Source organism: Clinocottus analis, unplaced genomic scaffold, assembly GCF_023055335.1.
Source record: "Clinocottus analis isolate CAN_PGR_092001 unplaced genomic scaffold, fCliAna1.0.p SCAF_18, whole genome shotgun sequence".
Taxonomy (NCBI): Eukaryota; Metazoa; Chordata; class Actinopteri; order Perciformes; family Cottidae; genus Clinocottus; species Clinocottus analis.
Window position 1 is genome coordinate 14,258,745 of NW_027175909.1, and position 129,295 is coordinate 14,388,039.

Genomic DNA, 129,295 nt, shown 5'->3' on the forward strand with positions numbered 1-129,295 from the left:
TTCCCCTGCCTCGGGGCTTTGGGTGACACACACAGGTCTTTGACCGGCCTCTCGTGAAGCAGTTCCTGCAGGGCGGCGAGGAGACGGCGTCCAGCGATGCACGCCGTGCGATGTCATTCGAGACAGCTTTACTGCCTGCACTGGGTCGATTGTTATGGCTTGGCAGGGCGTGCGTCCATTGGGCTTGGCCCTACCGTACCCCTAGAGTCCAGTAGAAGAGTGTGTGAGTGAGGACAAAGGTTACGTTGTTGTAACCTTAGTTCTATGAGCACATCGGGCTCTACCGAGGAGGCCTCACCGCTTCTATGCTGCTTGCTTAGGAGAGTGTAGCATGTCAGACAGTGGCGTGTGCTGGCCATTTGCCGTGTACAAATGCAGGCTTGTGATTGGAGGAGAGTATCACACATAGAAGGATCAATCTGCGGTTAAAGAGCTAGGGTTACGATATCGTAACCGTCATCCCAAAAGAACAAGGCAAGATTATTGAATGAGTTCAATTGACCCAAAACTTAAATTAAATAGATTTTAAACTGGAACACCAAAATAATGTGCTTTCCTTTGTCCCGACTCATCGGTGAAAAAGGGTTCCCCTCTCCACACATCCTATCAGACCTTTTCATTTAATCAAAAAACACAATAAGCTTTTCTTCAGTGATTGTTTTCCTCCGTCTCATCATTTCCTCTTCTTCGCTGATTCTTTGGAAAGAAATGCTTTCCACTTATATGTAAGACATCCACTTGATCTGATTTCCTATTGTTCTTTCCGTAGGTCTGTACTATGAAACTACTATTATGGAATACCAAAGGCCTCGGGTCCAAAGTGAAAAGTCCCATTAATAAAGAAGAGATTACTTTCACTTGCTGTCAAGGCCCAGTGCAGCAAAAGGATTGATGCTCTCACATTAAATCAGCCCCTTGAAAGGTCCTTCCAAAACTGTATGAGTGCCAACTGTATAGGGGATTTTTCCTTCTTCTCTTCTCTATTTTGTTTCGCGTTCAGAGCTCTGTTCAGCGGTATTATCGCGCCATTGATATTAGGATTTTGCTTTGTTTTGTTTGTTGGTTTGGTCATTTTTTTTTGTCATCGAAGTTTTGCGCACTTTCTTTCTTTCTTCCCCTCTTTTTTCTTCTTCCTCCGCTGCTCTCCTCGGAGCCACGGGGTTTGTTGTTCACTTTTTGTTGTCTGAGCCATCATTCAAAATGCAGGGCTTTCTTCTGACAGGCAGCCAAGCAGGGAAATGAGAAATGACTTACACAGTTTAGCTCCTCTTCATTTTCACTTGCTTTATTATTATCAAACACATGCACACGTTCACACGACGTGCACGCGCACGGCCGGGGCGGGCGGGCGGGCTAGCGGGCAGGCTAGCGGGCGTGTGCGCGCTCACACTGCACACACACTTTGTCACAGATGATTAGTGAAGTCTCCTCAGCAAAAAGACACCCACATCTGTAAAACGGGGAGAGGTTTTTTGTCAATGTCCACACATGACGTACAGTACATGTGGTAGACTTTGACACTGCGGAGAGAGCGATGGCCTCCGCGCGCCGCTAATTAGCTGTCATTCATAATTGATTAAAGTCCGAATGGGAATAATAAATGGAAATGGGATTTTATTTGGGGTGTCTCGTCAACTACATTTACCTCGAGCGCCGTGGAGGCGGGGTGTCAACGTGGAGACATAATTGGAAAATAATTTGCCAGTGAAATTTAGCTAATCGTGTTAAAGGGCAACGCGTTTGTTTTTTTGTCGTCCTGTTTAGTTCTTTACTCGTTTGTTTTTCTGCTTTAATTAAAAATTTAGAACATGAGGAACGGTTGGACCTGGTGTTTTTGCTAAACGTCTGATACTTATTTTGGAGGATCTTTAACTTCTTCCTGAGAAAAATACAACAAAAACAGACTCATTATCGTTTCCTCTGTTCCTTCTCATGCATGAGTTAGAATGTCAATTGTAGTTTTTGTTGGTAAAATGATCCGTTCAGTCAGTCAATCAGTCACAGAGACGCTCTCCTCCCTTCTGTTTGTGATGGAAAAGACTCAATATCCTGATAAAGTTGGGAAAATAACTTTGGTGTTATGGGACAGAGAGGCTGAGTGAACCGGTTGTATTGGGAAAGAGAAACTGGACTGGTTATAGTGGGGACAGAAAGGCTCAAGGGACTGGTTATACTGGTACAGAGAGGCTGCGTGAACTGATTATATTGGGAAAAAGACATTTGACTGGTTATACTGGGGACAGAAGGGCCAAGTGGACTGGTTTAACTGGGACAGAGAGGCTGGGTTTGCTTATATACCTGCTTTTAGTTGAGTGAAATGTCGTTTGAAATGATGTACTTTTACTTGAGTATTAGTATTATTTCCATCCCTGCTGTGTACTCAAGAACAGTACCCCACATGTGAAGTGTTTGCACTTTTTTCGCCTCTAAATTATGCAACGTTGTACTCATACCTACTGTTTTCCTCTGTGTTTAAACAGCTGAACGCTCCACTAATGCAGCGTCACGGTGCTTTTATTTTGAAGACTTTAAAAGGCCCGTTAGTTACTTCCTGGTGGCTAGTGCTGCACAGCCCTCCTCAGGAGTCTTCGCCTCTCTTTTAAACCATCTCATGGTGAAACAATGTGTACAGCGTGAGCGCAGTTACGTTTTGTTCTCCATGCAGGCAATTTTTAGTAATCACCGGCAGCCAGCCGACAGTCTCTTCTTCACGTTGGATGTCTGGGTGTCTCTATTGTGTATGCACATATTGTGAGGTGCTCTACAAGTCAGGGCAAAAAAAAAAAAAAAAGCCATCGATGCAGTGCTCAGAAGTAGCACATCATTAATAACGGAGGGACCTTTGAAGATCCTGCATAAATGTCTAATTAGGTTTGGTAACCTTTAGGAAACTCAAGTGGGTGAATACTAAACAGGCCTGGAGATCTTGTACTGCATGGCAAACTAAGCCCTCAACATGTGGGAGAGAGCGCTGACATTGAGGAGGTTTGTTCCCCTCCCCAACCCCCCCTCCCCTCCGGCTAAAAGGGCATGCAATTTAAGCCACATTACAGGCGCGTCTGAACTCATTGGCCAATTTTGAGCCAATTTATCGTAGTTAACCAGCCCGTTGTGTCCACGTCATCGAGGAGGCGGAACGAAAATATGCACCGCTTTTTGTTTTTTGTCTCGAAAAACAGTGTTTTTATCCCGCCCTTCAAGCTGCGTGGATCATTGTTCTGCATAACTGTCAAACAAGCCCGTGTGGCATTTAGCAGACCCTAAAAAGTCTGAGCGCTCCAGCCGGCGGCCATGTTGGCGCTGAAAGTGTTGGAAGGATGTGACCTGGAAAATACTAGAGTGGGAATAAAAGCGCTCGGGGTCGGTTTACACGGCGTTGCCCTTGCCTCCGTCTTACAACACCTGCGGTAAACGTTGACAGCGCGCGGCAATAAAGCGCATTGCCGCGTTGTGTTTCAACACACCTCCTGCTGCTCGTTTAAGCTTCGGTCTTGACCTGCAGGTCGAGACGCTGCTGTCTACATGTGACTTTTGTAGTCTTAGTTAGCAGCAGATTTGCTCCAAAATTAACAAAGAAATGACTCAAAATATGCGTGGAAGCCTTTTAGAAAGAGAGACTCTACGTTTGCGAGCGTGCAAGTGGACTGAATAAGCATCTAGAAACATAAAAAATGGATTCATCACTCGAAGGTGTGACGCTTCGGCGGCTTCGAGATTCAATTTCGACTCGCCCGTCAATGATTTGAACGCACAGCGATCCAGAAATGTACTATTAATTTTCTGGTGTCTCTGTGTTCATTAAGTCCACTAATTGCAGTGTGATATCATTTAATTGAAAGGCAGTAGCTGGTTGGTTAGTTGGAAAACTCTCAACATATAAACATAACACAGTCTTCTGAATGAGAACTACGAGCATCCGATTACATACATGTTATTGACAAATACATACAAGTGTATTGAATGATAGTGAGAGAAATCATTTCATTACAAACCTGGAAATACAGATTCAAGAGACAACAGCGATGATAAACTGTATTAGTTTAATCATCTTTATTCAGTCTTTATGTTACTACCAGACATACATTCATCACTCTGCACTCTGGGTAATGACAATAAAAGTAAAATATAAGTATATTATGGCACATAAAAGCATAGCAACAGGACCTAAATATGGAATTAGTTTTGAAAAGTACTTTTTAATGGACTTTCCATCCTCTTGCGTTGTACCTACGAGTGTGCAGCAACATGAACACTCTACAGCAGCAACGTCAGCTAAAAAAAAAATACATATTTCTTTTATTTCACGTTCAGATCTTCTGAAAATAACCAGATTGTGACCCGGTCACGACACCCAGAAGCTGCTACAGCAGCATAACCCATGCATACGCGTCCCAAGACATACATCACACACCGCAACATATTTATTTTACCCACTAACCGACACACACACACACACAGAGACACACACACACACACACGCGCGCACACACACGCGCAGACACACGGTTGTCAGAGCACAGTTTAAAATCAGAGGGGCTGCTAATGGAGGCGGACAGCTTGGCTGCTGTTTCATCAAAGTAGAGGAAATGCAGATCTGTGTCCTGCAGGATGCGGGGGATTGGATCAGCTTCCTTCAGTCTGCTGGATTTGAAACACACACCAGCGGGGATTAGACAGCCTTTACCTCCGAACACTGACTTCCTAATGGCCGTCCACGGGAAATATTTACTCCGCGTGTCGACACGCCCATCAGGAGCCCAGACTCGGCCCGATGGCTTTATTGAGCTGCCAGCCGTGTCGCAACCTCCAGGATTTTTTTTTCTTTTTCTGTATTTGATTGAAACCAGAAACCCCGAGCGGCTGGAAAGTTTTCTTCCTGATTGCGTTTGGTATCTGGATTATGAAAATAGCCGTGCGAGGTAACGGCAGCACTGTTTGGGGGCCTGCAACTTGCTAACGGTATTGATTAATCTGGCCGGTATTTTTAGAACGGAGAGGCGACGCGAGGACACGGACACACACATTATTATACAGTGCATTGTGTTGTTGTGGCAGAACTACTGGAGGGATATTTCAAATAAATAATACACAATATTAGTGATCCTAAATGACAAACTCAAACTAGATGGACAGACGTTGGTATTTTGTGTTTCTTGTATTGTTAATAATTCACTAATCTCTCTCATTTTCACATTTATCGATACGTGTAGGAGTGTCTTTTCTTCTTCTTCTACTCCTCCAAATAGTAAATGTACAGGAGAGATGAGAGAAAAAAAAGACAAAATGGACATTTTGACTTTTATACCTCTTATTAGACTGTAATTATTAGTTATTTGTGGCGTTCTTTTCCATCTCTTAACCTCTAATTATCTTGGAGGAACACGGCTCCACTTTAAAGCACTTATTAAGAGCGTGAGACAACAACAAAAACAAGTTAGACTTCGCGCCATTATAGGTGTCAAAACAAGGTATTTACTAAGACTAAATGCGGGAGCTGTGCAATTGCATCCGAGCGTAGGAACCATCCGCCAGATGTTTTGTCATTAGGTATCAAGGCGGCGCCGTTCATCTCCGCCATTCAACAAGGACGACGGGCTTTTTACAAAAGCGCTTAAAACAAATGACTTTAAGGCTGATGTTGTTTTTAGGAGGATGCGCGTCAGCCCTCGGGAACCATGCGCGCCGCTTTGAATCGCGTCCCGCAATCTGTCGGCGCCAAGGTGAAGGTCAACGGGGGAGGGGGGAGGAGGGAGGAGGGGGAGGGGGGGAGGCGGAGTCAATCATCCTCGTTATTTCCCGTTAACTGCGAGCGCGAATGCAAAGGTTTACAAATGATAATCACCTTAAAATCCGCTCGCGCACGCCCACGCCACTCCCTCCATCCTGCTTCTTCCTCCAGAGACGACGAAGGGAAAGGCGTCACCTGGTTTTGCCGTATTGATGGAGCCGGAGGGAAGAAGGGGGCGGAGTCTACGGAGACCTCGAAGTCACTGCGTGAACGGTCCCCAGGAAGAGCTAATGACGTGTTAATGCTGAATGGCAGACGTTAGGGAGGCCAAATGACGGCAATCCCAATTACCTCTGAGGAACCGGGGGGGTGGAGGTGAGGGGGGCTGTGTGGCGTTGTCACGCAAACAAAACTCCGTAAATATAAATAACTTTGGGTTGAGCATTGGCGCAAAGGACTCCGGGGTGTGGCTGACAAAAAATGCCACGGATCGGAGCAAAAAGAAGCGAGGAGAACGGAGCCCGACGCGACGCCTCCGCACATTGTTCTCCGCAAACAAACAAACAAACAAACAAACAAACAAACGCAAAACACACAAATGAACCCCCAGATTTACATCCCCGGGTTCCCTTTAAGAACAATTACGCCGAAAAATGCCGCGCCACCTTCTTTGAGAAGCCTCCGGAAAAACTTCCCTTTGTCCCAGACTTTTTTTTCCGGCGCTGGAGTTCGCCAGGAATCCGGCAGCATCGTCGCCGTGTTTACCTCCAGCGGCAGTCGGCGGCGTGGGGCGGAAGCCGTGGGAGGAGGTTCCCCATTTGAATGGCACAAGATTGAAATATGCCACAGCGGATCCCTTTTTTTTTTTTTTTTGTTATGAATTCCCAAGCTTCCCCCGTCCTCGTACACATCTCATCCCCCTTGTGTGGGTTTTACCGGAGAACGTATCTGTTAGTATGTATGTGTTCCTGTTGGGCTCGGCTTAGCTGGAGATTGCTTCCCCCCCCCCCCCCTTTAGTCCCCACCTCTAGTGTGTGCAGCATATGGCCATTGTGATGGAGGGTAAAAGGAAATGACAGGCCATTTGAAGATGCTCTAGTCCCCGCCTCATGCATAATGCAGCGGGTGCAGCGAGCAGGTTCTCAGCGCCAGCTTCAAAGTTTATCGGCCTCCCCTGTCTCTCCCCGGGAGAGAGAGACTACAGTGCTGTGGGGGGAGATTAGACCGACACTGAGCGGGGGACCTGGTCAAACTCAATTAAATACAACCAGGATAATTCCATCCTCGCTCTCATTGTGCCAGTCGCTTTTATTAGGAAAAATAGAAGAAGAAAAAAAAAACCCGGCATCCTCCACCACCTTGAAACGACAATAAGAGAGAGAGAAACGCGGGGAAACAGCCGGTGAATTATGAAGCAGGGCGTCGACTGTGTGCTCAGTTGCCTCGTGTGAAAATATGCAAATGGAGGGGCGGCGGCAGAAGACGTTGATTGATGAATATTTTCATTAATTATGTCAGACAAACTATAAGATCCGCAGAGAGAGAGAGAGAGAGAGAGAGAGAGACGTCTTCTGCAGTGGATTCAGACTGGAAGACGTCCAACTGATGGATTTAAACACAATAGTGGTGCTATATATATATATATATATATATATATATATATATATATATATATATATATATATATATATATATATATATATGTATAAATATATTTTTTAAAAAGCACAGCGGTGGTGTTAAACCCTTGTTGTCGGGCCATAATACTCCCATTGACGGATGATTTATGAATCGTTCCCGACTTGGCTGCGTAATTCGTCTGAAGATGACGAACACAACAGAAAACTCTCGCGGTTTTCTCACTTTTCCAGAGTCTTTCGAGATCTAATTAGCCCTGCAGCCCCTCCTCATGGCAGATGCCCCCCTCCTCATCCGCCGAGGCCGTTGTAGCATGTAACTATTTTCCGTGTCGACATGATAAACAAACACTTATGCCACCCACATATTCCATGCTATATCAAGCTCAGGCTCGGCTAATGATGATAAACCCACGTAAAAGTACAAAGTGTTGCTAATTAGGCCGATGTCGATTATGGCTCATTAATGCTGATGTCGCCCTGACATGTTTTTGCCAATCATCGCTGGAGAGGGCTCCGGTGCATCATTTTCTAATTACTTTAATTCATCATTGTACTGAGGCTGTAAGCATGTTTGCGTCCGCGGTCGCGTGTTTAAATGAGAATTAGATTTATTTGAATAAACACGCCTCCCCCCCCCACAAAACTATGACTTGAAATTGAAATAATAAAAGTGGGATTGTTTTTTCCCGCACAGAGCGGACTGTCCGCTCGCTGCTATTGTATTTTGTATGAGACATTGCTTTCAAAAGATTTCCTTTCAACTATCCAAGGCAAAGAAATTGGATGATGTAATAAGATTTTTCTTCCAGGGTGAGTTTTCAAAGCGTAAAAAAAGTCAAAGTAAAAAAAAAGTTTGGAGAACTAGGATCAAATACAATCTGGATTTAATGGTCCAGTCCAGCAATTTAGGATTTACACACAAAAAAAACCCTAAAATGTTCCCAAATCGGGCCCTTTGTCGACTCACCTGCGCCCAACGAGCTCGACGTCATAGCTCCTCCCCTTTTCTGTGCTCGGGGTCGCCCGTGGTGCTTCGTCACGATGTCTCTGTTGTTCTCTCTGAACTTCATCTTCAGTTTTGAGCCCCAGATGTTTTCTGAGGCAACAGTGTGTGTTGCGCAACATCTAAACTAAAGCCTGCTGGCCTATCAGACGATGGCATGAGTAGTGGTTCGTGTCTATATCCTATTGTCCAACCACAAAGCACCTTCACGGCTTCTTTTGCACTCTGGACAGACGCAAACTACGTTTTCTACAATGACAATCACGTTGAATCTGAATCTCGTAAAGATTACGATGCATTTAAATGCACATGATTTGTTAAAACATGTCATTTTGTAGAGGTTTCCATGGACCAATGAATAGACTGGATATAGTATCACGCACGACATGAACAATCATGTTTTGGCTAAAATAGATGTGCAGATTACAGGTAAAAAATTCCATAAACCCACAACTCTTGGACACAGTTTTGAACGCGAGTTCTCAAAATGATCCTGTTGTTTGTGACTTTTCTAAGAAGAATTAAAATGCCCAAACAATTTGCGCATCCTCAATATATCATCATAATCTCAAAATGTATATCAAAAACGTCCTCCACCGGCTATTTTATCACTCTCGGTCAATTTCCTTGGACATTAAAGTATCATTGAAGGATCCATTTGGGCTTATTTTCCAGTTATTATACAACATTTCTCTTTTTTTCTCACCCTATTACCCTAATCTTGCCACTTTGACCTACTTTCCCTCGCTCCTCGCAGTCCCCAGACGCCTCCGGAGCAAGCTGTTGCGCTCGTATTCCCACACACATCTCAAGAGAATTATTGATATGGCCCAGGTCTGGGACCAGTCTAATTTGTGTGGAACCATCGAGCACACAAACCTCAGGTTCTGACATTTCTCTCGCTGAAGGCAGGCAAACTGTGAGCGCTGCCGAGAGAGGCGGAGAATAAAACATGGCGCTGCGAAGGCGTTTGATCTTCCTCGTTCCCCCTCCCATCTTTTTTATTTCTTCTTTTTTCAAAAGGACCAGCGCCGAGTCGTCCAGCTGATGCCGGTGCCGGGGCTCCGTTTCCTCTCGTTTCTGGACGTTCAGCGCGTTATTTAGTTTACTTTTTGTTCTGCGAGGAAGCGCGAGTTTTTTTTGGGTTCACGCGGAAATAAATATTCACCCGCACGCATTAATATGCGAGGACTTAGTCCCCTGTTGGCTGAGAGTTCGTGTTGTATTTCAACTCATTGCTAAGTCTCTCTGCCGGAGAGGAGGGCCGTCTAACACTCGCTTTCCAACCGCAGGAAGACGTAAGACGTGCCTCCACGGCGCAGACGTTTAACAAATCGCCTCGAAATACAAAGTTTTACGCACAAAACAAAAGAAGAAGTTCCAGAAATTGGAGACTTTCTGAAAATGGACACCTCTTTGTCGGGGTCAATGTGTTGATGATGCACGGCTACGATAAGAATCGAGCGCAGTGTGTGTGTGTGTGTGTGTGTGTGTGTGTGTGTGTGTGTGTGTATCGCCGCCGCCCCGGGGGCCTCCGGAGCCGAGGCCAACACGAGTAATCAGCAGAAGTCCAGATTGAGGTCCTGATAGCGGGGGGTCCCTGATTGCTGGTAAGTGGCCCCCGGGCAGCGGCTATTTAAGACACACCCGTTCCGCTGATTTTTGATTGACAGCCGGTCAATCCAAATCATCGCCTCGTCGCCGCCGCTATCGGCGTGTTCAAGTCCATCTGAGATAAAACAATCTGATGGACTCCGTGTGAGACAGCAGCTGGATCCCGCCGCAACATCACCGACATCGCTCGTAACTTTTTTTTTCCTTCACTCGTTAAGCCCCGGGGCCCCCGGGGCCCCCAGCGCCGGATTTTTGAGAAAACAATTTTCTTTTTTTAGTCATCCGTGTCCTTTTCAACTTCACATTTCTACCTGTAAAGTCACAAAACGGCCGCAGCTTCTTGGCTTGGTTTCTGCTGGCGGGTTATTTTGAAGGCAGAGGCCTCCCTGAAGGGAAGATGCTTCCAACAAGGTTTTCCCACAAGTAGCCTTTCGATTTTTGAACCAAACGACACAATTTTTTTTTTTTACTAAAACACCTTCCCAATATGTCAAAGCTGTGTTTTGCAGTGCTTGTTGTTGCAGATTTAGATTCCTTTGGTCCTAACCTTTCCAAAAAGATGTTATTCGTATGTTGGATGTTGTTGAAGCCCTAAACTGTGCAGTTGAAAAAAGACAGATTTTTGGCAAATCTTGCTCAGAATCATGCTGGATGTCTAATCATTCAAATTCAAATTTAAAAAAATGATATACATGATGAAATAACACAGGTATTACAACTCCTTTTGGGTTCATATGTCCACTTGAACTCGGGGAACAAGAGGTCATGACCACATACGGGTCCCACATGGAGGAGTCGTATCACAGTAGAGAATTAGTTTTTTTATTATTTGAGCTGTTGCTGAATGAACACAATGGCTGACTATTATGGGATGATGCCGAATGCTAAGCTAATGTTCAGATGCTAAAGTGTTAGCACTTTTAACTCGTTTTAGACTAACATACCTGGCGGTAAGCAAGGTATGTTAGTCAAGTATTACAACTCCTTTTGGAAAAATCCAATCGGCTTTTTCTTGAGGGAAAATATGATATATATATATATATATATATATATATATATATATATATATATATATATATATATATATATATATATGATACCAGGCAAAGTACGGCTGTAGCAGCAAAGTGCAATGATGCGTTTTATTGCTCATTAATTTAACTTTTTTAATCTTTAAAAGAAATAAAGTGTTGTTTCTGCACTCAAATGAAACAGTCTTGAATTAAATTATAAAAATGTAATCATTGTTTTACCATTTTCTAAATGTTTTTCTACACTTGACTCTCTTAGAAAGTGTTTACATGGAATGATTGCAACTTAAATTAATTTACAAATCAGACATAAGCACCCTCTATTTGCTACGTTGACTTTAATAACTGTATATTTTAAGCATTATGTGTGTCCGGTACCTGTGAATACGTAACAAAGAACCCTCCATCGCGTGGCATCTCTTCCTCCAGCGCCGTCTGAACGGCAGCAGAACGAGCACACGCACCGTGACCTTGCTCGCTCCTGACTCGCATTTTAAAAAAAAAAGAAAGAAAAATCTCTGATGTTTTTGTTTTTGCCAGGTTCAAAGCTTCTGCAAACTGTGTCAATACCTGTAAGGAGACGACATATTTACCGAGCAAAGATGCATAACAAGTTCATTGCAGGCGCTTGCATCACTGTGAATAATACTGTCAGTGTGTTTGTGAACCTGAGTGCTGTCGAGAAGTAGCGACTATTTAACTTCAGTCAGGATTGTTGTGGGTCATCAACGCGCTCTTTTTACTTCCATGACACGCTACGATGCTACGATGATCACTCTGTATACAAAGGAAACATCACTCCTTCATGCTGTACTCTGATATATCTTCTATGGCGTATTTATGACCTTCGTACTGTGACTTTTATGACAGACTCGACTTTGACTTATTCATACTTTTCATGAAACGCTCTGATCCGTGAGCTAGCGAACGCGCTGGCGTCGTGGCTGGCGCCGTGGCCCCGAGGGGCCTGGGGTTCAATCCCCGGTCAGGGCGGTCCTTCCCTCTGCACGTTCTCATCGCGGCAGCGTGGGTTCCCTCCGGGTTCTCCGGTTCCCTCGCAAAGACCTGCAGCTCATGTTGCTCCACATTGACCGTGAGCTTCAGAGGTCTCTGTGCATGAGAACTGAGATAACACTCGGACTGTGTACATGTGTGCGTTACCGGCGTTCTTAATGCTGATATCATGCAAAAATATCATTTTATACTTCATATTTGATGTTCTTTCCTTTTGGCACGCAGGAGTGATGCATTTCATGTTGCAGCTATCAAATCCATTTCCCTATAAAACGTTTGTAAAACTGATATTTTAACCCATTTCTCCTTATGGGGAACATATTGCAGACTAAATAAAACACATGGAGCATATTTCTGACACTGTTTTCGCAATAGTGTCAAATATTTAGAATAGTACATACATGTCACATGTCACATAAAAACATTTTTTATTAATAATTACAGAATTATAACATGATTTTTTTGGTTTACATTTGTTTGAATTAATTAAATTTGTATTAATATCAGCTAAATATCATCCTATCAGCTAAGTTAACTAGTCAGATCATTTTTTTTCATATTGTGCATATCTCACATTTTAAATTTTGTATTTTTAGGTTAAATTCCCAATGTGTCGCTTTTCATCTGATTTTTTTTTATTTTTTTTTTAGCACTTTCTTCAAGAAATGTGCTCAAATCCGGTTCAATACAATGAAGCGTTATAATTCTGAAACGGGTAATTCTCACTTTTTCACAAGCGTTTTAAATTCACCGTTCCCTTCAAATCCGTCCCAACCTGGATCGGCCATCTTGGAAAGGTTGTCATGTCATTTCAACACGAGTCACTGCGGGTTGAAAAGCGTTTGAACGCATCGCTCCGACCAACTGAAATGAATCCTTTAGTCTTTCAAGGAACTGAATGTCAATTTTATTTTCAGCAAAAAGGATAAAAACATCATTTGCACAACTCTGCCTCTCCAGAAATAAATAACACATATCGGTTGTACGCGACACCCGATTAATTAGTTCAAGCTGGAATCAAACACACGATCACACACGAGTCCTTTTAGCCATCATTTAACAAACAACCCACGGACATTATTGATTTCATTTCTGAATGACATTATATGCTTAAAATCTGCAAACTACGGAGGCAAAATTTCATTTTAATTACAAACGTCATCGAGTTAACGTCGCTGCAGAAACAAATAATCTCTTCGAGGATCTCGGAGGCGTGAATGTTGCCGTCAAGCACAACAAGGACCGAACTTTCTACGGAGCTTTTCTGGAGCAGCAGACCTCCGCCCGCCTCCACCCGACTCGTACAAAAGCAGAACGACCAAATCCTGACATTTCATAGCTCGGAAATCAAACATTGGACTCGTCAATAGAAAGGCGGGAGGAAAGAAAAACAAACAGACTCAGACAAACACTACATTGCAACATCTGCAAAATGTATTGTTAGGAGAATAAGATAAATTATACTTCCCTGTTTCACCCACTAGAGACATCAAAGATGTGTCATCCGGTTTTTTTTTTTCCGTTGTGTGCACGTCTTCGCATCACTTTCTCAGCACGTCGACGACTTGTTTCTCGCTGTGTGAGTGCAGCTGAACTTTTCATACAGAGGCCATGAATAATGTGGGAAATGTTAATAAAAAAACACTTCTTTTTTTTTTTTTTTTTTTACCTTGATCCGTAACCACAAACAAAAATAAAAACCCCCACCAACACACACAGAGATGTGTCGTCAAATTTCCACACGAACAGGCGAGTGACTGCTGATTAGCCGCCAGGGACGCAGCGTTTTCATGAGGAAGATTTTTTTGTTTTTTTTTTGTTGTTTTTTTTTTTTGCACAAAGATAGCAAAGGAATGCATCAAAGCCGAGAGAGAGAGAGAGAAAGAGAGTGAGAGAGAGAGAGAGAAAGAGCGAGAGCGAGCTGGGTCCGTCGCTGGAATGAAAGGTTCCTGCCCGTAACAAGGCTCCACCATGTTTGCATCCTGCAGTCACTGGTCGGACTGGAGCCCGACATCTGAAACCTTTTTAATGTCTTTAAGGTCTCCTCCTCGGTCGAGCCGCTGTTTTTGTGTCAAAAACCTTTTTGACAAAAAGAAATCCACGCGAGGCCGAGGAAGGGAAACGAACCCTTTGAAGTCAAAGTGTTTCCCTTTCAATCTCTCCTCTGTTTGTCTTTGAATCTTTTCCTGCGGTGCACTAAGGCAGACAAAATCCTTTTCTCTGACAATAAATTACTCGTTTTCATTTTTTTTTTCCGTTTTTTTTTGTTTGTTTTAAATCCGAGAAATGTTAAAGAGAGAGAGAGAGAGAGAGAGAGAGGGAGCGAGAGAGAAGACATTTAGGGGCTATGAGAAGACGCCGGCGCCGTCGCCGGTGCCGGTGCCGTACAGGTCGGCCAGCTTTTTGAAGCGCGGCCCCCAGTTGCTGAGGTAGTCGTAGTTCTGATCCGAGTCCGTGCTCAGCGACTCCAGCGAGCTCAGCGACTCGGCGACGGAGCCGCTGCCCTCGAACGCGTATGTCTGCAGCGAGTCGTACGGCGGCGCCGACGGGTCCACGTCGGCGTCCTTGAGGCGCTCCCAAATGAACTCCCGGAACACCACGTTGTCCGGCAGCGACTTGTAGGCCGGGCGGGCGGCGGCGGTGGTGGCCGAGTAGTGGAAGAAGGTGGGCGTGTCCGGCGTGACGTCCCGCCGGACGCCGGGGTCCCGGATGACGTTCAGGTTGCGCAGGGTCACCATGTCGAAGGCCTCCGTGTCCTCCTCGCCGCCGCCCTCGTCGTCGTAGCGGACGATGTTCTCCCGGATGTCCCGCTCCTCCTCCAGGATCAGAGGCTCCTTCTTCCGCCGACGCATCGTCACGATGAGCAGAACCATCACTGGAGAGAGAGAGAGAGAGAGAGAGAGAGAGAGAGAGAGAGAGAGAGAGAGAGAGAAATGGAGGAGTCAATATTAACTGACAACATGCATGTTTCTTTTTGTGCCAGTCAGCTGAAAGGATGCTGGGAAATGTGTCATTTACGGAGCTGAATACAGTCTGACAGATTCCTAACAAGGATGCGCTGGCGAAGGGATTGTACATATATATGTATACATATATTAATATATATATATATGTAAGTAAAAGTGATGGTGAAATGGGTGAAATAGAGGGCAAAGTAATGAATAAACTGTTGGAATTGGAAACGTAAATGGTTAAAAATTAGACATAAATGGTTGAAACGTCCCGTTTCCGTCTCCAACCACTACAAAAAATGACAGTTAAATTGTAGAGAAATATGATTGCAGGCTAACATTTTTATGAAATTGTCAGGGTTAAATAACACCCTGTTTAAAAATCAATTCCAATAACTGACACATGACAGTGGTGTCAATGAAGGGGGCGTTTGAGGGCTGTGGAGGAACATCTGACTCAAAATGGTCGGGTGAAAAAACCCCGCCGCACTCTGAATCCAATTATAGTTTACAAAACTCAAACCCGCAATGCAATTCATGGCGCCCCTCCGTGGTTTCCAACACCTACATTTTGCTCCACGACTCCTCCACCAAACTGGAATATGGTCGTCCTCTCGAGCTCTCGCCCCCCCCCCCCCCCCCCCCCGGTCCCTCTGCCATACATTATTGCTGAAAATAACTCCACGCCCAAGCAAAAACTGGCAAACGTCTAATGATCCTCTATCCATCAATGTCGAGCCGGTGCCGGTGAAATATCGCTCCGCGGGCCCCCGGATTTCTTCTTCCTTCCCCTTTCTCCTTTTTCGACGCCGAGGCGGGCAGCCGAGGACGAGGACCCGGGAAAAAAGAGCATTCAAACGCCACTTCACACCCTCTAATAAGGGAGCGAAGGGAGAAGATGGAAGGGAGGAAAGTGTCTTAAAGGGAAAGGCTGCAGGAGATGGGTAAAGCCCCTCGGTGAAGGCTTTTTTTTTGTTCTTTTGGGGGGGAAAGGTTCCTCAAGTCCACCACGACTAATGTCCATGACCCTTTAAGACCGGACGCCAGACTTTTTCCTGATGAAGATTGTTTCCCTTAATTTCGCTGGGAACTGGAGTCATTCGAAATTCTCTTCGATTCTTCCCCAAAGTGAATTACAAAGTGGCACATTGAAGTGGAATATTTCTCGCTGCTTTCCAGCGAAGCTCTTTAGGGTTTAATGCCTGGAAAGGCGGCCTTGATGCTTTTGCTTCCCAGACTGGAAACGGGCCAACGTCCAATCACATCCGACCAGGTGGACGTGGCCGGGCATACAAATAGTGAGACTGTGTCAGGTACCGAGGGGCCCCTGTGAGAAAAAATGACTTCCAGCCCAGTGGAGCAAACGCACACATAAGATACGAGCCGTCATAACACATTTACCGACGGCGTACACAAAATTACCACAAAAAAAAAGGAGATCAATTTAGAGTTACAAAGGCTTTTTGTTGGAATTGAATTGTTTAAACGATCGACTCGGCACAATCGATACTGAACAAGGTGAGTTTTCTGCGCCGTCCTTCTCTTCCCAGCATGCATCATTGAATGCACTTTCTCATCAGAGTGTCTTCTCTCTTGCATGCGCTCTGTGATTCGGGTGAAGGCGAGGACGGGTTATTCATTCATTTGGCGTCTCTGCGCTGCAGAGCTCTTCTCTGAGAGAGGTATCAATCAGCAGACTGCCGGCAAAGAAGATCATGTTTGTAGTTTAATGTTTTGTTTTTCACACCAAAAAAAATCCAAAGAGCCCCCGAAAAAAGCTATTTTCACGCTTAACGTTTTACGAAAGAAATACGACGTGAATGCAAGATTTAATTCAAAAACGTTGGACAGTTTCGTTCAGGAGATGCTTCTGTTTGTGCTTTTCTCTGAGCTCTTTTTACGAGTTTGAAAAAGGGCGGGACTTAAGTTGGTACACGATGTCATGACATTTGACATTGTCAATCAAATGGGCTCAAACCACATGCACATCGTCATGAAGACACACAAACACACACACACACGCACACACACACAAGCTTTCACTTTTCGTTCGTTGCTAACTTAGTTAGCGCTCTAGCGGCTACTTCAACCCGGCGGTGAACACGTGTTCCCTCAAAAACCAGATGAATGAAACTCTGTCGGCTCAAAGTATTCCAATACATATACATACAATACATATAATATACATATAATGTGTCAGCTGCTTGTTATTGAAAAATAGTCTATTTTCTTCTCTTTGTGTATTCATAAGTCTTAACGTGACTGCACAGACCTTCAATCTGATTACCAGCTTCATTTGATGGGAGATTAATAAACCAGCTGTATATTCTATACATGTACAACCAGCATGGAGTGTTTCAAAGTTATTAACAAAGCCAGACAATATGTACAGATCATAGTATATGTAATACATAGAATTAATCTGCAATCTTGGCGCCTATTTATGAAGATCCAAAGCATCTTTTCTCATCTTCTGTCCTACTTTTACTACAATATTAAAGATACATATATAAGTTACATCACAAGCAACTCAATGATTTCTATTCAAACTAAGGGGTGATTATGTTCATTATTAATTCATCTTATTTTCTCAATGAATCAATGGATTGTTTGTCCTATAAAATGTCTGAACAGAGTGAAGCTCCTGTGTACGTCATTATTGATGAGTATAAATTGATATGCAGATAGTTTCTCTCCATTAATTGATTCGTTGATTATAAGACAGAGAAATAAAACAGTTCAAACTCAAAGACATTCACTTCACAGTGACAGAGAAAGGCAGCAGATCCTCACACGAGCAGCTGGAACCACTAAATGTCAGTTTTTTCCAACGTAAAAGTCTGAAATAAAGAAGATCGTTGCAGCAGGCATTACTTTACATCTAGTTTCTGACTACGGGAGCCACAAGCAGCCCGGAGGAGAGCCGGCTCCAACACCGAGGTCTCACGCGTCCTCATCAACGTGACGGATATCGCTCTCCCGCAACGTGACGACGGGCAGAGAAACAATCACAACCCGCAGACACAAATCCTCCGTGTTATTGGCTTCTTTATCAGCGCCGCTGTACGTTCGCCGCACGATTCAAAACAGCTTTTTTACGGCTTCTTTGTTGCCGCCGATGTTATCCGTCACACTCGCGTATCCGTCCGGATGACGTGCTCGTGCTCTTCACTGTGTTTTTATTTTTGTCCCGTGCATCTTTCTGCAAGCTGTTAGCATTTATTTTATTTATACAAGAGGTGGTTTTTAGCTTCTGCCGGGATGTCGTGACGAAGACAAATCTGCTCTTAATTGACCTGCTTTATAAAAGAAGGACCCATTTCACATTCTTCCCTTTTTTTTATTTTTAGCGCGTCAGCCAACGTGACAGCGAATAATTGCACACAAAACACACAAATCTGAAGGTTACAACGTGCACGCAGTGGAGCTCAAAGTTCAGATGTGAGGGGAAATAAACAAGTCTGAATACAGACTCATAAATAGAAACCCGGATGGAGGGGCAAACACAGGACACGGGCAGGAGAATGAGAGGCAGTTGTATGGACGTGAAGATTCATGGAGTCCTACTGATAAGCAATACTCAGACAGAAATAACTGTCTGGAGATTTAAAGTGCCATGTAATGTCCTAATTGGGCCTCTGGAGGATGGAGCCATACCCGACATGTATTGGGGGAAGAAGAAAAAAAAAGAAGGATAACGATTGTCTCAGTCGTTTGGGTGCATCGTCCCAAAAATGACTGTGTCATTAAAAAAGATTTTAAATGACATTCCCACACAAAAAAAGAAGAAAAAAAATCGGAGTTGGACCCAGACATTTTCAGGCATATTACTGCAAAGAGTAGAGGACAAGCTCTGTAATTAAATCTAAAAATATCAACCGATGATTAATGACCACTTAGCCCGCGAGCGCGGCGAGCCGCAGCCAGCGTGCAGGCGGCGGCGGCGTGCGGTTTGGAGGCGGGCGGGAACCGCACACTCCCAACCAACCGCTGCGATCGAATCTCTCGCAACCGGCTGATGGATCCTGAGACGAGCAGAGCAGTGAAGGGCCCTCCACTCGCAGCGTTGCATTGTGGTTTTCAGGCTGATGACAGGTGGGAGCGTGCGGCGGAGGAGAGGAAGAGAGGCGAGTGAAGAGCGGTGACTCGAGTACTTGGAGGTACTTGTACTTTTGTTGGAGAATTTCTTTCATGTGCGACTTCACACTTTGTACTTTTAAATTCACTGCATGTATTCGACAGCTTGAATTACTTTATTAATACAAATAGAACATTTATCATATTGTATTATATGTTAAGCTACCCAACAGTATATTATATATATGCCTTTACCAACTTTTAAGAGGTATTATAAATGAATTACTCTTTCAATTTCAGTAATATACATATTTTTCTACAGTGAAGAATTTTGAGTAACGACCAATTTCTTTTCGCTACGTTAACGTTGATGCTGATACGTTACACTTTGACTTGATGGAGTAAGCTTTCAAATGCATAACTATGACTTGCAGGTTTAAACCGTATGTTTACTCTGAGGTATTCCTACTTTTCCCTGATGTGATAACCGGCGTTATTCGAGAGCGTCTGAGGACGACAGCAGTTTGGGTTTTTTTTTTATTCCGTCTCAAAACGATACAATCACACGCAATCACGGTCGCAATTGCTACCCACAGATTGAAAGAGGTCTTGATGGAAGAGCATCAAGGAGGATCATAATAAGAAGGATGACACGTGGGCTGGTAATAATCTGGAGGATGTGGGGGGGGGGGGGGGGGGCTGCACGCATAGCAAACAGAGAAAAGAAGGAAAGACGCTGATCCAATTGAGCGAAACAGACGGACGGGGGCAGCTGAGGACACGCACACAAACAAAGAGGCCACGGGGCGACTTGGAGGTGTGTTAAACTGGAGGACATTAGTTCTTAAGCTCCGCGGCCCCCGGGGGCCACGCCGTGCAGAGAAGAGCCGGCTTTCATTAGCGACGCCGGGTTCAGGGGTCGCACCGCCACATATTTCCCCCTGTTGCTCTTTTGAAGATTTCGCTCATCAAGGAGGAGTGTCCTCCCGTGGCAATGAAAGGAAGACGAACTTCAAGGCGACCGGAATGAAAAAGCAAAGTCGATCATCAAAGAAGTCCTTTCAGTTATTGTGAGCGCTGTTTAGATGCTGCTCCCCAGCTTTCAACGAAAGATCACCTCAGCGGTAAACCAGGACTCTGACGCGGCAACACTTCGCCGGAGGATTTCACGAGCAATAATGGAGACGACGGCTCGGTTGTGATAATGAATCATCATTCACAAGTGTTTTTTACGAATGTCTTGGTGTTGCACCGGGAAACAGATACACGGGGTGTCGTGTCTGTCCCTGAAAACGCAGTATTCCATACAATATGACCTCCGTGAAATACGATAATTAAGTTTATGAAAGACACTGAAACGTATCTAGAGGGAAGAACCTCGAGAGCTCCTTTTTTTTTCGGAGGGGAAATGATCTGAAATCTCATCACTGACTCAGGCTGCTGCCTTCAGGCTCTGCTTTCTCACAATGAAATTACACTTTTTTTTCCTGTTCAGCGTAGTGCGCTCGAGCGCAGGAGGAGCGCTGTCACATAAATGACACGTCTTCATCACTGGCAATAGAAAGGGTTTTAATAAAAAAGCAGCTGGAGACGGAAACATAAAGTATACATACTTACAGGACCCTTATTTTTAAGTGTCCAATCAAGTGAATGTGTTCCGATAAAATGAAAATGTAGAGCAATGCCAACGCGGCTAATGCGTCTTTTGGAGAGAAAAAATATCTCTTACATTCCTCGAGGGTTAGACAAACATAATTAAATATCTTAAATATGATCACGGTTTAAATCCTTGGCAGAGTCCTTTAGATCCACAGAATATATTTGATCGTCTTCCGGGTCCAACGACGCACTAAAAATACCAAACGGCTAGTTAATAACGCTACTTAATTGATCCTGTTGGCAACGTTTCCGCGGTGTTTTACTTGTCGACACCAAGGCCGCTGCCGCTCAGAGCCGGCTGACCCGGGTCACATGTATTTACCGAAGAGGAAATGTGAGGGGATGGAAAAATCTCCCTTCAGGTGTATGACAAGTGCAAGACCTCGAAACGCAGCTGTGTTTTTTAGCGAAAGCGTCTCACACGCATTCACCCGCCTGCAGAATGCATACTGGCAAAGAGAGAGAGAGGTCTGGGAGGGTTGATGGGTTGTAAAGACGGAGGTAAGTAGTGTTTTGTGGTGCAGCGCGTATCTAACATTGCCGCCACTTACAGAATCTGAACTCGGATCTGAACCGCAAAGATTGTCGATTTTAATACATTCTCGCCGCCTGCGAGCGATTTCGGGCGGTGAACTCAAAAGAGTTGTGAGTCGATATGAGATAATGGTGACCTGCCCACTCTTTTGATTTGATAACAGTGAGTACAAACATTACAGTGCTGAGGGGTCAGCATTTTGTCTGTATGAACGGCTGAAATGATTAAACATCCGCCATTTTGTTATGTCATGAATACATCCTTCTATCCTACGATTTTACGGATGGAGGGTATTGCCTGTTGGCTTTTAATTTGTTTTCTTGTTTTAAATTTTAAATAGAGAGGAAGGTCGAAATACATATTAGTAAGACCAGGGGGCTACTTACCTAAATAAATGAATCTAATCAAAGATTCAGCCGCTTCTCCTCAATCATTTTTTTACACAGTCCCTGATGTGAAGCTGCCTCTGTAAAGTCTGTTTGTTTACTATCTTAAACTCTGATGCAAACACTTTCTGCCTTCTGCGCTGCTGCTGGTCATATTTCATATGCAGAACAATGTGCATGTGCTGCTTTCTGCTGCGGCTTTCTGGCAGTCGGTGATTTGCTTCTGCGTTGTCGTATTAGCTGTTAGGCTAATCGACTTGGCAACAAACACGCTTCAAGCAGAACGTATTGTTTTCCTATCACTTGATAACTGAGGTCTGAGAAAAGTACATCAATGTATCGAAGAACAATTACTACAGCATTGTACTGACGCACAATGTTGAGGTACTTTGAGTATTACATCATATACTACTCCATACTTCGACTGGAATGCTGTACTTTGTCATAGAAAAACCAAAACAAACTGCATAGAACGACCTTTTAACTCAACCAAACACAACAGCTAAATGCTAAACCAATAATAATACCAATAATAGAATATTATTATGATTACATTGTGGTATAATATAATACATTACCGTGAAAGTCGGGTTACAAGCCGCTCCTACCTTCGGTGGGTGTCCCCGCTGTAGCAAGCGAGCGCGACTGCTAGCTCCTCTGCTGCTGCTACTGCCTGTGTCCCTGTTGTAGCAAGCTAGCTCCCTGCTGCTACCTCCCCGCTGCTGCTACTGCCCGTGTCCCCGCTGCCCGAGTCGGGCGTCGAGCCGGGGCTGGTCCCGTTACCTTCGAGCTAGCAGGCAGCTATTGGAGAGCTAGCAGCAGGCAGCTATTGGAGAGCTAGCAGCAGTGCTAACGGAGAGCTAACAGCAGCGCAGGAAGCAGGGAGCTTGCGTGGACAACCACCGAAGGTAGCGGCTTGTAACCCAACTATATATATATATATATATATATATATATATATATATATATATATATATATATATAATACTTTGTCTACTGACTGGTGATATGAGTAACACCATGATGAGATAAATCTTGAGCAATTTTGGTGTGCGCAAGTACAATAAAATAGTTTTCAAATGTCTTCATATCTGATAGCAGCAGTGCCCAAAGCTGCAAAAAGATCACCTCTCCAATAAAGATCACTCTTCAGCTCGATAACAACCTCTCCAGCTCCACGAAAACAACACATGTTGTCGTTACCTCTGACCACGAGGTCGTGTGGCTCTTACCCAGCAGCGTGATGATGCAGCCTAAAATAGCCACGAGGGCGCCGGTGCTCAGGCCGGTGGCGGTGTAGGCCACGGCGCCGCAGGACAGGGCCACGCCGTCGGAGTCGCAGTCGCACACTCGCACCGAGAGCGTGTTGGTGCTGCTCAGGGCGGGACTTCCGCTGTCCACGATCAGCACCGGCAGCCGGTACATGGGCTGCTCCCGCCTCCTGAACCCGCCGCGCTTCGTCAGGATGGAAGCTGTGTTGTCTGCAAAGTGGAGGAAGATCACACGTTGGTCCAAAAAAAAAAAACACCTGAAAGCTGCGTTTAATGTGTGATTTGCAAAGTTTATTGGCATCCAATTAAAAAATGGACTGCATGTAAAGCTTTAACGTGTATTCTGTAATGATTGCGGTGCTCCGGTGCAGCCTGAGATGATTTTACAGAATAAAAACAGGAACGCCAACAGATGGTGTCATTAACACAATTCATTATAGGACACGCTGTGGCGTCTCTCCCTGGTTCTGCCCACCTGTTGGCTAATGACAGCTTTGGTTTGATGGTAACAACATTTTATATGAAATCTTAGCTTACGAGCGAGAAAGAGGCCGCCAGAGGAGAACAATATGCCATTACAGCGGCAAGCCATGACGACTATACTTCAATAGATTGAAATGCCATTTCAAATTGAGCAGTCGCACTTGAAATGTAGAGCTAGCCTTGAAGGACAACTGTTTTGTTTGTCGATGTTCAGCGATATTCAGATTGCTCTTTTGAGTCGAAGAACAAGGTCGAAATTAATCTAGAGATGGGTTCTCTTGTAAATGTTGTCCTTTTTTGCCTCGGTTTTGGTGTCTATTATCGAATATCAGATGTTAAAGTATTATGCTAGAGGGTAAAAGTACCTTATGTGAGCGGTGAACAGTGGTGTAAGTACACAGATATAAAAGTAGCAGTACCACAGTGTAGAAACACAAGTTAAAGTCCTGCATTCAAAAGTACAGAGGCATAGGCGAAAAAGAAATACTTCAAGTGTCCAAAGTGAAAGTACTCAATTTGCAAAACAAATGTCAGAAAAAAATACATTATGTAAGTGGATTACAAGTTTTTAGGGTATTTAACAAATCCTTTGCAGTACTTTGGTGTATTTGCATCCTTGTATTTGCTTCTTTGGCAAAAGTGAGATGTAAAGTACACTAATATTTATCATTAATTATGAAGCTACAGCCAGTAGCAGGTTAGCTTAGCACAGCTTGGTTTTTAGAAGATAATCACACATGCACATGAGCAACATATTGGTTGAACAACCTGGCTGCCGCTGCCCTTCTCTCAGAAATGTAAAAGCTTGAAACGAAACGCAGAGCTTTTACCTCAAAGGGAGCATTAGCATAAAGCATACAGCAGTGGGGTTTCTTACGTGTTTTTAGAGCTGTATGCAAAGTTTCTCGATACGCCGAGCTCATTTTCTTTCACCCACTGCCGTGTGTGTAGGTGGTGAGCGAATCATCATTATGCTACAAAGACTTCCAGCCTGTGAGTTAAAGGTTGGGGCTATTCTGTGATCTAGTACACGGAGATCCTGCCGCCGTGCATTATAGCACAAGTCTCAGATGTGCTCCAGTTACTGCCGAAAAGTTTTGTTTTTGCATTCAGTTTTGATAAACAATTACAGAAAAAAAAGGGGGCAGCGAGGGCATTGTCACGGCAGAATTATGGTTTCATTTGGCACGGCTAGGCACGCCGGCGGGGGGGCAACCGGTTGCTCTGTACTTCTTCTCCCGAGTCAGATTGCAGAGTAGATTCTGTCCAGATTCGGGGGGCAGATATAGTGAGCAATGGCCAAAGTGTCAATTGCATTGCTGCCAGGCTCAATTTGAAAGGAAGTAAGCAGCAAATAGACCGTACCTAACTTGACCAACACCCTTTACAGACTCCAGAAGGCCACAGGCAATTTTTTTTTTCCTCTCAAGGGAGCCTTTGATTGAGCAGCTGGATGCAACAGGGCCGAGCTGAGACGTGGCGCTTCCACAAGGTTGTGGACGTGTGGTATAATTTTTTTAATTGGCGACTGACTCCAAGGTTCCTGCAGCTTTTTTTTTAAGACCACAAAAGAAGATTGGACACAGCTCTTCATCAGGGCTCCATGTGGCGGTTGTTGTTTTTTTGTTTTTTTTGCCTTTCCGTGCACAGCCGACATTTTGTTCGGCGGCGAGGAATCAAGAAGTTTGAGGAGCCAAACGGTTTGCACGTCGATACCCTTGCATAAAGTAAACCAAAGGCATATTTTCTATAATCATATCTCATTTTTTTCAGTACTTCTCAGTAGTTTGCACCAATGCTTTTCTTCTCCTTTCTATCTGCTGTACATACTGACCTTTTGCATGCTAACAAGCCTTCCATGTACATAGACTCCACAGACAAAACTAATTAAAAAGTCCACTCAAAAGACTTTTATTTTGAAAATGTTCAAACTAAGACTACTAAAGCTTCATACTGTCGCTTCCACTAACATTACCTGGCAAAAGCAGGCCAGATAAAATATAATTTCTTTCACTTCTTTACATCTTCTGTTGTCTTTCTGTGGTAATATTGGACTCAGATTTCCTGAACTTAAAAGGAAAACGTCTCCATTCTAATGTCAGATAATCACAGAGAAACAGCACCACCAGGTACACATTCAGTTGTAATAGCAGACAGTTGTCGCACCTTTGTTGTCACGCAGGGTGAAGTTGAGGTTGCCGGCGACGGGAGCGGCGAGGGCGAAGTAAAAGCGGTGGCCGCTCAGAGGTTCGTCCTTATCGACCGCGCTGATGGTCTGGATCACCTGAGGACGACAGGGGGGAAAACAACCAGACATGCCAGATCAGTCATCTTGTTGATCTTTATCTGATCTCACTGGCCGGTCGACTGAAGCCGGGCATCGTCTAACGCGAGAACGGTGCCGTCGGTTTTAAGGAAAGCGTCGCATACGCGTCACTTTTTCCCTCCGTCATGAATTTCTTTGTATCGAAAGTATAAATCTTTCCTTTAAAAAAAAAAAAAAGCCGAGCGACGGTGTGAGCGAACTGGAGGAAATCAACTTGATTGTGATTGATTGAAAGGATTTGTTTTATAATGTTTGGCTGTGATTTGGTGTCATTTATCTCTTCGAGTGCAGTGAGTGCTTATTTGGCAACGGCGTGGAAACCTCTTAGGGATGAAGTGTTTTCTTTTGGGAAATGATTTCTTCCAAAAGCAAATTATCGTCCGGCGTCTCTTCTCTTTTGTCCCCACACCTCGGACCATGACGTCCATTTAGAGAAACAACGGTCCAACCCAGAAAAAACACAATGGATGTATTATATTCGTGTTGCGTTACATTGTTCCTTTGGGCAATGACAAGAAAAATCGGATAATATTTCTTTGTTCACTAAATAGGTGAGATGCTCTTTCATGGCAAACAAGCATCTCCACCAAACCACAAGTGACGTCAGGTTACCGTGAAACCAACAATCTGCATTCATTTATCTTGATTTTAGTGACGAAAAAGACATTTTCATTGTGAAGAGCAATAACCAGAGCAAGGAATAACGCTTCTGACATGTGACATTAAGACAAAACATCTTTTAAAGACAAACAAATCTTATTTGGGACAATGTATGCATTTTCTTTTGTCAGTTTCTATGAAGTTTGTATACTTAAAAGTTGTTCTTATCCACTTTATTTTAGACAACCTATGCACAAGAGTTGCTTTGCCTTCTGTGATAAAAGTGACATTCATCAATTTCCATGATATTATTTGAAAATTGGCTTTTTAAATCCTGTATTTCATCAGATTTTTCTCTGCCGTGACATTATTATACACGTTTAGACCTTTTAGGTGAAACATTCCCTTTAAAAGTCTAAAAATATAGAAAGAAAGACACAATGAAATATCTAATTTATAATACTGACAACAGTTCATCATCACATTAAATGTATTAATGGCAATTTTCAGGATTTGTAAAGAAGTTTCAATGGACATTTCTACCCACCAGTTTTAGAAAAATGATTACAGTTATAGTCCTCTTATTAATAACCGGTGCTCCTCCCCTTGATTAGACGAGTAAAGCTGATGAATATGACACACACACTTCTCACTCTAGTCACACACACCTGCCTGGATCGACCACCATGCAGTAAATACATAACGCATGCATCTTGAGCAGAACAGTTAGACGTTCCCACTTTATTATTACAAGTATGAAAATGACTCTTGATAAGAACTGTTACAGCTCGAGGCGATGACGCGAGACAAGCGTTCATATCTCTGCCTTAAACAAGCCAACGCTATTTGTTGCGGCCCTCTCCAGGACTACAGAGTCTTCCTCCTTTTTTTTTATTATTATTATTGTGTAGCGGTGTTGACATGTATAAATAATGCAGGAAATCAAATGACCAAATAATCCAATTTATTTACACCCACCAGCATTCGCTGTAATCATGTTCTTATTCATACAAATGTGCAATCTGGAAAATCAAGTGCGCTCTTTTGAGCAAACAAAAAAAACATTAATTTCTTCTGTGCAACAGCACTTAGCTGCAGGAAGAAGGAGAAGGAAAAAAGAAGACAAATTTTACTGGTACATGCTGTACAGGAGGGGCATATCACACACAAACACGCCGTAAGGACGACAAATGATAGCCGGCGTGTCGGCCATCAAAGTGGGATTCACTGCAGCGGTGTCCTGATAAATTTAGATCAAGCCTCCTGAATCCTTTGTAGGAGATCGAGGAACTCAAACCCTGCGACAACTCACGCCTCGTGGACGCCATCCAAGAGACGCTCAGAAGCAATTCACACTAAATTATCACATCTCTTCCCCCCCCCCCCCCCCCTGAAACACCAAAAAAAAAAACACAGCTCTGCAGTCAAAAACATCAAGACAAAAACTCAAATTATAGAGAAAAAAATTTCACAAATAACGCGGGGCGAGGAGAGAAGAAGAAAATAAATAAAAAGCAAATGATCCATCAGGGCTGAGACGTGGATTATCAGTTGTCAGCTGTGATTAAATGCTGCTGGTTACAAGCTGTCAGGTATTTGGGGTTTGGTGTAGGTGGCGAACGACATCCTGCCAATTATTAAAACTGGCAAGCGGGGTGAAAATTCATGAATATTTAACTCTTGTTTCTTAACAAAATTTAAATAGTTGCTCTTTCATCATCCAAAGTCATCACAAAGTAGCTTTTTTTGTACATTTTTGCGCTTGTTTTCTGTTTGGCAAGGGGAATATATACATCTGTGAAGCAGCAATGCAAAAGAAGAGGGGTTATCTACTGCCGCTCTACAACAGCTCTGGATATCTGTACACAGGCAGAATGGATGTTGGTGTCAGCAGCACATCAGTGCCGCGACCACTGAGCACCTAAACATGCAGTGTGTGCACGCCCGGCTGCATATCATGAAAGCTGCCATTGATTCAGAGATCCTTAATAACTCACAAGCCTCTCACTCTGTTATGGAAATTTCCACATCTGATAGAAAAACCCTTCGCTTTGTGGCTCGTACACCGCCGATGAATCCCAGACACAATTTCGACTCTTTGATGTCCCCCTTTTTGAATATTGCAGATGGATTCGGAGCTTATCGCCAGTAAGGTTTCTATTTCCCCGTCTCTGCAGAGGGAAAAGACTGTAAATCATCCTTTAAATCAAACACTTTGTAATGTATAATGCCTTTCATTAGCGGGGCTCTGATGCAAGGCGTTCCTGAGAACCTTTGGTGGGGAATTCTCTAATGGGTTGAGTAGCAGACAGGAGGGGAGAGGCATGGATGTAGACATAAATTCTGGCTGGGAGACATTAACGGCAGCGGCAGACTGGTGCCTGTCGCAGAGGCTCGACGGAGGAGGCCCATGAATCACCGAATTACATTTTTTTTTCCTTATTGGAGCGTACACATCGGCTGCACATCGGATCAAAAAGGATATAAAACAAAAGGACAAAGGTGTCTCTGTTTGTCGCTTTGGAGGAAGAGGAAGAGGAGGAGGATGTGCAAACAATAGGGGCACACACACACATGCACACACACATTTTCATACACATGCATTGGGAGTGCAACGATTGCCATCTTGCACTCGCTGGCATTAGATTTTCTACTTTTATCTCAAATATGGGGACATCTGCTGCGCGTTGAAAACATGTGGACACTCAGACACACGGGGGGAAACAGACAAACAATGAACAATTAAAATAAAAAACAGACTCACAAAAATGTTTAACTTGCGACCTCTGGAAAGCCGATACTCGAGCGTTGAGGAGCATGTGGGTGTTTAACAAAATAAATATTATAATATATGCTGTATAAATTGATAGTTAACAGATTTTACTTTTGTATTATTTCATTTTTTACCAAGATACATACTGAGCAGGGGTTTTTTTGGCTGAAAAATTAACTTATGCGAATTCTTTGGTGGACTAAAACTATGTAATCGCCAACATACATACTGATGCTAACGCATATATATATATATATATATATATATATATATATATATATAAATATATATATATATATATATATATATATATATATATATATATATATATATATATATATATATGTATATATATGCAAGATAACCAACCACCAGGCCATTATTGATCCAGCTCAAATGTCAACCCTCATGACAGGTTGCATACAATCCCCCAAAGAGTCACACATGCCAGTGATTTTGTGTCTAAAGAGTAGCTTGCCAACAACAACACAACAAACAGGCTCTCTAACTGGAATGTGTTCATAGTATTGAGTTTTTAAAAGTGTCAAGTGTCACATTTGGTCGTTTATTTCTTCCTGATCAGACATTTTCTAGCCTGAAACAGTCAAATTAGTTCATTATTCCAGCATGAGATATTAAAATCAGGCTAAAAGATGATGCAATGAGTGAAGAAGAGCTGTGTCTGTGTATATATGACGGTTCAGGATTCATCCTGATCTCCACACCATTCCAACGACAGCGAGTCCCACAAATGAGCTTCAACCACCACGATCCAAAAACCCCCCTCACTTCTGCCTGTAATCCACCGCCAACCACCGAGTCCGTGTTTAGAGATTGAAGACTCGGGTCCAGTGATTTGGCCGCGCGCTCCTCCAGACGACGCGCCACCACCACCTGGACGATCGAGCTGAACCTTCGCAGACCGAACACCCGACAGCTTGCTCACAAACGTCCGACGAATCAAATCCCGCCAATTATAGCGCGCGTGTTAGCCGCGCCGCGGAGTTCAAGCGTTCGTGATTTAATCATCTCAAACAACCTGAAGTGTCTCTGCGAACTACTGCGACCGTAACTCATTGCACCTTTTGACACCGAGCGTCTGCCCGCGCGCGCGCGTGTGTGTGTGTGTGTGCGTGTGTGTGTGTGTCTACTCGAAACTTGGCCTCCGTAATGAGCAAAGAAAAGCCGGCTAATGTAGCTCGACGGAGAGGCTTTGGTGTGTGAAGAATCTGAGAGATAACGAGCTCAAATAATACTTTCCACTCTTTCTGACACCGGCAGAGTAAACACCGCCAGTGCATCTCTGAAAAATTCAACTTCTTTACTACTCTCAAAATATGCGGCGTGGTAATATTGTCTTAAGACAGTAATTATCAGGAAGTCAAACCGGATGAGTCATGCGTCAGAAATACAAGCCAGCCACTTAAAAAGTTGAACTAAGAGTATAAATAAGCATTGCATCAAATAGGTGGCAGTTGTTGCCATGGCGGCAGGCGGGGGGGGGGGGGGGGGGGGGGGGTTGACGAAGGAAGTGAGGAAGGGAAGGAAGGAAGGAAGGGAGGCAGGGAGGTGATCCTGCGTTTTTCACACTTTTCCTATGACATCGTCGACCCAAACATCACCCATGTGACACCCGTAACTTTGTGAAGCAACGGATCAACAGCACCCGCTCACACGTCCCACCCCGCTGTCGTCTCACACACACACACACACACACACACGCGCGCGCGCGCTCACACACATTCGTCGTGGCAGTCAATATTCAACAAATGTCATCTTTCAGCCTTTCTTCCTTCTTTAAAGCCGGCGCTCTCGCTTCACATTGATTGGCCGAATCATTTGCCTGATATTAGTCTGACTACATACATGTAATATCATTTATTTATGTATATAATTGTATGTTTGGTCGGCCTGATCCTGACAAGCTGAAGGCGTCGAGGCTAAAGTGATCTCCTGGTGAGATCTGAGATTGCGTTTCCTCCACGTTTCTGTCTTTTTATAGCACAGACAGCGCGCCGCCGCGCACTAATCTCTTCCACGTCCCTCTGCGCCTCGACATATCTGTTTTCATCTCCCACCTCGACGCAACACTCATAATACACCGATAATTTAAATGAAGACTGGAGGTGTGAAGATATTTATTGTGTTTGCGTGACTGATGTTGACAGCCGAGGCCGTAGTTTAGAGGTGTTGTAAGGAAAGTTTTTGATCGCGGGGAAGTGAGGGAGAGCACACTGTGAGTATGTTTGACTGAGTTTTCAAAGTACATCTCCATGTTGTTAACACAGGGCGACGACATGTATCCATAAAGTCATAAAGTCAGAGGAACGTAAGATTGATGTTGAAGGGGCTTAAGCAATATTTAAATACAAAGGGTCTTTGTGATTCTTCTTCGTCTTAGTTTAATTTGTGGAACTTTAGTTCCTTTAGGACACTTTGGCAACGCAAACAGAAGATATAATGTTTAATAGGAAACTTTTTATCTGTTGCGACGCTAAATTACCGATCAGAAGTATCCGTTTGCGGTGCAAGGATGTACAAGGATAACTATTCAATTCATTTTGTTTCGCCCCAAAAGCACAAAAAGACAAATGTATCCCAGTGGGCTTCACAATCTGAAGACATAGGACCTCACATCGGAAGAGGAAAACCCCCAAAAAACCTTTAACAGAGAGAAAAACTGCTTCATTTGTTAGAACACGTTTGGAAAAACAGTCACAAAGTATCTCTTCCTCACGTCTCTCTCTCTCTTTTTCTCTCTCTCAACCTGTTCTTCACTACCCAGCGTTCATGAACCTCAGGAGGATGCTGGGCCTCCTCGGGGGATGCTGCGGTAGTTCAGGGAGGGGCAGCGGAGCAGATTGGGGGGGTCGCAGCAGAATGCTAAGTCCACTCATGTATGTAATGGTTACACTGAAGTGATTGTACAGCGTGACCCCTCCCCTCCCTCCTTCTCTCCCTCTCTCCCTCCCTCCCTCCCTGCCCTGTCCACCCCATCATAATATCAATTAGTATTATGGCAGAAGACAGACGCACCGATGATCCGTAACAAGTGGCGTCTCCGGAGAGCGCCGGTGCCACGAGACGGCCTTAATTAGGCCCGAGCGGTGGCGGGTTATTCAATCCATGCGCTCGCTGTTAATCTGCGCTACGAGAGCCACGGAGTCCGACCCACCGGCCCCCAATCGGCAAATGTTATTATTTCATCTTTGTCGCAGCTGTGAGAAAAAGCCAAGGAGCCGTGACGAGCCAACCAACACTTTTCTCACAGGGGAAGCAACCGCGGTCGGCCGGACGTACAGTGCACAACAGGAGCTTTTTTTTTTTTTTAATGAATTAGGAATCAGGGAGATGGCAGAGCGCACATCTGACGGGCCACGAGCCCGACCAGTCAGTCTGCGAGCCGACAGCCGACAGCCGACAGCCGACGCCTCGTTGTAATTCACGCCGGGTTCCCGCATTGAAATGCCAACTGCTCTCCTTGCTTTTTTTTTTTTTTGTGTGCTCCGAATGTTTTTTTGGGGTGTAAATTTCATCATGAAATTTCCATTTCGCCTGCCTTTTATTATTCAGAAAGGAAAGGTGCAATCCCGCCGGTGCACTTCAGTGTTGCCTAAACACAAAGGAGCTGTATTTGAGTGGGGTCTAATGGAAATTGGATCAGGGAAAAATAAAAGTGAGTGTCTCAGTCGAGCGATGAGGGTGAAGGAGACGAGGCAGCGCGCTTCACAAGTGAAACCTTGATTTTCACTTTGTCTTCGCGCACGATTTTCAGATATTTCACGGGTGACACGTACAAAATATATTACACCTAAAACACATGGCTCATGTTAAGCCGGATATGTTTTTTTGGGCTTTATTGTGATTGCAGGAATAAATAAACACAATAAAGACACATGGTTTTGGGAAAATCACACATCAATGTCTAACATTTACACAAAATCTTCGAAACATTAAAAACATGAATGTCCCTTGTGTTTTTGTGCTTTTCGCATTGATCCTTCTTAAATGTAGTTCCCAATCTGTTTTACAATATGTTACAGATTTGCATGGTGTCACCACACCTGTTTTCAAACAGTCACATCAACAGCTTCACATGTTTATAATGTGTAAAAACACATTTTCAATGTAAATTATTCACATAAAGAAAAAGGTGATCTCATTAAAATTTCACTAGTGAAACTTGTGTGTCCCTCCACCTCGAGGTGAAATCAACGTGAGAGACAGACGGTGAGAAATTACGTTTTTGGTGTACTTGTTAGTACTTCCTCGGACTTATTTCTGATTAAATTTGTAGTTACTCACCAGACTGACCTCACTACCTAGCTTAACGCCTGCTGCAGCTAGCGCTGGCTGCAGCTAACGCCGGCTGCTGCTACGGCCCGCTGCAGCTAACGCCGGCTGCAGCTAACGCCGGCTGCTGCTAACGCCGGCTGCTGCTAACACCTGCTGCAGCTAATTCACTAAATCCGGTCAGATATTTCCTCTCTCTCTTCAGTCGAATGTGACGGAGATTAAAAACAAACAGACACACAACTAGCTGGTAGCTCCAGCAGCTCTGGTTCTGGCTGCTCAGACTCTGCGGCGAGCATTTGAATGCAGCACGTCTTCTCGGCCTCCCGCCACCAGCAGCAGTGCGGCTCCGAGCTCCGCCGAGGGGTTAGCTCGCGGCTCCGCCATCGCCGGCGTTGAGTGAGCAACATGTCGGCTTTCGGCTGAGTAATTACAGACGCGCTGTACCTTTTCCTAGCCGATGATGCACTCACGGGCCGCGGCTGTTGCCGTGTCCTCGGGGGCCTCTGGTTTGATTGTCGGGGAATTACTTTGTTTCGGCGTTGTCATCGGCTCTGCGCCATAATTTATCAGATGCTATGTGTGCAGAAATGTACAAATGATGTGTTGTGCTTGAAAGTCAGGGTGTGTTGATGAGTGATGGATGGTTCCTAGGGGAGCTCTAAATGTGATATTACTGAGCAACGACACTCATCTCAAGATAAGTGGCAGCATCATTAACCAAAAATAGACATTCGGCGGCGGTAGAAGCGCATTCTTCAATAACGATGGCGACTAATGTGGAGGCAATGTTTATTTCAGCAAATACTCTGTAGCCTCGGGATAGAATCTGATTAATTAAATATAGATTCAGCGATACCTCGAAAACACCTCAAGGTAGGTTGAATGGTGAGTCCTGAACTTCGTTTCAGTTTTCTTTTTTGGGGATTTTAAGTTGGAACAAAACAAATAAGAGACAAACGGAAAAGAAAAAAAAGCTGCGAGGCTCCACATGTTGTGGTCAAAAGCTGACGTGAAATATAGTCTCATTTTTTTTGCAAATTAAATTTGTTCACCCTGCCGTGAGCACGGTGACAAACAACTCTGAAATATATAAATGCAAATAGCATATTTAAAAGGGCCTAATAGCCATTTTGCAACACAATGCATCATTCTGATCAATTGTACTTATTCAGGTCCACACGCCTCCTTCACACTTCGCCTCTGATTGTATTTTCCAAATGCCAAGAGCAGACGGATCGCCGCCGCCGCCGTCGCAGACACACAAGTCATTCAGCAACAATGAAGCCAAATGCTAAACAAGGAGAGGGGGGAATGCGACGCATGGCCGCAGCTTCTTTTCCCTCCTTCTTTTCCTGGATGGCATCTTCGTCTTAAAGCCCTCAAATCTCTCTGGCTTCCCTTCTTTTGTGTGTGTGATTTTCGCGCCGCCTCCTCTGCCTTCGCTGCCCTCTGCGGCGATCGTTTAATTACACAAAAGCCTCCGAACAGGAAAGTCAAACCTCGGCAGCGCACCGATCCTTCCCCATCGCGGGGTATCACATTACGCCGGGATATTATTGTGGATTAGGACCACGGGCAGAGTCAAGCACCGTCATTAATTCGGTCGGCTCTGACAGTATGGAAAGGGAGTTACATCTCCAATGAATGATAACGCTTACAATACCTGCTATTAAATCTTAAGGATGTGTCTCATACTAATGATGCCATCTCCCTGGGATGACCTCGGGCTGTGAAGTGGACGTGAGCACAGTGGACTTGATTTTGAGGAACAAGAAAGAGTTTTTAATGGCTTTGAGCGTCAGCCGGCTGCCTGTGTGAGACAAACTTCAAGCGAGCATGGGCAGAGAACAAGGGGAAAGGGAAGCTGGACAGACTGCAGAGACATTTCAGGGGTCTTACCTGTCCCGGCATGGCGTTCTCACAGAGGATGGTTTCATAGTCTATGGCAAAGACCGGAGCATTATCGTTTATGTCCAGCACCGTGATGAGAGCGATGCCTTTTCCAATTTGGGCCGGGTCCTCTGAAGGAGAAGAAAAAAAAGAGAGAGAGAGAAGAGAAGACCGTCTCTGTTTGTGTTGGAGAAACTTTCTTTTAAACACTTTAATTCTGCCTTAACTTTGCCACTTTGGCCATTATATGGAATATTGATCTTTCTCATGTGTTTTAATTAATCACAAAAGGAGGAGGAGGAGGGAGGGGGAGGGAGAAAAGTGCTGCTGTAATGAAATATGCAGTGTACCACCAACAGCTGGCGTCTTTACCCACTCTGCTGCTGTGGATCAGCCAAAGTGATTACACTCGGTGCCGGCTTGTTGTCGGGGGGGGGCAGAGAGGACGAGCCATCTCGCTCTGTGGGCTTCACGCCTCTGTCTCCCTGACACACACTGATGGCTAAATGGCTGCGTCTGGGCGCAAGATGATGATTAAGCCTGGCGTCGCCCGCCACGCCGGGCCAGAGATGACGCGCTGACATTCGGGGGGGTGGTGGTGGTGGTGGAGGGTGGGGAGAGGGGTGGGGCGGCTGATTTGACGGTGATAAAAAGGACGCGCGGAGCCTCGGGGGCCGCGGGCTTCTTGTCACTGGCCGGAGCGGATGAAATGTGAGTGACTGCGGCTCAGAAATGCACAACATCCCCGAACCGAGGACTCCCCGCACTCTCGTCAGTACCAGAGAGAGACGCTATTTACTCTAAACACTGTGATCAGACATACGGGCCGGTGGATTATGCGGCCAGTCCGTAAAACTCAAAGATGTTTTTCAGCTGGAAGCGGCTCGCGGTGTCACTGTGAGTCAGAAAGCCGGTGCCTCATGCATGAGGGACTGTTGTGACATTACATATGGCTATTATTACATGCTGCCTCCTCTTTGTTGCTATACCAGGCAAGCGCTCACACTCGGGAATCAACTGTGTGTCTGTGTGCTGTTAGATGTAAATGAAAACAAAATCTTTGAAGCAAAGAGCGATGAATGAACATGTCCTTTTTCGTGCAGTGATGACGTGAACGCAGAGGATCTGTCAGGCTGGCGTTGGTTTTTAACTTATACTAATGTGACGCAGCTGTCGTGAGGGCTTCTGCGGATCGTGCGCTGTTGATTGTTGTCCATTGTGTTTGCGTGATGGAAGTGGAATGGTACGAAGGCTGAAGAGGGGGAGGAAAGAAGAAAAAAAAAGAGGCACTTGCGTCCTTCGAGCCATTGAGAGATAATCAAAAAGGCAGGCGGCACTTCTTCACATCACATTAACATAGTTCACCCGGCGGGTGAGATCGCCCACTCTTAGTCAGCATCTCGTCCCCACGGCTCATGGACACATGGAGGTCGACTGTCCTGTGTGTGAATTAACATTCCCCGACAGCCACACAACAACCCCGACAACTGCATTGCCCTCTGCACAGAAGGCCATAGGACATTATGAGGAGGATAACCGGACAGAGACGACAGTGTCACGATGACAAAGTATGTGAAACCTTAGATCCTAACAACGATCTGACCATTCGCTCGGCCCCGGTGGCCGAAATGGCACTCAAGTGTCTTTTGTCAAGTAGACTCAGACAAAACAGGCTTCTCGTTTCTAGCTAGCAATCATCCATTTTGCGGGTCGAACTGACAACTGTTGCTAGCAAATTAGCTGCTATAGCGAGCTAATTTAGCTAACGCGAGATCCATTAGCTGGTTGAGAACATTGTGGACATTTTGCTCTCCTGTTGAGTCTTGTAAAAAACTTTAAAACATGTCTGTACTTCATGGCTGCGTGCATTATATACAGAATTGAGCTAAAGTTGTAGGGGACATGTAAATAAACACACAGTGTTGAGCTTGTTAGTGCTAGTATTTGTACTTGTATCATCAGTTAGCTCATGCTATCCCTGATTTGCTGCCTAGCTTACTTACGTGTTTGTTTGTTTTTCAAATTAAAGGTTTGTAGGGCTTTTAAGATGAGGACAAATGAATGACCAATGCATTAGCGGAGGTTGTTGGAGCTTCTGACATTGCCCTGAACTTAATCAAGGCCTATTAAAATGCATTTAACACATACATTAATGTAGCAAAAGAAGCTAATACAATGCTTCAGCCTCTTGAAAGTAACACATGGTTACTACTGTTGGTAGTAAAGCCGTTTTCCAGATTTGATTAAAAAAAAGACAACACCCCCTCTAAACTCTTAAAATGGCGAGTTTCACTCTAACTACACACCCACAGGGGCTTTAGCGGTGAACGGTCAACTCTGGCTTGATACGCCGAACTTGAGAGTGTGTTGTTGTAAGTAAACTCACGGCTCTCGATGGCGAAGATGGTGAGGTTATGGATCAAGTTGGCCTCTCGGTCCAGAGGCTTGGCTGTGCTGATGACCCCACTTAGAGCGTCCACGTTAAAGAAGCGCTCCAAGTCTGTGTTCCTGTCGATGGAGTACCTGCACAAAAATACACAACCAGACACACAGCAGACATACCTTTAAAAAAAAAAAAAAGCTTTTGGATAGAGGTATTTATCTGACATTTAAGTCGTACAATTATGTATTTCTTCCTTCAAACTGTACAGAAATGAAGAAAAGAAAGCTTTAGTACCATCAATGCATCGTGTTCACATTTCATGTAACATGTACAATGTTTTGTACATACAGTACTCATGATTAGCACAGTTCAAGTTCAGAAGTGGAGCAGAAACTTGGACAGTTGTAGCACAAAGGAAACAAAACCCTGTTATGTGTTGATCACATTGAGGTCTCTCTGCTTGGCCCTCAGCACACAACAGCCTTTCAACGCACCGCAACTCGTATTTCTAGAGAAAATTACAACTTCAATTAGCCTACAACCAAAGGGTATTATTGCAATGTAATTTGACTCTCGTGGCCGCATTAGTTCCACAATAATTTTAATTTCAACAGATGTAGTGAAATACATTACAGACGCTGATAACAGTCATAGGAGCAAAAAAGAGGCAATTTACAGCTACAATGGTGCAGTAATTTGATTTTCTGATTAAGATTACTAACAATCCTAACAGACCGAGCATGAATACCACACAATATTCATTCAATTAATGCAAAATAGAAAGGGGAACTCGAGAGTGACAACGCACAGATTGGCAATACGAGTGCTTGTTTTGAGTCACAAATGCCACGACACAAGTGCTGAGCCTTGACCCTCCTGAAGGAATGCCCTTCTCTTGTTAAAGATGGCATTTCGCTTTTGCAAATGCTGCACTCCTCGGCCTCGCCACCATCTGGCATTGTCTTTGTGACGGCCACATGGGGAGGGGACTTCGGAGGGTCTATGAATTCTGCGTTTGCAGATTGTGTGGAGTAGTTGAATAAGAATACCAGCATTAATTTTCCTCACTTGATTGGGGCGCTCATTTGGGATTCTCAGAGCACATTTGTTCTTTAACAAACAGCTGTGGGAAATTAGTTTGCACACTTTTTTTTTTCCTTTCTGAAAAGTGGCTTACGACTGACGACGTGACATGTTTTCAACATGGAGTTGTTACCTGATGGCGTTGTTGGAGGTGTCCGGGTCGTGAGCGGACACTCTCCCGATTGACGTGCCCACTCTGGCGTCCTCCGAGACGACCATCTTGCCGAGCGGCGTGGAAAAGACCGGCGGCTCGTTCACGTCCTCCACCGTCACCCTCACCGACGTGGTGTCGCTGAACGGGCCCACGCTCAAGAAGTTGGAGTCGATATTCCTGTTGGTGGCCTCGATCCTCAGAGAGAAGCTGCTCTTTGTCTCAAAGTCTAGAGGCTGGAGGACACAGATTACACAACATTTTGTATAAAAGAGGTGGCAAAACATGTTCAGTTGCTCTTTCTTTGAAATGTACTTGAAGACTACACGGCTATGGCGACTCCACATGTATTGCCAAGGGTAAAAGAACAGTTTATATATGTATATGTCTGTGAATCATTCATACAATGCTGAGATATTGATCCCAATTAGGATGTGGATGGAAAGTCAAACTTAAAGTCATTTGCTGATGGATTGTAGTCGCTTTATGCTGTGAAGCAATACCATTGATTTTCAGAAAGGCACACAACATAGTGGTAAAAAGCACAGAGAAATAAATGCTTTTGAGATATTTTTGTCATTTTTGTCTGGCTTATCGAACTACCCCCCCCCCCCCCTCCTTTGCAACGGATAATGCGCCGCAGAGGACCGTTCATTTGACACTTTCATTATCGCCGCCTCTCTCTGCAATGTCGTAATGGCTGCGAGTTTTGTTGCAAAACAAACAAAGAACCGAAATCGGCCCATCTGACACCAATTGCGGGCGTCCAACAATGGTCTCTCTCTCTCTTTCTCTCTTTCTCCTTCTCTCTCTCTCTCCCTCTCTCTCTCTCTCTCCCCCAACAAAAGCGCTGCAGCGATGAACTGTCACATCCACGTGGCCCGAGGAGCCCCGATCCAAGTCCTCTGAAAAACCCATGAAATGTAAAGCGTGAGCCATGAGCACCGCGGCGTCAGAAAGTGAGGCAAGAGCGCGCAACACATTCCCCCCCCCCCCCCTCGCGTAAATGAATAAGCGCCGCTTGTTACACATTTAACTTGAGATGTTATATTTTATTTATATATAGGCGGATATCAATTATATTATTCATAGCATGTTGGTTGAAATGGTGCGAGGAGTGTTTTTAAGGTGTTTTTTTTTTTTAGTCTCCGTACAGTCTGGAGCTGCTGTAGTACACATTCGAGCGACCCGTGGGATGTAAACTTCGATCCGCGGTGCTGAAGATAGTCGATGCTGATTTATCATTAAGGATTATCACTTAATCTAAAGGTGCAGGAGACATCTTGAAACAAGGTGAGGCGAGGAGGATTGGAAACCAGAGAGAGGCAGTTGTCCTTTTCCTCCTTTTTCCTCTAGTAAATAAGCATTTTAGAAGCTTTCATTATCGTTTTATTCTGTGTATTATAACCAAGGAAAACATGAATTACAGTGCGGGGAACTACAATCCTCCTACAATGCTGGTGCTGGTGCACTATCCAACACACCACAGACCCAAATAGGAAAACGTACAAAGCCGGGGTTACTCGTATATATATTTATTTCTCATGGTGCCAAATCCCATGAAAAGACCAAACTCAACAAAGCTGCAGTCTCTTAATACTTTCTGACTCCCCCACCCTGTCTGTGCACTCAGCCCCGTCCCCATTCATTCCTCCTAAATACTTCAAACATTTAGTCACAAATATGTCGTTTTTTCTTTTTGGAAAATGTAAAAAAGGGGCCGAGTAAGTTCCCGAAACAGACGACGCTGCACTCTAGTTCATATGAATGTGACTCAAACCGGAGTAAATAGTATGTGTGTGTGTGTGTGTGTGTGTGTGTTGGGGGCTATTATCAGCTGTAGATTAATACACATTTGGTGCTCCAGTAAATATTTACAGCTGCAGGATGTTGTGTGTGTGGGATTGACTGAAAAAATAAGTTACAGTCTCCAGGTTGATGGTAATGAAGGGAGCGCATCGCCCAGCGCGACACTGCGGCTCGTTGATGTGTTTTTGATCTACGGCACGGAGGATTCAGGCGGCACAGGAAATATACCTGCTGATAGGATCAATTTATTGTTGGTTTAGAAGTTCTCACGCGCTTTCATGTTTCACATTCAGCTTTTTAGGACTCATTCACGTCTTGTGAGCGAGCGAAAACATTACAATGCAGTGACTAACATGGGGAAAACACACAGTTGGAGGGAAACATGTCACATTATGTCTACTTATCCTGCGAGTAGGAAGAGACTACTGTGTGTGGAATAGTCCATCAATGGTCTCGGCAATATTCAATTTCCACGTGAGTGTTTCGAGCGGGAAAACGTCGGCGTCTGACTTTCAGGAGGGGGAAAGCGTCGGGCCGTTAATGTGCAGAGTCACGGTGCGCGGCTTGAAAAGCAGAGGCTGTCTTTTGCGTTTTTCATCCCTCCGCGTGCAGCGTACCTTCAGGAGGACGACGACCCCGTCTTGCGTGTCCTCGTCCGTCGTTATGTTGAACATGCCGGGCCCGTCGCCGTCCATGATCCTGTAGTCCATCTCTGCGTTGGAGCCGATATCCGCGTCGGCCGCTTTGATTTTGGCCACCACGGATTGCACCGGCAGGGACTCCTCCACCGTGTACTGATAGTTTTCTGGAAGAGGAAGGACAGGAGCGGTCGCCGGTAATGGATGTGCTTATTTCACCACCAACTCACCTTCAAGCAGCCCGGCTTTATTCTTCTTTTTTCAAACATTTTTCACACCCACTTCAGCTTTGATTCGGCCGTGTGGCTCCTCAATAAATTCACGTTGCATAACACAATTGTGACACATGGAATAAAGCGCTTTGCTGCAACTTCATAGGCAGTGGACGATGCAATGTGTACGCTGGATATACAATTATAAGAAAGCAAAAAAACTATTTCAGTCGTCACATTTCTGCAGGTTTTAGAGAGAATATTTAGCCGCCTGGATGTAATGAGTTATCCTTTGGACCAAAAAAGACAAAGTAAGAGAAGAAAAAAACAACCAAGACTAATGCTGAGATCCTTTTGCTATCTTTCATAGGATGAAATGTCCACTTGAAGATTCTATTACTCCAAAACTCTCCGTTGTGTCCCCTTGGCTTTTGTCTGACCCCTCGGATTTAAAGTACTCTTATGAGAATAAAGAAGGGAATCATATTCATAATCATAATCTCCTCCAATCACCATGGCAGAGCTCATTACCAGACCTTTCTGTGTTCCTCACAGTGTCTCCCCTCAGCCGCCGTCTAAATGCTAATCTGCCTGACATTGTTTGCCGCCATGTAATCTTTATAATGGCTTTTTAATTTGCCGTGGAATAGCGGCTCTTTAAAAGACCGAAGAATTGCTTTCCTCTCTCTGATTTGCCCCCGTGCACCTACCTCTTCCCCTCCTCCACCCTCCTCCACCCTCCTCCACCCTCCCTGTCGGCTCATGAAAAGCTAACCTTGGCTTTCTCTTCTCTCGTTTTCTTCTAAGGACCAGCTAAAGGTTCGCGCTCTCCATCAGCTCTGATGCTCCTTGATGCTCTATTGATTCTGACCCGTGACCCTGCGAGGGCAACAACAGGTGCAACAAAAAAAAACCAAAACTCATCCAATGTCCCTTTCTTCCTATCATGGCAGCACTGGGTTAAAAAGCCGTTGATGACTTGTTGTGGAGGACTTGGACCACTCCCCCCCGCCCCTCCCCCCTCTGCCTGCACCCCAGGGGGCCTGCAAATTGACTCACAGCTTCACAGCAGTCCAGTGGGGGGACTGCACCAGCCAGCCAGTGGTTGGGGGGGGGGGGGGGGGGCTATCAGCGGTAAACCGATTGCCGGCGCTTTCGGATTATCATGAGAAGCGCTGCGTGCCTTTGAATCTTAAAGCACGGGGCCTGGAAACCATTTGCAGCTCGTGAAATAGGCTGACAACAACAACAACAACAACAAAAAAGAGAAAAAAGGAAAACGGAGCCCGATTGATCCCCGGTATCGAACGCCGAGGCCCCCCCCCCCCATCCTCTGGCTCTGATGAAGAGCAAAGCAATGGAGGTGCACACCTTGCAGGAAGGCTGCTTTTTTTATTTAGTTGTAAAAGACCAACTGTTTGTTGGGAATATACATTCAGGGAGGTTGCAGCAATAAAGAGGAAACTGTGTCTGGACTTTAGACGGCGCATGAGATGAGGTTTAATGAGTGTATTTGGCTTTTGAGACGTCTGAGTAATTTCTGTCCAACGTTATTCGACGACACAGGAAAAGTGTTGTTGCAGAGTAATAGAGCCCACTTAATTTTTTCCCCAATGATTTCCTTTCAAGGGTGGAATAACCGCCCAGGCGTTTTCCTCCCAACATCCATTCCATACAGTACAAAGTATCTGCACCCATTTGGTTTATTCAAGTGGTTTTTTTTTTCCGGCGATAATACATCTTTAAAAGCTGGAACTAAGAAAACATGCAAATGAACCCGACGTGGCTTTACTGCTGATTGTTGAGTAGCTGTTGACAACGCGGCGGTGTGCCACGCATGTCAAGCTTAATTGACCCCGTCGGGACAATCAGGAGCCGGGAGTCTTACTGTGAGTGAACCGAGGCGGGTTGTCGTTGACGTCGGTGAGCGTGACGGTGACGGAGGTGGTGCCGGAGAGGCCGCCCATCTGGCCCACCATGTCTTTGGCCTGGATGACGAGCACATACTGGTCCCTCGTCTCCCGGTCCATGTTGGGCAGAGCTGTTCTGATGACACCTGATGGGAGAGGCAGGGCGTCAGACATACTGTCCCTTCAGATGAGCGCAGCCGTTCTCAAACTTCTTCTGTCACGCTCCACTTTGGAGGAAGCGAAATGTTCGGGCCCCACCGTCCCAACGACGTGGGAACAAAATGGTCCAACTTTTTAAGACTCCTCCAGCCGTGCTTTATTTATTAATAGATTAAATAAACACCCATTATCAGACAAGAAATGATAAAAGAAAAGAAATGATTAAAAAAAAAAAAAAGGTCAAGTGATGTTTCCGACAAGATCTCTGGAACCACAATGTTGATTAACTTCATTTAAATTACTAAACTACAGTAAAGACTTGTGGGAAGAGATGTATCCGAACAGAAAAAAAAAAATACCGTTAAGTTTACATGAATTAATGTTAATTACAGCTAATTACATAAACCCCTTAACCTCAAAAACCTTGTCGTCACTTTTTCGCGCAAACGTACCCTTTCACCTTTCTGTTCATAAATACACTTCACAAAGTTGGATTTCAATAATAAACCTCTATATAACTCTCCGAGCCCGTACGGATCTAATAAGGTATGGTAGAAGCTTAGTGGATGTATATTAGTACATGAAAAATCCAAGTGAAGCCGGCTCAAACAGAAAGAATGACAATTTTCTCCAGATACCACGTGAATAGCAGGATATTTCCACACATTTTAAATAGACTCAGTGAGTAATAAGCATCATTAAAAGCTACCATGTCTGGAGGTTGGCAAGTATGCTGATCAAGCGTGTGTATTCATCATTGATCATGATTATTGACCTGGCTTTTCATCTGTAAGTGCTTTATAATTGTGCTAAAACCTTGAGCGGTGATGACCCCGACACCCGCTGGGGGTCATTTCATAGAAGACCTTCTCATAAAGGGAGCCGTGAAACACACGTATGTTCTCTCAGGAGTTTTAATGGTATTAGCAATAGCTCATTATCTTTAAATTACACTCATTATTTAAGTGATTTCAGTCAGTGGTGAAATCTAAAGAATCAATTGTGTTTTCTAATTAGTTGAGCTCTACAATCATCCCACAATGAGAATCACTAATAATAATAATAATGATAATAGTTACGTTTCTTTTCCATTCATCCGTATGTTGCGAGTTCTTTTTCTTTTAAGAGGATTGAAAGCTTTAAATGCCTCCATTCACCAAAAGTATTGGTTTTAATTACGACAAGCATACAAAGCGACATCTCCCAGCGAGCTGACGGACCACTCCAGCACTCAAAGTACAAAAGTACACATGTTCACATCAGCCAGCAGGTAGTGATTACATGACGTGAGGTTAATGGCTGGATGTCCAGCCTGTTTACACAACAGCAGTGCGCTCTGACTCTCCCCGTGCCGTCGCATTTGCCGTCACTCCGAACGGTTTAGCGGCGTTGACGCGTGATGAGTTTAATGTTAAGACGCTGCCAGAAAAGTGAGCACATCCGAGAGGACATCTCTCCCCGCCGCCAGGGGAGGCATTATCTGTCTTTCCTCCTGTCACGATTGATCCGCCGTCAGAAAAGGGAAAGTCAGAGACGTGACAGCGGTGGCGTCGGCGAGCGAGCGAGTGAGTGAGTGGCGTTTACCGGTTTGCACCTGAGCCTCAAAAACAGCTCGTCCAGAAAATCTTTCCATTAACGCCATTTTCTCCCAATGGCGACTTCATCTCCGGCCGGAACAGGATGATAATTCCTGAAAAATTACCACACAATGCAAAGAAGAAATGTCCTAATCCCTCAAACGCAATCACTGTTGCCTTTAAAGTTAACGACTTCGCACGCAGTGTGTTTCATTCATTAAATGGCACTTATAAAAGATGCATGCAGAACATGGAAGATTGCTCATTAGGAAACACACAAAGCCAAAGCACACAAGTTCCCGGATAAATTAATCATTTTTGAGTGTCTTCCTCGTGCTCACAGCCCGATGAAGCAGATCAAAGTCGCTCTCGCTCGGAGTTCGCACCTGAAGATTTCCCCCGTAATCCTTTAAATTACCAAGAAATTCGACGTATAATTGAGGTCCAATCTCTCGGGGAAGAATTAAAACAGTTTTTTTTATTTAGATGAGGAACCCCCAAGAGACAGATTTCTGATAAACTCGCATGATTACGGTGTGCCAACTCCAGCGCTGCATGTACACTGTGTGTGCTGTGAAGAAGAAAGATGCTGCTTGTACAAGACACAGTATGGGCGTTAAATATTAACGTGCCATACATAAAGCTTTCATCCACGGCCCCACCTGCACGCCTCACCTTGTTTCAACTGGAGTGTCTCTAAACATTTAAAATCAGGTTCTCACAGGAGTACAAGCCCACACTCACACTCACACACACACACACACTCACACACACAGTTTCTGCAATTAAGCTCAATCCAGCAACAGAGGAAGGACAAACAAATCAAGTAAAGTGGGTCAAAAGACTTGGAGGGAACAATGAAGACGCCTTTTGACCGTCAACCGCGCGTGTACTTGGAAAATAAACAATTCCATTAAGTGTTTAATTTCCCTTCCCCGCGCCGTCCTTTATTAACGTCATTACGGTCCCTTCAGCTGAAAACTGTTATTGGCTGCTGTAACTAAATGGCTCAGTTAGCTGAATTATAGTGAGCTGTCCACTTTCTCTCCTCCCAGGTCCCTGCCAGTGGGCTCACATCGGGATGACGCCGGTCAATAAAGCAATAATCTGTTGCTGGTTGCTCTGCGAAACACGCCATTTCAGCCCCGCGTCGAATAATGAAAAGGAGCGGGACGTCGGCGGGGAGAAACGACGCTGCCTTTCTGTCCCTTTGGCGAAGCCCCGACGACAAACTCAACAACATGTCGCGTGTTTTCTTTCCTCTTTAGTGCCGCTAACGCTGAGAATTTAGGCATTCATCTCTGTGCTGTGGAGATTCACCCATCTGCTCCGTTTATTCCCTCACATCCGTCCTCCATCCCTTTGACCACTTCTCCGAGGCGTCGTCCACAGCGTAACCTCGCAAGCCAATTAGAGAGCGCCGCCACCGGTCCGGTGTCTGCTGCGGCGACACCTGTGAACCCTGTTTACTCGAGTTGCATCAGGAAAGGGGTCACATGGCGCCTTCCAACCGGCGAAAGCTCCCATAATACTAGTTAGGACACAAACAAGCATCAAAACGCCTCTCTTCTCTATTCCATACCACACAGGCATCGGGACAAAGCGTGCACGTCTGGACATGAAAGAGGAATCTTTCCACATTGGAGAGAAGCAAAAAGCTGAAGGAGGAAGTGCGATAATGGTTGGATTATAATAACAGCTGCAATGGATGCCTCCGAAAAAGGTGAAATAAAGCCGGAAAAAAAAAGATGTTGAGCTACGGCCAGCAGCGAGACAAATGAATGCTCTCACTAAACCATAGATAGGCTGCACACACACAATTGATATACTTATTTAATATCAGCTTGGTGTGTTGGGGCCTCAGAGATATTGGCCGTGGTTAATGATGCCATGAATCCCGATTCAGAAAAGAAGAAAAAACACACCAGACATGTTTCTCCCTCCGCCTGGCCAGAAGCACACATACTTCTCACCGAGCGACGCCACTAATCCACGCGCCGATGTTGCGAGCCCGTTGTTTGTCTGCTGGGTGCCGCCCCTCCCCTCCCCCCACCACCACCCTCACTCTCTATCTCTGTTACCCCGTGCGGCGCTGGTGTCATTCCCGGGGAGAGGCGATGATTAAAAATCCTTCTGTCGCTATCTCGGCGGGGGGAGGGTGGGGGCCCCCATCGCGTTTTTGCGCCGCGACTCCTCGCCTCCGGTTTTTGCGAGCCAGACGCATTGTAACCGCGCATTCATCTAGCTGTCTCCACACCGCTGGCGGCAGACGGGTGGGCCACGCTCCCCGCTAAAGCCCCCCCCGATGCGTGACATTTGTCTTGGGAAGAGGAAATAAAAAATAAAAAAAAAAAGCGCAGACTGCGAGAGGGACCCTCTGGCTCCTGCGTGCAGCTATGAGAGGTGCTGATGAAGGTGATGAACACTTAAACATGAAGGGTGCAGGATGTGATTTGCTGGAGGCCCTCGGGCGGTCCACTTACAAAGACTAGATCCCATAACACGAAAACAGGCCGTACAAACTGGGAATAAAACATCCAGCCCAGGTAGTTTATTACTGCGTGACATTCAGGCATCAAGCTCTAATCACGGGTCAGTGTGAAAGGGCCACAACACAAAGGACCCATGCGTTATATCACACGTGAGTATGAGTATATATATATATATATATATATATATATATATATATATATATATATATATATATATATACACACACACACACTGCAGAACGCAGGATCTATTTGTGTGTAATTTTACCCTGAAAGGCAGCGTGTTCATGCGTCCACACGTCCACGTGTCGTGCTCTTTCTTTGTGATTAGAATTGAAAAAAAATTGCATCTCCCTCTGCACATTACAGGAGACAGCCAGATTTATATCCAGCCTCAAGCCGCGACGTTTTCTCGATTTAGTCCAGTCGCCATCCATCGACAGATTTCTCGTACGGCGCCCGCGACGAAGCTGCGCTTTTAAAAGAAGAGGGTAAAAAAAAAAAAAAGAGAAAAGACGCACACGGCGGGTTTTTAAAAAGGCCACGCTAATAACTTAATCACAAGCTGATCGCAGCCGCGGCGTCTCCCGCTGACCCCTCCGTCAGGCGTTGCCACGTGATGATTACCCAAGGATTGGAACCTGGCCTTTTCCTTTATTTGAGCGTATTCGGTTTAATTAGATTCCCAAGGCGGAGAAGAGACAAAGCTCGGTCCGTCCAGGCTCCTCTCAGCTGAGTGCCTGTCACATTCAGATGTCATACTCGCGTCGCTCCGAGAGGCAGGCCGTGTCACATCTTAAATACCCCCTTTAGATTGTAATTAATCCTCTCATTCAGGCACCTGGCGTTTTTCTACCAACAAAAAAATCTCTTGTTATTCCAGCCATCACGAGGCTCGCGAGCAGACATGCATGCTTAGCGGCGCTAATGTGCGCGGATAATTGTCTCTAAAGGACTTGCCATAACGCCACGGTGCACGGGGCTGGAGGCAGCTGTTCAAAGCTCCTTCAGCCCGCCATCAATTACGACGCGTCACCTTCAAACTAAACCACGAGGTATCAATCAATACAGATTACAAAACGCTGTCTTAACTTAGCGCCTTCGGGCGCGGCAACTTATGCATTTAGCCGACATTATATACCGCTTGCAAGTTATTGGAGCTATTTGGGATTAAGTACTTTTCCCCAAGGGCACCTTGTAGATTCAATTTGGGATTAAGAACCTGGAGTAAAGAGACTTGTTCGACGAGAGTATGACAGGATGCTACCAACCTAACACCGGGGTCACGCGCATCATCCTTTACCCGCACTCCCCCCCTCCCTCCTGACCATTAGCCCTCTGCCACTTAATCGCTATAGCGCAGTATTGCAGTGTGGAGCTCAGAGTGTATTTCAGCTCAGGCACTTTGTCAAAGTCACCCTCTTGCTATGGCCCAGGCGTGTGCTGCAAATGGGACTAATTAGTCGCTCGCAAAGACAGAAGAACGCTCATCCCACAACACTCAATCCTGGTCCGCTGTCTAAAAAGCTGGCGTCTCTCCCCCCGAGAGCGTCTTCTGTGAGATACATGGTATTGACAATATGTTCAAAACTAACCGTTAACACAAACAATGTGGCCCCTTTTGCAGCCGAGGCAGAAGGCGGACACACTGTGTAACACCTGCGGGGATTGTAATGCCGTTTAAAAACAGGACGAGGGCACTTTTTTTTAGAAGGAAGAAATACCTTGTTTCAATGCACTTAGCGGTTTTCATTAGCTTCTTGGTCCGGGACCAGCTCGAGGTAGTTAATGTTAGCTGACTTCATATATTGTGGCATTACTTAGTCAGTGAGTTGGCTTCGTGCCGCTTCTCTGCGTGTCTGTTTCACTCGTCCTCTCCTGTAATGTAGAAACACTTCAACGCTATTTACTGACTGACTCAATAAATAAGAGCAGTTCTGCGCGTCATTATCCGGTAACTTCCAGCGGACGATGGAAACGTTTGTCTTGTTATGCGACAAGTTACTTTTATGACGCCTATTCAAAAAATGGCATTGGCCTGTCTTTTGCTCACGTTACTACAAAGTGTGGAAATACTCCACAATAACAGTACTACATGCAAAATAAAGTAAAAACCCAAATATGTTAAAAGTAGCCAAAATAAAATAATTTTTTATGACGAATGATCATTTTTAGAAGGATCAAGACCTAAAGAATCAAAATCTGCAACGCAAATCAGAATAAAACAAAGCTTGTGGGTGTTTCGGAGGATTTATAGTCAAAAAACGGTGTTGTTTAATTCAAAAATGGTAAAATGACTTTTTTTTATGACGACACATTGAGATGTGTTTGTTAGGGATTATTACAGATTTGGTGAAACTTTACAGCAAGCTGACGGAGCCGCCGTAGAGTCAACGGAGTTCACGTACGTACTTTAATCATGTTTCACCCCAGGTGTATCTTCCCTCAAGGGGTTGCGGTATTGTAGCACTTTAAATGAAGTTAAACAACGATGTGATTCAGGCATAATTAAGGAAAAAACTAAACAATAAAAAATGTTTTGTCCGATAATAGGACGGTTACCATAGTGTTAATTTGTATTTTATATGGATGATCTAAGTCTTCCTGATGAGGAAACAATCAATTTGAACTCGGCTGGTTTCTGCTCTCAGTGATCGTACATTGGAGACGGCAAATAATACCGCATCGAAATTAACGTTAGCTAGCCAATTTGTTTTTATTATCGCATTTATACATTTTTTTTACATTGGAAATTTAGGTTTTGATAATCAGGCTTGAGTCGGACATGCCGGTTAAATTGAGCCGGATGATCGTATTACTGTAGGATAATACAGTCCACTTACAGTAGGCAATCATAACCCATCAAATCGTTTGAAATATCAACCTTGGGATTTAAAGAACCCACTTAGCGTAATGAAAAACACTTCAGCAACGGAGGCTGTGAAAGTATGAGCTCTGGTCATTGAGCTGAATGGCTCTAAGAAAAACATGATATGAGAGTATAATGGAGAGTTTATGGGGCAGACTTGCTGTTTGAGCATCACTTAAATAAATGCCTGCTCTCGCTCTAATTGGTATTGGTGTCATGAAGTCTAATTCGAGACTCGACGAAGGGTTCAAGTGTTCTCGCAAACTTTGTTAAAGATCATTGGAGAGCCAGAGGCGAGTGGTCAAGTTTCTGGCAGTCCCCGGTTTAGAAAATTAGCGCTCGGACACAAGGTGATGAATGAGGCCCCGTTTTAGTTCTCCGTGGTGATCATTCTAATTTAATTTTAAAATAAGAAATAGGATGAGTTGCTTTTGGATAATTTAATCCGATTTGAGAGCATGTTAAGTGCTGTTCTTTTCCCCGAACAGGTCAAATTAAATAAAGACAAATCGACCAAGAAAAAAACCCCACAAAAGTTGGAAAGGTTTGTAAAAGTTGATGACACAACAGGATCTTCTCAACAGGAAAACAGCAAAGCATTTTTTTTAATAGCATAAATGTTTCCCCAAGGAAGTTCTTCCTGAAAGGTAACTAAATTAAGACGAGGACGAAGCGAACCGTGTGAACACTTTCTAATATTTCTCTAATGATTACAGTTGTGTCTCGTACTTTTTCAGGGAGCAATATGGAGGGGTGGGGGGGGGGGGATTTTTTTGTATCTACAATGAAATCTATCAAAATAACAGTTTTAACCAACAGAGACCTTGAGACAGTAACAACGCCTGCAGGATTTCCCCCTTGATGCACAAGTTACTGTTCCATAAGCCGTGTTTTTACACTCGGCTGGTGTTCAGGTTGCTCTTGTCAAACAACACGTCTTCATGCATTTTGGCATCGACTCCCACGTGGAGTCACACCTCTCTGTCAGCCACCCATGCTCTCCATGTCTGACACCCATATCGCGTCTCACCACCGCGAGATCCAATCGTCTTCTAAGAGGACGGAAAGAGAGAGCCAAGTATAATCAGTCGTGGTCAGGAAGAGATGGGCGGCAGGAAGCCCAGGTGCTGGCGGGGACCCAAAGGCTGTGTCTGGATGCACATTCAGGTCTGTGTGTGTGTCTGTGTGTGTGTGTTTGCCTCTGGTTTGACAGGTTAATAAACTAGCCGTGGTCCTACAGAAAGAGTACCAAGCTGGGATTTATCTGTGAGCTTCAAGTTTAACGCTTAAAGCAACTTTGCAGTCCTAAACTAAAAAAAACAAAACTTTAGAAGACAGCATTTTCTTTGTTTTCTGCAAAGTGTGTTCTATAAATGCAATAATATGCCAAAGACATGGACGTGAAAGAAAAAGAAGGATCACCAGTCTGCATTTCCCCTTGGCCTTCTTGAGTAATTTAGCTCCTTTAAGCTCATTGTTTGTATAACCCTTATCTTCACCGGTTTGCTCTACTTCTCAGCACCGTTTCCAGATATAAATAAAATATAAAACCGAGTGCACACGACCGGTCCAGCATCCAACAGCACACAGATATGGCACCATAGCTCGTGAACACAGTGGATCATTCAGCCGCTAAATAGCAAACCACCTAAATGCTACCTGCTCAGTTCCAAACACTCCAGAGTTAGCAGCTAGCTGGTAAACATAGCAGCTGGTGAACATAGCAGCTGGTGAACATAGCTAGCTAACCAGCTAGCTGGTAAACATAGCGAGCTAACCAGCCAGCTGGTGAACATAGCGAACTAACCACCTAGCGGGTAAACATAGAGAGCTAACCAGCTAGCTGGTGAACATAGCGAACTAACCAGCTAGCTGGTGAACATAGCGAGCTAACCAGCTAGCTGGTGAACATAGCGAGCTAACCAGCTAGCTAGTAAACAAAGTGAAGCACTTAAAGCTCAAAGATCAAGATAATCCAAATCTAAGTCTGTTCATTAAGACCAACACGATGACTCTGGGGTCGGGCTGCTTTAGCAACATGCTCCCAGCAAATTATCAATAAAGATGAATGAAGATGGAAGTCTCGGGAATGTTCAGAAAATAAATGACTTATTAATTATTTAAGATCGTAAACCTCTCTACAAAATAAGATAGCCATCTGGCGTTATATATGGCCTGTCTAATAAGCAGCTAAACTCTGGATTATTAAAAAAGGTCTAGATTAACCAACATCCATGGATGTCAGGTGCTTGAATTATTTGCAGAAAAATATTAAATCCCAAATAAGTCGCGAGTTCCAACCCAAACTCATCTTAATGAAGGTGATCACAGCATTTTTTTTAATTACATTAATTGGCCTACAGAAGTTTTAGCTTCAAGCAGCCATGAAGAATCACTTAAAATCAAATATTTACATCCTTACAGAAGTCCCAGTGGAACCGTCGGAGCTTAAAGAGCATCCACGAGGAACTTTTTTTTTCATTAAGAGCGCGTAAAACATGTGAATGTTCGCCCCCAAAACACGTAGACACAGAAATGTGTCCTAATGAAAGCTTCAGCGGGAGGCTTCATTAGTCGAACGTCTCTCTAGAAAGTGAAAAACAACACAGAAATGCTGTACACCGCGCAGACTTCACAGATAAGTGTGCTGAAATTTGATGCTCACAACATCTTCTTCTCCTCAGACACCACATCCATTATACCAACGCAGTTTGAAGTCATTTCCTTTCTTGTGATATAAATAATAATTCCTCTCGAATGCTTTTACTTTCTTCCGGTGGTTAGGCTCATTGGATGTTTACAGTGAACCTCGCAGGTCACCGTGGAGTATTTGCTGTCGTGCATTCGCCTCATATCTCAGTGTGAGAAATACCCGACATGAATCCCTGCATTGCAGTGGCTCTCACCAGTTCATGAACTACATGCATAAAAATCCCGCCGCGTGTATATGCGTTGCTCCTGAAGCAGAGGATGAAACCTACGGGACGGCTCATATTTTTCAGTTTTCTCGCAAGATTGCTTTGCATGAAGTAGCCAAGCCTCGGCAGGGCAGCGGCTAATGAGCCAGCTATGAAGATGTAGCGAGGACTTCTCAGGATGAAACGCCCCACAAGTCAACAAACTACCTCACATCTTATCTCGCAGTTTATTTCAGCCCTTTTTTTTCTCCGGCTTCAGCTTTTCACCGTCTTTAACCGATGGCTGATTTGGTCGTCGGCTGCATTCTTTGAAACCCAGAGCTTGTTGATCGCAAAACAACTGAACAACAATTGATTGTGTTTTCATTGTCAGCATTAATGCAGTTAGTAAATGTACTCAAGTTGTATACGTAAGTACAACCCAGGTACTTCTGTGGAGTATTTCAATCATGCATTATATATACAGGTCCTCTAAAGAATTATTTTTGTTAGAAATATATATATAAAACTATATATTCACATTATTGATGCATAATACAATCCACAAATTGTATTTATGTCATTATATATATATATATATATATATATGTATATATATATATATATATATATATATGTATATATATATATATATATATATACATATATATACATATATATATATATATATATACATATATATACATATATATATATACATATATATACATATATATATATATATATATATATATATATATATATATATATATATATATATATATATAATGTTGCTAAAGATTAATCTGCACATCAGCATGTAAAAAATACTGCAACATTAAATATATGTACATTAATCATTAATCATGATAAAGAAGAACAAGAAAATAATACTTTTTTTTGAAACGTGCCATTCTTTTCAATGAGTATTTTTTTCAATAATGGTAATCCATTATCTATAACGGGTTTACAGCGCATAAAATCAGACCCAACTGTCCTCTCCGTCACCCAACTGTCGTTTGATTCAAATGAACAAACACAAATACAGTTCAAATGAGCCACATCTGTGCTTTAAATCACCACCATTTTGTCCCTACCTGTCTTGGGCTCCACTGAGAAGTAGGGCTGTCCGTGGACGATGCTGTAAATCACCCTGGCGCTGTTCCCGTACGTCGGGTCATCTGCATCTGTGGCGGCCACTTGCACCACCATAGTTCCTGTGGGAAGACAACCCTTCATTAGTTTCCAACACAGCATCCGGAAGCCAAAGTCAAACAGAGCTAAATGTGGAAACAGTCGTCGCATCATCAGAGCGCGTGACCAATTCTACTTGAAAGAGGGGAGAAAGCAATGAAATCGCAAACTTCTGAGGCGGTAAATAATCCCATTTGTCATTAGTCTTAACACATAATCTTGTCTTGTTTACTTTAGTTGTGTTTGGAGTTTCATTCTTGTGCAAATGCCTGAGTTTAAAGCACTTCGTCACCAGCGAAAGATCTGACATGTGCTGTGTTCTGGCTCTCGGCCTCAAACGAGCTGCTAAACAAATAACACTCTTGCAATCATTTTGCAGGGGATGCTGCAGCAGGATTAAAGTGTAACTCCGAGCCTTTGGAGATCATTTTCACTGCCATTGTTTCCACTTCCCTGCCGCTGATCAGTCAGCGGCAGCTTTTCCCGGTAACTTCAATCTGTTGATTCACATTCTGCAGCCAAATGGCTTCTGCAACCAATCTGTGCTCTTTTAAACTGGCACTTTTACCCTTACCCCCCCAAAAAAAAGAAATTATTATGTATCTCATATCCCACTGATCCCAGAACTTTTTTTTAAAGAGTCAAAAGAGTTTGAACTTGTCCTCCAGCGATGTCATAGGACGATAGTGTATCTTTGTGTTTTACTAATTAGGGCTCAATAAAATATCTGCAGATAAAAGACTGTTATGACACAAAGTTTTAGAAATAGGCACAGTTGGGAAAACATTTTTCCTTTCTTTTTTTCCCCCCTCCCTTTTTTCTTCACACTCATTATATAATTTTCCAGTAAAAATGGTTGGTAGCAGGCACAGATGGTAACCCATTCGGCGACTGATTTCAGGATCCGCAAACTGCTTCTGGAGAACATGTTGATCTGCAGAGAGGCGAATGTAACTAGGTAAACAAAATTTAAAAAAAAAACCTGAAAGCCAGAGCCAAGATAGCAGTTTTTGCTGCAAACACATCTTAAGCGCTCTTTGTTTAGGACGCTCTGTAGAAGGCGGGCGCTATTGTACACATTGCATTCAGAGCCCCTGGATTAGATGGAGGGATGTGGCTCTTTGTAAGAAGGGGGGACATTAATTCAACCAAAATAATGCACGTTATATGCATTTACTGAGCATGGAATCCATACAGCATAACATATGTAAGACAATCTCTTACATCATCAGCAATTGATGAAAACATACAACTCTTTTAACCTTTGGATACAAGTTTATAGTGAGCAGAGATCTTGTCATTTCTGCATTAATCTAAAAAGAAAAAGGTGAAAGCCAAACCCATTAAATACCTCCTGATTTAAAAAGCCCTAAATTACCAAACTAAGTATAGTTTAAGGGGTGTATGATTTGTATATAATTCAAACAGCCACTTAAAATATATCCTTTGTTAATGAATTAAACGGCTCTCAATGGGTGACCTTGGCTGTTAAATAAAGAAACCAATTAATGAAGTACCAATTCATGTGTTAATCAGTAGTATATAATGCACGTGCCCGTTAGCTTAAATGCTAACACGTCACCCTCCGCTGCCTTTAAGAGGTACTGAGCCGCGGTTACCGGCAGCAAGTTTGATTGACATGTGATGAGACAGGCGAACAGGAAATATGACATGTGCTGCACTCATTGCTGTGCAGTTATATCTCATACTTCTCAGGGAAAAAAAACCCCTGACATTAAACAGCGGAGTACAGCTGATAAAGTTATAAAACCCAAGATATAAAGTCTGATTTTGTTTTAGTGCCCTTTAGAGCCCCGAATCCCCCAAACCTCCTCCCGGCTTACAAGAAGGAAATTTGTTTTCAAACCCGACTGTGAACTCTGCTGACAACTGACAACTGTTTCTACAGTATTGTCCTCTCCCACTCTTCCTCCGAGGCAGAGGAGACATCAGACATGACTCCTTATGTGTTTTCTTTTAAACATACCGACTGAACGCGGTTGACGTGACTCGAGCTGACAGCCGCGGCTCGGCGAAGGTAGAGGCGGAGAAGCGTTTGAAGATTCCACGCAGGAGAAGAAAAAAAAACAACATATAATCAGAGAGGCAATCAAATTTCAATAGGTCGGTCATATTGCTGCGAATTAGCCTCGGTGCTCCATTTAATGGTTGCAGATTTTTAATGTCAAAGAATTGATGGCCGTCTTGATAGTGTATTGCTGTGGCGCGGGCCATTGTTTGGTGTGAGACTGTACGTCAGTGCTGGCCTTAAAGCTGACGCCTACCGAACACTTTGCAGCGGTGAAATCATCAACAAAAGCCATTGTTGAAATAACCTTGGAAATGAAAGAAGATGGAGAAGAAAAAAAAAACAGGCCTTTCCCAGTTTGACACATGAATGAATCGCTGCGGGAATATTTCACTTTAATGGCTATATAGCTGCACATATACCGAGCTATAATATCGTAGCATCTGACAGAAAGTGCTGTCCTGCAAGTTGGTGATATTTTTACTCTGAAGAAAACATCCTAATAAAAAGATCTCACTTTCTAACATGAGGTGGGTTTGTTTTTTTTTGAAGTGATCATGGAAATTGAAGATTAAAGTCCTTCTTTCTGACCGTAAAGCCAAATTAACAGGCTCTGGCTTGAACAATATAATAGGATGAAAAGAAAAAAAAGAAGCTCGGAGAAGCTGGAGAAGTTATCACCAGGCCGGTTGTGGGAGGCTGCCTAGATTATATCATCACCGCTTAGTCATGACAGCTTATATTACAGGTAGTTTAAAACACCAAGGTCAAAGGATGGCTGTGTGAAATAGAAGCAGCGCGACGGGGAAAAATCTCTATTACAGGTTGATAGTTAAAATCACTTGGCAGAGTGCTCTGCGGACGAGGCTGTAAATTAACATTCAACACGGACTGGTACGGAGCGCAGCTTTCAGAGGCTCTTTTCCCCTTTTTTCCCCTATACGGGTTGTCCAACAAACATCACGTTGAAACGGTATTGTCAGAATCAAAGGTAATCCCAATCCGAGTGAGCCGGTTGTAACAACAAAACAACAACAAAAAGGAAATTTGAATAGATTCTTTCTGCTCCACGAGGCTGTCATCCGCTACTCAATTTGCCCCGGCCGCGTCCCTTCAATATGTGTCCGTCTTCATTGACGTGATGGAGCTGATCTTCACGTTTTCTGCGTCTTTCCCCCCGCAGCTGCGCGCAAAACAGGTTTCCTAATCAATTCCGCATCTCGGGGTGAGCAACTGTCATCTGCCAGTAATGAAAATAAATGTGGCGTGCTCAAAAATGTGAACGGGAAGACAGGTATTCTTCAGCCTCGTACACACACACACACACACACGCACACACACACACAGAGGCTGCATCCGACTGTCAATATGCATTTTCTGAAGAACGCTCCATGTAAATTGCACGCGTCCTCAAATGAGAGGCCGTCTCCGGCATGCAGACGTACGTCAATAAAGGAGAGTCCACGTGAAGCCAAAGCTGTGGCTCTTAAATGGAATTGCAACATGCGTACATTATTTTAAAAAAATCTATTTTAAGATGATTAAAAGAGTCCATTTATGAGGACTAACTGCAACGCCTTCGTGAGGATTCAAAGACGCCATCGTTGATTCAGTTGATTGCTTTCGTGCACATTCACACCTGCTCCCTGTTGCTTCAGCGCTGCATTCACATTCATTTATTAGAGAAAACTAATGACAAAAGTTGCTAACTACCTGCTGTTTCGTATGTGTTTGTCAACATCCAAGGTACAGCCACTTTATTAGGTACAATCTCATACAACCGTTCTGCTATAAAGTCCACTTTTATGATGCCTTATAATGTTCGGTTCAATGACAAAAGGAAAATAAAAACACCCTACAATATAATGTGATCCAGTGTACCTGAGGCGGAAGAAGTACTCTTATCCTTTACCGTGGTAAAAATATAATGAAAACACTCCATTACAAGTAAAAGTGGGTCAGCATACAAAGTATTATCAGGAAAATACACAAAACATACGACAAGTAAAAGTAGTAATTGTGCAATGAAATGTTGCCTGGCGGCATTAACGTGTACGTAGCCATATATATATATATATATATATATATATATATATATATATATATATATATATATATATATATGATGCTCAAGGTTGTGCTAATTGTAACTCTTTTACATCCTGGTGTGTTCAATCTACAGCAATGCATCATATTTTATAAGATCATACGTAGCTCTAAAACTAGCGTTTTCCAGCTGATCCAATCGGCTTTTTTGAAATATTATTTGCGTATACATAGTTTTCACAGACAGGGAATGAATATGTGTAATCTGAAAAGTAACTGAAGCTGTGAGACAAATGTAGTGGAGAAAAAAAAGTCAGATATTTACCTCTGAGGTGGATATGAAGTAGCATGTAAAGTGCCGGACGTTCACTTTTGTAATTACGTCCAGTACAAAAGAGGAACTGAGCTACGAAGAGTAACTACATTCTGAGGAATAAACACTATACCACTGACAACTTTCCCAAAACGAAACCCTTTTTCATCGCCATTATTAACCGTCTGTCCCATCTTTGATCTCTGCGCTCGTGAATTAGACAGAAACCCTGACAGCTGCATACAGGACTGGCGAGTAGTAAATTCAAGCGCCGTGGCCTTGGGTTGACATTACATTCTCTCCGCTTGTAATGAGCCCTCAAACTGCTCCTATTGCCCCGCCGCTTTGCAGCAGGGGAGACAGAGAGAGAGAGAGAGAGAGAGAGAGAGAGAAAGAGAGAGAGAGAGAGGGAGAGAGAGAGACGAACCACCGTCACACCTCCAACTGTCCTCAAGCTCTCCTGCCTTTTATTTGACACCCCTCCCCCCCACCTCCCTCCCGCCGTGATTAAGACGAAAGCCTTCAGAGATCCCCGGGCCAAAAGGTCTCCGTGTGTGTGGACGAGCGTTGCCTCTAATTACTTTAATTAATTCAATTCATGATTTCCCCTCGAAATTGAACTCGTTCGTCAGCGGTGCAGAGAGCTGTGACCGGTAATGATTTAAAGACATCTATGAAGGCATCCTGGAGGACGGGGGGGTGCCCGCTCTTCGCCGCGCCGATGATTGCTCTGAGCAGGTATTTTACGCCAAAGGAAGGCGGCGGATTGTTCTCTCGACTCGCGATGAAGACCTTCTTACGAGCAAATAAAGTGGCGAGGGTGACCCCGGCGTCTCGGGCGCTCGTGGCGTGAACGCGTTCCCCCTCTCTGTGGTTGACGTACCGAGTTGCTGTCTTATCTCGGGTTGGACACGAGACTCCAAGCCCTTGTACTCTAATCCTCTGGTTCCTTAAGCCGGAGCTCTGTACCCCCCCGTTGACAGTCGGCTGTGTAATCCTTTAGAGATCTCCCTGCCTGTGCAGTAAGCAAAGCACTGCCTCCCTTGGAAAGACTCCCACTGCCACTGTGTGCCTGCCAGAAAATGTTCATTCGCACTTTGAAGGTTGTAAGAAAGCCAACAACACCTTTGTTTTCACTCATTTCCACCCGTGTGTGTGAGGTGACGCCGATATGCACAATGACCTTTTTAGTTCTTTGTGTTTATTGGTGTGCAAAAAAAAAAGAAAAGAAAGTGCAGCGCGCTTTCATCTGCAATGCTGGTAAAACCACAAAATTTAAAGTGGCTGTAATGAATAATTTTATATTGACACGCATGTGAAAGGGGTCGCGCTGAAATGATTAAGCCGCAGGGAACGATCCTCTGCAGTTTCCACCTCGGTGCAACGGAGCTTTATAGCATCTTTCATTGTTTAGTTTTTACTGGTCCTCAACTTTACTGTTCTGCTTCACTCTCACTGATTTTAAAAGGTTGCTCCCAGCTGCTGTTTTCAGCAAAAATAACATCTAAAAGCGTCTGTACACTAAACCTGCTCAGCAGCAAGCCGCAGACAGGCAGCGTTAACGACTCGCTGGTAAATATTAGTGGAGCGTTTAGCGGCTAAAGATATATTTCCCGGAGAAGTTGCTGGTGATCAAAAGAAGAGAGTGAATATCGGAAAGAACATCTACAGATGTCACATGTACAGAAATACAGCTGAAAGTGAAAGCTAACGGTAAAGTTTGTGCTAACACTTGTGCTTAAAGTTGACAGTATGCCAGTGTTGTTTTCACAGCTTGTTCGTGTTACCTCAGGTGTGGCAAAAATAGATCTAATCAATCATTATTACAAGTTTAAAAAGTAATTGAACACCTACTTTAGCTTTATATTCTCGAAAAAATGCATTCAGATTGAAACATCCCTCCCCATGTTCCTTCTAGTTATCACAGACCCACTAACACACTTTCATTCTCTCCTTTTAAATTACAGCGAGCGTTATGAACATAGACACTTTTTTTTTTTTTTTACTTCTGTGTGGCAACAACACAGATTTTTGATAAATTTATGTGGAAAAAAGGCAAAAAAATACCTGCTATTCAGTTCACCCCATCGACTGGTACCAGTATATGTTCATAGTCAAACAAATTGTAATTCAATAACTCAAAAAAGGTGCACAGTCTTAGACATACTGGCTGAATGATGCCTGTTGTGCCTTATCGCACATATTTGAACAACGTTACGTTGATTGTGTAAACTGACTAAACTACATCCACTTCTACTCGAGGGCTGATTGCTCGCTCCCATCCTGATCATAAATTATTATTCAGGCTGCAGATTGAAGCGCCTGACAATTCCTTTTTGTTCATGACCAAGGTACAGTATCAAATATAGACTTATTTATTTTCCTCTCTGGGAATGTATTGTCATTGCAAATTGATGCATTTAAAACATGTCAAGAATTAATAATTGACGGAGAAGAATAATAAATACAATGTATGAGTCACCCAAAGGATCAAAAGTGTGTTTTTTTTTTTACAAATCAAGTGAACTGCAATATACCACATATCACCCTCTTTCTGTCAATTGACTCCCAAGTTCAAACCTGCCTCCGTCCCATCACTCATAGCTCACTTGTGATTAGACCACAGCTCCCAGCATGCCTGGGAGCGCCTTGAGAACCCTTGGGAGGAGCTGGAGGAAGTTAAGGATGCCTGTGCGGCTGTGTCTAATGGATAGATAGAAATGTATTTGTCTGGATCAGACATCTTTCAGAGACATTTTTCAGCAGAATGGTCCCTGTACGTCACGGGCAAGTATGAACTCCGAGCCCAATTTGCAGAAAACATGCCCATGGCCTGCAAGCATGATTCAGACCTGAAGTTTGCTCGAGTCACTTTTTAAACATGCGTCACTCACCAACATTTCTAAGCCTAGAGCGGGCGTATGTTCGGCCATAAATATGTAAATGTAGGTACACCAGACTTACTTAAAGAAACCACAAAATAGCATTTTTTGCAGCATTTGATGCTCAGCAGCATCCATTGCTTCTTGAGCAGAATGTAGCGTAAATAGCATGTATTAATAACCTGGAAAAGATTAAAAACAACAATGACAAACCTTTAAAAACAACCTTCATGAAACTATCATGGTGTATCAATATAGACGTCACACTCTCTCTCTCTCTCTCTCTCTCTCTCTCTCTCTCTCTCTCTCTCTCTCTCTCTCTCTCTGTGTTTCTTACACACCTGCTAAGCTGAAAAGCCTCAGGATGTTGTTGTGGCTCATTTGCATTTACCAGCATTTGGAGCTGGAGCGTGACCCGTTCGAAACCTTGGAGGAAATCTTGACCATGCAGCAGGAAGGCAGCATGTTAAAAGGCAGGGTCTGATATGATGGCTTCCTCCAGGACTGCATTTAAAACAGACAGATAAAAGAAATATCTGCTGTGATAAATGCTAATGCGATGAACGGAATTGGAGCCGCTGAGTCCTTTCGACAGCTACAGCTGTATAATGTTTCAAACCATGGAGGCGCTCTGTGAGTGGCAATTTCGGTCGTGTTGCTAACAAATATTGAATAGATTGCTATGAAATGTTGCACCGACATTCAAGGTACCAAAACATTATAATCATTTTAGTTTGACATTTGAGGTTTGTTTGTTGTGCCTTTGCCGATCATCTGACTTTATCTTGGATACGCAATTTGAATTTGAATACTTCTAATATAATAGCGCTGCCATTAGCCGCAGCTGTAGTTTGTGTTTACTACCAATTAGCTAGAATAAGATAGTGAATATGGCAACCATTAAATATTAGCATGACGTCAGCACTTAATTGAACACACTTCTGTACCTGTACAGCTTCACATAGCTGCTAGCATGGCTGTAAACTTTTGTTATCTATTAACTATGATCATCTGACCCTTTGCTAAGTCATCATAGCAAATAGCATCGGCTAGCTAACTGCTTCTAAATATACCCTTTCTGAATTGTTATGTTTCTATGTACAAACCTGTGGAGCTAACATTAGCAGAGTACGTTAGCAGATCCTGAAACAGCGTTAGCACGTCATTGCTCTGCAAGCTGCTGAAGGTACACTGGATGTAAACACATGCTGCTTTTGCTTTGTATGATTGTACCAGTGGATGAAGACCTACACAACTTCACAGGAACAGTTGTGGGGTTTAATTGTATTGTCTTCTGTCAGGATTGACAGGTTTTACGCGGTGATATGTCGGCTTTAGCTTCTACCTTCATCTTTTTAACCTGTTTTCACTGCTCGATCAGTTTGACATCCTGAGGAAAATTATATCCTTGAGACGCATATTGAAGACGTCTCTGTCTGCTTCTCTCTGAAAGTGCTTTTTAATTTTTTTAAAAATGTATTCGTTGAAAGAGTAAGAACAATTTGTGACAGCATGGGCTCCTTGGTAGGTGCAAGGCTTAGCAAAGGGTGAATTTTAAGATAGAATAGAAGGTAGATAAGAAATGTCTGTTAGCTAAATGTAAGCAAAGTGTTTCATACAACACATTTTGTTGATGTCAATTCAATAGTCCCAATAAAACTGATACATTTATAGTTTAATATTTAAAGACCTAGCCCATAAACTGAAAAGAAAGACCTTGCTGGTCATCTAGAGGTGCTTTCAGCCACTGTGCTCTATATTTGTTCGTCATTGCTTGTGATTAGATTTTTGCTAGCTTCAAACACAGATTTTTTCCTTTTAATATTTTACTCTCAATATATTTTGTGAAGCCCTTTTGAATCTCTAAATGTGCTACATGAATGAAATGCCTTGTCGAACGTTCCAAGAGAGAGCTTGAGACAAACAGTTCAATGTTTGTACACCATCAAACTGAAATGAAGGTTTTTTAAAAGCTCAAAGACCTCAAGAGGTAAAGAGTACTACTAAGTGCTTATTTATGAACAAACAGTATTCCTGAAAAGAAGAAAGAAGACGATAAACCTGCATGTTCTGGCTAAAGGATGTCAAAAATCAAAGTTTAACTGGAACCTCAGTTGACATGGAGCTCAACTCCTGCACGAGAACACGCTCATGCAGTTAAATTTGGCCCAATGTGATTAGTGCATATTGAGAGTTACAAAGCGAACACGCTGGATTCAAATTAATATTGCAAACTTCCTCGATTCCCCCCCATGACCTAAAGACTGAGAGAGATGAAGACAAATTCAGCGAGGTGGAAAATTATCTAATGCAAATGTCGGAGCGAGGGCAAGTCAAAGAGAAAGTGAAAGTATGAGAGTCGGTAAAAAGAAAAGTAAATGACTGGAAAAGGGGGAAGATATACAAGGGGGAACTATATGGGATTATACATAAGGCTATAAGGGAGGCTTACCTAAGGGGGACATCTCTGGTACTCCAGCCAAGTACGGCCCATCTAGAAACTTGGGCTCATTATCGTTGATGTCCTGGACCTTGACCACGAATTCGGACCGGGGCTCCACGGGTATGTTGGTGACTCGGTCCACGGCTTGAGCTTGGAGCGTGTAGTAGGCCTGCGCCTCTCGATCGAGGCGCTTCGTGGCGTGGATGTCCCCCGTGTTCTCATCAATGGTGAAGATGGAGGAAGAGCCCTCGCCGGTTAACACATACTTCACCTTGCCGTCCCCTTTGTCCACATCTGAGTGTAGCTGGAGGGGAAAGAACATTGGATTAAGGCGGATATATAAGGAATCTACTGGAGAAAGAAATCCCTTGAATATTTTAAGTGTTCTTTGAGTCATGATGGATTGATTTAGTCAGGACATGTTACGTTATCAATTCAGTGATAACAAGCTAAATTGATGAAACTGGAATGTGAACTTTAACATATTTTCGAACATTTCATGTCACTTGCAAAGTATAAATATATCATATTATATAACTATTTGTAAAATATGCAAATCCTGTTTGAAATATGTATCTACACCATGTGAATTTCCCTGCTCATATGTCCAGCAAGCACGCGCACACAATACAAGCAAATAGACATCATGTTTATTGGACAAACATACGAATCAGATCAAAACATGCCGCAATTATGCATGAAATAATTTGTTCTACAAAACAATAGAATGAAATGAGATGGTGGCACTCGCTGCAATGTCACAGTAACTTGCTTACTAATGAAATAGCCATTACAGAAGATGAAAAGTGGCCTTTTTTCATTAAAACCGTCCAGAAATAACAAATGACCATTCACCAAATGCAACTCAATAACATATTTTTGTCTAGGAAGCTGTAATTTGGAACATCAATATGCAATGTTTCCTCATATGCCAAAAAACATGTTGCCAAAGATTCGTTACAACGCTTTTAAAAAGGCGCTCTTGGAAATGTTTCATGCAAAAATATACTTCTGCCGCGGGGACACACAATGTTAACCTAGTCTTTGGCATCTTTTTAAATGAATCTGATGTCAGGTGTCAATGCTTCTTTTCGCCCACAGATAGTCAAATATTCAAAAAGCCTTTTAAATAGCCGTGAAAGAAGTTCCTGTGCTGCATGTTGTGCTTCTTTTCAACCATGTTTTGCCCCCTTGGAATAGAAGGAGGTCGTGGTTTGGTAGACGTGCAATTTCTCATAGGACAAATCTCTTTGATATGACATCTAATTATCAAAATTGACGACTTTTTTTCCCCAACAGTTCACTCTTGTTTCCATCAATCCATCCTGTTGATAGCAAAAAACGATTCCACAGGTTTTTGCCCCCTGAGAATCAAAAGCAAGACCTAAGGCCACGCTGTCAGATCCTTTTTCACCCCCCCCCCCCCCCCCCACCCCGTCTGGAACGATCGGCACACCAAATGACATTTGAAATGCATCTTTTTTAGCTGAAAGCATGCAGGCTTCCACTATGAAGTCTGAGTTGGGCTCCTTGAAGTATCTCAAATATTAATAGGAGTTGTGTTAATGTTCGACAAACAGACACACAGGTCTACAAAGAAGTCAGACGAGCTACATTTCTAGCATTGAACCCGCGCGCCGACTACAACACCGTGAGTGTCGAGATGACTTCAAGACCCCTCCTCAAAGTACAACTCCAACGAAAATAATCCTTGAGCAACTCTAAAGAAAGAACACTCGGAGCCTTTTGGAGCGTTAAAAAAATCACCATGACAAGTAAGCAACCCTGAATAATCTCGTTTGAAGTCGAACGCCGCGCGACTGCCACCGACCCCTTCGACGTCTCGCTATCAAAGCCGTCACAGGAACCGGCTTGTATCTTAGAGGAAGGCCATTGTTGGGGTTTTAAAGATGGACAGACAGACCTTTTTTTTAACTGTCAGCGTTTAGTAGAGTGTGTATTTATGTCTTCACTCTATCACCTCCAACATGACAATTAACGGCACGCAGAGCAAGCTTTTAGTGGGTTTTCTTTCAATTATAAGTGTGCAGATAAAAAAAAAGCTTCAATTGAACCTGTAATTTCAACACCTCAACAGTGTCCTCGATCTTCCAAGGTGTTTTGCAACTGACGGCGTAGAAATCCATAAAAAATCAGGAAGAGGCCGGTGTGAGTATATCAATCTGTGGGTTTGTTAAAAAGGCTATTTTCAGATAATTGTGTTTCCTTCTCATTACAAGCCACGCTTTTTCTGGCCAAGACGGGTTCTGTGTCAAGTACACCAACAGTGTAGTCCACATTTCCCATGATGCAAACCACAGCGCGACTGTTTTTATAGTCTCAAGTCCAACAGGAGATCATCCTTTAATGACAGCAGAGACATTTTAGTCAGATTTTTGGAAAGCCTGGCTTGGACGAAGCACTTCTGTGGCTTTCTGAAACTGACATTTGGACATTTGAACATAGCCGTTTGGAACAACTATAAACACGTTTGATTCCTGACGTGGTCAGACAACATGTCCTACACACTAGCTTTGAACGAGCATGACCCGACCCTGATGTAAATAAACTGGAGATTCTCTGCAGGCCCGCTCTTTGAAACTCTGCGGATCAAATTAACAGACGTGATTGGTTCGGATTGGAAACACAGCTCTCACATATTTCAGGACAGAAACTTTCCAACATGAAGTTCCTGTGAAGATCAAACATGCAATTTTCCAATAAAACATCTGGTAATAATGAGCTCAACCTCAGCCAACGTTAAAAGCACAAAATGTCTTTTCATCAATGATTATTTAGTGAATTCCATTTATTTTCCTACAAATTTTAACATTACTGAGGAAAAAATGTATCTTAAAATGTAAGGCGAAGCTTTTTAAAACATGCAAACAAAGGTTTTGTGTCTTATTGCAGACAGGCTTTTAGATTACCAAAGCTGCACTTTGAGTAAAAAGACTTCTGTCGCGGTTGAGGCCCGGTAGCTAAAGTCCGGCTTATCAAAGAGGACGTCCTGAGACTTCTCCCTGGCTGTGCTTCAAGACCACGTCCTTGAAAATAACAAACGGCAAGCAGGGAGACGGGAAAGGCCGAGACCGAGCTCGCCGAAACATCATCATTTGGATGATCTTCGGCGTATTCCTCTAACGCTGCTCGAGCCCCCCGCTTGAGGTCAGTAGCCAACTATCGCTGATGAAAAGCTGTCGGGGTAAAGGCCCGACTTCCACCGTCGTCTGAAGGTTTGTCAAAAACCTCTTTGATTTTACCCTCCTTACCACACCTGAGCCCCTGCTCAAGACCACAAGAAGCAGTTTTACTGTGTGCCGTGGAGAGTTTGAAAAAGGGAGAAATTTGAAGTTTATAAAAAAAAAAATCTTTTTCCGTCAAAATGGAAGAAAATATGTCCTGCAACGTTTCCAGTGAAGTAGTAGTAGCCTCGCCTGTAAACAACAGCCAATAATGAGGCTTTTTTTTCATATCACAGTGCACACTCCCGCAGTAATATTGTTGAAACTCTTTCTTCAATTTGTCTGTAAATGTCAACAGCTCATTATCAGATAAATAACAGTGGTATTTCAGGTCTGTGCTGCGGGGGGGAGGGGAATGATTAGGTCAATATTATATCGCTGGCGCTGAAGGCGTACATGCTGAACAGTGGATACAACACCAAAGGTCTTAAATTAATGGCATCCATCAGCGCGGGCTGATGGATGCCGCGTTCGGGCGCCGGGGTGATTGCATTGGTCGTGTCCTCGAGGCCTGAGCGCGTCTCCGCCGCCTCTCGTATGGCGGTGTTTGTCCTCTTGTCTCCGGGCTGTCAGGAGCAAACTTTGAGGTGAACTATCAGCCGTGGAGAAAAGTCAACATTTAATCTGGAGGAAGCCAACCGTGGCGAATGCCGCGGACGAGGACGACCGAGCCGACAGGTCACAAAGCGAGCCAGCGAGCTCGGAAAGGGGTCAAAGGTCAAGCACCCTGTGTGGTCATTTCCGTGAACTGTTTGCTCCGTTTCCCCGTTCAACAAGCCGCCACACATCGCATCTCTGAAGGGCTGTGTAAGGTATGTGTAGCTGTGTGTATATGTGTAGCGTGGCTATTATTAAAAGTGTACACCTCCCTCTCTCATTAATCTAAACCCAGAGGTTCTCAAACTTTTTCTGTCACGGTTTACTTTGGAGGAAGCAAAATGTTCGGGCCCCACCGTCCCAACAACATGGGAACAAAATGGTCCAACTTTTTGAGACTCCGCCATCCGTGCTTTTTTAATTAATAGTTTAAAGATTAACAAGTTAATGAATTAAAATCCCTTTCAGGTAAACCAGATTGCTCCATCTGACAAAAACTGATAACATGTGCAATTACTTTGTTAAAAATATGCAAATAAAGTTATATATGTGCAAAAAATAACTCGTATTTGACAAAAAAGATGACCAAGGAAGCCGGTTGGATCCCTGTTTTCTCCCCATAGTTTCATATTGAAGTGTCCTTGAGCAAGACACTGAAGCCCCAGAGCTTCGCAGCAGCACAAAGCTCCTGAATTACTAAGGATGGTACAATGCAGAGAATAATTCCCCCACTGTGGGATTAATAAAGAAAGCTTTAAAAAAAAGAAGACAAAATCTGCATTTCCCCACCTGTAATACCTCCGCGCCCCACTAGAGGGTCACGCCCCACAGTTTGAGAACCATTTGAAGACCGTCGCTGCTCATTTTCAGGCGCTATTTGAACTTTTACTCACCGCCATAGTTGCTTCACTTGCAGAATAAAGAAAAAAATGTAAAGCCTCTTCTGTAATTCTTGTCTCCGCTTCCCTTGAGGTGGGTGTAACGCAGCGTGCGGCACGGCGGTGTAGCTCAAAGGCACTCGCGAGGGAGAGAGGGGGGGGGGTTGGAATCTGAACACGAACCCTTCTGAAATCAGTGCTGACACTTATCGTCACTTTGTATGCAGACGGGTCTCCGGGGACCAGCCTGTTAGCTCTGTGTTTGCTTGTTTACCTTGTAGCGAGGGGGAAAGAAAAAAGCATAAGAAGAACCCATAACAACTCAGAGAAACATGCTCGTCCTATCACCGGCTCTGCACAATGTGCCCAAATTGTTCTTCGTGCAATTCTACGCTACATGAGAAATCCTGTTGGAAAGTGTGCAGTTCTATTTAGTTCCTCTTTACGCCCATTTTTTGTTGGCTTGGCACATGGTGCAACACAGCGAGTGGGAAAAGTATAAATAAATATGAAAATACGCTCAAACCTCCAAGATGTACGTTGCAGGCTTTTGTATTTGCACCTCCCTTGAGGAGAGTACAAATTCCCCTATTCAACGGACTGTGCTCGATCCAAAATGGATACAGGAGTTCATACCTGCAGGCAACCTGTGAGCAACGCTGGATCCGGTGCGCGCCGAAGCTGTTCAAGGGCCCTCAATCAACAAATCGCCCTCGAGATATTTTGCGGTGCAGTTCTCAATGTCGGGGGCTTATAAACGGGGGTCTCTACGAGCAAGGCAGTTTCACAAACCACCTAAAAATACAATGTGACGCACGGGCGACTGCACCCTGACATTGTTTCCTGGCAAAGAAAAAAAAAAAACCCTTGCACATAACAAGCCTTCCCTCTGTGTAAATCACACGCTGTATAATGTTATCCAGTACAACAGATATCATAAATTTGCCAGCGAATAAACGTTATGATACAGGACCGACGCAATAAAACATAAAGGAGGACGAGAGGACGGGGTTAAGAAGGGTCAGCGCCGCATAAAAGAGCTGAGGATGTCGACGGGGGCTTCGGTGGGGGGGGGAGGAGGCAGCTGTTACCGACATGCTCGGCTTTTCATCTATTCACTCGGCCATGTTCTGGGGGGAGTGCAGCCGTGGCGCTGTGCTCTCTGACAAGAGGCTCAGCCGCTTCCCCTCTTTCACTTCGAGTCGGGGCGCCGGGGGAATTAGCGATCGCCATGGAGAGGCCGTTAGCTAGCGCGCGGCGGGGGGGCAGATGCATGGGACCCGAGCGGCTCGTAGCCATACTCCTTAAATGCAGCAAATTATGTCTTTGTGTGGTCAACTGCAGGTCCCTCCGCCATTATCCTTCATGTTCTTTGTGTTATGTTGCATAATACGTATAGGGGTCGCTTTTGAATATTTATTCTGATGCTTTTCTATGTAATTATTTTGTTTTTTTACATGTGCATACTTGCTTTGTCGCCTGATCTCTTTCATTGATTTCCTCTGTTATACATATGTACAGCACTTTGCAACGCCTTCTAAAGCGCATGTATAGTAGTTATTATCGTAAGTGTATGTTTTTGTAAGGTGTTGAATTTAAATTGTAAAGCTTTCGACAATGCGTGTTCGTGTGTTGTGTCTGATTGTATCGCAGGCATGAAAACGGGTCAGGGGTAAAAAAAAGAAGAAAAAAAAGGGAGCGCTGGACTTCAGCCAAGTCAGAAAATTGTCATGGCCTCCTTACTAAGTATTATGCAAGCCATTTCATGCCAGCATGTCACTGGGTCTAACACCGACGAGGGGGGATGGGAATTGACGACAACTAATAGAGGACAAGTCAGTAAATACTTGTCATGCGTTATATTGCATTGCATATAATGTGTGCTGGTCAACTTGTCTAAAATCCATTTTAGACTAGATTTTTACCAGCGTACTTTGAAGTCAAAATGCGTATCCGCTACGCAAATTGCGTACAGGTTGGCAGGTCTGCTTATTGCTAGAACGGACCACTTTACCTTCTGCCTTGTCAGTCCCCTCACCTCAAAATCTACCTTCCTCAAAAACGGTAGCGTTAGTTAATAATGTTCCACCGGAGCGTTAGCTAGCAGGCTAACGTTGCGTTCTCGCCTGCTGTGTTCAATGACTCAATTCATCAAGCTGTAGCTAACGTTAGCTAATAATGTTCCACTGGAGCGTTAGCTAGCAGGCTAACGTTGCGTTCTCGCCTGCTGTGTTCAATGACTCAATCCATCAAGCTGTAGCTAACGTTAGCTAATAATGTTCCACTGGAGCGTTAGCTAGCAGGCTAACGTTGCGTCCTCTTCTGCTGTGTTTAATGACTCAATTCATCAAGCTGTAGCTAACGTTAGCTAATAATGTTCCACTGGAGCTTTAGCTAGCTGGCTAACGTTGCGTTCTCGCCTGCTGTGTTTAAAGACTCAATCCATCAAGCTGTAGCTAACGTTAGCTAAGTCTATGTCAACAGAGCTCCTGCGAAGCAGGTCGAGACTTTGTTTTCGAAAATGTGCATTATTGTCATATTCAATGCACCAAAACCCTAAAGGAAATGCCGTGACTGCGTGTACTGGTTTAGATTATATGAAATGGAGTCGTTGAGATAAGGTAGATTCAAGCATAAATACATAGAGTTTATAAAAAAACATAAACCTCTCTGCAATTTGTGGAGCAATTTAAGATATTTACTGACACTGAGGATTCTCTCCAACAAAGCTCCATTTATTCTTCTGAGCAGTATTGTTTTTGGACTCATTTGCAGTTAATCAGTCTATTTTCCCAAAATAACTGTAAGTTATTTACTCCGCCAGATGAAAACCTTCTCAAGCACAAAGATATTGAACGCTGGTGGAGGGCGTGTTTTCTGTTGTTTTTTTTTTGCTGAACTCCCTTAAGTATCTGAGGTTCATATGTCACCTGAAGCGAGGCAGCTTGCCATGCTAAGAGTTACGCGACCCTAAAGAGCAAATTAGCAGATATTTTACAACAACGGACGGTTATTTCTGCAGTTAGACGTCCGGAGACGTAAAAGAAATTCAGTTTGCACAAAGTACAACAGTAGAAACCTTAAAGTAGAGAACGTGTCAGCACTATTTTTTGTATTTATTGCATGATTTAAAATAGATAATTAAAAAGGAATAAGGGTGTATTGACCTGTTTTTGTTGCTTTATTCCCAAAAAGTAATTTTCAACACATTTTGGAAATATAATCGGTGAAATATTTCTGCTATTGTTATTGGAATATTACACTGAAAAAGCACTTAAAAGCTCTAAATAGTTAAAAGTAGGTTGTTGAGGTGAATTTGATTTAAGATAAGATAATGATTACAGCAGCACTGCTCACAGGAATTTTTTTAAAGAATCAAGTAATATCAATAAACAGTAAAACGGTAATAAAAGCAAATTAAAAATCATTTTAAAAAATTAAAAATAATGTAAAATAAATAGCAGTAAAAAAGAAAATTTAATTTACAGATGGATTAAAATATACAGATGGAATAAAATAAAAAAATGTACAGATGGAATAAAGAATTTAAAAACTTAAACACGTCTCAAAATGTGAATTCTTCGCCCGTGAAATACCTTACGCCACTTGCAGTTGAAGTAGAAGAACCTGACACCTCTGAAGCGTCAGCTGTTGTTCAAGAAGCGAAAGCAGTGGAGGCGTCCAGATAAAAAGCAGTCGGTTTAATCACTGAGAGCATTTTTTTTTTAGTTTTAAGTTCAGCGGTTGAGTCGCCTCTTGAAGCGTGAGCAGTGTGAGCAGTTGAAGGGAACGCAGTCCAAACAGGTAAAGCGTGTGCATTGACAACCCGAGCGCAGTGGAAGCGTCACATTAAAGAGCACAAATATGTTGAATCCTCAAGAGATTTCATAGTTTATTTAACAGAATCCAAAAAAAAGGAGATATTCTTGTTGTCTGTCCCAAATAAGCTGCTTCAAAAAGGAGAGAAGAAAGCAGTTTAAATCTACACAAACAGATGTGTGTGATGGTTTGACAGCAGGGACAAAGAAAAGCTTCTTTTTTTTTGAGAGAGAGAATACATATGAAAATGCAGAAAGGCAGTTTTCAGCGGGGATAAGGGAGATGGGTTCACGGCTCTCTCTCTCTCTCTCTCCCTCTCTGTCTCTCTCTCTCTCTCTTTCCGACTGTTCACGTTGGAGAATCGGCTTTCAATCAAAAGTCAGGAATGATTTTCTGAATTGTGACTGCCATTCATACACTTTGTCTCCTCCCCCGACAGCCGCCGCTCATATCTGCACCTGCTGGCTGAGTCATAATGGCTGTTTCCATGTCGGGGAGAATGAATTTGGGGCTTTTCTTTTTTTTCAAGGAAATTGAAAGTCAAAGATCTCAAAGGCAAAACAATAAGTCCAAGTTCTGAGTATTTATTAAATTAGAATGTTTTCACGTTGGATCCTAATGAATGTGAATGTTAGTTACATGTATTCATGCGATGCAATGTGCTTTTTTTATCCCTTAAACACGTGAACTCGTGTCCCGCGATGCATTCAAGAGCTTCTGTTTTGACAAAGTGAAACAATCACATCTGACAGGAAACACTGGAGCGGCCCCAAAAATAATCAACAATACGCTCCGGAGACATAACTAACAGGGTATTGAAACAACGTGAAACATATCTGCAAAGTCAAAAATAGTATGACGAGTAGTAGGGAACGTGTTATGTGGTGTTTTTCGAACAAAAAAAGATATTATATCTAGTTTTGTCTCGTCTGGAGTTCAATTGAAGATGTTCTCTCTCACACCTCTCGTGAGATTCTCCACACAACTCAAATCATTAATTCTTACTCGTCTAAATGCAATTAAAAAAAGATCTCAGATTTAATTAGCGTTATCTGACCACTTGGCTGTGTGGATATCAGGAATGTGAATCCCATCTGTGTAATAAATAATACATTATAGAGCGCGGGGCTTTCCGTGGAGTCATTATAGATGTCTTGAAAAGATTTCTGACCGGTTGGAAATCCAGCTGCTGTTCTTACCGAGCGGAGAGCAATATCGCAGATACCTTGAATTATAGATCTGCAAAATGGTCAGATTGTGGTAATTACTTCTGAAAAATGTATTTGTAGATAGTTATAGGTACAGAGTGGTGGTCAAGTGAAGGTACAGAAGTATTGAGCAGCTGTATCAGTGCTTATGAATGCTAATAATAATGAAGTATCTCCGAACTTCTGGGAGATTTTATAGATATCAGAATGTTTTGAGAGAGTTTTTCTTGCCTGACAAAACCCTGAAATAACCTTTTCTCAAACAATAGATTAGCTAATTAGTATATACTCCAAATGTTCCAGTTCATTGTTCGTGTTTTATCAATAACTGAGTGAAAGATGCTTCGGCAGTTTCTCTATTTTCCTCCAATCCTCTGCTGTAATCTGGCTTTTCAAAAATATATTGTGAGAAACATTGTATTGTCTGCATGCCACAGTGATAAACACGCCCTTCATTTATGCATAAACACATTATAAATACTACACATGCTGCACATGCAGGCACACACACACACACACACACACACACACACACACACAAACTAGAGCAAGAGATGCAGCATCCATCACATTAAAGCTGCTCATCCGCTGCCCGACTGCTTATCAAATGTGACTAAATATTAACTTTGATTTACTTCTGCGCAAGACGTCAGAGTTCGGAGTCGCCTGTAAACACACACACACACACACACACGCACACACACACACACGTTAATTAAAGCCTTGCTGGAGAGCTTCCCAGGTCTGTCAATCTGGTGCCCCGGCGCCTTTTGTGGCGTGCCAGCCTCCACCACGCAGATTTATCACCCACATCAATGGAAGTAATCACGCTAGCAATCAGGGCAAGCTTTCACTTATTTTTTTATTTGTCTGTCTGTCTGTCTGCGCATGTGTGCGTGTGTGCGTGTGTGTGTGTGTGTGTGTGTGTAGCATTCAGCTGCCCTCATCACAGAGATGCACATAAATGGGAGACAGGAATAGGCATCCCTTTCAAAGTATCACAGGTGAGGGAATCAAAGCTCCTTTGTGTTAAAAAAAAAAGGCTCCTTAGATGCTATCGGTGTGACGACTGCTTGTGTTTTTTCATGTGCAAAGTGAATACGGGCCACAGCTGACAGTCTATTGAAGGATGAAGCACAACCAACACGTGAAGAGTACGGAGGGAAGCGTCTTCACATAGCAGGGGGGCGTCGATACCAGAACTCGTCTTTGCATTCTGCAGCTACAATAGTCACCTGCTGGTTGAAATGTAGACAAATAACAACACGGGACAAACAAGCAGTTAACGCGATACTGGAATGAACGTATTTACTCAACACGAGGTGGACGTGCGCATCAGTTTAAATGAAGCGTATACAAGAAGATGAAACAGCAAACTAGCTCCAAATGTGGATGTATTACTGCACATTTTCTTTATCAGAATGATCTGAACTATTAGAAAACAATGATTTATTTCAAATGTAGGACAAAGGTTAGTTAAAAAAAAATCATATAATTGCAAAACTTTTCTCAGAATCCAGTCTGAGACGAGGGGGAAACAGAGCGATTGTTATATAAAACTGTAAATCAAAGGTTGTTTTGTGAATTTAAGAACAATAAATGCCCCAACCTGCTGTATTTGGATGTATTGAACACAATAAGTGATATACAAGTGAAGCATATGGTTTGGTACATGAGAAAATCCAAGTAGCATCCATATCGTCCCCAACGGGCCCCAATGAGTCCTCGCCTGAGTCTTCTGCACTAAAACCCTCTCTAACTTTGTTCTGCTTCACTTCATCAAAGTCAACCTTTGCAGGGAGGATGTCCACATAGTGTGCAATGATTTGGGAGAAGTTCGGACCTTACAGCTGCATCACCCCACAGAAATAAATCATCCTGAAAGTGCTTTCTTTCTGGGCGGAAACTGAAACCGTTTCATGTTTTTGCTGTGTGCCATCTTCATTTACTGGAAACACGCAGACTGATATTTACACATCGGAACACAATCTCACATGCGCAGCCTTTTATTATCACCCAAATTATGCAAATAGCCCCAGTGGTTGCAGAGATACACCCTTTTCTTAGTTTGGGTGTGCAATTTTCGAGCAGAGGCCTAAAAAATTGTCGGGTTTTCAAACGCTTGAGTAGGATGGGTCGCAACCAAACCGAGACGCTCGCGCGTCAATTATTTTCGCTGTGAAATCACACACAAGGAAGCGCTATAAGCGGGCGCCATATCTCATCACAGCTAATGAGGACCGGGGGTTATTGATATGTTGATATGTTGATGTGTTGATGTGTTGATTGGCCGTGAGACGGACTAATGAGGGGAATCGCGTGGACGGGACAGCCGGCGTTCCGGCTGAGAAAGGATCGCTCGATCTCAGCGGTTTAATATGTGTCTGCAGGAGAAGTTTGTTTGGGTGACATTGCCACTGGCTTATGAATGACATAACTGCAAAAAGTACATGCAAAAGTGAGAAAAAGAGTGTAAGAGGCCACGGAGGGGAGGGGAGGGCTATGATATATAAATACCACACAACTAGCGATCCAGTAGCATGTGTATATACCGTGAAATAAAGCCCATAAAGGCAAAATTGGATGATTTATTTGTGACAGTTATGTGAAAAATGCAGGGCGGCATGTGTGTGATGAAGATTACCAATGAAATTAAGAGTAAAATTAAGAATTATAGAAATACAGAAGATAAAATATATATAAATACATACTGATGAGTATCAAGTATTAAAGGTGTATAACGCAGTTAAATGTGTACTAAAGTGTATATTGATACTCATCATCAGTATATTTATATACTGATGAGTATCAAGTATATATATATCGTTTTAAAGGAGTATAATGTAGTTGAATGTGTATTAAAGTGTATAGTAATGCAGTGTAATTACATGTATACAATAAAAGTACTTTTGAATGTGAAAATGGTTAACTTTTAACATTTTAATGTAAGAAGCAGACGATTTATTTAGCGTATTTTCATTCTATAGATGATATAAACATGTAATTTTTATAAAAAAGGACTTAAAGACAGATAGGCAGATTAGTAAAAGTACAAGTTAAACTAAATCTATATCAACATGTGCATCTGAATATGCAGATTTCAGTTGCTCTCAGATTAAGACGAATGTTCCTGCTCGTACACAAGTTTTCCTCATAAAAAATAGTCCACATAATCCTATTAAGAGATGTTACAAAAATGCAAAAACAATGACATGAACGGCAATGCACGGAAAGGAAAGCTCCTTTTGTTAAAAAACTCTTTGGGTCTGGACGATGAACGCGAATGACCTGGTGGTAACTTTGAAAAAAAATAAATAAAAGTGGCGCGCTGCTGTAAGGCGATGAGTTTGCAGGCTCGCGGTAATTGTTTTCATGATTTTAGTTTGAGTGCTGCTCTTTTAAACGTGACAACGTGAGATTATCCTCATTTTCTGCACAACAGAGAAACATGTTCTGTTGTGCAGAAAAAAAGGTGAAATCACCAAAAGATGTTCGGCAGACAAAGAATCACGGCAGACTACTCCATCATTATATTGTTGCCGTCGTGTGTCGGCAGCGCGAGGTGAACTCAGTCTGCTCACACACACACACACACACACACACACACAACACACACAGTCCACTTTGTGTGATGACGTCTATAAAGTTAAAATGTTGTACAACTTTAGAAAGAGTTCCACTCTGCCAACAACAGTGACAGGCCTTTCCAAAGTGGCTGCTTTCCATCTGTCTTGCAGCCACTCACCATTGGCTGTCATATTAAAAAAAAGGCCCTGGCAGTTTGTTAAAACGCCTTAAAACTGGCCAAAACTAAGCGGGTATTTCCACTGTACCATGTAGTAGTATCGAGTGTACTTTTTGTGTAACAATGACATTAAAGTTTTGCAGTTATGGAAGTCTTGTTGGGTATTTTTTAGGGGGGGGGATCTGGATTTGCTCCTTTAAACCCGGCCAGGTGTGTTTGAGTTCAAACGGCGCTCGCGAGTCGTCAAAGTCGCGTTCATTAAGCTGTGAAGTGGTGTGAAGCCGCCTGGGAAGGGATTTCGGGCCGGCACTTCAAGCAGATAATCTCAGATCTGTCTGTCACACACACACACACTGAGGTATCAGCAAAGCATCGGCTGAGACGCCAAGAAAAGTTTCCCAGACTCTTAGTCCTTTTCGCAAATTACCGTAAATCCACTTACAGATCGTCAGATAGAAGAATCCTTATTACTGCAGAACATGCCGGAGAACCAACAGGTCTGCAAGTGTTCTACATGCACGGGACGCGTTGATAGATGGGTCTGCATGACTTTTAATGGTTGCCAATTGGCAGAATATATTATATTTATATGATATAAAGAATGTATGGGAGCCTATTTCTGCGGTAAAAAAAAAAAAAAGATAGAAAGTCATAATTTTGAGATAGAAAGTCATAATTAGGAGATAAAAAGTCATCATTATGAGATAGAAAGTGATAATTATGAGATAGAAAGTCAAAATTAGGAGATAAAAAGTCATCATTATGAGATAGAAAGTGATAATTATGAGATAGAAAGTCAAAAATATGAGATAAAAGTCATAAAGCATGCGCTTCAGTGGCTGGCTTCTATTTCATTATTGCAACTTTCTATCTCATAATTCTAACTTTTAATCTCATAAATATTTTCCTTTTACTCGCGGAAATGTGCTTCCACTGAACGATGCTCAAGTTGTAACTAAAAACATCCACTAACCCGCATACGAACAAAAAAAAATCATAACCAAACAGTGAAATATCTGCAGGCGTTAGCATAGCCACAGTGAGCACATTAGCATGCTGACACTAGTGTTTAGCTTAAAGCGTGCCGTGCACACAGCAGAGCAGCTAGCACGGCTATACATAGACATCCTTGTCTTCTATTCATGTATTCATCAACTCTCATTATTATCTGCACCCTGCGTGGTCCATTGTGCCAATAATGTCAATCAGACCACATTGTGGAGCCGCGTTTTGTCTACGACGACGTATGCGCATGATTTATGCAGCAGTCAACACATATCCAGCTGGCAACCAGCTGTGGAAAATGAAATATAAAAACAACGTGAGACAAGAGGTTATGCATAAGAAATACAGATACAACAATCAAATAATCACATGTGGCTCTCTCCCCAGTCTTTAACTCTACTGATGATACTGGTGATTCAGACAAACGCTGTTCCCGCCGCCATTCTTTTTGGGTTTGTTTTTGTTTTTAATGCTTGAGGAAGCATAATTGCCTTTGTTTGTTTACTCCAGTTATTCACACGCACTCGAGCTCTACCCGGCAAACAGGTTTCGATGATGTTTGACACACATTATTTTGATTAAAAACCTGTTCGGCGGGAGAGCGCTCGTCGCGCCGAGCGCTCGGAGGTGACCGCCCGCTGACAGCGACATCAATAATCTCTTCTCGGAGCGACGTCCGCCTCCAAATACGCGGACGGAGACGACCGACAAGGACAATGGACAATCCAAACATTGGAGAAGCCGATCAGGAGAATGATAACCACCTCGTTATTACCCATAAATCACGGATCTTTTTTTTTTTAGAGAAGCGGAGACCGACGTTACTTCACCGTTTATGCCTCTAAACCAGCGGCTCTTAAACTTTTTTCTGTCACGCCTCACTTTAAAGGAAGCGAACCGCCCCGACAACATGGGAACAAAATGGTCCAACTCTTTAAGACTCCTCCATCCGAGCTTTTTAAATTAATAGATTAAGGAAAGTTGCCTTTCAAGTAAACCAGATTGCTCCATCTGAAAAAAACTGATAACATGTGCAATCACTGTGTTAAAACATTGCAAATAAAATTATATATGTGCAAAAAAATAACTAATATTTGGCATAAAAGATGACCAAAGAAGCCGGTTTTCTCCCCATAGTTTCATGTTGAAGTGTCCTTGAGCAAGGCACTGAAGCCCCAGAGCTTCACAGCAGCACAAAGATCCTTAATTACTAAGGATGATGGGTAAAATGCAGAGAATCATTTCCCCACTGTGGGATTAATAAAGGATTCTCACAAAAAAAAAAGTAAGAAGCTGCATCTGCCCCCGCGCCCCACCTGTAATACCTCTGCGCCCCACTAGAGGGTCGCGCCCCACAGTTTGAGAACCACTGCTCCAGCGCACACAAAAAACGCTGTCCGGGGGTTTAGCACATCGGTTTCCACCAGACGTTCAGCGCGTGTCTCTCTACTAACTCACTTCCTGACTCTCTAACAAAGCGGCACTCGCCCGGTGATGCCGTGGGAAAAAAGGGGGAGGGGCTTACCGTTTGGACGTGAAGCGAGAGGGCAGGCCTCCTCAGCGATGGGAATAAACACTGTCGTCACCAGTGGGAAACGCTCCATTTGTTTAATGTGCCGTTTCCCAAAGTGGAGCCCTTGTAATCGCCGAGTCACGGCCGCCTCGCCGCGCAGACCAACGCCTCTGGGATTTGATCAGAGCTCAAACTGTTTACCAATGTTTGCAGCCTGACATTTATTGAAAGTGGCCTTTCGTAAAAGTCATAGCGAACGCGTGAAGAGGTTTTCTGATGAGCCCCCCCCCCCCCCCGTTGAAGCTTCTCCACTCTCTGGGCCAGTAAGGCGGAAAAACTGGTGTGTTTAGAAAAAAGAGCAAAATATAGCTTTCAGCAGAGGAACAGGTGCAAACTATTACACCTGTTTTCACGTGGACGCGAGCACGTGACAGAAGAGGCCGGCGATCCAGAAGCTTGAGATCACGAATGTTTGTGGAATATGAAGCGTGCACATTGTAGTGTTTGTGTGCATCTGTGTGTGAGGCAGTGACATGTCTTTGTGTTTAGTGTGTCCGTTAGTTGGTCCACCACCTGAAATATCAATTATTATTGGATGTGTTGCCACTAAATATGCCTGAAACATGTTCTCTCCCTTCACGTGGTGGCCATACAGAGGTTGACACACATTATTTTTAGTGGTCTTGTCTTGAATAGATGTCTTTGAACTATTTTTAAAAACAGACACACTCATTTCCTGCAGTATTAGTGTGTGCTTTACCCAGGTGTTTCATTTTTTTTAGCCAAAGTATGAAGGGAGTAAGGTATAAAAAACAAATAAATAGCTTTGAGAGATGAATTAGTGTTAGCTTTCCCTTATTTTAAAATGTTTTCTGAATGTTGTCTCGTATGAAAAGACCCCGAATGAACACTCTAAACACACGACTCGATCACAATAGAGAAAATACAATATTTCAACATCATTTTTACAGGAATCATTCTGCACCAATCGTTAAAATGGTCGCCGTGAGCGGTTTCCACCCAATGAATCGGCGCCGCAGCAAAGTTAAAGTAATACAAGCGTTTGACTTGTAGCGCTTCACATCTAGTACAATTTAAAATAAATACATGTCTTTTTTTTCATTATTGCACACCATGCACACCCTGATGTCACTTTGGCTTTTTGCACTTCTGCCAGTCTGCTAACTGCACGATGTATAAAAATAGACTCATTTTCCAGTCGCATCTCGCTTCTCTTTTAACCCGCGACTGACCTCTGAGTTCACGCTCTGAGCGTCTGTTTCCGAGCAGCAGACGGCGTCTCACTTCCTTCAGTGACAGTCCGTCTCCGAGCAGATTACATATCAGCGGACGACGCGTACGTCCTTCCAAGCAAAGAAACAACTCGGTTACCGAAAACAATGTCGGGAAAAAAAGAGACAAATATGTAATAAATGTACTTCTAGTGGGCGGCGAGAAGACTCTCAGAGACTCTGAATACATGGACGAACATTTACAACATGGAGAAGATAACGGGAACAACTTTGGCTTATTGGGAAAAATGGGTTTTATACAATACACCCCATCGATCTGATTTTATCTTCATGAATCGATGAATGCACACTAGAGAATTGATCGCGCTGTAGTTATTGTTTTTCTTTTTCTTCTTTGTTTCATTCTCTTTTTGTTGTTTATTCTGTTTTTCACCCCTTGTTTTATAACATAATTGTGTAATCTTCAGAAAGTTTTAGGGCCCTCACCTTACATAATATTCAAAATCAAATACAATATTTTTTTTTCATTAAACATATCTTTTTAGAGAGTAGTGGAAAAATGTTTATAGAAAAATTACTTCAAATTATTAAAAACGTGTCATATCAGTATTAGCTTAAAAATGTATTGCTCGTGCTTTAATTAGCATGAATATAATAAATGAATATTTCAACTGATTGGTAGAGCATTTATTTATTTATTAAAATATCATTACAATGTTTTTGGGCAGTTGTTGACATAATCTCTTTTTGACTTAAACCAAAGCATTTTTTTCTGTTGCTAAAATCCTCAATCTCCTAGTCTGAGTCTGAAAGCCGCATTGCATGCTGGACCTTTTGTCCGGGCCTAACACCCTGAAGCACCGCGCCAGCCTTCGCAAAGTGCAGCAACTACAATAATCCTAAGAGATATCAGCGACATCTTTCCTCGGCGTGGAATAGCGTGCGGGGCGATTATTCCTGAGTGACTCAGATAAAAACCCGACAAATTGAATAATTATGTTTGACAAATAACAGATGAATCTGGTAATAAAGTGCAGCATGTTTGCATCCCAACGCCGCGTAGGTTCAGATCAGATCTGTTGGCCTCTAATAATAATTCAGCCGACACAGAAGTCAAATCAGAAGACTCGCTCTGCGTCTACAGGCCGGTATTAATGATCAGTGCGAGTGCTGTAGAACTATATTTTTCCCCCCTCTATTTAATCTCCGCTCGCCTTCCTCTACTTCACTAAATGAGTGCCTACATTTCCCAAGATGCACAGACAACATACCAGAGGCAGCTTGGATGGATTTTATGTGTAGGTGGAGAGATATTGTAAATACATCTCTGCAGTAAGAGCAGGAGTTGAAGTGTTTGGAGACTCAACGCGTCTTGTGGGTGCACTCCGGTCTATCGATTCTACGTGCGTTTGGATCAGAGTCTCTCGACAATGTTTTACACACAACAACGAGAACCTGCTAATTAAATCGACGTCAGAGCTTTCTCACGCTGGTATTCTTCTGTATTAATATCCATCGAGGTTGTACAGACACCGTCGCGCTCGAGACATGTGATTACATTCAGGAAACGGAAAGTGTAACATGGTGAGGAAAACATACCATGCAACACGTCAAATCACTTGTGATAACATCAGCGTGCCAGAAAGGATAGTGAAAAACACAATTTATTTGATCCATGTATCGTACATATCTGCATATCAGTACTTCATTTTTTGCTCCAGGGAGTAAGCAGACAGTTTTATACGAGGTACTTTAATTGATGGAATGCTATGTAAAGGAGAGTTGATCACATATAGGAGAATGAAAGCGACGTGAATGACCCCACGCAGCATTTACCCATCTGCATTACAGCCCACAGCTAATTAGAGTGAAAGCCCGCTGGAGCACGTCCACACTGAACTACACCAGTGTGTGCGTCGGTGTCGCTCTCTTTAATACCGGCCGCACTACATCACACAACCGCGCCAAATGTAGCGGCGTTAGGTGTGAGGAACGCCGCAGTCAATCTTTTCCATAGTTTACAAATAACGTGGATGAGTTAACCCCCGTTAGCGTTCACGTCACCATATATGGTCACTTCCGCACCCCTGTACATATGACGTCTTTCCCGCGGCTCAGTAAATCCAAGAAACACGTGGTCTTCACTAGGGGTGTGGGAAAAAAATCAATACAGCATAGTATCGCGATATTTTGCGTGGCGATATTGTATCGATACATGCAAGCCGAGTATCGATCTTTTACTTCATCAATTCTAAACGTTTTGGTCCTAGAATAGTAAAATCAATGTATTTTTTGTTGACAAAGTTTTCCTTTGGGGACAATTTGGGGTTGAAAAAAAATGTAATAAATGGCATTATATCGCGATACTCAATGTATCGCGATGATATCGTATCGGGAGTTAAGTACCGTGACGATATTTTATCGTGATTCCCACCCCGAGTCTTCACCCAGCCAATCAGCAGAGATCACTCTATGTCACACCACCACGCCTTTCTGGAATTCGACCAATAGGAAGAGATCTGGAGCGCAGTAAACTTTCCCTTTTTTTCTGGACCCCGGACGAGACGGTTGTCTACAATCACAGCTCAAACAACTAAACTAACGATGGTAAGTTGCTGAAACTCACACACGTTAAGCTTGAACAGTTGCACGAAGTGAGTACGTGCAGGTTTTTTGTGGATGACTTCGTGAAATTACCCCATGAAAAACAAAGGCATCGTATATGATCATCGCCCCTTTTTCGTTGAACCTAGAATTGTTCTGTAGTCACGTCACTTTTGTTCTTGCCTTTTAAATACCTTTGATTTGCCTGCTAATGGCCTTTGTGTGCATGTAATTGGATTTTTTTTCCCCCTGACAAAAACAAATTGTCTCAAGGACAATGTCTCCGAAGCAACAACAGACGCGCATTCATTCATTCATTCTCTGTAAAGATGTATTTTCACTGCAGACGTTTTTGTATTTATGTTTTCGAACAAACATGTGAAAAGCCGCTGCTAACACTTATTTTTAAATTACAGATTAATCTGTCAATTCTTAATTGAATTAAGCGCCAACGTCTTATGGAGAAAAGAAAAGTCAAATAATGATGAAAAATGAGCAAAACAAGATGTGACATCTCTCCTTGGACAACCAACAGTCTAAAGCACAAAGATATACCAGTTTATGATATATGAAAAGCAGCAGGGTTTTCCCTACTTGAGGGGCTGGAAAAAAGCATTTATGCATGCATAATTACTTTACATTGTATAATTAGTAGAGATGAATCGTTTAACAAAATGGTTGCAAATCATTTTTCTGTCGATGAACTAATGAATTAAACATTTGCCGTCTCAGCATTATTCCACGTTATCTTCATCACGTCACGCTGCTGTTGAATCGCCTCTTATTCGATGTGCACTGCACAGGAATGTATAATTTATGTCCGCCGCCATATTTCAAGCATTTGACACGTTGCTCTGCTGGACTTTGACTCGAAGAAGTCAAACTGCGCTTGTATCTAAACCATGTTCATGACAGATGGCCATGTGGGAATCACACCTCCGACTCGTCTCGCCATGAGCTGCTGCCTGTCTTCTGTGTAGAGGAGAATATTCACAGACTTTCAGTGCTTTTTTTTGGATATTAGCGTTGATGTGTCTATCACAGTACGTAGTGTGTTATAATCTTAGGGCTACAATTAAGTTATTTTATTACAGATCCATCGATTATTTCCTTTATTTCAATCCAGGAAATAGTAGAAAAATGCAAGTAAAAGCGCCCGCATCTACAAATTTATACTATATTATATTATGATATTACAATCTTTCAAACGTGCTCACCAAAGATATTTAATTTACAATCTTGCTAAACCAAGAAAAGCAGCTAAATAACAACTGCTTGATACTTTTGCTTGAAAATTGACGTATTAATCAATTAGGATAATGTCACAAAATGACATTGTAAACCGCTGACATTGAATGTGACTATAAAAAAAGCACTTTTTGATAGAACTCATTGACCTACTTAAAGGTCCACATACCCAATACCGCCACCCGCTGCTATACACTCCTGAATGTGAAAATACCTTTCACATTTCAGTTTGAAAACTTTAATTTTGGTCAAGTGGAGGACCTTGAAAGAAGCGCTCCGGTAGTGTAAAACACATTACTGCTTGAAAAGACAAGATTCCCTCCTGAAGTTACAAGGACGTTGAAGTCTTATTGGTGAAAGTGGGCAGCATTCTTCCAATTGAAGAGATTTGGAAGAAAAAAAACACAAAACAGCGAGCAACCGAGCGACCAGATCCAGCGTGGCTACGACACTCGCCATCGAGGACCGCCGCCATGTGAGCGTCTTCACTTTCTATTTCCTGGACCGACACAAGTCAGTTGCAGTAAAGAGAAACATGTTCACCCAGCTTCTTTTTTTTTTTTTTACCATTTCCCGAAAATCCTCTGCGTACATACCGCGACATGCCCATCGCCCACCCACCGGCATCAAAGTACACGTTACGAATCCCGAGCCGTGTAATTCAAGGGGAATGAGAACAAAAAAAAGGCCCACCTGGATTATATATAATGTGACCAAACGCGCTGCGTTGGTGAGGAAGAAAAGAAAACACGCGGATAATGCCGTCTCTTTTACACTACTGACAGTGCGGCTGCTATCCGAGGGGATTATAAACAACTCAAACGAGCAGCACTACTTCCAACAATAAAATACCTTATTAAACCTCAACATGAGCGGGCCTTTGGGAAGGAAGACTTTTGATGTGTACACACAATCCCTCCAGTAGTGAATATATTTAGTATTGCACGAGGAAAAAAAGAGCAAATCACTCTCCTGCCTCCATTCTTCATTGTGAGGGGATATCAGGAGCCAAATTCAATAACTTTAGATCATAGCCTAATCCATCTCTGAATCATCACATAGTCTTTGCATAGCCTTAGCCCCTCGGCATGATTTAACACTGTCAGACGATGAACTCATCTCCTCCATAGAAAGTGAATGGGCTTGCTTCCAAGAACGGGATATCTTCACACACACAAAAAATCCCTGAAACCTCTCTGGAGCCACTACGTTTAACTGACTTCAGGCAAGATGTCGACTGGAGGGATGAAAACGGACTGAAATGGAAGACAAGTCGGTCTGAATGGAGGTGAAATCATTTGTCTTGTATGTTTAGTTTACTTTTTAAAACAAGCCCGAGCCAATCATCAGCATAAGGCTGAGGCTGTGCGGGCTGGCGGTGAAGTGCAATGCAGTGAGTTTTAACATTGTTATGAGAGTTGACACTTTTACAAAGGTTTTTCATGGAATGAATTACATGAAGCAGACGGAAAAAATGAGAAGAAAAGGGATCACAGAGGTTTTTTTGGAGAGCCATAAGAGAGAAAACGTCCTTCGGTTTGTCATGGGCATACAAAAGTTTGAGAAAAAAAACGTTATTTACAACACAACACAACAATTTCTGCACCACCTACGATTCACTTTATCCCCGTTGTCCCTGAAATTGAATGAAGGCTTTGAGGAAGAGTGAAAGAAACCCAATCCATTCGGCCACCGGCTCTTTCCAACACACTCACGGTGCTTCTGAATACCCACGTGTCAAACCCCCCCGAGGGCTCCGGCAGTCTGATCATGACTGGATCGAATTTCCCAAAAAACCCAGTCAAGCGGAGTCAGTAATGAGGGGGTTAGTTTTGTTCATTGAAGCAACCAAAATTTGAATAGGGCAATTATGCTTTTACAGGCATGCCTGTACCTCAGATGAGGAGCGTGAGCGGCAAAGGTCACTTTTTGCATTCTGATTATTAACTAGATAATGTGCTTGCCGAGCTCAGGCTTTGAATAAAATACCTTTTTCAACAAAATGACACTAGGCTAGTTTCCTTACGATGTGTTTCTGCAGTCAACCGCCTCGGTTCAGACTGAAACAGCTCAACTCTCGGATGGTTTGGCACACGCACAACAATTCCTTGTGACTTTTCCTGTGCCGCCACATCGACTGTGTAACAGGTGAGGGATGAGTCTCGGTGACGTCACCCACAGGTCTCTAAAGCCGGTGTGAAGCTCAAAGTCGGGCCGACGCCTAGCTGTCAATCAATGTCCACACCCTCAATTATGCCGAAGTTTAAACTTAGAGAGAGAATGAAAAACATTTCCTGGACCAGACTATAGGGTATTTTAACATGAAGGTCTATTGGGATTGACTCACACATGGTGCAAATATATATAAATATATATAAAAGCGCACTGTGAAATTGACAGTTATTAACTGGCAGCCAGTAACTTACTGTAAAAAAAAAAAAACACACAGTATATAACTACAGTAGATTATTAGTTAGTCATTTTCTGCAGTACTTTTTGGGTGCAATGATTTTTTACAGTAGATTCTTGGTTCATGTGATTTATATATATCATATATATTCTCACAGTAAAGATTTGACTACTGTAATATTTAAATAAATACACAGTATTTTACTGGAAAATATTTTACAGTAGGTTACTGCTCAGAAACAGTAAATTTCACAGGCGTTTTTTTAGAGTGTATATATATATATATATATATATATATATATATATATATATATATATATATATATATATGTTTATATGTATGTCTGTGTGTGTGTGGGTGTGTGTGTGTCATGCCAGCACCGCATGATTGATAGTTGAGGCCCATTATTAGGCGAGAATAAAAGCTTGAATTCTTTTTTTTCCATTCTACAATGTAATTAGTGACTATATGCAATTAAAATGAGAGAAAAGACTAATGTATTCAACACAATGATTCAAACATGCGAATGAAAGATAGAAATGGTGATTAACGCAACCAAATGCGCTATTTTCCTTCTCCAATCCGCGGCCATTCAAAAGCGAAAAAAACACAAAGTAGGCATTATCTCTGTGTTCTCCATGCTGCCAAGCGTTATTTTTTTTGAACACAATGAACCGGTGACAGCGTCTTGGGCTGCTACCAACACGGTGTGCAAATGATGAAATACACCTCCGAGAGCAAAAGGTACAGAAGCACCATTGTGAATCACCAACATTAGTCCGATGACTGGCCCATACAATACCCTAATTGCCTGGCGTTACTATGCATGAATTCTTTCTCCGCAGAGCAATGAGCCGCTGCACATCCCATCGCTTTCCAAGTCACAAAACATTAGCTGGAACCAGAACAAAAAAAGATGGGAACACATTATTAAGAAATACTTGCAAACTGTGACATGACATACTACGAAACTACCTGATTATGGTAACGACGCCTTGTGTGATGTGTGTATATACTGCGTGTATATATCTATATAAATGAACACACAATTTCAACGAAGCACACCGCATTTTCTTTCAGCACAGCTCAAAGGGAAGTTTGGGTGTGATTGTCATGCTTTCAGAGCAAATGCCAAGAAAGAAAGCTGTAGTATAAAGGCTATACTAAGAGCTTTTCCCCAGTACATGTAGGTCATTTCTGCTCCCTGTGGAAATATAGCCAGTTTTAGGATTAGGGGGCTGTGATTCATTATGAGGGAATTTAATTACAGCACGAGGTGGCCAATGTATCCCCCGTTTTAACGTACATCCATTGGATGGTGAATGTCCAGAGGAAGGTGTGGGGGTTGGGGTTGTATTAAAAATATGTGTGTGTATGTGTGTGTGTAGAGGATGGAGGAGGAGACGAGGCTTCAGGTTACTCTAGAAGGGTTTTTACATGTGCGCACACACGCGCACACAAAAGCAGATTATTGCCAGTAATCAAGTTAAGGTGAGAAAGTCTGATAACTCGTTTATGTATTTCGGCCCCCCGGCATTTCCAAAAAGCAGTCAGACATCAGATTTAACCCTCGGTGCACTTTTGTAAACAACTAGAGTGAATGCAAATTATTATTAAGGCGGTCTCCCATTGATATAAGTCAAACAAAGCACCAGTTTGTTGTAGGAATTAATTATTGTCAGAGATAAGGTAGTGCTCTGTCAAATAGTCCCTGCTACCCTGCATGGAAAATTGTATTACATAATATTAAACACTTTCAATAGCACGGGTGCATATTGTTCAAATAATTTCAGCAATGTTAACACCATGTCTCTAGGGATGGACCTCCACTTTGATCCAGATTGTGTTATCTCAACAACTAATAGATGAATTGTAATAACCTTGGTGTCTCTCTGGCTTTTCACCTCGCAACAATTTGTCTGATACTTTTGATTTATTACCAAATACCTGCAAAACTAATGGTATTCCCCTCGGGCTGAGTTTTCTTTGTGTTTGGTTGCGTTAGCATGGTTACTAGGGATGTACAATGTAAAATGTCGGGTATCGGGCCCGTTGCTGTGCTCATGTGCTCTTACTCGGAAAAAAAAACAACTTCTCCGATACAACAACACACAACCCACGAGGGCAACGTGAGGTTAACCTCGTGGTGTTGTGTGTTGTTGTATCGGAAGATACAAGAACACTGAGTATAACGAGGGCAACGTGAGGTTAACCTCTCGCCGCTTTAGCTTCGGCGGTGCAGCTGCTACGATAGCCACGTGAGCTATTAAGTTAAAACCTTCAAAACAGACCGTTCCCTGTAAGTCTCTCCCCACATCAACGAGTACAGCTGGTGAGTTTCTGAGCTGCGTGACTGCCTGGTGTAATCTGTCAGGGTTTCTGTCTGCATCTCTACGCCGACGATACACAATTATATCTTTCCCTTTGACCCAAATGAAGCCAACAAATTAAACGAGCTCCACTTGTGCATTTGCACAAATCAATAACTGCATGGCGTTGAATCATATTTCCTCCCGTCTAACATTACTGTCTCTGGAACAACCACCTCACCTTTGACCAGCGCCGTTAAAAGAATTACAGAGCTGCTCGCGGTTTGAGCATTTTAGCCATTATGTTTTGTCTTCTCTGCTCACTTCTCTGCTTTCCTTTGCACCGCGTGGCCTTAACCTGACGCAGGTTAGTTTACTGGGGAGTTAATTGGTTGTTGTAACAATATGAATGCTAAAGATCAGCCGTGCAGCAACTTATACATCTGCTTGTATTTATTTTATTTGTAATTACAAATAGGTAATATGTTTTACCGAATCCTAATTTTTGCTCAGAGTTTCCAATTAGTAATTGTTCCTCTTACCCAATAGATAAAAGTACTCTTCCTTGGGAATCATGAGTGTTCCTTTCATGGCATTTTTTACCAAAACATCACATGCAACAAATCCAAGAAACCCAGATGAGGTAATACTAAATCAGATGAGGTCATACTAAACCAGATGAGCTCATACTAAACCAGATGAGCTCATACTAAACCAGATGAGGTCATACTAAATCAGATGAGGTCATACTAAATCAGATGAGGTCATACTAAACCAGATGAGCTCATACTAAACCAGATGAGGTCATACCAAAGCAGATGAGGTCATACTAAAGCAGATGAGCTCATACTAAACTAGATGAGGTCATACTAAACCAGATGAGGTCATACTAAACCAGATGAGGTCATACTAAAGCAGATGAAGTCGTACTAAACCAGATGAGGTCATACTAAACCAGATGAGGTCATACTATACCAGATGAGGTCATACTAAACCAGATGAGGTCATACTAAACCAGATGAGGTCATACCAAAGCAGATGAAGTCGTACTAAACCAGATGAGGTCATACTAAACCAGATGAGGTCATACTAAACTAGATGAGGTCATACTAAACTAGATGAGGTCATACTAAACCAGATGAGGTCATACTAAACCAGATGAGGTCATACAAAATCAGTTAAGTTGGTTTCTCGTTTACAAATCAACCTCTGCTAATCAAATTATGCATCTTCTCTTAACATGACGAATGAGACCAAGTTTCTCACTTCGATGGGTGTTTAGACTTCGCCTGGAAGCGGATTACTATTTAACTTCAATGTTTGTCAGACCCGATGGAGGTTTTGTAGGCGTTAACCTGCAGTCCCATGAGCACCAAAGGGTCAGACAGAATGAAGCCATCTAAAAAAACAAGCTTGATTCTTTGAAGAAGAAACTCAATATTCCTGCAATCGTCCTTTCAGGAAACCTTCATGATTCTGTCGGGTGGTGCATCCGGCTGTATGAAAACCAATTCCAGATCCCCTCACATCAAACTGCTTTAATTTCATACAGATGTGAAAATGCAATTTAGTCAGTGCATAAAAAAAAGTGACCGCTGCTCTCTCATGTCTTTGAGGAAGAAAGACGCCTGACCAACGCTCTTCATCCTGCACCTCGAAAATCACGTATTTCGTTTCCTGTCCTCCAACTAATACTAAATACGTACATCACAAAAGGTAAATGCTCTTCTTCAAAGCACAACACCTTCCAGGAGGAACAAGTAGCAGACATTTAACTGACTTCTTTGTAATACATGAGCTGCCGTTAAGTCCTGCGATGCATACATTATTCATTGAAATGGAGAAGAATGCGTGATATCCCCCAATATACCAAACACAATAGTCTCCGGGCCACCTGTTATCCATTTTGTAGAGCGAAAATGGAGAGATCTAAAAAACGTAACTTTTGTGTATTCATGCTATGTCTATACTCTCCGCACAGGCGGCGGACCTCTCCTGAATTATTCAAGGTCAGACCTGTTGGGGATGTGGAAAATCCAATAGATCAGCACTTCAGGAAACTTCCCCATACTCGGACAAAAAAAAAAAAAAAAGCATATAAAAGAGGATTCAGACAGAAAAGATGAAATAAAAAAACAACTGCAAACTATCTCCTCGCTCGCCCGCAGTAGTCCTTAATATTTAATTGCGTTACAGTGCTACCAGCTACAGGAGTAAATATTTGTCTTGTATACAGCACGCCCACCAAACGCCACAATGATGGACATTTGTTTTCACGGCGGCCGTAAACAGCGCACCATAAATTTGAAGAATCGAAAGCGGGAGGTGCGACTCCAGGCGAGAGCGAGTAAATCCAAGCTCTAAATAACATCTTAAAGTTGCCAAAAAGACAAACGGCTTCTGTGATGAGTGCAAACATATGAGATGTAAATCACCGCACAGGACCGACGCCCCTTTTTCAAAATGTCCGGGGGGCATTTTTGTCGCTTGTCCACTTTGGCTCGGACGGGGGTGAACATGTCGTAAACGAAGGATAAAACACTGGGCTGTAGTTCATTTCATGCTTTGTGTCTGGAGAACGGCACTTTCGCTCGACAGGTTTGTCAAATTTAGAGCGCGCGAGCGACCCACTGGAGAAGAATTTGCCTTCAGAGTTTTATGGGTCAAAGCAGCTGCAGGCCCTGCAGACCCGCAGTCGACCCACTCAGGTGTTTTTACTGATGTTCTCTGATTAGACCTGAACACACACACACACACACACACACACACACACACACTGCTACAGGAAGTATCTCGTTCTCTCTCCTCTGAAGGTTGTTGCAGGTGTTGCGGGTTGCCTTTATCCTTCTTACAAAACCGTCTGGTGATCGTGTATTACATGTCATGTAGACGTCTGGAAGCTCCAAAGGTGTGTGCACGCTGTCAATTATGAAGACAACTAGAAAAGTTCATTTAAATTGGCGGGGCAGATTTTTTTGTAACTTTAAATATTGCAATAAGTGCGTCTCTCTGTCTGCAGCGTTGTGTCGTGTGTGTTGTCTGGTCATAGCTAACAGAACCGACACAGCCAGAGTCAGCAACTCCGTTTCCCATTAAGGATGCAGCTAAACAATCCTGTTCCTGCTGGCTAGCCATGCACATGATCAGATTTTCTTATCTGTTTTTAATACGTCATTAACGTATTTTGGAAAACTGATCTGGGATCTGACACGCAGAACACAACCACATCAGGAAGCTGCAATAGATAAATAAAGATTGAAAGCCCCTGTCGTCACTCAAAAACCTCCGAGGAACTCCTCCTGAGTGTATTGTGCCACTTTTGTTTGGTTAAAGTGGTTAAAGTGGCTTGTTTTGGTCCCCACGTCTGGTTTGGTGAGGTTAATGGAACAAAAGATGGTCGCTCACCCGCAAGATGATCGTGTCCATTGAGGTAAACTTGGCCATGGATGTGTTGTCGAATTAGCTCTCTCTCTCGCTTGAATTTTTCAGCGACGTGGGGTGGAAGAAATATTGACAGACGCCTGCTGCAGATGTAACTGAGCCGTTAGCTTAATTGGATATGCTTTTAACACAGTTAACTCTGCGATTATAGGCATTCATATTGTTTATTGAGGGTATTGGTTCTTGAATCAGCCACAGTTTACACTCCACCGACTTGACTTCCTCCTGACCTCTTTGCTGTACATCTACGACCTGCCCCGCTGATGTTGCCACCAGTATTTGCCCCTCCATGCGAGAGAAAGTGTAAGCAATGTTCCTCTTCCTAGCCTTTCCCTTACCCCGCCGATAACTACCCTCCAGTCTAGTTTACACTCCTCTTTGATTCCCGGGCTCTGATGAAGGCTTTCCCACCGTCCCAGTGGGCCCCAGGGTGTCTCATGAGCTCCCCCTCCGTGAGCTCTTGTCTCTGGGTGCCGCACGTCTACGACGTCCCCTCCGTCAGCTCCAATCGCCCTCCTCTTCCTCCTCCTCTTCCTCTTCTCGCAGTGTCGGCGGCACCAGCTAGCGCGTGCAGACGCCACCGACACTGACCTTTCGCAGCGCGGCGCCCCGCGCTCTGTGATTCCAAACCCATTTGACAAGCGAGCGGCTAACGGGAATGCTAATGAAGTCGCTCGCGCGGTAACACGCTACGCCGGCGCCATCGTAATCATCTGTGGGATTATCCCCAATGCCACGTGACGCAAATTTGTTTTGATTATTAAACTGAATTACTGTCACGCACGACACCGGGCTCCTGCTGCCGGGTCAGGGAGGACTCACGATGCACACTCATCAACAAGCGTAATCGCTGCCGCAATAAATATGATCAAACAGTGGCACTTGTTGCAGAGAGGGAAAGGGAAATGTCCTATTTCCTGTGTGATATAAGTCATTTCCCGGCTGCAGCTTCACTGCAGTCTCAAGCTATGAAAGATTCTACCATCAAGAGATGTTTCCCGTTTGAGGTTTTTCTTTTTTTCTTCATTGGTAGAAGCCCTTTTGTGAGTGCGCGCCTGAGTTATAAGGTCATATGAGTCCAGCCAGTCCTCTGATGGCGAGCCAGACCGGCCAACTTTGAAGACATCTCGATAAATAAAGTGAGCTTCGGCATCAGGGCTTTGTCCGCGTGCTTGTTCCTTCAAAAAAGGCGGCTAATTTATCCCGTCACTTGAATTGGACCCAGGAGAAAAAGAGAAGAAAAGTCCCAGTAACAAAAGTTACAGTGGAGATGCTCCGAAGGGCGAAACGAAGCGAGGGAAGTCGGGGCATTAACAGAACAAAGATCCAGCCGCGTGCTGCAATAATTTGCGCGCCCGCTAACGTCGCTTATTCAGCAGAAGCCGCACACAGATTGGTCCGATTTCAACACTTGCAAATATTGAATCACAGGAACACACCCCGGCAGAAAATGTTAATCACATCATGTTTACGAGTAAGCGTTTGTTAAGTAGATGAGTCGCTCCGCTTGTTTAAATACGCGAGCGGCCAATTTGCAGCGGGTTGGGGGGGGGCGGTTTGTTCTTTAATGTATGTTTTCCGATGGCTTGATGTGACTGCAGCTGATTCCCGGGCCAGTACACTTACCCGAGGCGCAGTGCCAAGGCATAATAGGACATTTGGTTGTGAAATTCCCAAAAATCTGACAGAATGCATTAAAGCCAAAGCAGACTGCAGATGCAAAGGGAGCGCAGCCGGGGCCGATAGTGATGACTTCCCATTTCCTCCCCAACTGTATCATGTTCCTCTTCGCTCGCAGCCAAACTAATGACCGAATTGTGCAGCGACTGTGCCATTGTTTGGACACAGAGTCCTATTGTTTGTCACATTAGGATACCCGCACACATCTGACAAACACAATTACTGCTCGTGTCACTCTGGTGTTTTTTGGCGTTAGCGCCGGCTGGAAATTTCGGAAGCTTTTGGTTTCATAGGTTTTTAATCTTTTTGTGTGTTTTTTTTTTTTTTTTGCAGACGCTTACATACAAAACACATTTCCAGTAAGGTCATTCTCCTTCCACGACGCTCACACTGAGTCACGGGGGGTCAGGGTGTCCCTTGTGATACACACACACACACACACACACACACACACACACACACACACACACACACACACACCATGTGACAACGAGGATCTTAGGGAACAAACAATGTGACAGCACTTCAAAGCTCGCAGGCTGCTCAGCCAGCGGGGACTAAATGAATCCATTTTTTTCATATATATTTCTGAAAGGGTTAGATGGAGCTTGGGCGCGAGGTCAGATGTAAAGATGTAGCCACAGTGCGTCTTTCTTTACGCCTTGATGTCGCTTTGGGGCTGTTGGGGCTTCCACCAACATGAGCACACACACACTAAAAGAAACAATCCATATACATGTGTTAAAGAAATATGAAAGAATAACTAAAAAATGTGCATATGAGCAGATCTTTACACACATATATGAATACATAATCAGCCTGTTTACGTGCTGCAGGGGTAGCAAGCGCTCACCAGCATGTGTAAATGAAGTTAAAAACTCCGAATGCACTGACTCTCTCTCCTTTCACGTGTTGGGTGGCAAACACAGGGCAAGGACACAACATCCAGATCAGAAAACAGATGTTCACAAGCAAAGAAAAATACTCTGGCCACAAGTCAGACATAGAGCAGATATCTGGAGACGCACAGATCAGACAAGAGGGTTTTTTAAAGAAATGACCTTTAACTGAACTCCAGCAGTGTCATGAAACGCCCTCGTTCTGGTGTTGCTCTTCTCCAGCAACCCCTCCGGCGGAGGAAACATGGAGGAGAACAATAGGACAGTCAAATGTATCCTGAAGTCCAGCTGGAGACGCTAATCCGGTTCAGAGACGGCAAGGAGATGGGCTTGCGAGAGCAGACCCGGCAAATACATGCGGATGAGAATGATTATCCCGCAGATGAGCGGAAAGATAAGTAATTTAATAATAAGACCAGAAAATTCGGCGAGAGATAACGGGGATCTGGAGACCGAGCCGAGACCCATCTGGCCCGCTCGGCAAACACCGCAGCCGCTTCCTATGCAGCAGCCGTCCGCTCGCTGAGCCTCGTGTGCGACAAACAACGGGGATGTAAACCAGCAAACTGACACCGGGCCAGCGCAAATGTTTGAATTTCATGAACAAATATATAGATATGCATGTATATGGACGAAGACGTGGCATAATATTGATGTTATTTAGGTTGTAAAGTACCACAGTGGTGCATTTTGATGTACTTTTGTGCTACTTTTCATGTCCTAGGCAACTTTAGATACTAGTTTCAGCAGTGGAAAGTAACTAAGAAGATTATTTAATGTGTTGTACTTGTATTGTACTTGATGTTTTCAATGTATTGCTGTCATTTACATCTAAACTTATCAACTAAAGCCACATTTCAGAAGGAACTATTTTACTTTTTGCTTTTGCCATTTCATTGTTTTATCTGCTTTAGTAACACGTTACTTCCTGTACAGGAACATTACTTATAACTTATTACAGTTTCTATATTTTAGCACATTGTGAGGTACTATCTTACTTGACCACTTCAATTATATTATATAATTTCAGCTACTTAACCACACAAATATCAGCTGTAGCAACTGTTGCTTTAAGTGTTGACCTGTAACTTAGTATTTGTATTCAGATTCGGTGCTTAAGTACATTTTATTTGACTCTTTTAAGTTCATACTGTCTTGTACAAGTATTTTTAGTCAAGTTGTGTACAAAAAAACAACATTTATAGGTATTTTATGTGCGTATTTCCAGGCTCAGCAACCCAGCAAGAGGACAACGCTGCTGACACATCAAGACACACCACCACTAATAAATCCAAACATATAATATGAGTAACAGTCGTTTTGTTCCTCGTGGGATCTGAACACTTCTTCCACTGGTGTGCATCATGTATTATATCAGAGATGTGATCCAGAACACAAAAGTAGTGCTACCATAAGTCCTGAATGCTCGATGAGTCGCTGCATCCTCACGTTAACTCGTCTGTGACACTGAGAAGGTTTTAAACTTATGGATCTGCCAAAACATGCATTACTTTGATCTACTGGCTTTGTAGAGCACATACTGTACAAAGACACAATTGAGTTTATATATACATATATATATATATTCATATATATATATATAGTTTTATTTTTCTGGAGACTGATTACAATGCAAATTACCCTCTCACATCAAACACCGGCCTGTAAAGTAAAACTGTGCATTTATAAGAGCACGTACTGAGAGAAAAGATGCAGAACACCTTCCTCCACAGTCTGTTCATATTTCATTTGTTTCCCATTATATGTAGGGCAAAGGGGAATATGTGCAACTCTGTAAAACACTGCTCTGTCCCAGATTTAGCATAAGAGCGTATTGATATGTGCACTAAACCTGGTGCCCGCCCTGCAACACACAGGATGTAAATCAGTTCATCACGAGGGTTGATTTGTGATTCGCTCGCGCCGAGCCGCCAACGGTCACAGATCGCTTACCTTGCCGACGTAAAGTGGCTCATTTCCCATGAACTCCTCCAGTACGAAGAACTGGTTCCATACCCAGCTGCGTTTGTGCCTGTGCGGGGTCTCCCGGGGGCCCGGATCAGAGCGCGGGGACTTCTCCAGATCCCCAGAGCTGCTGCTGCTGCTGCTGCTGCTGCTGCTGCTGCTGCTGCTGCTGCTGGGATCCAGCCCCCAGCAGCCCCTCTGCCGCAGGGGACCCAGGAGTGCCAGGAGAGCCAGGGCTCCGCATACGCCTGAGCAACACCACCCCATCATCTGGGGCCCCCCCCTTCCAAAAAAAAAAAAAAAGAGGCCAGAAGAGGAGAAAAAAAAAGAAAAAAATAGACGGCGAGATATGAAATGTCAAAAAGAACACTCCCTGCAGGCTTTTTATCCACACAGTCCTGACCCCGTGCTTCACCTAGAGGCCCCGGAGAGAGCGCATGGGTGGGAAAAGAGTCCAGCTCTGCATTCTGTCTTGTTGCTCGTCTTTTTCCCCCGATTGGAGACCAGAACCGGGGTACATCCCTCCACTTAGGAGCCAGGGAGTTGACATGAAAGCTGAGGGGCGACGGGGGTCAGGGGTCGACCGGGCAGGGACTCGACACACGGGGCGGCGTAATTGGCACCTATCAGAATAAAGAGAGAGGGGGGGGAGAGAGAAAGAGACAAAGACAGAGGAGAGAAGAGAGAAAGCAGCGTCAGCAATATTGCCTCTGTGACCGCAGTCGCGTCGGAACAGCAAGTCATGCGCCCGCTGATGCGACGGTGACGACGTCTTTACAACAATACTGAAGAGATTGGTGCAAAAAAAAAACAAAAGGTACAATCAACACGGGTGTCCTTCACCTGCACGTCTGGTCCGAGGTCAAGATGTTAATGAGGGGAAGATGGAAAGAGGAGGGGGGGCGGGGGGGAGGAAATGACAATGATTTCACGGCGGCCGCGCGGAATAGCAATCAAACGCCACGCTCCCCGTTACCCGGAGGGCCTCGCCGCGCTCCAAGGTCGTCATTTTGTCACATTTTCTTTGCCTAAAGATCGGCCGCTCCAAAAAAAAACCCCTAACAAGCCACGTGCTGTTGCGCGGCGAGCTCTCATCACCGAGATTAAAAATAAATCGGAGCTGTCAGCGGCTGCGATGGCCCGAGCGCTCCTGACCTCTGGGTTGTTTTTTTTTGCGAGCGCACACGAGGGGAGGGGAGGAGGGGGGGATCTGTCTCGCTGCCGTCGTCACGCCACAACAGATCCCCCTCCCATCCCCCCATGTCCCAAAAAGATGCCAGAGCCCCGCCCCCATCGGAGCGGAGAGAAGACTCCTGACAGATGATGCTCCTCATGTCACAACACATCCTGGAAGTCCCGGAGTACAGTTGAGCAATTACATAAACTTCCTAATATCCCGCTGGTATTATCCGTCTAATTTGACGCGTAACAGTGACTTCCTCTCTCAATAAACGTTTTGAAAGGAGGAATGAGGGGAAAACACACACACACACACACACACTCAGGAGAGCTGGCGGGCAAATTTATGCAATTTCTTGGCGCGATACTGACTAAAGAAATGACATTTAAACTTCAGGAGGTCTCGTGGAAGCGGGCAGCCGTTGAGAAAAAAAAAAAGCCGAGAGCTTGACCACACATATTTATTCCCTCGCTGACCTCTTCTTTCTCTCTCGTCCACGCAGCGTATTGGCAGAGCGCAGGACGAGGAAGGTAATTGCTTTGGCATGAAGTGACCTCTTTCTTCCCACACAAGATCCTTCGCTTCTCATTTTGACTTCCTCTCCGTTCCCCCTCAGCGAAAAAATAAAAAAAAACAGCGCAGCAACACACACATCCTGTGGAAGTCATCTGGATACTTTAGCAAAGTCATTATCCGGCGCTAACAACCAGCGCGGATGCGAATACCAACGTGTGTTGCCTCTGAAGACCCTCGAGATGTTTGCGAGCCGCGTCCTGAAGGTTGCGAGGTCGAGTCCTGAGGAGACATCTTGGATATTTTTGCCCTCCTGTTTTTCCGGGGGTTCAAAGTGCAGAGAGCACACAAACTTGTCTCCAGACTTCCTTTTCCCAGAGGCCGTAAAATCTGTGAGAAACCCTGACGTGCTCTCGCGTGAACTACAACAGAGAACACACACCATCAGGGCCGCAGCGCACACACACACATTCAAAGTCACTGCCTCTGCATGACCATGTAATGGTGGAGGTGGAAAGTGGAGCAGATCTGCCTGCAGGGCGGCTGTGCATGCAGGTTGCAGCGGTGCATTGTGGGGGTCAGAGTTAATGCTTCTCATTGGGCTGAACCCTGAACGCTGCAGGAGACCGGAGATAAAAGCTGGTGCGGGCGCAGCAGATCTTGGCTTGTTAATAAATGAGTTTTTACTGATTTGCCGTCGAGTTGATGTGTCCAAATTACGGAGCAATTCGTGCCGCAGAGGAATCCATTTTTTCCCAAACGTCTCTATTGTTCACCGTTTTAAAAGATCACGGGCGCGTAGCGTCAAATCTAGCTTGAAATGACTCGCAAACAAATACAAAGAGACGCTCGTGACGGGAGTGTTTCATGTGAATATCTATCTCTGGACTGTTTCCCCCCTCTTCTTCTTCTTCTTCTTCTTCTTCTTCTTCTTCTTCTTCTTCTTCTTCTTCTTCTTCTACGTGGTGGCAGGTGATTGACAGGAAGCGGAGCGGGACGTAACGCGGCGCTGACGTGAGAAGCGCTCGACTCGAGCTCACGCCGAAGTGACAACGAGGCAGAAAAAGAAAAAAGTTTGAGCCCCCCCGCTAACAAAAAAACAACAAACAAATGAAGGCGTCGTGTCGACGTTGATGGATTATCTCAGTCGGTGGAAGTGTTGTTGTTTTTTCCCTTCATACTGTACAGGAGTGTCAGCCAGTCGTGATGCCTTAAAGTGTGATGACAAAACAGGAAACATGTAAAGAAGAACTGGAATAAAAAGACACAGAGGCTCAAATCAAACGGTATTTCTTCACATAAAAGCCTTGTGACGAGTAGCGGGGGTCGAACATTACAGCATGTATGTTCCTCCACATGCTGGGGCCTCTGTTGCCCATGAACACATCTTCAAATATCAAAATATCCCATTCTGGCAGGCTCGTGTTTACCAATACAAACAGTGGTTTGACTCTCTGTGGAGAAGCAGACTCATTGTGTCACAACGCCGAGACGCCAAATGAAGTGTAAATGTGAGATAAAGCCGTGAACGTAAAGCCTCCCCAGTCATCCCACCGGCTCTTTCTCGTTTTTTTTTCCTCTTACACACAGTGTTCTAATCCCATTTGCCAGTCTCACAACAGGATTACCGATGCTGGGGGCGCTCAGTAACCAATCACACGCTTCCTCTGATCCATATTCCCCCTCAATCACTGGAGTGTCTTCAACTTTAAGTTCATTATGGTTTCAGACACTTCACGGCGAATGTCTTTTTTTAAGGTTAATGTGGATCAGAACTTCTTTCCCCGCCCCAATAAAAACGCGGCACGTTCAACGGCTCTCCGTGACCTTCTGGTTTCTCCTGCACGTCTCGTCTTTGCAGGTCGGTCCGGGGGGAAATCATCGGGTCATCGACAGAGCGACGACACGCCTGTAGCCCGGCGGCTCGTCAGTCAAGGACGCCTTCGGACGAGGCTCTTGCTGGCGCCCTCCCCTCCATCCCCCCCTCCGGCTTGATGTGTGGTTCCCCCCCGACACACACACTCACATTTTTCTAATAACTCATCTGGTGTTCATTTAAATTCCCCGTCGCAGCGTTTGGGCCGGCAGACTTAAGGCTGACTGACACTGTGGGCACGCCACGCGTCTGTAACGAGTCCAATAATTGTTTTTTCTTACAGTTTAGTACACATGATGTACTTTTTTCTTTGGTTAAATCCCTCTTGAGTAGATGGTTGAAGCTGCAGTGTGGCGCTCTGGTCCAGCCAGCAGAACAGCAGCTGGATAATTGATAAATGAAAAAAGGCAGAGAGGTGTGACACTGAGGGAATCCATGTGGTGGATGAAAAAAAGCTCCAAAAACATGAATGGATCATGCCTATTTTTTGAAATAATGTCATTTAAACTGAGAGCTTAAGTCCCACACACACACACACACACACACACACAAACAAACAACTCCCCTGTTGCTCTCGCAGCAACATGATAATAATATAAATTATAAATGCTCCTGATGGGTTGAACACGATCTCTCTGTCTCCCCTCTCGCTGTGGGGACCGCAGCGCTCACACTCTGACACATCTCACAGCATTTGACGCATTTTGCTTCAAAATAAACTTGCACTGCAATAAACATCCATCATTTTTTGGGGGGTAATCTTATTGTGTATTGATCCATTTTGTTGGGGTCCATAAACACGTGGAACAATTCTCCCTGAATTCTCTCGAAACAAGTGGAAGAAACCTAAAATACTGGGCAGATTTTTCTCATTTAGAAAATCCTTTAATTTGACTGAATATACATTGTTTTCTTGGTTTGCCCAGCTTGCAGTTTTACTGCTCATTAAAACGAGATTTCTATCTTGCAGCCCGATGACTCTTTGACATGGACTCTTCCAGTGTAAATCAGCAGGTACCCTCCGCTCGGCCTTGTGACCTGATTGCTTTGACCCTCCTGTTAACTATCAATCATGGCGCATTCGCTGTCAACACCTGCGCGACGCAGAAGAAGAAGAGGAAAAAAGTTCGCAGGGCGCGCGCCTGTTCCCGAGCTGATGAGAGACGGTTGTCCGATAGAAGAGAAGAAGGAACAGCTCGCATCGTTAAAGCTGATCGATTATGCATTGTGTAACAACTTTGTTTGGAGCAACACCGCGGGAGAGGACCGAGGATGGCGGACAAAAATACGCGCGCGATGAGAATCAAGCAGCACGGAAACCAACAGCCAGAGAGCCGCCGCAGGAAACCCGTGTCCACGGAATACTAATTACAGACGGGACACACCAACAACAACACACACAAAATGCACAGAATACACAAGTAGACCGTGAATAAGCAGAGATGCATGATGGGAATGTCACCAAGTCGATGCATCGCTGGAACATGTCCTCCCTGCGCCGTGAGCTCTGCTGCCATTACTCACCCGAAGAAGACGGAATAACTTCACGAGATGGTGTCTGCTGCTAAAAGTTGTGTCTTTTTCTCCAGTCTGTCCTTCTGGCTCTCTCTCCACGCACGACACAGACACAAATTAGGTCAAAATAAACAGTTTAAAAGTTGTCATGATGGAAAATAGTCCCGGTGAGCAGAGCAAAGGGGCTGCCGCTGGAGATCGGCTACTGGATGGATCGCGCGTAAATGCGTCCCATCTCGGAGAGAGGGATCAGACGTGCCACATCTCTCTCTCTCTCTTCCTCCCTCCCTCTCTCTTGTCCTCTCCCTCTCTCTCTCCTGCGCAGTGCCGCCTCTGTGCAGGGAACCCCAGCTGCAGGGTTCAGGCATGTATCTCTCTATCGCTCTCTCTCTCAGAGGCGTCAGGGGACGCGCAGCAGCAGCAGCGAGGAGGAAGAGGAGGAGGAGGAGGAGAGTCAGAGCGCCGCACGAGACAGGAAAACGCTCTCATCTGAGTCAAATCCTCTGACTGGAGAGGAGCGAGACCATCGAGACATAGTTTGACCAGAATAAGTTGGTCCGGGAGGGAGCCAGGAAACGCACGCGGCGTTGTTGGCAGACACAATGAGGCTGCGATTTCTTTTCCCAAAAAGCTGCCAGGTTATTGGCAGCAGATGGCATGTGTACTGTTACATGATTGCCTCGCTGGTGAAAAGAAGAAGTAGAAGAAGAAAAACGATAGTTGACAGCTTCAGCCAATGAGATGGGCTGCCCCCTGCTTCACATTGAGGATGAATTAAATCTCATACACGTCACATGTCAAAATAAAAAATCACATTTTAATGACAACACACTTTTCCTCCCTTCCCTTGAATAATACACACTTCCCAAATGGTTTCTTCTTCTTTCTTTTTCCTCTCTTTTTTTTAATACACACTTTTTTCAGTGCTTTTCCCACAAAGCACACTATCTGGGCGTTATGAGTTATGATTTTCGTCCAATTAGACACAAACTGAGCTCCGGCAGACAGAGGAATGCAGCAGGAGGCTCCTGGCCCCGTTGGCCCCTCTGAGCTCCTCTGAGCTCCTGCACCTGAGAGCTCACAGACCTTTGAAACCAAACCGGTACATTCCTAATTAGCGACAGTAAACACGCGGCATTCTCCTATTGTCTCCTATTAATAACAATATTCTCCTCCAGCCGCGTCCGTGTGAACAGGTTGAACCCTCTCTTTTCATTTTCATGCATTAGCATTATTTGCAGCTTTTCTCACGTCGCTCTTCGCTTTAGTACTGAAGCTTTCTCTCCCCTCTGTGTGTTTTTTTAATGCAAAAAGAAAGATCTCGAGAGACAGAATCCTTTACAAATGTGCGGCTCTTTCTGTCATTTAAGAAAAGAAGCACTGACCCAAACTAATAGAAAGAGCAGCCTCTGTCTGTCATACCTGGAAGAGCAGTTAGCACAGATGAAATTAGACACTGGGGACAATGGACAGGTACGAAGAAGCTTTGGCACAATGGAGTGCTGCAAGAGGAAGAATAATGTTGTTGGAAGCAAAGGGGATGTAAAAAAAAATATAAAAAAAGAGAGTGTAATGCCAAGAAGATATAAAACAGAGGAAAGCCGGACTGAATAAGAAGTCAACTTAAAGGGAGACAGAGTGCGGAGGGAGAGTGGGTGTGTGATAATAGAGGGAGAGGTGAAGGGAGGAGAGGGAGGTGTATCACAGGAGGAGGTGAACACAGAGAGAGAGAGAGAGAGAGAGAGAGAGAGAGAGAGAGAGAGAGAGCTGGGGGAGCTGCAGTTCAGCAGTGAGAGTTATTTAATTGGAGAGTGACATTGGGAGCTCGGCTTGTCAGCTCTTCCCCATCAATCACTCGCGGTCAGGAGATGCCGGAGGTGATGTGGCCCTCGTCCCGCTCCCTCCGGATCCCACGGCGGGCCTCGGCATTTAGCTGCCGTTCGTTCCTCCATTAAATCCCCCCCCCCCACCCCCTCCTCCACCTTCTCTGCACGCATCAGGATGCTCTGACCTCCGCTCACCTGGCCTGCTGTTATCTGCACTGCTGGGACGCGCCGCTTGATGGGTCTTTTTGTTCACACACTAACAAGAAAAACAGTGAAGGGTTACCGCAGCGGCCTATCGCGGCGCTAATGCGAGATGACCTCTAAGGACAATCGAGTTAGACGTTTGCATAATATTTTCCACTGCACATAATCTCAGTCGCTGCATTTAGTGTTTACATTATGGCCGCGTGCAGGCAGATGAGCTGGGGTGAGGTAATATTGTTGTTTTGTTTATTGCTATTGCTGCAATAATGTTTTCAACAGTCAGGGGTGGTTTGGTTGATCGCTTGCTAGCTGAAGCTGGACTATTTTTAGCTAACGCGCTCCTTTTCCCAACACATTGAGCTGCAGCAATTAGCCTCAGCTTACTATTTTAACTGTTTAGGCATATCTGCTAAGTTATTTACTTCACCCACTGTTCTGTTCATTCATTACTTTTAGCTATATCGCATGCCCATTAGGCTACGTTTATGTCAACACTTAGCCTTTTAATTTTAGCGAATCGTTGCAAGTATTTTAGCTAACGCATATGTTGATCCGCTGCCATTTGGGCTGCTGGACGGTCAGAACGGCGGCCATGTTTATGTGTTGTTTATTGTTATTGCTTTTTTCAACACATTGAACTTTACGCAATAGCCTCAGCTAACTATTTCAACTGTTTAGGCATATCTGCTAAGTTATTTACTTCACCCACTATTAAGTTCATTAATTACTTTTAGCTATATCGCGTACCCATCAGGCTACGTTTATGTCAACACTTAGTCCTTTAATTTTAGCAAATCATATTTTAGCTAACGTGTATGTTGATTCACTGGGTTTTGGGCTGCTAGACGGTCAGAACGGCGGCCATGTTGTCATTGCAAAGACTTGTGACCATTGAAGCGAGCGAACTCGCTCTGTTTCTGTGGTCAATGCACAACGCAAGCCACGTCTTTCCATTTCTATGGTTTATCTATTTGGCTACTGTTAGCTAACAATCTCAACCATTTGTCTGAGCACGCTTTAACCACTTATCCAGGAGCTAGTAAACACTTTAAACTGTGTATCCTTTACTTTTGTGGAGCTGTGCTCGTTTCACACATTCAGTGTTTTACAGCTATATTTATGGATATAAATGTTTATCAAACGGCCATTTCTATTTCCAATTATACAACATAATAAATATGGACTTGTACTCTCAGCAGCAAGAACAGTTATGTTAATTGGTGGTCAATCTCTGACCTCCTCAAAGACAATATTGATTGATAATTATAATAATGCCAGTGTCTGTCTTCCACTGTAATGGGAAACAGGTGGAAACAGATGATTGTAACATTGACTGGCCAATTTCAGCTGTAAACAGATTATTGATTTCCCCAGTGGACATTTAAAGAAAACATGTCGGTGCTCACAGCTCGCTGTCATAACATGTGTTTCTTCTGAACAGCACTGCAGACACAAAGCACTGAACACAGCAGTCAGGCGCAGCAAGCGACAGCAGGAGAACGACATTGAAACAGCCGCACGTGATCTGCTTCTTCTTATTCTGGAGATGCGAAATTTGAAGACCCACCTTGAGATTTAAAAAAAAAAAAAAAAAACTCCTCACACTTGCAGTTTAATTCATTTTTATTCAAGTTTTTAGGTTTATGAAAATAGAATTCACTGCTCAGCGCTGGCCGTCGTGTTCTTTAGTGCCGGCGGAGCAACGATTCATTGCTCGTGACCTTTTTCACACCGTGAACTTGACAGCGGGATCCTGATTCATCATCAAACTGAATTTCATTTAGTGGTTGTTCTAATTCATTTCAGACTCCTTCTCTTCTCCCATAATTGCGCCGAGACACTGGCACGCAAGTTAAAATGCCCACTTAATTGTTTTGTTTTATTCTATTTCCAATTCTTGATTGATTTTCTTCTTGTTCTCTCTCTCTCTCTCGCTCTCTGTTGGGCTCAGACACTTTCAGGCGTTCTGTGTTTTCTCCCAAAGAGAGGGATCAGCATTGCATTGCACACACAGTATGTAAACATGCATTTCTCTACACGGTGTGAGGCTGCAGAGAGCCGGGGATCAGAGGGGCCTTGATGATCAAGGGACAAGGCCGAGTAGCTGAAGCCCCCCCCCCCTCAACAAACCGACTCCGGCACCATGACCAAAATACAAAAGCCCGTCTTATTTGCATACAATGCATCTAAACATTCCCTGCTGCTCCTCTCTTTAAACGCAGGGATTTGGACTCATCACCCAGCCGGTATTGAGCGATTACATTTTCATCTAATGCTATGTAAGAGGGTCGAAAGATCAAGTGAACTAATGGATGACCTAATCATGGGGGATTGGCTGTATCGATTCAGATGGTGGTATCGTCATTGTCTGTCAGGCCTCTCTGAAGCTGGAGGCGGACACGAACCCCCCTTCACTGGCTGAAATGGCCATATTCAAGAAACCCCTGATTCAGATTACACTAATTTAGCCCATACCTCCGGGGGGTTAAAAAGATTACGGGGGAGGAATGGCAATCTTGCTGAGTCGCTGCTTCGAACTTGTCTTCCAGAGGGTTGGACTTCGAATAATTTAACGTAACAGGTTTTTATCATCCCGACTCCCTTTTGAGGTATTTTATATTTTCCTCCTCATATTTCCTCACAGGGAGATTCTGCAGAGCCCAGTGTAGCTGGATTCGCACCCTCCATATATAAATTGTCTTAATCCTCATTGATATACAGTGTGTTGAAAATGTTGTCATGCTTGCAGATGCAATTTTGCACGCAAGCAAAATTATGACTCGGTGGTTGGTGACACCGGCTGCCGACGCTGCAGAGACAGCCATTCTTCAAGGACAATCTTCTGCATCTGTGCGAATAATCAATGTTTCTGTAAGTTTATCATGAACTCGTGGCGTCTCTCACATCCCGTCAGGTAAATAAATAAAGTGACATTCCTTCTTTTTCAAGACGATGGAGACAGAAAAGCCTTAAAAGGAGAAGGAAAAATAAATCTAGGTAAATACTTGAGATAGATAACAGACAAGTACAGAGGTCACTCTCAGCAATTTCCCTCCAGACGAGTCACAGCAGGTTCTGAAAGGGAAGCGTCTCGCTGCAGACAGACATGTTCATTCACCTCGGTTTGTGTCGACGGAGACAGCTTCCTGATCCGAATCCTAATGACACACCGACTTGCTGGTATTCAGTGGTCTGTGTGTCACGGAGCCGTGGCAGCTCGGGCTGTGCTCTCAATTCACACTCGATTCAGCGCCTACAAAAATCTCTGCGACGGGGAAATAAGGCTGTCAGAGGAGATCCTCCTTGTCAACACAAGCATTATAATATGCTGGCGCTGCACGTACGACTTTTGAAACCTCGGGGTGAAACTCGAAGAAATGCTTTTGAGTCATGGCTGTCAATCTTCTCTCCCAGTGACCAAACAAAACGGAATAATCAAGTATTCTGAAAGCAGCTTTTTCAGAGTGAACAAGCATTTTTTTTTTCATTCCACATTATAAATAGTGCTATGAGCTACCAATTATAAACCATGCAGGTTATCTCACAACACTTCATTAACTCACTCTGGTCGGTGATGGAAGTTAAATCTGATTTAAGTCATTATTTTTCTCATAGTGGCTATTTAAATATTCCATCCCTTTCCATTATCCGAACCGCTCATCCTATTCCGGGTCGCTGGAGCCGATCCCAGCTGACACATTGGGCGAAGGCCGCGGTTCACCCTGCACGGGTCAGGTCGCCAGTTCATCTCAGGGCTCACATTCACACCTACGGGCCATTTAGAAGCTCCAATTAACCTCAGCTGCATGTATTAGAGCAGTGGGAGGGAAGCCGGAGAACCCACGCTGCCACGAGGAGAACATGCAAACTCCAGATAGAAGGACCGCCCACCCGAGATCACAAACCTGGGCCCGTCTCTTGCTGTGTTGCTCGCCGCTACACCACCCTGCAGCCCCTTCTTACTTCTTAGCGAAGCACAGAGGTGCGTTATGTTCATCACCCGTTGGTAAAACTTTCCACAAAAGTATACCACGGATGTCGTGATGCTGTTCTCTGGCAGCTTTTACAATTTTCAAAAGGCAGCCTGTGTTCTCGACTCAATCGCCCCCCGGCTTCACTCTGCAGGGTTCAACATCCTGCTCTTCTGCTTTCACAATGAGGCTGACAAGTTGTTAACAACCGTGGCACATAAATGTAATCATTTCAGTGTAATAATGATGGCTTTCTCTACTCTCCCAGAATTGTTTAAGGCGCTGTATCTTTATGTCCCAGGTGCTATTTTTACTGTCTCCAGGTCAAGAGGACATCCTTAATTCTGAGTGATATGGTTGTTAATATGCTTTACTCTTCCAGAGGACATGTGACAATGTAAGCTTGGAGTATTTATGATGACAAATGAACAACACATGTTCAAAGTTAAACATTCACTCTGTTTTTGTCTCCGCAAACTACTTATGGAGATTATTAGCTGCAGTTTGACTTTCTTTAGTGGCTAATTGCTGACTTTAGCAGTTCTCAGTTGTGTGTGCGGCACAGTGGGTTTAACAGAGCATGTTTTGGTGAAACATTGTAGTTGCACAAGCGAACCATGAGCTGAAATAGGCTTAAAAAAGCTCTGTGGAGGTTAAAGGTGCAAACTGCAACATCTGTCCACATGCTCCAACCAGACGGCAGCACTTCACCTCTACTACTGGGTTGATACAATCCCAACCTACAGTCCTATGAAAGAAGACCTCTAGTTAGTGGAGCTGCAGTTATGCTAATTCAGCCTGCGCAAACAACACAGCCCCAGGTCTGATACAGGCCATGAAAACATTAGCTGAAATGACTGGTAACAAGTTTAAGCTTCAATTTTTTTTCTTCAGTTGTCAAAAACAATCTCCTAATGCAGGTTTAATCTTAACGGCAATAATGCAAATAGCAGATGACACACTTATTAAACATGGCTGGGTTTGTTTAGTTAGCTTGAACCGATATCACCTAAAATCAAACTCTCACCCTTGCTTGTTGTTTTACGGAGAGCATCAGAAGTTGAACAGTTTTAATCCCTCACTAAACCCGTATTTGGCAAACCAACATGTAGCTAAATACCCTGTGTTTGTCTCTCGTATAAAGCCAATTGTTACTCACGCTAACTCACTTTGCTATAGCTTGCTACTGCGCTAATCACATCGCAGTCAGACCGGATTTTGCCAGAAGATATTTCTTTAGTACGAGGTGGTGAAAAGTAGGCAGAACTGGAAACAGCGTAGCTAGCGTTGCTCAAACTGCAGGCGCCAACATGGCTAGCAGGCTAACAGCAGAGGTCCACAAAGAGTTTCCCTATCAAAAGGAGAAACAAGGCAACCTTTTAGCTCAACGATGTGAATGTAACCACAGGGGGATAAGCAAAATGGAGCATGCTCTCTAATATGTGAGCAGAAGGCAGGTTCTAGTTTAGCCTTGAGAGAGTCATCCATGTGCATGTGATCAAAGTGCATGTAGTGGTACAGTATTTAGGTCTAACTGTAAGTATTAAACATACAAGACGAAGGGCAGACGAGTATAGATTTTGCTGCGGGAGTAGTTTTTTAACACTTAAAAGGATTCCTTTTATCCTTGGTAAGTGCGATAAATCAAAGGTGACGACAGCAACCACCACTCGCAAAGGAGCTACGACTTACAAATTCAGCCTTTCATATCTGCAGAGTACACAAAAGAGATAGATTTTGGGAGGAATTATGCAACCAAAAAGTAGCCTCTCGAGCCATTCTTGTGTGGGATCCTCGGTCGAAAATGTCCCTTCACATTTAAAGAAACGTCTTGAGGCTGCATATCAGATCGCATCCGTATTCATTTCTAGTTTACACATTTGAGTTTATTTCTTGCACCTGCAGAGCCAGGCTTTTTCAATTAGGATTTCCTTGAGAGGTGGCAAATGTTCCACGCTTTTTGACAGCGCGCCTAGACTGCATATCACCCAGGTGCTTTTCGTTCCATTTTGAAGAGAGAGGGGAAAATAATGTCACCTTGTGTTACACACAATGAGAAAGAAAAGGAAAGACCCAAACAGGGAGGAAGCACAAACAAGACAGAAATGAGGACAGGATGAGACAGAGACATGGACGGGGGGAAAGCAGGAAGGGATGGTGAAAGACAAAAAAGAAGAAGAGGCAAAGGCATTGGCTTTGTCATGACAGTCTCCTCTCCCATGGCGGCGAAGATGCGTGTTCACATGCTCCAGTAGTCAGACTGAAAAACCCGGGCCTGTTGCATTCACTCCAGCAGAGGAATAGCACTCAAGGCAGCCTGGCTGGCAAAGAGCTTGTTATCCCCCCCACCCTCACATCCCTTCGTCTGCTTGCTGCTCTTCTTGCCACATCCCCCTTTTTTTTTTTTTTTTTTTACCCCTCCCTCACACCACGCATCTGCATTCTGTTTGCTTCAACGGGGCCGCCGTGTTTCCTGGCCACCGTGTAACAAGGGAACAAGCGGCGCCTTTCTTATCCCACCCCCCCCCCCCCCGCCGCCCTTCCTCCCGCGAGCCACAGGTGAAGACAAACAGCACGGCCAACAGCACAGGTGGCGTTTGTAGCCCCTGATCCTGAACAATCCAGTGCAGCCCTGTCAGGCTGCGTCTGGCCTGCCGGTGACAGAAGAGAGCCCCCAATCTCAAGAAAAGGAAATGAACAGGGATAATCTAATGAATTCCATCAACCAACAAGTGTCGAATGGGAATACACGAACACGCATGAGAAGCCGGGCTGAATGAAGACACAGGGTAATGAATGACGGAGGAAAAGTCAGGTCTTCTTCTTCTTCTTCTTTTTGGGCATGTTTCAAATGTTTGTCATTAATTCCAGGAGTTTTCTACTCTACCCATTAAATGATCTTTCTGTTTTCATGTGAATGGGATTGTGTGAGCCAAGAACTCCTGCTGAGTCAGTGGGTGGAGGACGCGCGCAGAACAAAATACATTATACCGATATATATATATATGCTTTTTTTTTCTTGAACACAAAGTGAATATAAAGCGATGCGTCGTTTCAGGCACAAAGTAAAAATAGTCTTTAGAGGGGCAGCGGAGCGTGTTACGAAATGGGAAAACAAGGACAAATATATATACGCTGTCAAGTGTGGAATATCTCAATTTGTTAAAACGATACCGCGGTAATGCGTCCTCATAATGGAATCAAACTTTCCGGCGTATCCGCATGATTATGAAACTACCTGTGCTGCTTGAGAATCAAGGATGAAACTGGCAAAACTTTCCTTTTGCAATGTGTTGATTTCCCATGAGGCCACTGGTTTTAGATGAACACATCACCCAAACAGCTACTGTCCAATTAGAGCTAAGCAAACTGTGACTACATGGGCACTTGTTGAAGCGGTGTGCACGGGGCCGTGGTGTCGGAGCTGCACTACACAAAAAGTTTCATTTCAGTCTTTTCCAAAAGCAAAATCACAGGAGCAAAAGGGATATTGAATGGATTAATCAGTCTACTCGTCTGCTCTGACGAAAGCTGCAAAGGTTAACACGTCCGGACAATTTCCAAGGCCAAAGAGCGCTTTGCGCATTTTTTTTCGCGAGGTACGTCAAAGTGTGATCTGACGTTCGTCCTGATTAAATGACAACCGAGCGCTCCAATAAGAGAATAATGTTTCTGTATTCATCTTCTGTTGGGTCCCAGTTGTTCAGCATAGCAATGTTGTCATCACGTGCATATTTAAGATCTGTTTACTTTAAAACACTTTGGCACAGCGTGGAGCTAACGAAGCTAATTGCGCTAACGTCAGCAGTTAGCGAGCTAGCTCGTTATTTCATTTCGTCAATGCAAAATCTTTCTTCTGCCCCTCTTTGTCTTCAAACAAGGGCCCATTTCTTCAACAACAAAAAAAAGCTTGAGAACTTCATGAGTTTGTTGTGTGTTCTGATTAATTAGAAACGCAGTTAATACGCGAGTCATAATTTAATTTCAACATAAAACGCATTTGCACATTCAGTGGCTGTGAAATAACAAGAGCTTGTTTGTCAGTTGGAACCAATGTACACATCTAAATGTATGAGATTACACACACACACACAAACACACACACACACACACAAACAGACTGGGAACTAAAAGGAGCAGGATGACAATTAAATCCATTGTCTGAAAAATGGGTGCAATCAGTATATGAAATAAAGATTAAGCGACGATGAGCTCTGTTGATTATCAATTTGACCAGAGAGAGAGAGAGAGAGAGAGAGAGAGAGAGAGAGAACAAAATAATGCTTTCTGTCCCGTTCACCGTCTTCAACTTTAACTCACTTCTTTCCTTCGGTTTTCCAACTTCAAACACTTTGATTTCTCAAGTGAGGACAAAAAACCCCCACGTTTGAAATGAGAAAAGTTCTGCAAAGCTCGGTCCAGAGTGGCACGGGTTGATTGAGCCGATGGTGTGAGTGTCTGAAGCCCCTGTAAGCCTTTTCTAGAAAGGCCCCAGTGGGCTTTCCATGGTTCAGGAGTGTGCCGGGGGCCACGCCGGCTTCAGCTGACAGCGCCGCCGCCGTCACCACAACGCACACACACTCTCGAGTCCCGGCAGCTGCCAGGGAAGGAAGAGAATACTGAAGAGTTGGACACACGGCGACGGGAGCTGATGTGGTCGCCCACGTCAGTCACAGCTTTCATTTCCGACGCTAAGCCATTGATTCCCCCGGCCGCGGTGACACTCTCTTTTAATCTGTTGCAAAGACCTTGACCTGTGGGCGCACGTCTCCCGAGGATGAGAACAAACTCCAAATGGAAACTATCACTTTCTTCCCGGTTGTTTCAGGGGAGAAAAAGAAGAAAAAAAAACCTCATCACGCCGACTCTTCCGGATGTGGGGGTTGTTTTGCTTTCAGAGAGACAAAATCCCAACGGGAGGTGGAGGGAGGGAGGGGGGGGGTGTAAAGGCTGGGCAAAGAGCAAAAAGAGAGAAAATTGCACCCCAAAAAAAGGAGAGGGAGAGGGGTTGAGATCAGTGATTAGTTGTTAACAGAAGAAAGGAAAAGCAGGACTCTGCAGGGAGGCGTTGGCATATCATTTCCTCGTGGATATTCGAGACCAGAGAGCGGCTTCAATTTGAGCTTTGAGATGAACGGTCGGCTTGTTGTCAAAGCCGTTTTGACATATTGTTTCAGGAGCGGCGGCGGCGAGGTTGTACCGGTGTAGACACAAGCCTGCATTCGGGCGGGCGAAATTAAAGGTCATTTTGAGAAAGTGAAAATTAATGTGAGCTATCAATTTCACCCCTAAAAAAAAAGAAAAAAGAAGTGACATATTTCAGCCTGACACATTTTAATTAGGCCATCAATAGTACGGCAACAGTGGCTAATGGTGCTGAAGACACAACCGGGATAAGTTGCCGTCACTTTAACTGTCGTGGACGCGTTTAAACGGTATTTAAACCACGGCGTTGACGAAAACAGACTTTTTTTTTAGGTTTTCTGCAAAATAACTTGATTCACACTGTCAATATGTGTTGATTCTGTTATTACTATTGGTATAAAAAACAACAAATTGCATGTTAAAACACCAGGCTCTTAAAATATAACTATCAATATTGACTTTCAATGTAATCTGCAGTCTGTGGATTTCATTTTTATACGTGACTATAGGAGAAAAGTAAGCAATCTGCATGGATCTAGGATACTGTACGTGATTTAATTAAGTTTTTGTTCTTCTTCTTTTTTCTGGAAAAGCAAAACAATCTGGCCCTGGCAGATTTGGGGTTTCCAAAAGCAGGAACCTTCTTCATTAGCGACAGACTCTTTAAACTGTTCCTGCTGCTCCCCCTTCCTCCCTCATCTCCCTCCCTCCTCTGCCCAGAGAATAAATAAGATAAGGGAGAGCAATGAACACATCCATCATTCAAAGTGGAAAAGGGTAATTTAGCTTGGCCCTCCTGACAGCTTTACAACTTTGCACGCTATTCTATTTTAATTGGCAATCATGAATTAACTGAATGAAAGCCCTGTTCACTGCCGATGTCTTTCTCATTGCAGCTTTTAATTGGGTTGACTTGATGAGTTCCTGAGATAAAACCAGACAATATATTCTCATGATTGGCAACTCGTTTGTTGCCATATAATTAGGCCGCAGACAAATCAAGAAACGCGACTGTTTCCTCCTCGGCCGGGCCGCCGCATCCTTTCATCAGACAGAGATTGAAGGAGCGCCGGGCCGACAGGACGGTGAAGTGTTGGGCTGTGACGCGGCGGCTCTGCGGAGCAGGACTCGGTCGGGCCGGCTGCTCGACTCTGTAATCTGTCATTGTTCTGTCTGCAATTATCGATTCTCCCGTGGAGGTTACCTGCTTCCCTGAAAGGCTGACACATATCTGTTTTCCTCGCCCCCGCGTGTTCAACGTTTTACAGGAAAAGGGGGAATAATCAAATGCTGCAATAATACGATTTGAATAATATGTAAGTCCGCTGCAAAAGCTGCTGATTTTTAATGATTAAAACAACCCTTGAGGCTCCTCAGACTCACCCTACACTTTTACATATAAGGTCAAATGTTCAAAGCTTTCCTCCATTCTCCCTCCATTTTAGAAATAGAGGGTGGGGGGGGATTAAACTTTAATGGGCTGATGAATAAATATTTTGTGTCTCCAGGACTCAGCACTTTCTCCCATTCCTACAGCTGGCTTAATTAACTCTTCCTCAAGCCTTTTGTAAATTAACACATCTCTTTCAGTGTCCTTCGACATTGTTTTTCCTCTTCTCCTGCTTCTTTTTTTTTTTTCCCCAGTCAAAATTTGTTAGACAGTTTTTGTGCCACATGCAGGGATGCATAATTATTCGACCTCATAGTTACCGTTTTACCTTACGGTGCACATTTTTCCCTTCAGATGTGAGTCAGATCAGTTTGCTTGAGGCTGTGGGCGCACTGAGGATGTTTTTGTACTCGCCAAATAGTATGCGAATGACTTCCGAATAGAATTCTTTTGTTTCAGATATTCAGAGTTAACCTGATGCGCCAGATGGTTTGGTACACAGAACTGTTCAAGAAGACTTTTTTTGGAAACACGTCAAACAAAAAAATGTGGCAGGCGATGAGGTGAACCGTCGGTCAATCAGACTCTTAGTGGAGCCGACTGGGAGGAGACCAGAAACATCTTTTCTATCGGGAACAGCATCATGTAGTGTTCCCTGCTCCTTCAAATGCAAACATATTGTTGGAGTTGTTTAACGTTTAGTACCAATACCAGTACCAATGGCAGTATCAATACCAGTACCAATGCCAGTACCAATGCTAGTACCAATGCTAGTACCAATGGCAGTGCCAACGGCAGTGCCAATGGCAGTACCAATAACAGTACCAATGCCAGTACCAATGGCAGTATCAATGGCTGTGACAATATCAGTACCAATGGCAGTACCAATGCTAGTACCAATGGCAGTACCAATGGCAGTACCAATAGCAGTACCAATGACAGTAGCAATGGCAGTACCAAAACCAGTATGAGTGGCAGTACCAATACCAGTATCAGTGCTAGTACCAATAGCAGTACAAATAGCAGTACCAATACCAGTATCAATGCTAGTACCAATGGCAGTACCAATAGCAGTACCAATACCAGTACCAATGGCAGTACCAATACCAGTAACAATGCTAGTACCAATGGCAGTACCAATAGTAGTACTGATACCAGTACCAATGGCAGTACCAATACCAGTACCAATGCTAGTACCAACGGTAGTATCAATGGCAGTACCAATACCAGTACCAATGCTAGTACCAATGGCAGTACCAACGGCAGTGCCAATGGTAGGATCAATGGCAGTACTGACATTGGTACTGCCATTGAAACAATGCCAGTACCAATGTCAGTTCCCTCAAAGTGATACAGATACCAACGGAGTAGTTGATTTAATACCTCTTTTAATGGAAGCGGCTTACTGCGCCGCAGTTCTTATCATATTTGATGTGTCTGATGGACGTGCTTCCCACACAGAGCATAGCCTTCTTTTCATGATTATCATCATATCACGATCATCACGTCATGAAATTATAATGCTGAAGCTTTTTGTAAAATACAGATAGAGATTGTTGTGTGTATGCATAAACCAGTTAGACGGCCGAATGAGACATGCCTGTAATTGCTGATTGCCCTTTATTCTGCCCATGAAAAAGCTCAAAGCGATGCGTTATTCAACAGAATTAGCTGAGATGAAAATGAAAGCAATACTGGTGGGAAATGAATAATGTCCAGTCAAAGAAAACTGCGTGTGTGGCACTCTGAACAGCTGATTTATCTGCAGAGGTACCGTAACAGGCAGAGGCGAACTGACAATCTTTTCTACACAAAACAGTAAGTTGATGTGTCGTATTTGTCGTATTTGCCACAAGGCAGACCTAGGGCTCAGTATCAGCACTCGATAGCTTCTTACATGTACTCGATCAGTACTTGATACCTTCTCAGATGGTTCAGATCAGGTTTGAGAGTCCTACTGTCGACAGAGAGTTGATCATCGTTGCATTTCAAGTGTGTTCATCTTCAAGACTTCTTCAGACTTTTCACACTTTTATTTCCAAATAAAAAACATACTTTAAACTTCAGAGACAAAGGAAGAAAATTGTAGCTTACGTTATAGCAGATAATATCCCCTAATCCATTCCTGCAGGCTATAAAGGCAAACCCCACCTCCTCCTAACTCTCAATGCCGAATATGTACAGTTCAACTGGGAGAGCAAAAGGAGACGTCACCGTTGAGTAAAGGCCTCGAGTCGACTTCTTCCCCTCACAATGTAATTCCTGCCTTTGCTGTCGTTTCTAGGGTTCCTGCAGAAGACATCTCTGGTGCAGTCATTTTGGGGACTTTACCCTGTATTACTTCCACTGTCAGTCAGAGAGCAGCGCCCCTTCCTGGCTCACGTTGTTTGTTTGTTTTTAGCTTTGGCCTCTGCTCGCCCCTCACATTCTGTCCTGTCACATCTGCTGGCAAATGATAAATGTGATGTTACTCCATCAGAGGATCATTAAATGTTCTGCCGTGACGGCAGAACGTCATGGCAGAAAGTCAATGCGGCGGGGAGGGGAGGGGGAGGGAGGGGTCTGCTCGGGCAGAGGAATCGCCTGGTGGAAAAGCCCGCTGGGAAGGATCAATGGCTCATCTAACACCCACATGCCTACTCCTGAACCAGGCAACACCACTCCACACCACTCACACACTCCCCGCCTGGCAATGAGCTTGTCCAGCTGCTCGGAATGAGTGCGCACAGTCAGATGCAACCACTTGTGCCGATTTGTTGATGTATTACACGGAGGGGTCGGTGGAGTCGAGTTTTTGCACGATATAGCTGCTGTACTTCTGCACTGTGCGCTCCGATATTAGAAGTCTGGATATTTCAAACAGCAGAGTGGAAGTGGCTCGACCAGAGAAAAGTGGACAGACCAAGGCTTTAGATCTTGTATTTCTCTCATCCTTCTGGCATCCTTTCATAGCTAGCAATTCTGTGTAAAGTCTACCACCATCATCAGCTGGGTTAACACTCATCTACTTACCCCTCAGTACATTTTTACCCTTCAACAGACCGTTTGATTCATCAGCGGTCATCACATGACAACAAAGACTGTTGTTAATTGTCTATATTTAATAAATTAATCTGGACTTTCACTTACATCCTCTAATGCCAACCTACTAAACTCCTGTTTCCAGGGTCATATAAATGCTAGCTTGCGCTTTAGGCTTCATAAACTTTGTCTTTACCCGTCGGGTGAACGTTTAACTCTCAACAGAGGTGATGGTAAAGCAAGATGGCTCACTCCTTAGCTACGTTCGTCCTCAGCTCCGGGGAAAAAATGTGTTGTTTACTAGCCAAACGTTGCCCCGGCAAGAAGGCAATCCCTATTGTTTGTCCGCTAATGTTGGAGTTGACAATGACCACCCACCTCTGGCTACCATCATGCCTTGTGTGTGTGTGTTTGGAGGAAATATCACTCAAACGCTTCCCCTCCCTAAAAAAATATAGCAGAAAATACAAACTCCCCACTAGTAAACTCTTCTCACGCCTTCTCTTTGCACAGTTGCTGTGAAACAAGATGCAAAATGACTTTTTCAAACAGCATTCAAATCCATGAACTCATATTGCAGTTTGACCTTTCAGCACCAATATTTAATAATTATTATCGGTTAATGTCATCTGCTGCAGGACTCATATTGCAGGATATTTTTTATCTCCTCCGTCATGCTCCCGTATGGAAAGCGGTGAGACGGTAAGGAAGACCATAGATAAAGGAATATTCGGTTTCCTGCTGAGGGATCGGTGAGAAGAGTGATACCACGCTCATATGAAGCTATAGCTAGCAGCTAGTTAGCTTAACATTAGAGGGACACAGACAAGGAAACATATGAAACATAATTCATGAGTTGAATTTTGTAACCTTCGGACAAGACGAGGCTAGCTGTTTCTCCTCGCTTCCAGTCTTCATGCTAAGGCTACGCTAACGCACCGCTGGATGGTAGCTTAGCACAAAGTCTGGAAACAAGGGAAAACAACACACGCTGGGTAAAGTTGTAGTTCGACAGAAGGTTGTGAGCTGAGCAGCCATGTATATATAGCCATATGCTATATATATATATATATATATATATATATATATATATATATATATATATATATATTACCATATTGCATTTATCCTGCTTTAGGCTTCTGTGTTTGATCAAATGATGGTACATGTAGACATAACAAACTTTCTGTATTTAGCATTTCAAGCAGCCAATATTATATTCATCCAGTATTACCATTGTGACCATGGAGTCGCACAATAGACGAGAAAGACAACGTTCATTGAAAATAGTGCTGTTTTTTCTTCCTTTCTTCATGTGGTAATAGTCAATCCTATTGAAAGAGTAATGTAGCTTCGCCTCAAGCAGTGCAAAAAGCCAGACAGGCAGCGGAACAATAGGGATTCATCAAGCGGGCCGCCTCTAAAGCCCCGGATCGTGACAGAGTTAAATGAATTGGTCTATCAGTGCGACACCTGAGAGACCGTCTTTGGGAGTCTGTCGAGATAAACTCCTGAGGATCTTGCGGAGGGTGCATTGCAGCAAGGTCATCGTCACATTGCATCAAACGGGGCGCTGGGAGGAGAGCTTTTGTTCTCTCGTGTGAAGTCCCATTTGCCAGAGGTAACAATTAAGACTCATCTGTCAGCGCACGCTAATGTGTTCATTCCTGATTCCACAGTGGAAGACTTCACTTGCTCATTTGCGGTTTCATGGCCATCATTAAAGTCCAAGGTGTTCCCGGCAAATGTTGCTCCCAGATTGCAGCAAAGTCTGTAATTTGCAGCTATAATATTGTACAAGTTTTTCGAGGTCTGCTGGCTCTGTGGCTGTAACTTCTTCTTCTTCTTCTTCTTTTTGTTCTTTTCCAGCTTGAAATGATCATCCGGTTAAAGGTGCATTTTGGTGTCACATGAGTTTGGCACCGACCAATCTGCTGGTCTCCTTTGCTGTCCCTGGGTCGCCCACTCTGTTACAGTGAGCTTTATCAGATGTGACAGCTCGGGTCCAATAAAGTGGAGGTCTTTAACAAGTGTTCTTTTAGTTGAATTTGTGCAGAGGGCGAATGGAAGATTGTATCTCCTCGTCTTGAAGCAATTCCTTTCGCAGATTCCCGCGTTGTTTGATGTTTTATCGCAGCCGAAGGTCAAAGATGGCCCTTTCTTTTTTCGAGGTTATCGCAAAGTGAACTTTACCGACCAAGTTAAGCTGCGATAAACCGCGGCCGCTGTGTAAACTGAATTATGATGCAAGTGTTACACACACACACACACACACAAGCCGAAGGAACGGACAAGCGACGTGCAACTTGATTCGGAGCGGCAACGAAGCCGCGCTTAAAACGAGCGGGAGCTGTTTGTGATTCAGGCGTTTCGGGAATAAACAGACCGCGAAGTCAATTCCAGCAGGTCCGCTGGAGAGTGCGGCGCCGAGATAAAAGCGAGGCGACATTGTTAAGTCTTGATCCTGACGCAGCGCCTCGGCTGCTCGCACATTTAGAGCGTAGGAATCGGGCTCGTCCATTGTCCTCTTGTCCCCAACGACAATCCAAACATTCTCCCTCCATCTCAAGATTACACTTAGCTTGAAACTCTTTCATTTCATAAACATCTGTTGGCAGAGGGGAATCCCTAATCTCCCAAGGGCTTTCTTTTCAAATTTCATTATTGAGAATGAATGCAGATTTGAGTTCCTGCAGATGCCGTCGTGGTTTTTTTTAATATATTTTTGCTTAATTCTTCATTTCACTTTAATGGATTTATGAGAAGAAAAAAAAAATCGAATGCCCGCTTTGCACTTAATGACTGAGGGTTCGATTACGCAGCGACAAACACGTTCTGATGGCTTCTGCGATAATGTCACTTGATGGTTGTGTGCTCGCGCTGCCTGTCGGCCGGCATTACTTTGCATGTGTTCAATAAGGCCTCGAGGAATGGGTTGACATTTTGGAAATGCACCTACTTCCTTTTTTTTTGACAGAGTAAGAAGAAAAGATCAATACTACTCATGTTTGTACACTAGATGTGAAGGAGCCAGGTTAGCTTAGCATAAAAACAGGGGGGGGGGGTTGTGTTGTGTTTACATTTTAGTTTAAGACGAAACACAATTCAGCGAAAAAAATTCATAAAATGTTGAACTCAATTGGTTCATTTTAAACTCAAAATAGCCTTTTTAATTTTACCAACGACACAATATTACACCTTTCAACGCATATTTCACATAGATGTAGACATGTAATCCAGAATGAATGAGGAATATATAGTGGGATATGATTTTACCTGCTTTAACTGATGAACAAAACCTTTTTGTTTGCCCTAAATGAACAGGTACACCACAGTGGTTGAAAGCCCAACAGTTCAAGGGTAGTTTCTTCTTTTTTTTTTTGTACCACTGATTCAGTACAGATGGAACATTAAGACTCGGAAAGGACGTTCAATGGTGGAGGATGAAAGAAGAAGTGTATTCAAACTTAAATTAAATTAAAGAAGCTCTTACCTACGCTTGTATTAGTTAGTTCTGAACCTACACAGGCCAAAGCAAGGCTCTTCATAATTATTCATCGTATTTATTTCATTCATTTCTGCTCAAGGCTTTACATCGTGATGAAATTATTCACGTTTTTGTTGGTCTTCTCAGACAATATGAAAGAAAAAATGTTCTTATATTGCTGTACGAACTCCACGCAAAATAACCAGATTTTTTTATGTGTTTTCCAAAGTGAAAGCTTGACTGCAGGATGGAGACACTGGAAGGACTCGGTCCAAATACAGACATTAGCCCATTAAAATACTATTTCATTTAGTTTTGCACAACAAAAGGATGATTTGTATCAGCTGATGTCAAAACATTCCCGTGCCAGGAAGCGTTGGAATACGTCAAATCATCTTCAATCCGTTTTATTTTTGAAAAACGTCCCACTTTGACATCACACAGCTCTGAGAAATATGCCCATGCTGTATATTGATTGAATAGAAACAACAAAAGAAACAAGTTCCCTCTTCGTTTGTGTCGATTTCCTCCTCTTTTTTTCCGGCGTTGGACGCGTTTCCGTTGCAATAAGATGTTCCAAGAAAAGCAGCCCCCCTCGTGCCAAGATGGTAACACTTCAGATTATAATTTCAGTCTTGAATTAATTTGCTTCTTTCATCTGTCAGCGCTCATTGTGCCTTCTGTTAACGACTGACAGTGACAGCAGAAGCGCTCTCGCCAAACACAAATAATGACAATAAAAAAACACGGGAGCCCAACAATAGCAGCAAGCAGCTGGTGAATAGGTGAAGTCGAACACGAGGAGTTCTTTTTCCAGAGGAGCTTTTTTTAATATATAAGACACTCGGCGTGAAGTGGAGGTGTTTTTATTTGAGCCGCCTGACATCCCGAGGAGGATGCCAGCCATTTAAAAGATTTACAGCCGGTAAGTTGGCCGGGAGTCCCACGCAGGACGGGAAGAACCGATCCTTCTGGAAGAGGCAACGTGAAAAAGTGAGACTGTGTGGACACAAGGACGTAAAATAAAACAGCTGATTTGCAGGAAACGGATGACCTGCTGACTTTGTGGCGCCTCAGGGATAAAAAGGATTATTTACACTTCATCATGGGCTCCATGGACAAACATTTAGCAACATAGAGCTGAATCTGTGTTTAAGGACACTTTGATTTATGTCGATAACGTTTTTTAGAGCATTGCCTCACTGACCTGACCCCCTGCACTCAAGCTCAACACCTTACTTTAAAGAAAAAATGGATTTCTAAACATTTAAACTTTCCCAGTTAACAGAGGATGTCTAATTTTGAATCAACACATTGTACAAATAGGAAAATTGCTGTTATAATATATCAGGAATAACACCGGCAGCAGGTTTAAATTGCAGGACTCGCAGCGTCTTTATAATTACATGTACATATACATTTGAATGCTGCATATAGTTATAGGTCTAGAAGCTGCAATAACAACAGCACATGTTTGTGACCACAACACAAACTGAAGCGGCTCCAAACTTTCCCCCGCTGTGATTGGCTCATTGGTAATCAGCAGGTGTTTTCCTGCAGAGCATGCACAGACTGAAAATGGCTTTATGATGAATGCTCGGAGCCATGGGCGGACTAGTCAATCGCTATCGAGCAACAGTCTAAAAGTGTGCCGAACGTCTGAGAGAAATATCAAATGAAAGGGGTTTTGTTTGTGCTTGAGGTGGAGAGCAACAACAAGTCGCTGAGTGCACAGAGCTGAAGTTAGTCACTGTGTAATGTTCCTACTGGGCGCTTGTTTTTATTTATTTTATAGCAAACGGACATAAAGTTGTCAAATTTCCTTTAATGATGTTTTACAGAACTTATTGCCAAAACGGTTTGGTAATCCCTGCAGGGAGGAAACATTTATCCTCTTTTACTGAGCGCTTACATGGCTCTAAGATACTTTTAATGAAATGTTATTGTAGTCAGTTTATTGAAATGTGTATTTATTCAGCTGCGCTAAAAATACCCACCGAGCGGTTTCTTGAAGTGAGTTTTCTCGTCATTGTCTTCACTGTCAAAGAGATTTGACATAAAATTATGGAGAAGATAGTTCAGAGAAGTTTATACTTATCTCTTTTAATCGCATTTAAACTCTTTACTTATTAATCAAGCGAATATCTCCCTTGATTTAAATATATAGCATTTTGTATTGAGGTTTGATTTGATCAAAACTATATCCATGCTGAAAATGTACTTCCTTTTTTTATTATCTAGACTTAATTGGTGGTCTATTACTGTAGTCAATGATCCTGTGGGACCAATTTCCCTTAATATTTCTTTATCAAACATCATTAGCATTATTAGCTAACACAAAAGCATTTTCTGGCATTCAAATAGATTACTTGTTCATGAAGATAATTACGCACAAAAGGTCATTTTCTGAATGCAGATTATACGGCACGGTCCAGAAAACAAACACCGGCTCTTGTGTATATTTTGATTTCAAAAGCAGAGAACACAATTTGGTTTGATTTCCAAAAAAGAGTAACAATATACACACATACACAGCCGCTAACTTGTAATTAGCCGGCGTGCAGCCGTCAGCGGTGGGAACACGCAGCTGCTCAGCGCGAGCACAATGGAGAGGGTGTGTGTTGACTGTATTTTTTTTTAGCAGTGGACCGTGGCTGTGCTCATTATACACAGTGTCATGCTGCTGATGCAATCATTGTACCCAGAGGGGGGGGGGCGGGGTATCCGTGCTGCGCTCAATCCACTTGTGCGCGACGCCGGGCTCAAATTACAGTCCAATGTATTGATTCACGCTATGTGTATCTTATGGTCAATTGCGTGGATGTCGGCGTAATTGTTGGCCATCCAAGAGCAAACTACCCAGCTGGGTGCTGGGTGGCCCATCCAGTCCTCGAAAAGAATAGGGTGGGCGGCCGGTTGGGGTGGGTGGGGGGTGAGGGGAGTCATAACAAGAAGTAATTGCTTGTGGTTTAAATTGGCTCCGTATAGAGTACAGCCAAAAAGTTATCTCAACGGTGACTCACGATGCCGCAGATTCCCCCTATGAAGGAGGGAGAGAAATCTCACTTTGGTATGGAAATGAAAAACAAAATTACAGTTAAAAGGGAGGCATTCATGTCCTCGGGGGCGGTGGGGAGGGTTTGGGCGTGGGGGGGGGGGGACAGGGGTGAGGCATGCCGAGCAGTTTAACCCCTCTCCAATTAGCTGCGAAAGTCCTTTGATTTGAATGCGCGCGCCGCAGAGCGGCGGTACAGTACATGTCCCTCAACCCTCATTATTCCACAGCCCCTAATTTTCTGACATAGCTCGCGGTGTCTCCCCAGACGTAACGAGGCTGTTAATTACCGCCGCGGAGCCGGAGAGGAGCGGGTGTGAAGGACGGAGGAGTGAGTAACTGGACTTCTCCCTTTTTCTTTTTTTTTTATTGAATCCTGTGGTACGAATCCATGAAAACGTATCGCTGTGCAAATCATCCAAAACGCCACCGAAGGGACTTGTGCAGCGGGGAGGGAGTGTATGCTAATCAGGGCCGGCGTTCCCAAAATAAGAGCACATAACTTAGAAGATGTTCCTTGTTCTACATTGATGATCATTGGGGAGAGTGTCTCACCTGACTGCTGCTTAAAAGACGAGTGCCTCTCTCGCGCACCTGAAGTCAGAAAACATGTTTCTTATCGTTATCTTGACATCTTACACGACATCAAAGTGCTCAAAACAACGCGGCGCAGGTGACTCCCAGAGAAATACCCTGAACTCCCACATCTTGTGATTCCACCAAGGTGACATTGCTCGGGAAAATAAAAAATATATATATTTTCATCTTCGTCTCCGCTGTGCAAGTAAAGTCCTTTGTGACAGCTGGCTGGTGATCCAAGCACTCCTCTTGTGCTGCTGTGATGTACAAGAGCACTGCTAAGAGGCAAAACACGGGAGTTTCATTATTTAAATCGTAGGAATAGACAAAGTAAAAAGGGCAGGGCAAGGGGGACGTCTGGCCCAAAGTTACTGAGAAGCTCATGAAATAAAAAACACCGCGGAAAAGTATTCTTTCCCACACTTTCTCTCTCATAGCCACCACTTCATAAAAGAGCTAAGTGCAGTTATTCTAGACCGACGTAATAGACCATAACTCCATGCAATTAGGGACAACGTAAATGGAGGACGCTTTTTCAGATAGATAAGTGCATTGTTATGGGGGTTATTACAGGATATTTTATTATTATAACAATGTAAGTGACCAGGGTTGCAGCCGGAGAAGGTCAAGTCATTATCTTTTAATTACAAAGGTCATAAAAATAGCAAGTTAACAGTGAGGTGGGATGATGTAAAACGACCGAGCACATGAAGTAATGACCTACAGTATAATCTGGGATCTGTAACACTGTCCACCATTTAGAGTTTTGTATTTACTGTTTTTAAATAAAAAGGAAAATAAACTAACATTTCAGTGTGCATCGCTATGAAATATGACCCGTGTTGGACGTCACAGTCACGGTGCGTTTTCCTCTCGCTTCCTTCGACGCCCTCTGCTCTGTTTTCCTGCATTATGAATCTAAATGGATATTTCTGGCATCACGCAGTTTAATTATTCCCTATTCTCTCTGGCGCATTTATGTGTAGAATAACTTCCTAATGATATATGACACAGAGCTTCGCTTTGGAGAGAATATATAAGCCTGCAACAATATCAATCCCCTGTGCTTCATCATCAACACAGTATATATTTTAAGCATCTTATTAATGATTTTCTTAGCGGCCTGTGATGTCGGGGTCAGACTGCACAATGTTTCTGTGTTTTGGGATGATTACTGTGTCAGATAAGGCAATCTCAGAGTCATAAATTATTGCCGTAACTTCCCCAAGAGACATGGCAGACTACTCATTGGCTCACGACCTATTGTATCTTGTCATCTTTGTGACTCCTTTCCATATGACAAAGCGCATTTTAAGTCATGGCCCACCATGGATGGGAAAACAATTCATCTACTAACAATTATCTCTACCCAGATCTACGTTGTTATCCGCTGCCTCGCACAAAAAAAACAGAGCTTTTAACAAAACAGGAGTGAGGCGTCAGCAGTTAGAACGGGAAAACTGGGGGCTCTTGACAGTTTACTACATCAACTAACAACTATATGTCTGTAAATTAATGGTGACCGTATGCAAGTTGCGTTAGAGTGGATAAATCAGAAAGCTATATGCTTTGTTATGTGTGTGGGCGCCTCAGCGAATCACACTACTGCTAACACGCAGCGCCGCTATGTGAAAATGTGCTTCAAAGCCCAGGCGCTCCTCCTGGAGGCTTAGCGGCTCGCGGCTAACGAAGCTAACAAAGCTAACATGGAAAACGGTGCAAACGACAAGATTTAGTTAGCCTGGGGATGGAACTGGAGGGCGTGTGCCGAGTTCCTGCGACAATGCGGGGGGGGGGGTCGCGACGTCTTCATCACCATCATCATCGGTAATGTCCTCGTGAGCATGCGCGGAAAACAAAGCACAGAAAAGTGTTGAAAAAGGGGGCAGCGGAGGAGGTTTTGGCATCCTCCCGTATGGTTTTTTGTGCACTCTCGACTGGTAAGAGGACCCGGGGTCGGACCCAGAACACGTCGGGAAGAGCTGGAAAACATTGCTGGGGAGAAGGATGTCTGTAATGCCCATCTGCAGCCCGGTGACCCTGCTACTTCTGGCGCTATAAGTGGAGGAAAATAGATGGATTGATGCTTTATCTATGCTCTGAATAAGAGCCTTTCAACTCCACAGTTATTCAGATTTAGACATTTTCAAGCCATTCGTATTGGAGAAAAACATTATAAATGGGTGCCGTGAATTCTTAGAAACAGGAAATGTAAGTAAGAAAAGTCTCCGGCTTGAGGAATATAGGAGAATTCATGTGAGATTCATTCAAAGTGAGAGGCAGCAGTAAAGGAATGACAAGTGTCTCAAAGGTATTAACACCATAAAATATAGGATTTAAATGGGTCATCCTTGAAGCATATTAATCAAAATGTCAGTAAAACTTCATGAAGAAACTATTTATCGATAAAAGCTTGGATTTTCGCAAGGTGCAAAAGGGTTGACGAGGTCGCAGCCTCTCCTCCTGATAACCAGTTCTTCACTTTACCTTTAAGTCTCCGGCCTTCTCAACCGAAGGCCGCAGTGCCTCCTCGCCTCATAACTATGCAAAGGCTTTGTGGTGCAGCAGTTTCGGGATTAGCCCATGATAATATATTGTTTTCACTGTCTTGTTACCAGAGCCATTAAAATTATTCATTCATTAAGCCAACTGCCCGTTATGGCCGGTCCGCACATGTAAAGGTTTTGAAGGCTAAAATGGATGTGAAGAGGGTGAAGGCCGTAAATGAAGAAGTGGGTGTGCGAGCAATAGAAAAGGTGAGCGTGCAGTGGCAAGGTTACCAGTTTCCAATATCTATGAGAGGCCTGTCCATTTATGTGATATTGAGTTTTCACCGCGAGGCCCATTTGGGTCCCGTTCCACTGCTCATTTTATCTGATTTACTAGGCTGTGCGTGTGCTATGGCATCTATTCATCTGTGTTTAACATCTCCAGGGCCACGGGTTCACCTGCCTCTCCATGTTCCCACTGGAGCTTATTAACCGTCGTCGCTAACGGGAGCACTCCCAGTTAATTACACAAATGGATATGTACACGCCAAAATGTAGCACATCCTGGTTTTATCTCCTAAATCATTTCACATAAATCTGACTCAGTGTCCCCCCCAAGCAATGGCTCCCAACGATGATTGCATAGTTCACTCCTGCGTCTTTCAGGTTATTTTCTCAGATTGGACTGCTTTTTTCCAAGCTCACACGCTGTGCGTGAGATGGAGCAACGGAATATTATCATAAGTCCAAAACACAAATGAATACGTCAATAAAGAATACTGTTAGTAGAAACCCTGAAATGGAGTTGTTCTAACAATGTGAAGGATTAGAGTTTTTCTTCGACCTCTAAATTGGGAAAAA

The 129,295-nt window shown here is 43.7% G+C and overlaps 1 protein-coding gene across 1 annotated transcript; it reads right to left on the reverse strand.

The window, feature by feature from the left end:
• Positions 1 to 14,115: 14,115 nt before the first annotated feature.
• Positions 14,116 to 103,542, reverse strand: LOC137788708 (cadherin-7-like). Its single transcript, XM_068581734.1, has 12 exons — positions 103,277 to 103,542; positions 98,172 to 98,806; positions 64,374 to 64,668; positions 54,555 to 54,674; positions 43,442 to 43,609; positions 41,321 to 41,508; positions 38,877 to 39,130; positions 37,664 to 37,800; positions 35,287 to 35,408; positions 25,559 to 25,676; positions 22,871 to 23,119; positions 14,116 to 14,905 (listed from the first exon to the last, which is right to left on the reverse strand). Exons 2-12 carry the CDS (start codon positions 98,451 to 98,453, stop codon positions 14,376 to 14,378), a joined length of 2,463 nt encoding a protein of 820 aa, XP_068437835.1. The 5' UTR covers positions 98,454 to 98,806; positions 103,277 to 103,542; the 3' UTR covers positions 14,116 to 14,375.
• Between the last annotated feature and the right edge of the window lie 25,753 nt (positions 103,543 to 129,295).

Coding starts and splice junctions, on each gene's coding strand:
- LOC137788708 (XM_068581734.1), bottom strand. CDS start 98,453: ATGATGGGGTGGTGTTGCTCAGGCGTATGCGGAGCCCTGGCTCTCCTG. Junction 54,675..64,373: donor ACCAGAGATGTCCCCCTTAG/GTAAGCCTCCCT, acceptor GTCTTCCCACAG/GAACTATGGTGGTGCAAGTG. Junction 37,801..38,876: donor ACCTCCAACAACGCCATCAG/GTAACAACTCCA, acceptor ATTTTTGTGCAG/GTACTCCATCGACAGGAACA.